General features: G+C 32.1%; 6 protein-coding genes across 12 annotated transcripts; 3 read left to right on the top strand and 3 right to left on the bottom strand.

The window, feature by feature from the left end:
* The first annotated feature begins 1,700 nt into the window (after positions 1-1,700).
* Positions 1,701-9,841, top strand: LOC134688332 (mucin-2-like). The gene is made up of 4 exons (XM_063548927.1): positions 1,701-2,053; positions 2,676-3,614; positions 4,082-4,160; positions 7,650-9,841. Exons 1-4 carry the CDS (start codon positions 2,035-2,037, stop codon positions 7,906-7,908), a joined length of 1,296 nt encoding a protein of 431 aa, XP_063404997.1. The 5' UTR covers positions 1,701-2,034; the 3' UTR covers positions 7,909-9,841.
* Positions 9,842-14,903: 5,062 nt separating this feature from the next.
* On the top strand, positions 14,904-28,841 carry LOC134688329 (uncharacterized). The gene is made up of 6 exons (XM_063548921.1): positions 14,904-15,413; positions 15,727-15,762; positions 21,314-21,643; positions 24,012-26,150; positions 27,387-27,465; positions 27,881-28,841. Exons 1-6 carry the CDS (start codon positions 15,326-15,328, stop codon positions 28,134-28,136), a joined length of 2,928 nt encoding a protein of 975 aa, XP_063404991.1. The 5' UTR covers positions 14,904-15,325; the 3' UTR covers positions 28,137-28,841.
* Positions 28,842-29,182: 341 nt separating this feature from the next.
* Positions 29,183-43,689, bottom strand: LOC134688330 (proline-rich protein 5-like). 4 transcript variants are annotated; one of them, XM_063548924.1, is made up of 10 exons: positions 43,139-43,689; positions 36,962-37,096; positions 36,537-36,617; positions 35,092-35,140; positions 34,449-34,506; positions 34,042-34,133; positions 33,056-33,137; positions 31,743-31,810; positions 30,943-31,105; positions 29,183-29,636 (listed from the first exon to the last, which is right to left on the bottom strand). In XM_063548924.1, exons 1-10 carry the CDS (start codon positions 43,180-43,182, stop codon positions 29,443-29,445), a joined length of 966 nt encoding a protein of 321 aa, XP_063404994.1. In that variant the 5' UTR covers positions 43,183-43,689; the 3' UTR covers positions 29,183-29,442. The 4 variants fall into 4 exon arrangements, with proteins under 4 accessions (XP_063404994.1, XP_063404996.1, XP_063404995.1 ...); XM_063548926.1 differs by lacking the exon at positions 43,139-43,689 and adding an exon at positions 39,804-39,909; XM_063548925.1 differs by lacking the exon at positions 43,139-43,689 and adding an exon at positions 37,820-37,930.
* Positions 43,690-58,797: 15,108 nt separating this feature from the next.
* Positions 58,798-62,229, bottom strand: LOC134686453 (uncharacterized). 2 transcript variants are annotated; one of them, XM_063546117.1, is made up of 5 exons: positions 62,037-62,229; positions 61,754-61,802; positions 61,493-61,569; positions 60,688-60,811; positions 58,798-59,117 (listed from the first exon to the last, which is right to left on the bottom strand). In XM_063546117.1, the coding sequence occupies exons 2-5, from the start codon at positions 61,773-61,775 to the stop codon at positions 58,882-58,884; spliced, it is 459 nt and encodes a 152-aa protein (XP_063402187.1). In that variant the 5' UTR covers positions 61,776-61,802; positions 62,037-62,229; the 3' UTR covers positions 58,798-58,881. The 2 variants fall into 2 exon arrangements, with proteins under 2 accessions (XP_063402187.1, XP_063402188.1); XM_063546118.1 differs by having other exon boundaries at positions 60,688-60,796; positions 62,037-62,223.
* A 12,694-nt stretch (positions 62,230-74,923) lies between these two features.
* On the top strand, positions 74,924-106,212 carry LOC134688328 (hormonally up-regulated neu tumor-associated kinase-like). 3 transcript variants are annotated; one of them, XM_063548919.1, is made up of 10 exons: positions 74,924-75,123; positions 87,106-87,324; positions 95,209-95,501; positions 98,863-98,918; positions 99,555-99,708; positions 100,153-100,280; positions 101,621-101,713; positions 102,737-103,014; positions 104,160-104,331; positions 105,241-106,212. In XM_063548919.1, exons 2-10 carry the CDS (start codon positions 87,136-87,138, stop codon positions 106,053-106,055), a joined length of 2,178 nt encoding a protein of 725 aa, XP_063404989.1. In that variant the 5' UTR covers positions 74,924-75,123; positions 87,106-87,135; the 3' UTR covers positions 106,056-106,212. The 3 variants fall into 3 exon arrangements, with proteins under 3 accessions (XP_063404989.1, XP_063404988.1, XP_063404990.1); XM_063548918.1 differs by lacking the exon at positions 74,924-75,123 and adding an exon at positions 77,829-78,214; XM_063548920.1 differs by lacking the exon at positions 74,924-75,123 and adding an exon at positions 86,993-87,013.
* Positions 106,213-116,927: 10,715 nt separating this feature from the next.
* On the bottom strand, positions 116,928-120,690 carry LOC134688327 (GSK3-beta interaction protein-like). Its single transcript, XM_063548917.1, has 2 exons — positions 120,487-120,690; positions 116,928-117,099 (listed from the first exon to the last, which is right to left on the bottom strand). The coding sequence occupies exons 1-2, from the start codon at positions 120,667-120,669 to the stop codon at positions 116,929-116,931; spliced, it is 354 nt and encodes a 117-aa protein (XP_063404987.1). The 5' UTR covers positions 120,670-120,690; the 3' UTR covers position 116,928.
* Positions 120,691-121,896: the final 1,206 nt, after the last annotated feature.

The raw sequence follows: 121,896 nt of genomic DNA, 5'->3' as shown, positions 1-121,896 counted from the left end.
TTTCTTGTCAGTCATTTTGCCAGTCTTCAGCCGAGAGTAATAATTTGAAAGGTAAGATAAAAACATATTTCAAACAAGTATCCTAATTTGATAGTGTCATTCTATTCTCGAATGGGATCGTATTGCATTATAGATTCCTTGCTATTGATCAGAACTATATGACTTTAAGGTGATCAACTGCGTAATCAGCTTTCATTTGATGAAGTGTTATTTTGTTTCATACCTGGAATTAATAAGTGTTTTATTTCAGACAATCATAATTTATTCTGTAGAAACTAATCTAACGAATTCTCACTGGTGCATTTTCTACTATTGTGTATAATGATATTAAAGTTACAGTATTGTAATGCATTCCTCGTGAATAAATAATTTGCCTGATGCAGTTCAAAGTAAAATTTATTTCAATTTCAGTTTTAGTTAATCCAAAAGGGTACTTAGCACCTGTAATTATAGCAGTTTTCATAACATAAGTATAGATTTTAAAAACAGTCCGTTCTTTGCTTTTCTGAGATTACTCTTGTTATCACAAAGTCGCTGCGTTAGATTATAATTATGCATTTTCATTACTTAATATTGTAAAAACAAAATTCGGACCGATTTATATATGCAATGTGTTGTCAAAGTGGACGCAGAGATTCTGATTGAATATATATTTTCTGAACCAGACATGGATGAGGGCTTGGATGGGGTTAAATGATTAAAGAATAATGCCCTTAAAAAATGAAGATTAGAGAATAACGGGCAAAGAAATAAAGATTAGAGAAAAAAAAACACATTTTAAATTCGCTAGAAGTGGATCTTCACAACTCTATTTGAATTACAATAGAACACAATGCAAAACAAGTTATGAATAAAGGAGTGTTTATCACGTAGAGGTACATTCCTTGGACAATGACAAATTTAGACAACATTTCTTACCTGCCTAGCAACACAACGTATAAATTTTATTTTAACAACATATTTTATGATATTTTAACGGATGCTTTATTTCTTTTTCAATGAAAGAAACATTGCAACATATTTAAAAGATGAGAAATTAAAATGTCTCGTGTCCGGATATTCACCCTTCTTTTCAAACTGTTAACCTTGGAAGGTCAAATAAAGTCGACGCGGAAAATGTTATTTTGAAAATAGTATTTTATATTATTATAGACTCAAACAATAAAGCCTAATTTTATATTCAAGAGACAAATGGACACTTTCAATATCATCTAATATATGCTGAGTAAACATGACTTTTGTTTTCAAAAATGCGAAAATGAATTTTAAAAATATTATGTGGAAATTTACTATGAATATATTGACTATCAATGTTAAAATATGTGTAACATGAACGTTGCAGTATCTAGTTCAAATACGTCAATTGCGAATTGCAAAATGTTGCAGTCACTGTATATATATTAGTAACAGCATGTGCATCATTTTAGAGTTTGAACGTGTGTTTTACGTTAATGAAATATATATATATAATTTTATGAAATTTTGTGAAATTATTTTTTCTGCTGTAGTCAATATACGCATGTGCAAACAAGTTTTATTTGAATTCGACAATTGGGTTTGTTTATATTTGCGAAAGAAGCACGTCATTCATATTAGAACATGTTATGAATTATAGTTGGGTTTTTTTAATATCATATGTAAATTATTTGTTGGTCAACTTTTTTACCTCGGTTTTTCTAACTTTTTCTTTAAATTTTTATAGTTGCCACATTTTGTCAAAATAGTGTAGCCTCAGGAAGTTCCGCTATCATTGACGGATATGCAGCCCACGGAAAAGACACAGATAAGACGTGTCCATGTAGTGCCACAGTATCCATACCTAATAATGGTACTTCTAGTCTTGCCTTTAGTGCTTTCTTTAGTCTACACCCACAATACAATGGATGTGGGAGCTCCATAGACGTTAGAGTAAACAACTCAGGTCAGAGTACGAGAATCAGATGTACCATTGCTGGTAGTATATCAGTTAATAACGGAGACAATGTTCTCATCGACTTGAAGAAAGAATCGTCACCTGAAGATACCCGATATTGTATGAAGCTTCAGTTTTCAGGTAATGAAAACTCATTTCAGTTAGTTTTTTTTTTTACATCGTTGGATGAATGCTGCACAACCATAGCGCAAAATGAGAAATCAGTATTATTTTAGAATTTGTGTACACATATTTATTCATAAAACATTTCAAACGACACTTTTCTTCTATCTTTATTAATGAAATTTTAATTAACTAAGATAGTACTTACTGCAAATCAAAACTAACAATCTCACAGTCAAGTTGTGTCATCATAGAAGATTTGACATATATTCACATTTTATGTAAGTTTTCTTCCTATCATAAAAATGTATTTATTGATGATATTATATACACTGTTTGTACCATCTTAGTTTGGGATGAAGATTTCTATGATTAAGAAAGAACATATTCTTATAGAGTTATAAGTATTTAAAGGATCCATCAACTCGTGTTTCGTATATTCTTTATGAGGTTTATGAGGTTTACCGTTGACTGAGAATCTTAACTCTTAAGCGAAAAGTGTAAAGTATCATGTTCCAATCATAAAATCAATCAGGGTGTCGGAATATCTCTGAAACAAAGAAATCGACAAAAAATGCTTTAGTATGTAATTTTCATGACAATGCTAACTAAATAAAATATTGTTTTGTTATCATTTTAGATCCGACAGCAACTCTAGCAGTGAAGTGTAACGGGGAAAATGTCCCTGTTCCACCGACTCCATCAACAACAACAGCAACCACAACAACTGTTTTAACACAACCATCTACCACATCTTCAATTCGGACAGAATTACGTTCAACATCGACTTTATCGTCCACAATTTTGCAAAAAATAACTGATAGCTTTACATCATCGAATCCACTCATTTCGTCTACAACAGAAGCGGTCATTTTTTCAAATGCCCCAACAACTGAAACGAATCCATCGATCTTTACAACAACAACAGTTTTGAAAACATCATCGACAACTAAAGCCAACGTTGAAGATAATACAAGCACACCAACAACGACAGCTATACTCGATGAAATTTTATCAACAGATATGTCTTCTAAATTACCAGAAACTAGTTCAAAAGATTATTCAACATCGTCGTCAATGGACGAAAAACATCCGACAACAATGAAGATGATGTCAACTGATGGTGATGTCACGTCGCAAACTGAAAAATTATCAACAAAATTAACAACAATGGCTGATACTACCGCCATTGAAACCACGACTCCGGTAGTAATCAAACAAACAACTAAAACTGCACCAACTTCAACATCAAATCAATCAACAACTTCAACACAATCAACTTCAACAGTATCAGCTTCAGAAGCTTCAACTTCAGCAGCATCAACTTCAACTTCAATTAAAACTACTAGTAAGTTACAAAAAACTGAAAGTACAACTGAACATGGGATTTCTGCAAAAGCTAATAAATTGTCAACTGAAGAATTGAAAATAGACGAAACTACAGTTGCCATCCAACTAACCTCCCCAGCAAAACGAAGCACGAACGATGAACGATCAACACAGACATCACAATCAACACCACGACAAACAACAAACAAGCATGGGGTTACTGGTAGCTCTAAAGATGATGACTTTCCAAGTAAGATTATTAACTGTACTATAGAAATGTGTGCCATTTAAACTGACCATTACAGTTTGATTTAGATTTACGTTCAATAAAGAATGAACAATTGAATATTTCTAAAAAGAATCATTTTTTATGAATCGTGCTTTATGTACATATTTTGATAAACGAAAATATTAACCTATGATAATAAAATATACATATTTAAGTAATGTTGATTATCTTTTTTTTTCTTCATTTAAATCATATTTATTGTATTTTCAATGATTAGACATCCCAAATATATAATTCAATACCAAGTAGATATATTCTATTTAGTTTATTTATGTAAGTTTGAAGTGCACCAACAAGTGTATTCTATAACCATCGTTATTGAAATGGTTCATTTAGTGTGCAGTTTTTTGACGCCCATCAATTACCATGAAATTTCTTACTCAGAAATCCAATTATTAATGTGTATATGGTATATGCTATTTTTGCAGTTGAAGTCGTAGCTCCTGTTGCCAGCGTTGGTGGGTTGATCATCATTCTAGTGATTATTTGTATAGTTGTCGGATTAAGGTAAGTTATTCGTGTGGTTGTCGGAATAAGGTATAATTCATTCAGAGTCTACATAAACATTTTAATCTATATTTGATTATATCATTATTGCCTTTCCAATTGTTTTGATTATAATTTTCGCTATCTTTGTTTTTCTTTTTATCAGAAACCATGTATTTAAGTAGTTGTTCCAGCCTAATACATTGTAATCATTTTCTGTAGAAAAGTTCTGGTCTGATTATCCATTCAATGCCCTAAAATTGCTGAAAAACTTATCTTAATTGAATAAAGTACATGAAATAAATTTTGCAGAACTAAAACAACTACATGGTCAAATACCAAGTTAAACACAAGTCTTGACCATTGCAACCAAAGCTTTAATAAATCAGTGTATTGAACCAGGACCATATACATAATATATTAGGTTAGATATACTATTCCCAGATTGAACGTCAGAACGTCTTTATTTTATTTTTAGAACTTCTAAGCAGAAAAGGGACCTAAATTTTACAGTAATTGCATGTTTTTTTTATTTATGTAATTTAGTGAGCAGTAAAAAAAATGTGTATAGGTATTTTACATATACCCTTAGTTAGTACATGTAAAATGATATTATGAGGAAGTGTTTATACATTTTTGTAGTACCCTTAGATTAAAAGAAATAGTTTAAAAAAACAAACTACTAACTATCAAATACATTATATTTCCCAATAACCTAAAATGTATATATGATCATATATGCTGTGTACAAGTTGTCCTTTTTATACATACTTGTAGTACAAACTTCAAGTATTTGTAAACTGAGAACGTGTTCAAAATCAGCAACGTGGGCGCAGCATTTACTTAATTATGTTCCCAAATATTATATATTCAGTCATTGTATGCAATCACTACATCCGCCATATTTATATTTTTGCTTATGTTCTATGCAGAGTATGGAAAATTTGTTTCATCTATCATGCTTGCTTAATACTATAAAAAAAAAAAGATGTGGTATGAATGCCAATGAGACAACTCTTCACCAGAGCCCAAATGACACAGAAATTATTATTATACAGTACAGTATTTATAACAGCGCATTTATATATAATATTAAAATTACCCTAAGCGCTTAACAACATATATCCATTCACATATATAAGTATCGACAATAAAAATTTGAAAGCCCATGTTATAAAATCCTAAAACAAACAGAACGGCTGCCGCTTTGTCGAATCTTCATTCCCCATATGTTTTAGTTCTCAAACGTGGGACTGGCATTGTTAAGATCTTGGCATTTTAAGATCTAAGTGCTCGCATCGGTTTTCCTGCAAAGCATTGAACACATACATAAGAAGTTTATATTGGCATCGATATGTTACGTGCAGCCAATGGAGAGACTTGAGGATTGGTGCTATGTGGTCGTACTTCCTCTTCCCTGTAATGACAATGGATGCTGCGTTTTGGACTCGCTGTAGGCTTTGAATAGATGTTGCTGGGAGTTCAAATAGCAATGCGTTCACATAATCAAAACGATTCACAACTATATGTCACCGTACGACCTTCAACAATGAACAAAGCCATATTCGGATAGTCGGCTATAAAAGACACCGAAATGACAAATGTAAAACGACAAAACTAACCAACCTAATTTATGTTAAAAAAAAAATAAGAGAACGAAATTAAATATAAAACACAACAACAACGAGTTCCTTACTGGGGACAGGTACATACCTACTTTTTTTCTTTTCACTGAAGGTTTAAACATAAAATACATGCAGTCTGATATTTAGTCATGGTATACACGAGTTCTTTTAAATTGTGCCTGTGAATAGAGCGACTTGGTGCAACATATAATATTATAAGTCTGTTTTTGTACAAAAGCGCAAACATTATTATCGATTTAATCAAGTGTATTTATCATTTTATTACAATTTCTAGGAGAAACAAAACAGGAAAACACAAGTTTTCAGTGGTAAATTTTCTTTGGTCGGTCATTACGTATTTTTCTGTTGTGTGAAGCATGTATATTTTGTCTGTAGCATGTGTATTACATGTAAACAGCCTGCGTATGCCTTTTCAGTACAAATATGAATAAAATGGGTCATGCATACTATTTGAAACATAATATAGGGTTATTGCATGAATATTGGGGAATATTGTCCCGAGTAGAATCTTATATTGCACGAGCTTGCGAGTGCAATATATTTTCTACGAGGGACAATATTCCCCAATATTCATGCAATAACCCTTTTATTGTATAGCAATATAATATTAAAAAGTAAAAAATGGTTTAAACTAGATTTTGACGTTAATGACGTCATTAATTTTTGAAGACTTATTGCACTAGTGCAATATTGGAATTTATTGCACGCTAACTTTTGGTTACTTTCTGTGGGAAATATTATATTGCTATACAATAATATAAGATTTTAAAAATAAGCTTAAATATTACAATCTGATTGAATAACGGACCTGTGTCCCAGCTTTGCTTACAACGTTCTACTGATGTTTTAAAAACTTTTCGGGATCCTCTAGTTTTATAGAATCATTAACCACCTTAAAAAATTTGAAAGCTGAAATTGCAGTGGCTTAAATGTAATAATTTTCAGAACAGAGAGTAAAACGCGGTAATGTCGTAAGAAAAGCTTGGGCTCGAGATCTGTATATTATTCAAGATTGTGAAAATTTAATAACTAATAGCAAATGTAGTCTTTTATTATCTGCTTACTTATACATATATGCATATACACAATTTTCAATAATTTGGTATTGGAACAGGCAAACTCGGGCTCAATTTGTGCAGATAATATTTATTAAGCGGATGAGGTGGTTCCATTCATATTTGCTACAGATATGGGAGACAATTCACTTCTGCACATTTAAGACACGTTTAATCAAATATTTTATTATTATTTGTGTGTTGATGTCATTGGTTCGTGTTTAAGCACAGCGCACATAGTCAATTATAGTAAATTTAATGAATTGAAATTATTTATTAAGAATCTGAGTATTTGTTCTAGGAGGAAAATACATCTACATGTAAATGAAAGTTACAAAAAGTTAAAACATTTAAAATCAACATTCAGATAAAAAAAAAAAGAATGAACGGCAATTTTGAATCTGACCATTGAATAATACCTTCCTCAGATACCGGAATGTAACCTTGACGAAAGTAATGTTATTTCAGCATCTTTGGCCTACACTATCAAATCATCTTTTATGGGCTGTATTCCATGTTCGAACATACAAGAGTCGATCTCGAGCATCATATATATAGTTTTCGAATGTTCAGATTTATCAAACTTTATTTGGAATTTGAATATCGTCTTTTTTTCTGTTCTTTTTGCATATAGACATGTGACTTTGTAAAAACAGGCTTTTGAACTTTTATTTGTAGGGAAGACATAAAGAAACGAACTTTTAATGTAGTACGTTGTTATAAATATTTATAATTACCATAAAAATAAACATGACTGTCTTTTTTTTTTTTTTTTATAAGTATCATGGCTATGTTTTGTCTCCTATTAGGCGTAATGGCTGTGGCTGCAATGAAGATACATTACCTCATAGTAATACACTAGTGGAAAAGGCTTCAACTGAAATTAAAAACAGAGAAAAAGACACATATGTAAATCCATTATATGATGATATATCGCTTACCGGAAAATCGGATCGTTCCGATAGAGACTCTATGATGCAAGAAATTCCTTCAGATGATGATTCTGAGGATTCCTACAGATTACCCGAATCAACAAAAATTGATGGTGAATTGTGGACGCATTTATGATAAATTTTTGTAATTTATTTCTGATATGTGCCATTATAAATTATGCTCATCCTACAACAATATCATAACCAACATCGTTTCATACTCATTGTTTAAGTATTAACAGTCCCATCAATTAATTTCAATAGAAAAAATCCTAGTAGCATTTTAGGCCTAAAATTTAATGAATCACTTAACTTTTTTTGGCGAATATTTTTTAACGACTGTAAATGCCAACAATTAAGTCGCATTAGAAAATCAGTATTTGCCAAGTTTTCCAGAAATCAAATATTTCCTTAATTTCCATTTTTTTTACATCATAGATATATTTAAAACAATTTATTTCGAGAATACGCACATTACAGTAGCGACCTCTTGGTGAAATATAACGTGCAGAGCCGGTAAATAGCACACAGTTTAACGGTCATAAATTTCAGATCCAAATTCTTTTATAACACGATGATGGAACCATTTCCAGGACGGATCCAGACTGTTTTAGGGAAAAGTGCAATCTCAGGAATAAGGAGTCTTAGATATAATAATAAAAGGTTTTTTATTACATTGAATTAAAACGTAAAAAAAAGAAAATCCCGTGCGGTGGTCATTGAAAACGAGCTGCTGGTCCTTCCTTTTATTTCTGTTGTAAAATAACAAAGTTGTGTCTGTCATTGCAAAATTGTTTGTGGTCAAAACCTTGAGACTACAACGTTTAAGAGAACTCTGGATTGAACTATAATTTATGGTGTTATCATTGAGACTGATTTTACGATAATGTGTACGATTTCTTACTTTTCTGATTGGTCACTGAATAATTCGCGACAAGCAAAATTGTTCACAGAAAAACTATCGTGTATTTAAATATCAATAATTTCGAATCTGATAGAAATACTTTTCAATTTTGTCAAAGTCTGTTACGTAATCTTCAGATAAGAGTTGCCTCACCTTGCCCAGTGTGTGATATCAGAGACAAATTGTAGACATATACATATATATATATATATATGTCTCTGAAGATATGAAATGCATTTGTTGTTCTAGTTCTAATCGAAAATTGGATCACGAGCTTCGTCTTTTAAGAAATAAAAAATCTCCTTTATTATAGAACCTATTTTTTTAAAAACATGTATTTTTGTTATCAATGTGATAAAGTTCTTTTCATCAATCAGCATTAATGTTGCCTATTGTATAAATGGTGTCTGAATATTTTTTAAGAATATTTACATAATGTCTAATTTGTACTCAATAAGATGACTCGAGAAGATAAATTTCTTCTGAATCTTTTAAACTGCAAATCAAAGTGAAAAAAAACAGCATTACATTTGTCTGTTGTGGCATTTTTAATATATTTTCGTTATTCATAGCATTAATATATTATATGTATCAACACCGGATTGATTATAGTCATGAACCAAAACAGCATTAATCTATAATTGTTAATGTTTTACAAAGCAGTATTTGTGGTTTAAAGGCTATTTATGGTTTTACATTGAATTACACATCGACCGCATATCGTGTATACACATTATAACTTACACAACATATATTTGTTTTTGTTATTTATGTTAAATGTTCAATTATATACGAGTTTTTATAGGTTGTTACGAATATGTGTCATATACCACAATTTTTGTAACTATGAAACATGGTTTGTCCTAGTCTTATAATGTATGATGAGTTATTGTTTTGTATTAATAATATTGCTATGTACACATATATCATTTGATAAATGCAATTCTTTCTTTCTTATTTCATTTATTTGTTTTTACAGAAAAAAGGAACAAACAATCACGCACATGTTCATTTTAACAGCACATACATATCAATCAAAGCGAAAGGAGGGTAAACACTTAACATACACACAAACACCCATATATACATACACACAAGAACTCAAAAGAATGCAAGAGAGAAATGTACATTTTTCAATATTTATGATTTTTTTTATAAAAACCATTGTTAAGAGAGGATTTAAAGTTCACAGTGGTATCTTACGTGCAAGTATTTCAAATATCTCTACATAACATCTCTAACAGTGGGTCATACAGTTTTAAAAGGTTGTTAATGCCAACACGGTTGTGGTTGTTTTAAAACATTAAAATAATAAATTTAAACAAACTATGCTAACATATTTATTAAAACAAAGCTATTATTTCACGAACCACGTAATAATTGGACTATCATACTACGCAATTTCTTACAAGCTTTATTCAACTGGCTTTCAATTTTTTAAGTGTGCCACCTGCATGTCTTTGTGAGAATTAGTTGTCTATTGCTCTCTGATTCTGAGTATATAAATATGGACATACGATAATCGTTCTAAAGACACTAATCCATGACAAGCCGCCTACAAAGTTACAACTTATACTCCCGTTTAAATGCACTTGCTGACTTCTATGCGAAAACTATCAACAACACAAAATTATGCAATAAATGTAAACATTTTGATGATCCTTGCAATGTTTCTGGTTGATTCAGGAATATTGCTAAAATGCGACTGTATGGGTTTAGCACGTGTAAAATTGTGATAGCATTTTTTGTATGCATCATTTCCTGAAATAGCGAAAAATAAAATATATTTGAGAATTACTTTTTCGTTTCTACCAGGCATATTGCAGTTGTATGAACTGATATAAGAACAACTCGTAATATGGCCAGACTTTAGAAAATACAACAGGCAATGCATCTTTGCTAGCCAAGGGTTACGCGGGAGTGGATCGTAACCCTTGGCTAGCGAAGATGCAGGCGAAGATTCAAATGGTTAATTATCGAATTCAGAAAAAGAAGTGTCAGAAAGTTTTTGCGACTGATTGCGATACCTATTAGATTAAGGTTAATTTTATTGACGATATACTGTTTATGTTATTGTATTTCGAAAAACAGAGTTGTTAATTTCTGTGTCATTTTTTGTCTCAGTTGTAATGTTGTCTCATTTGGAATGCCACATCTTTCTTATTTTTATATGTTTCATATAATGATTAAAAAAAGAAACAAGAATGTTAACGCTTATGATGATGTGAAGTTAACTATAGCAGTTGTGATAAATCAGATATAACAAATCAAAAGCCATTTTATATTTTTCTTCGTGTTCAGATAAAATAAGCCAAAACATTTTTGCATAAACAAAATTTAACATAACTTATGGTTGTTGTTAAATGTTGAACGTTTGAAATATAAAAATGTTTTGGTTCAAAAGACGAGCTTTAAAAGTGTCAATGGCAGCAAGTCAGAGCTACAAGACTATGGAACTAAAATGAACATACTAATGAATCGCAAGACGTACTTTTCTCATTTAATGACGACCTAGTCGATTTATAAAATTGAAAGCTTTTTAACAAAAATAAAAAAACACAAACACAATAGGATGCCACGAATCAATAAATCAAACATCAGTTCGGCACACAGATATATATGACTCATATATCGATTATTTTCAAGTGTTCCATGAAATCCAAATACTAAAAAACTAAACATATAAAAAAGAAGATGTGGTATGATTACCAATGACACAACTATCCACAAGAGACCAAAGTGACATTGACATTAACAACTATAGGTCACCATACGGCCTTCAACAATGAGCAAAGCCAATAGCGCACTCAGCTATAAAAGGCCCCGATATGACGATGTAAAACAATTCAAAAGAGAACACTAACGGCCTTATTTGTATAAAAAATGAACAAAAAACAAATATGTAACACATAAACAAACGACAACCACTGAATTACAGGCTCCTGACTGGGACAGGCACATACCATACATGTGGCGGGATTGCAACCCTCCTCCTAACCTGCATCAGTGGTGTAACAGTACAACATAAGAACGAACTATAAAAATCAGTTGAAAAAGGCTGAACTCATCAGATGCAATACAAATGGACGTGGCCAGGTACTTGTACATCCCGACAACAAAAAGACAAAAGGAACAGATCTGAGAGTACTCGCAGTTATCTGAAAGCTAGTTCAAAGCCACTAACAACTAATAAAAAAATCATGCATCTAAGACTTAACATTTGTAAATATTTTGTCAAAAAAAATTGTATGACAACAAACGAAAACAGAATGCATTTGAATGCTGGAGGACCAGCAATGATATCTCACCAATTTGTAGTCACTCTATTTCTGATGTACACCAATTGTTTATCAGTTTATGCATCTTATAATCTGCCTTTTTATGAACCAGAATTAGCCTGTGGGTGGTATTTGTTAAAACCGGTATTGACTCCTACCTAATTTGAAAAATTTTCGATGTTTGACCATTTGGCATATGGTGGGTGGCAGAAAAAAACTTTGTATTCTGGATAATCTGGTATCACTCTCTGTTTAAAGTTATGTTTGTATTGCCCTTAACATTGATAAGATTAAAGAGTTGGGTGTTCGTGTATGTCTTTTCTTATTTGTTCGTACATTCTGCGTCGTTGTTTTAGATATGTGTCCTCTAATTGCCATCTGCATTTTTATTAGAATTCTTTTTTATCAATTACATGCTATATTTTACCTCAGCGCTGTCAACAATTTAATGTATAATACCATAACAGATATATACATTTTGTTTTAATATTAGGAATACAAGTCATAATATAAGCTGAACGATCTATTAGCTTAAATATATTTTCCAACTGTTCTGTTCTATAAACTGAAGCTGTACTATTTTAGTTCCAGCAAGAAAATCCCCACAAACCTATAGAAATGTCCCTTTTGGTTGTTAATCAATCGATCATAAAACAGAAGGCGAAAAAAAAAAACCGCTGGATTCTACCGGTAAGGAGTAGTATTGTGAAAACTGAATTATATTCACGTTGTAAATCATATCTTGATACGCTAGTTTAAGGAAGTACATATAAAAAACATAATCCACGTATACAAATTTTCGACAGCATCAATTGTACGAGAAAAATGAGCTCTGCAAAAGATATAAAACAAATGTGAGTTGTACAATTTATTGCAATCTCTTTACAACATTTGTCCTTAAAGGATTACGGGTCAAGAGATTTATCATCCTCTGGTATTTCCTATTTTTTCGTTAACAACGTGGTATTTGGGAGTAATAACACCTACTCGTAGGTTCAGAGTCCGAATGTTGTGTGATGGCAGAGAAAAATGTCTTCATTCACACTTCTACATTGTGAATTATAAAATAATAAGCAGACGTGGCGTTATTGCAAATAGGTCAACTATATATATATTTTTCGGCCAAAGGGTACAAATTTGAACAATAAGAGGTCGTCGTAGGCCGTTATTATAAGCAAACACCAATACTGAAAAGTGAGGTGAAAACCCAGTTACGATAATGGAAATACAGATCCTTTTTCCCTACTACCATATCATTATAATCGAAGCGTAAACATAAAATGTGTCCTTTTTTTTTTTTTAATGAAAACCCGCAGCAAACAATTCAAAAGAGGAAACCAACTATTTCATTTATACACGTGTACATAACGTTAATTTCCAGACCAGCTGTAGCTAGTTGAGTAGACACTTAACTGGGATTACTTTCATATTATTTAAACACAAAATCATGCTTATTTGCATGTAATATATGCCAATGGAAGATAAGCACAAATTCATACCCCAAAAGTTTATAAAAAAGTATAAGGAATAGAAAATTCTAGATGATAAATACAACGCAAACCTAAACAACCTGTACAGAATTGAATTTTATTAACAGTAGAAATATCAAGATAAGAAAAATTTCAGTGAGACAAATGTCAATAAAAATCTAAGTTGTAAAGAGTTACAAAAACATATGTCCTTCAACAATGAGAAAAACCAATACCCGTATAGCATATCAGTGTTATCACGAAAGGCTCTGGTATGAGGCCCGTTCAAAATACATTCTGAAATATAATACAACGAACAAAAACAAATAAATGACTGACACCAACATAACTACTAGATAACTGGATTACTGGGTTTCAGGTATCTGGATATGGACAGGCGCTTAAAGAGGTTGACGAAAATAAACATATTTATAACACTCAATCATCCCCCTACCTTGGACTGGTTAAACTATAAAACATAAGATAAACTTTAAAGTCAGTTGGAAAGGGATTGATATATCCGGCTGTTTCAAATTAGTGATTACAGACAGAGGATTGCACGAGATGTTATGACTTTCATATTCAAGTTCCTAGTACATTTTTTGTTTAAAAATAAATGTGTCTGTGTGGAAATAAATCTCAAGAGATGAAGTGTAAGACATATTTGGAGTGAATGAAGACGATCAATTAGAAAAGTATGTTTTACAATAATTGATTGCTTCAGTCACACCTTATACGGTTCATTATACTTAAAATGTTACACAATACACGTGTACCAGATGTGTTTTAAATCAAAAGTTATATACCGTTTTATTCTATTGCTTCGATAATGTGTCTTTAAAAAAAATGCGTGTACTGGATTTTCCTTTTTTTTTCTTTTTCTTATATATTTTTCGAAGAGCCATGATGGGGGTGAAGGAAGGTTCTTTATCCACTTTTGTATGAATATTCGCACACCAGTTTTGTGTGTTCATCACATGTTCTTTTGTTATGACTAAATTCTACGGGATTTTTTGCATGTTTGATTTTCAATGACTAATATAGGGCTGGACCCTTGTTAATTGGGTCATTTACTGAAGTTTTTTTGTTTTTTTTTTATCGTAGATAGTTCCAATATTTCAATAAAAAAGTTACTACATTTACTTCATAACACAGTGATTTGATATTGCCATGTGCAATTCTTTGTCATATTGAAGTTATGAATCGTTTTATACCCTTTTTTTTTAAATTCTATAAATCAATTTAATAGTGTCTACCTTAGTAATGTATGAGATATAAAAAATAACGTTTTGCCAAATTTTAGTATAAATTCCCTTGAGAGTAGTATGATAACAATGAAATTTTTGTCAACACTCCACCAAAAAAATCCCCAAAACGGTCAAATATCAATATCATGACTAGGATAAAAAGTGGCCACATTCTGTCTGATAAACTGATTCTCATGTAGTAACACTTTATATTTGTCATTACTCTAATATATATTTCCATGTATCACAGTATTTTGTACATGACACGCCAAGACTGTAAAATTGTACAGTAAAAGTGAAAGTTGTCGTGTCGTAGGCTTGACAGATGACCATTCATCACTAAGTCCACTTCTTTACGTTATTACCGCCCTTTACCACTAGATGTTTGTATACCGGTGAAATCATATGTATTTTATCGTCTAATTGTGAAATGTTAAAACATTGAAGTGTTGACTTTAGTAGATTTTTTAACACAGTAGGATAAAGATATTAATATACTTCATTATTATTGTGGATTTATGACAAGGTGTTAAAATAAGATACATGTGCAGCATCTGAAGAAGTAAAAAAACATTGGATTAGCTTAGGGAAAACATTAAAATACGATGTAACTTGAGGAAAGACAGTTTTTAACATACCTGGCTCAAACAAAAATATGTTTAAAATGGAAGTATTACAGCTCATCAAAATGTGTTTGACTCCTTTATTTGTTATAGTATTTGTAAATTTCTTTGTTCTACAAGGTATGTATGTGTAGCACCGCGTTATTAAGAGGCGTAATTCATTACTTTTAATTCATTATGCATAAATATAAACGTTAACTAATTAACATTTTATTCATTAAAGATGGTTATAAATTTATTGTACTATTTACTCTGGTGTGAAATGACTTTTTTATATACTTACATGTCTCTTTTTTTAAAATAATTTATCTATTACCGTACTAGAATCAAAGACGTTTATCTAGCTTTCGTTGATATATATGAACATTTTCTTGTACTTTTAAAATCAAATAAAATATTTTAAATGTTTACATGCATTTTTATTTTATTACAGTCGAAGGAGGTGTGTGTCAAGGAGATCCATCTAAAAGTAAGTTGTACATCATCATTGATACACGTTTATATGTATATGAATATTTCTCAGTAATTAAGTTAGCAATCATAACATTCAAAAGAAAACCTTAGAAAACTTTTACAATATAACTATTGATTTCGTTATATTTATATAAGCATAAAGAAAGTAATAAGTACGCAAAAACTGTGTGGTTTAAAATGAATATTTAAATAACGCTCTGAACTGGATTACTGAGACTACTGTTAGATCTGAAATTTGTGTCCTTTTTTCTCTTTTTTTGTGTTGTTTTGTCTGAACTAGGTTTCTGCGAGTTCTGTTCGATTTGAAATGGGAGTCTTTTGACTCTTTGTTGGTGATGGTTTGTCTGAACTAGGTTACTGCGAGTTTTGTTAGATCTGAAATATGTGTCTTATGTCTCATTATTAGCGGTGTTTTGTTTGAAAAGATTACTGCGACAGTGCGACTACTGTTAGATTTGAAATGGGAGTGTTTTTGTCTCAATGTTAGTAGTGTTTTTGTCTGAACTAGGTTACTGCGAGTTTTGTTAAATCTGAAATATGTGTATTTTGTCTAATTGATAGTGGTGTTTTGTTTTATTTTGTTTTTCGTATCTGTCTGATGAGTTTTAATAAGCCTGTCCATACTGATTTTTACTGTGGTTCATATGTTGTGCTTTTACGACCTTTAATCTTAAGGGAAGGGTTCAGCGCTCGCAAAGTTGTTTAATCCCACCACAGTTTGTATGTGCCTATCCCAAGTCATGAACCTGTAATTCGATTGTTGATATGTTTTCATTTATTGGTTTCAGACATTTTAAATAGATTTATGTTTTGGTTGTTTAACCATTTTGTCATGCCAGGGCTAATTTTCAGCTAAATAATACTTTAACTGTATGTATTTAACTAGTATACCCACCCTTAAAGCTAGTGTAACCCCAAAAATTGTTTATTACATGTCCCATTCGTCACTAGTTGTTAGTTGGCAACCATTTCACAACGCCTTATGTTATAATATACAATTTCCCCATGACCACAGAGATCAACATTGTTTTGGACAGTTTCGATAGTTGAAAGTAATTAAACGCTCATAGCTTTCCATCTGTACAAACAAGACATTTTGTAATGTTTCAAAACCTGTATACTAATGTTAAAAAAAGATTTCAAATCTCCATAATATATTGTTTTAAATTATAACTCTGAGCGATTGTTTAGTTGAATATACATATTCATAAGTTTATTAACGTTTTCATATACACCACACAGTTAAACCAGATATACAGCATGCATGTATAAATTGTTTTTAAGAATACGAATATGCCATTTATAACAAATTAAGAACGAATTTGTGATCTACAGATTGACATAGTCCTAAAACAGGCGCGGATCCATCCATTTAAAAAAGGGGGTCCCAGAGACCAGGATAAAGAGGGGGTCCAACAATAGATCTCCGTTCAAATGCATTGATCGTCGAAAAAAGGATATTCCAACCGCCTCACCCTTGGATCCGCCACTACAATCATACAATAGAGCAATTATTTGCCTAAGAGTCGATTGTACTTACTGCAGGTTTTGGCAATACTATTAAATTTGATGTTCTTATTTAAAAGATAGATTATGTTTTGTCATCAAATATCATAAAAATGATTTATTCCAATGCACATCGCATGTCTTTGATCTTTACAAATAGTAACATAAATCTTTTCTTTCATAACAACCACATTCAATGTTTCACATCGTATATAGGATAAAAATATTTATAGAGAGAGTTTATGCATAACAATATTTATGATAGTATGCAGTCAACTTTTCTTTATTTGCAGTGTATTTTTAATACGTACTATGAACTTCATCTGCAAACGAGGATTTTCTATTGCTTTATGTCATGTACGCGCTGTGGCATATATTGGGGCCCATCGATTGCCTAAGAGGTGGCCCGCTCCAGTTATGCTTCAGTGATTCCCTATATAACCAACCAAATTTTTCCAAGAAAAGAGGGGGCCCGGGCTACCTCCCCCCCCCCCCCCCCCATCCGCTTCTGGTAAAGGTTGCGGTCTTTTATCCAGTTTTCAGTAACTGCAAGCATTCTCCTTCGCTGTAGTATTGTTTTTGAACAATTATATTTGATGGCATGAAATACTGATCTCATAGATTTTATTGGTTATTTTATCTAGACTATAAGTTTTACAATCGAACTGTTTCTTTTTGTTCCTAAACTGTTTGAAGAAATGGGGATAGAGAGAAAGAGAGAACTAACAAAGAACGCAGTTACCTCTAAAAGCCTACTTAAATTTTACATGTTGTTGTTTGTTTGATGTTTTGACGTTCACTGTACATTATACACCTGGGCCAGTATGTATAAAACAAGCTAAGTTAAGATATCCAATCGTAGTACTAATTTTTCGTAGGACATATTGAAAAATCCGTTCGTTCGGAACAATGCTTCACTTGGTAGCTTTGTGTCTTTTATTAATATTCAACACGTGTTTTGTTTCCACTGATTTGCATTATTTATATAACCATTGTTAACTGACCACGTAATTTCAATTATGAATTATTCAGTTATATGACAACACACGTATCGCTCAACATAACTTTTATCTCATTCCATCATCTACATTAATTCTATTAATTAATAAAAATAAAAATAAAAACTGCCTATTATAATAAGGAATCTCAAATGTTCCATTATGTGGCCTATATTCTTAACATTAATATCTGAAAGATAGATTTCAAGAACAGCAAGTTCTCTTCCATAAACAAACAACGATAAAAAGACGAATGAGCAGGTTAAAAGTCATAATTGTATGCGAAAAATTATTTTAATTGAATTTGATATTCATATATTTATTATTATGACAATTAAGTTTTTAGTTTAAAGATATAAGGTAAATGTTGACAACCCTGTCGTACAGATATCTAAATATAATAATAAAGCACTCATTTTTACGGTTCAAATAACCATAAATCAAGTATTGTTTTCTTCGCTATTAAAAGCATTATTATTCAACATAAAATTATTTTTGATCTAAAACAGATATTGCTCACCCTGAGGAAATAACACGGACATGCATTTATAGGTACAAAGGACATGTAATTAGATGTACTACTTTTTTTTTAGATGTACCTTCTTTAAAGATATAAACAGATATAATGCATTTAATGACATTTACTTATCTGATTAAACTAACTTAAAGTATTATCACAACATATTTATGTATATCTCACAAAGTACGCCATAAACGATTAAGCATTCTGATCAATGATTTCTTACCAAAAACAACATAAAACTAGACAGGAGCCCTACTAATAAATATCAAATTGAAATATAGGATATTTACACTTAAAAAATTATGATATACATTTGATAAAATAAAACAAAAAAGCACAAATGCTGCTATTTGCACACAGTTAAATATTGAAATAATTATCAATAATTAATTATAAGTAAATTTGAGAGCGAACTGAAAACTACTACAATATTTGTAACTTAAAAGTCATGAAAAGATGCTTTATAATTGATGACGAAATATTGTAGTTTTAAATCGAACTTTACAAAAATAGGTTACGAATTAGCTCCTTCACAAATAAAAAAAAATATACAGTGAAAACAAAATATTGGCCGCCCCCTTTGATCTGTCACAGGCTGAGTCTATTTATGAATAAAGGCAACAGTAGTTTACCACTATGCCTCTCCCAATTCACGAGCTTGTAATTCAACGAAAGCCGTTTATTCTGTTGATCCCTCCATCTGTGTGATTAATTTGATAGAAGTTACGTGAAGTCTTTCATATGATTAACACATCTGACTAGCATTAATAATTAAATTGACAGTATGTTCGTATAATGTGTAAGAATTGAGATATAGGCTTGTAGCAACATAGATGTTGCGTAATTAATATCTCTATCTGTCATCTTGATGGACAAGGTGCTCATGGATATTAACACTAAAGGTTACGTTACATCTGTTTAATATGTATGTAATCTTGACAGGAAGATTTAAATCAAAGGAAAGAGTTTAAAATGAAACTTACCTGACTTATATAATATAGAATGAATTTTTCTTTCGTTTTATTTATATTAAACATAAAAAAGTAACGAAAGAATACTAATAAGTAATTTTTTATATCAAACATTAATAAGTAACGAAAAGATACAAATACTTAGATGTGTTAAATAAAGGGTTAGAGAAATAGGTTGAGTTTATTGTTGAGGGTTGTACTGTGACATTAAGTTGTTTACGACAACGCCAGCTGGTTTCTGGTGAATAGTTGTTTCATTGGCAATTCATATCACATCTCCCCCTTTTTTTCAAAGAAAACTGATTTGAGGTTTAAAGATGATGTACACAGACGTTTATTTGTATTCGCCTTTACATGATTACATACTCTGAAATGTTTTAGGAAAATTATAAATAGTTATCAAAAGTACCAGGATTATAATTTTAAACGCCAGACGCGCGTTTCGTCTACATAAGACTCATCAGTGACGCTCAGATCAAAATAGTAAAAAAGCCAAACAAATAGTTTCTATGAAATTCCTCTCCAAAAGTTCATCAGTCACTATACTGTTATGGAATGCAGACGACTATATAATAATCGAAGTAAAGGAAAACAATGTTCTATAAACGTCAAGTGAACTTATAAATCAATCAAATGGTGTGGTCAATATGATGTAATTCTTACAGGTCCGTACAGTCACGTGTCACCATTGATGTATTGGGATTATTAACTGATCACTTTTATAACCAAAATGAGGCTGACAGGAATGTGAAGCATGTCGTTATGACCTCGACACAAAATTCATATAAAACGCGTATTACACCATTTCAACTACTAATCAATAACTCTACAAAAAAATCATAGCATGATAAACAAAAACGGAAGAACCAATTATGCTATAAGATATTTGCGCTATTCTTTATTTAATCCTATTTATGTTGAAGCTTGCATTGCCACTTTACTATTAAATGATTAAAGTTTCTAGAGGTTTCGTAAAATATAGATGTATGTCTCTGAAATAAACTGTTCTGCAGAAATTTACTTGTGATCATTGGGGTCTCAATATAATCACCAGCAAAATAATAATTCTTTAGCTTTCAAGAAACCAGTAGACATGTATCACCGTCTGACGAACAGCTACGTCATTTATTAATATGACGCTGAATCTTTATCGTGTTTTAAAAATCGATGACATGAATCACACCAGTTAAGCTCGTTTTCTGTTATATCCATAAACTCGTCGAAATATTAGAATGTTGTACACCATACGCGTTGTTGTTTTACAAAAGACGTATCACTAACGCAATAAAACAAACAAAAAACTAAAAAAAGAAGCCAAAGGAAGTACGAAGTTGAGAATTATTGTGAACCCAAAATTTCTAAAGGTTTTGCTAAATACAGCTAACGTTTTTACCTGGCGTATACATTCTTATTGTTTTGAAAACAAATTGTAAACATTTAATTTGTAACTATGACCATATCAATGATAATTCGTGTCTTTTTTAATAATTCATTTAATCTTTTGTTAATCTATTTATTGACAGTAAACTTTGATATTTCTATTTTCAGTTGTCTCTATGTGTCAACAATCTTCTGTTATATCATCAGTCATCGACATAGATACTTCTTTTTTCTCAAACACTATTGTTGGACAACGCTGTACATGTGAAATAGTTGTTAATTCAACATCACTTTCAATAAATACATTAAATGCTCCTTCGTCATTAGAGTGTGGTACAGTTGTGACATTCAAACTAGCACAAAACCCTAAGATCGAATGCACTACCTCTAAGGAATATATCGATACATCGATAGAAAACAAAGGTGTTGTAGAGATATCGACTACTAGTTCGACTGTTACCGATACTGGATACTGCATTCAAGTTTTTACTGAATATGGTAAGTAGAATTATCAACGCTATTGTAACATGCTACTGTATTTCAGTAACCATTGACAGATATGCTGATAAAAATATCGATTTCTAGTAAGATCGTACCTGAAACTGGATTCTGAATAATCATAACAAGTAAATGATGTAGGGAAGGTTTTTTTTACACGTTATTAATAATAGGTACTGCAATACAATTACCACTGAAGGAGATAGGTAAATATATTGACTTCTTTATCAATTATTACTAATAATGGGCCATTGGGTATTGTGCAATCGATTACTAGCGCCACTGCTACTGGAAACGGTATCCAGGTTAACTTAAGCTTTAAAGAGGTAGGTAGATATAAGTATTATCAATCGTTATTGAACCTAGATAAAGTATCAAAAATCCACACACAAAGAGCATATTGACTACCAGATAAAGAGTTATTGGCCCTGAGGTAAGAAATGATTCATCCAGGCCATACTCCATGCTCATTTAAACTTGGATAGGCATTATATTTGCTATATTGTTACACCTAGCGTAAGCGATATGTAGAAATATCGACTATTTAGGGAGTCGTTACTGACACTGCCAAAATTACCATTGAAAGAGGTATGTTGAAATTTCAGTTCAATTGTTACTTAGGTTGGATAGTGTATGTTTGAAAGTTACCACTGAAAGGGGGTAGGTAGCTATATCGACTGCCCACCGTTACTGACCGGGGATTTTGAACTGCAAGAGACGACATGTAGAATCAACGACTTCCAATAGGTCCCTAGCCCAGTAGTCAACACTTCGGTGTTGATATGAATTTCAATAACGTGGTAATTTTTATAGATTTCCTGCTTACAAAACTTTGAATTTTTCGAAAAACTAAGGATTTCCTTATCCAAGGTATTGATTACCTTAGCCGTATTTGACACAACTTTTTTGAATTTTGAATCCCCAATGTTCTTCAACTTTGCACTCGTTTGGCTTTATAACTATTTTGATATGATCATCACTGATGAGAACTACCCACACAGGATATTCGACACAAAATACAACTATAAAAGGTATGTATATATACCAACCACCATTTCAATCATTACTGACATTGATACTATATCCAAGTAACATCTGAAAAAGTAAGAAGATTATAATGGGAACATTCACCAATGTTCTGTAGAGTGAGCAAAATTATATCTAAAAGCATTTTGAAAGTGAACGATAAATATCACTGTAGGAATTAGCCACCATGTATAGGATACAGCAAATAGGTTATGTATCAGCGTTTGAGGTTATATCTTTTAATTAAGTATCAGACTTGTTCACTGCGGTGTATTCAGTACTGTTCAGACAATTAGCCTGCAGTCAATTCAGTACTTGTTAGTAGCTTTTTTCTAAAATACACAATGATGTTGAAGTGAAAAGGTAAATAGCAAATTGCTGACCAGCTTTTCAAATATACTGAACAGATGGTTAAAGGCCTTCAGGCAAATAGTCTCAAAAGTACTGAATTAACTGCAGATGGTGAGTCAAATTTAAAGTTAAGTCGTTCTAGATCTGTTTAGATCAAAATGATTGTATTTTAAATCATACTGATTTACTTAGTGCTTGGCTACAAGTAGCACTTTCTTAACATTCGATAAATTGTGGATTTTGGTTTTAAAAGTTTTCGTATTCAGCGAACAAACTAACATCACGACATAGAATATTTCTCTGATTTAGAGTTAACATCATACCAAAATTAAGTAATAAAGATGTAGGACATTTATTTTGTTCTATGTTACATGTGTTTTTATGTCCAAACTTGTTAGAACCCCTGAGGATATACTTTTTGAATTTCAAATATTGACAATCGAAAAATAAAAGTACAAATTTTCAAATATATAATTTTCGAGAACTGAACATGTTAATGCATTCAGTGATTTTAAATTGAATAGATACTTAAACCCTAGACTGTATATTACGTAGTCGAATAGGGTAATTGTAAGGTTTTGTTAATTTTTTTTAAAATACAAAAAAGATATATATGTCTTTATGGCAGAAAGATGAAAGATTATATGGACGATTAAGGGCTTCACATATGGTAATAAAACTTGTATATGGTTAGGGATCAAAATGTCCTTTCCTATACAGACTATTTATCTTTTAAAAATATCTGATATCGTATTCACCAAACTGATCGATTTAATTTTTGCTACTGACAACTCCTTATTTCTGAACATAATATAATGTGTACCATTTTGAACGTATCGATTTTTTTTATTCAGACAAACGTAAATGCAATTGTAGTCAAGTCTTGTGGTATTTGTACTTCTATGGTTTTACCTTGAAATATGTTTTATTTGACTTCGATATACCATCTCTGTATTTGACCTTTAAATTCATTTATATTATCTTATTTTAGCTGATGAGACGATAACAATGAACTGTTATGAAAATGAGGTCACAATGACAACAGAAATTCCACCAATGTCAGTCATGAAAGAATTACTGCAACAGAATAATCAAACTTCCGAAGCAGTTCTTGATGAGATTAGTAGAAATCCAAATGCTTCTGTACTTTTTGAACCCTTGATGTCATCCTCTGAGTTGATGAGTCTTCTTAATAACACGGAACAGATTGCAAGTACAAAAGAAACAATCACACCAATCCCTTATAATAACAACACGGAAAGTATATATAAAACTACAGAAACAATACCTGTCGAGGAGACAAACGCAGTTATCAAACAATATAATGGTTCAAGTTCTAATGTAAGTGACATTTCAACTGTTTTGTTTGAACCTATCAACTCCACAGATATCCCTTTAATGGTTATAAATACTACATACACAGATATAATACAAAATGTCACAAATAATGAATATACAGATATGAATAATTCTTCGTCGAACCTCAGCGATAGAACAACATCCACTGAAACATACAGCGAGTTAGTTTCAAGGAATGCACAATTGATAAGCGCTCACTATAAAACTACCACGGAAAATGTACCATCATCAACGACCGATCTGTCACCGATGAATTTGTTTTCTTCACATTTAGTAAAAGAATATTTAGAAAAAGAAAAGGTTACCGAGAATCAACTTAACAATGCGATCAAGGAACAAGTAACGACTCAAAGTAGTTCCCTTGTTCCTGACATCCAACCATCAAGAGATGCATGGTCGTTAATGCTACCAGATGATACAAATAACACCAATGAAATAATATCAAAGAATACAGATATTCTGTCAAGTGCCACAGAGCAAAACCTTTCATTATCCGAAACATATCAGCAATCGACCATATATCCGTCTACTTCTGATACTATTGTGTCGTCAGATTTTGACTTTGAATATCTCAAACCAACAATGTCTTGGGAAATATCTAATCTGAAATCATTATCGTCTGCACTAGCACCATCAGCAGTCGTTGACCCTATAGCTGAGATAACAAGCAACGATATGGCATTTATGTCCATTGTGCCCTCAACGTTAGCTATCGTTCCTACTAAATCCAGTGAAGTTACAACCTTGACACAAGCTACTTCAATTACCAATGCTACGTCGTCTACATTATCAGTGGATGAACCTCAAAGTAAAGCAGGGAATTTTACACCTAGAGAAATGCTACGCCCTCAAGTTATTGACGTATTCCCAACAAATACAGAGACTACTATTTCAAATCTACTTCCAACTACATCAGCACAAAATGTTGAAGAAACAACATTAGTTGCAATGTCTACAGAGCCTAAAACCACAACACAACTAGTTAAAACGACAAAAACAACGGTTGCGACAACGGAGCCTAAAACAACAACACAACAAGTTGAAACGACAAAAACAACAGTTGCGACAACAGAGCCTGAAACAACATCACAGCAAGTTGAAACGATAAAAACAACAGTTGCAACAACAGAGCCTGAAACAACAACACAACAAGTTGAAACGACAAATGCGTTTATTGAAGCAGAGAGAACTACAGAACAAGCAATAAGTACTCCTGAAGAAACTCATGTGAATACTATACCAGTTATACCAGAAACAGAACATATAAAAGAGCATGGGCATGAACCAATTATACCAGAAACAGGACATACAAATATGCATGAACATATACCAGTTATACCCGAAACAAGAATTACCAAAGAGCACGAACATATGCCAGCTATACCAGAAACAGTAATTTCAAAAGAGCATGAACATATTCCAGATATACCAGAATCAAGAACTACAAAGGACCATGAACATATACCAGTTATGTCTGAAACAACAAACGAGCATGGACATGAACCAGTTATACCTGAATCAGTAACTATAAAAGAACATGAACATATAACTCGGAAAAGCCGTCCAATGAAAATAATGCCAATTGTTCCAGACCAAAATATAAAACAAAACATAAGATTGATGCCACCTGTAAATCAAAATGAATTAGATAAAATATTCAGTGGTGTATCAGATAATTATTTCACCACAAAAGTACCTAACACTGGTGAAGTTCTGGAACCACAAGGTGCTACTGAGGAGGAGGATGTACTCAGTGAGGAAACAGTAACAAGTAAGTACATGTATCTTGATCATACTGTTCTATTTGACATCGTGCATCATTTTTTTTAAATGGTGTCCAGACAGATGGGCCATTTCTAATATATGTTTTTTATAAACTTTATACGAAATTCATTTATGCCTTCTTTGACCTTGTTTGTAACTGAAATTAACCCGTTTGGAATTAGTATAAACATATTGCATTTGTTGAATTAAAACAAAATGGATTCGACACAAGATAATCATACTTACGAAGTCTTCTCCCGTTTCAAAAAGAACAGTTATCTAATTTACCATACAATATACACTGGTAATGAATTGTATCTACTCTGAATTATGGAAAAGAACGTTTTGAAAGTTCAGTGTTTCTGTTGTTTTACTTTCTTTTAAATAATACATGACGCAAAGTGCACATTAAAAAAATCAAAGAAAAGCGCTTTTAGCAGTGATGTTATTCATCCATAAACTACATTGTGTCAAAATTGTTTGAGCACAACGAAGCAAAACACCCGATGTTTAGATTTACAAGTGAAACTGTTGTTTTTACAATATTTTCAGATTTTGTTTCCGGTTTTTCATTTGAGTGTTAAGCCTTAAAGAAGAAAAATGTTTAGCATTGTATTTTGATTACGAATTGTTTATATTTAGAGATTTTCTCCCGTAGATCTATATGTTTCAAATGTATGTATAATGAAGGCAACAGTAGTTTACCGCTGTTCAAAACTCGTAAATCGATGGACCAAAAACAAAATAGGGGTAACAAAGTAAAAGTGAGGGAAACGCATTAAATATAAGAGGAGAACAACGACACACCATTAAAATGTAACACACACAGAAACGGACCAAGCCTTAGACGAAAATCCGATGAAAATAACAAATATAACATCAATACCATGGATCCGTTCTACTCGTCGCTAGAGATACATGCAGTGTGATATTTAAATCTGAGGGTGTACTAATAAACGGGAAAAAAATTGGTATATTGGCAAACAAAAGATCTAGATAGTAGAAAGCCAGAAGCCTGTAATTCAAAGGTTGTCGTTCATGTCTGGCATATTTGTCCTTAGTAAATTATTTTTAGTCTAAAATGGACCGTTATTTTTCTCGTATGAATCGTTTCACTTTTACATCACTTATTCTTGCTGATCTATTCGGCATTTGAACTCTGGTGGATTGTTGTCTCGTTGGCAATCATACCACATCAACTTATTGTCATAATACACATTATACTAGTAAATTTTTTTTACAGTTATAGTGATTGGATCAGTGATCGGTATCTTAGCCTTAGTTGCAGTTATAGTCATTCTTACAACAATTCTACAGAAAAGGTACGTATAAAACACAGAAAGTTGATCATGTAGCACACTGTAAAAATGTAGATGATATTCGGACATTTCACGTTATCATTATCTCAGCGTGTAGTTAAAACTTTTTTCTGAAATCCAGTTGTATTTACGATTCGTATGATTGGGTTCTGAGTCGAGATAGATTGAACAGGGTATTTAATCTACGGGTTTTTTTTCACAATATTTAAACCATGCTATCAGAGTATGCACCGACTTACTTTGTGTTTACTAATTCAGTTTTACCTTGAGTATAAAACAAACAAATAGCCATCATGTGTATATATATCGTGAGCTACGAACATGAAATTGAATATCCATTATATATTCGTCTGCGTCCAATAATACATATTATATTTGAAATAATGATAAAACCATTGAACAATTTTATAAATTACAGGAAAAGATCATCTAACATGGCTGCTTCTAAAGATCTTGAACTAAATGGTAAAGGTATTGACAATCCACTGATGGAATTAGAAAGACAAAATGTAGTGAATTCATCATTTGGACAAAACGGACATGGAACTATTCACGAGGAACCGGAACTTGAAACAACAGAAGTTGAGGGAGTTCGAAATGGGACAGCTTCTAGTGTTCCCGAGTCAAAACCGGAAGATATAAAGACACAAGAAACTAATGATGCAAAGTTATAGTTTGTGATTTAAAAGTGTATTGTGACGAACAATTTATAGAAGCATAATATAGTTCACTTAATCTGTAAAAGACGATACAGATATATATTATTCATCATGAACGTGATATACGTGCTGTAAAAGTGGACTAATATCAAAAGGAAATGACATGAAATACGGCCATTTCAAACACGAAAGACGTTTTCGAGTTAATAAAACGTACTGTCCCTCTTGTAACATATTTGTAGTATAAACACATAAATTGTTAATATGTAATGACTAGCGCTTAGTGTGTGCATTTTTGATCGCAAGTCTATAGTTGTCAGACTGTCATATGCATTCTTCTTATTTTAAACTCAATTTATGTTGATAACGCTTTATCTGCACATTTGATCTTAAACAGTATGACTTTGTCCTAGCAATACATGCGCAATCATCATGGCGTGTGATATGAATGAGATTGTTTTGTCTCGGAGAATATCAATTGATCTGTATACAGCATAGATAGACATGTTAGGTGTTGTTTTTTTCTCTCTAGGAAAGTACCAATTGATCTGTACAGACAGACCTGTTGGGTTTGAGATTTTCTCTCAGAAAATATCAATTGATTTGTATAGACAGACATCTTGGGTTTAATTTTTTTTCTCAGAGAATAACAATTGATATGTGTAGACAGACATTTTAGATTTTTGTTCATTTGTGTAGTAGTATTTATATTATTTCATCAGCATTTCGTATTTTCAGTAATTGCATAAATCAATAAACATTTCTAAATCAAAAAGATTTTGTTCTGAACAACAAGTTTTTTTTTTTCGAATATCGTAATGCACGAGTTAAATAGTGGTTGAATTTGTTTCTATTCTGATTTTTTATCGTTCCGTTTCAAAGATAAGCAGAAAGTTGTATAATCAGGCATTGTCGCCTTATTCAGGACGACACCGTGGTAAAATAAGAAGATATCAAGACAACTTAAACGTCATGATTGCTTTACAGCTCAAGCAATGTGAAAAAGCACAAAAACTGGTTTCAAGACGAACAAAGGGCAAATTAATGTCTAATGTGAAAGGTTTCATTTTTTCATTTTTATTTTCTAGAACTTGACACACAGCCATTTCCACCGGCGATATACAAATTAGCTCTATCGGCAATACATAATTTTAGTAGACTTAATGTACTATCGGTGTCTAGGGTCTCCGTATTTCTTATCGGCGTGTCACTGGTCCATGGATGTCAGCATTTTTCCCATTCCAGTAAGTTATGGATTTCTTTCGACTTTGTGCGTGTTGAATGTTTTTGGATTTCTTATCGATCTCCTTTATATGTTTGTTCATTTGTTTAGCTTGTCATAGACGTCGATGCTGTGTCGTCGCCCTGTTTCCTGTTCCTTTACTGGTGCCAATAGATGATTTAATACAAAACCATTACCAGGTCGATGTGAAGAACGCGGAGATATCAATTGCACAGATCGTGGTCTAGCTATAGATTGTTGTTTAACTTCAAATTCATAGGCTTCTGGTTTTTCTACAAATATACATATATTTCAATAGCATTAATAATGGAAACGGACATTGTGTCAAAGAGACAACAACCCGACCAAAATACCAAAGGCTAATAATGGGTCTTCAACTCAGCAAAAAAAAATACGCACCCGGAGGCGGGCTTCAGCTGGCGTATACTTGTTCGGCAAAATAGACCCCTTACTAAACTCTGAAACATATGGATGAGATAAAAAAAAACAAATCAAAACACAATACGCACAAATGCTATATGTTCCAGGCTTGCAACATGCACATACATTCATCTAACTAATGTGGAATAAACAACACACAGTGATAGGCACATTAAAATTCAATATACAAGACGTCCCGAGTCCCTTGAAAGAATAGAAAACTAAGCAAATGACACTGATCAACACAAATTAACAAAGGACTTCTAGCAGTAACAAAACGTTCCAACTCCAGACCTCAATTAGACTCACAGAAATAGTATGTCTTCATTATGCCAAAATCAAGCACAGTCCGTCACGATATGGGTAAAGTATCATGTCATTATAAACTGTCCGAGAAAACACAACCCTTCATACCAAATACATCAAAATCCCTGAACATGAAATGCATTCAGCCCCCAGTTGATTGAAAACGATTAAGTCAGTTAGAACTAAAGTACATGTGTTTGCTACAATGAACAACAGAATACTAACTTTATGTTGTATTATATACGATCATTCTTGTTATTGTCATAACTGAAATTAGGAAAACAGTCTGGTCTGGAATTGACGCTAATTTAAACATAAACACTATTGACCACGTTAACTTTATTTTGCATCGATTGTTGTTGGAAACATTTAATGTTCGAATATGTTATGACTAGTAATTCAATTGATTTGTAGAAGTTGCTGACTACGTAGATTACGATGCGTTTGCCAATAACTATTTGATATTAAAACGAATTATCATCAATGTCGTTTACTTGAATGATTTGTGTAAAAACACCATCAAACATCTTTATTTTTGTTTTTTATCTCTTTTTTTCCTATTTCAAATTCTTTTGGGATTTCCAGCAATTTACTGATCTTTCATTCGTTCTTTTGATATATGTGATTGTTTTTGAAATGTTTTGTACTCAATTTAGCAGACGTAGTACGCAATTCAACTATTGAATCAAACTTATCATTTACGATGTATAATGTCATAAATGTAAGTGGAGCTTTGCCGACCGATGTTAAAAAAAGTAAATGAAGATATGCAATAAAATATGAAAATGAAATAAAAGATTTGATAAAAAAATGCTTGCCATTCAAGAAACGTAATGCCATTTTGAAACTTACCTAGAAGTTTTAGATTGGTTGTTGGTCTGATTGAGACTTCTGTTGTTGGCACAGGAGATCCTTCATACAATCCAAAGAACCCTAAGTATGGGCTTACACATCTTGCCACTAACTTTTCAATTCTCAGATGGTTTTCACTTGGTGGATACCCATCGTGAACACTCTAAAATAAAAACTTAAGTTGTTCATCTCGTTAAATTAGAGGAGGAGCTATTGTATATATCTATTATAAAGTTTCACATTTTTAGTAAACTGACAACTAAAGGCTCTTCTTAATTTTTTTTCTTTTTTTATTGTCAACGAGTAATAGAGTTTGAAAGCGATCGATCATTCAAGTGGTTTTTAAAGATAATTTTAATCTTTCGTTGTATTTTTTTTGTTGTAGTGACAGTCTATTTCATGAGTAAAGGTAGTATACACACCAACCAAATTTATGATGGTGATTAAACATGAAATATATCAGGAACAGACCTTATAACATTGTTTATAACAAATTGTTAGGCGGAACAAACATTCGTTGATATAAGAATGATGTAGGCTTAGCTGTTCAAATTGACCCGGGTTTTCAGATGGGATAATTTTTGAAACAATAAATCGACAGACTAAAGAGAACGTACCCAAAACAAAACATATGAGTTTGCTCTTTTGGAAAGGAAAGTAATTAAAAACCGGATCACATATTTGATTCTATTATGGTTACAATGCATGACTTCATTTAGTCGCATCTTTGTTTTGTAAAGTTCATGCGGTCGTAAAATGTAAAGGAAGACAAAACATATTAGATGAAATTTTATAGTTACCTGTAGAACTAAGAGCATCTGTCTTACGTCTGGTGTTATATCATCATCCGGAAGTGACGACATTGTTTCTGAAAAAGATTCCATGCAAATTGTCATTATAATTCATGTTTTCTAATTTGATTGTTTAACAAAATACGAGACTGCTACTAGTCACATATCCTAAATTTCTCATTTGCATTTAATTACTTTTTCCTGAATAAAAATTAATGTGGGTATATAATCAACGATCGAAGCAACATCAATAGCACGAAGAAAAAGAAAACCAACCCAGAACATGTTTTTTCGTCTTGAAGGACAACTCTGAAGGATGTTAGATATACATGGTGCCATGACCAAGTCCGTCGAGAGATAGCAACAGTCATGGATACACAGAGGAGAAAGTAGAATAAGAAAGAGAAGGAACCAAAGTTCATCAATTTCACCAAAGGAGGTGGAGAGTCCTCCAGAAATGCAGCAAAGCCAGCGGTATCCCAGCAACAGCAAATGACTGAGAGATGCACGCCGACGTTGGGGAGAACTTAACAACCACCCTTTATCAGACATTGTGATGTAGTCTAGAACCAGCAGACGGGTCATTCTTGAAGAGCTAACAGTACCATGGGAAACAAGACTAAAAGAAGTCCACGAGGGAAGGCTTGTGAAGTACCAGGAATTGGGAACAGACATCCAAGAGAAAAATTGGAGAATATGGTATTGTCCAGTGGAGGTTGGCTGTAGAGGCTTTGTTTCTCACACGTTTTAGGGAGCTTTGGAATTCCTAGGACTTACTAGACTTATACGCAGATGTTTGGTAGGCATATTTGGGAGACAGGCAAAGGAAGCTTCTGGTTGGGTATGGAGGAAGAGAGAAGAGTAGTGGAATACAAGCTGGTTCCTGGCTGAGCCTAGTCAACTCAGTCGGTGCACCCACAGGAGACTGTCGAGGAGAGCGCTAAAAAGTCGTTTTTAAGTAAGCAAATGCAATCGAGATCAAGTGTATACGTCTTTTTTTAATCATATGATCGGTAGATAGTCAAAACGGAGTTATACATGAGATAGAATTTACAACATATACATGGATATGACAAGTGTTAAAAGGTACTTCTAGTTGACTTACATTTTGACACATTCTGGAAAGTGAACAACGATGTGAACTTTAGAACTCACACGTTAAAGCATATCAAGATGGATTCTAACATAGATTTAAGTAGTCTGACATTGTAATAATGTTATGTAATATCTGAGTCAATCAGGCAGATTTTGTTGTATTTATGTAATTTTATTTAACACACCTTAAAATATATCTGCAAAAACATATGCGAATATCTAATTACCTTCTGTCCCTACTTTCAATACAACAATATCACGAAAACTAAGTAGTGTCACTTGTCGAACTGATTTATCGCCAACTTTCACCTGAAAAAAACAATGTCATTTTAATTGCATTTAAGACCTCCTATATAAATAAATAACAGACATTCACAAATGGAAAAGATTCTTACAGTTATGTCCAATAAAACTTCTTTCTGCTTATTCTGCTTTGCATCACTTCTTGGTTTAGAGAAGTTCCAACTTGCAGATTAATAGCTATCTATTGTTTTTTGCCATTATTAGTCATTTCAGTTTAAGATTTACAATATTCAATATTGTCAAAGGTACCAGGATTATAATTTAGTACGCCAGACGCGCGTTTTGTCTTCTTAAGACTCATCAGTGACGCTCAGATCAAATTAGTTGTAAAGCTAAAAAGTACAAGGTTGAAGGGCATTCGAGGACCCAAATTCCAAAAAGTTGTGCCAAACACGACTAAGGTTATCTATTCCTGGGATAAGTAAATCCTTGGTTTTTCGAAATTATTAAAGTTAAAACAACAGGAAGCTTATTAAAATGACCAAATAATTGATATTCATGTCAACACCAAAGTGCTGGCTACTGGGTTAGTGATACCCTCGGGGATGAAACGTCCACCAACAGTGGCATCGACCAGTGGTGTAAATAGTTGTCAAAGGTATCAGGATTTTAATTGAATGCGCCAGACGCGCGTTTTGTCTACATACGATTCATCAGTGCATCAAAACAGGATTGCACGGACTATGCTTACTTACACATGGTCGATTCTTTGACTGTTTATGTGCATGTTTTATATGTTTGTGTCGGATATGACAATGACTCTGGTGTGTTCCTTGGTAATATCAACTTTTCCTTAACAACCTTAATGTCTATTTTTTTCGATGTTGTTCAATCTTCATCTTCTTTCACGTTAAACAAAATGTACGTTTTGTAATGTTTTGTTATTGATTATTGACTTTTATGTACTAACCGGAAGTTGGTACAACATTGCTTGTATCGTTGGTAATATTTCTGTGTAAAAGTAATTCCATTGGTCACTTATTTTCTTCAAAAGAATGGAACCTATATCAAAAGAAAAGAAAAACACTATAAATATATAATATCTTTTAATATATAATTTCTAACAAAGGGTTTCTCAACTTAGGGTTTCCGATCCAAGAATTGAAAGAAAAAAAACGGTTCTGCAAAAAACAGTTCTACAAATATAATGAAACGCTTCCAGTAAAATTGCTATATACTCGTCTATATATCCAGATTTCGAACAAAACCGTAGGTATTGATGCAACTAAATTCCGATATTCATTCATTTATGCCCATGTTTGGTGTATCAAAGAATATGCTTAAAGTATAGTTTTTACCAATGAGTGACCGCCTTACCTAAATCGTTTTTCATATATTCACGTAAGATAACCATTCCTTTCTTCAACAATTTATCCTAAAAGAGAAATTTAATAGATAAATACCACCATTATTTCATTTTTTGTAGTCATCTCTTCTAAAGTTTTACGGACGCCATCACGAATTGGTTGACCGTTATGGAATATCTGTGTCACAGGTGACTACAGATATGTACCAATTTTCGTAATCACAATACCGATCTCTTTTCTTCGATTGTGACATTACCGAGTGAGACTCATCATTGCATTTGTAGATACACGAACAATATGGCGGGTGCCACGTTTGAAGTATAAAATTCATATCCTTCCGGAGCACTTGAGTTAGTCTACATGAACATGCTATTTGGTGAGTTTTGTGTTGTGATGTCAAGCCTTATTCTGTACTTTCGCAGTTTTAGAGGGTTTTTTCATGGCGTTGTCGTCAGTTATTCTACGATTTATGAGTTTTGAATGTACCCTTTGTATTTCCAGACTATTTGTATAAAAAAAATACATTATTGAAGTTTTTGTTTGTACATTTCTGATCTATAACTGTACTCATTAAAATTTGTTTGAGTACAGTATTGCAATTTGTATAAAAACTTTAATTAAACGAAATGTATACAACACATAGAACTTATTACCTTGAAATAATCATAAATCAATGGACCAGCTTCAGTCTTCACAAGCTCTCTGTAAAAGATGCAAGTGTAAATTTAATCAAGATGAATTCTCTGCTCAAGTCTGCGGCACAAACAATTTCAGAATACTCAATAACTTAAATTAAAAGGGAACTGTATTTAAACTTTTTATTTTACATTAAACGATCTTACAAGTTCAGTTTTTAAATTGGCTGTGTAATTTATTGTATTGTTCATTGACGTATAGCAAATACATAGTATGAAGGTTGATGCATGTGTCAAAGGCATCCAGTGTCCACTTTTAAAAGAGTACTAACACAACACAAAGATATTACATTTACGGAACTTCTTAGTGAGCTTCGGTACCCTGAGTCATCCGGGCGTACACTGCGTGGAAAATTTACTTGCACTGTTGCAATGGTCTCCGTCTGTTCGTCCTTTCTATCCGATCCCTAAAAATTAGTCTATTTTCAGAGTAAATTTAAAATAAAGATTTAAAACTTGTTAGATTTAAGAAGATGTGGCATGAGTGCCAATGACACCCCCCCCCCCCCCCAATTGACCCCCCCCCCCCCCCATCCAAGTAGAACTATGTGTCGTCATATTGTCGTGTCCGTGCTATACGCCATTGTAATTTTACCATTTTACATTAGTTCTTCTTCTTCTACGGAATACGGGAGTAGACTCCTAAGTAGGAGTGTAAAACTTCCCGGAACACAGTTATGTTGCCATCTGTTGAAGTAGAGCCAACACTTATGAATTCAACTATTTTCAATGACTTATGGGAATTTTAACATTGCAGTTTTCGCTGTATGACAATAACACCTGATTCGGAGAGCGTTTGACAGAAAACTATTAAACTTAGCAGGATTGTCAACCATCAGTAATTGATTCCATTAAACAAATGTATGCAGGTATTTTGATTCCTCCAATTTCTACTTTCGACTTTGACTTTTATTAAGTATTGAGAACGCAATTCCTTTGAACGAGTTCACTTGAAACTCTACAATCGACTTCAGAGTTAATAGATTATCACGTGAATGCACTCGAGTTGATATTCGGTACAACTCTAAGTAACTCTAGGGTAAGGCCCTGACCAAGCATAAAAAAATAAAATATTCTCATTGGTTTGACGTCATTCAAGAGTTTCTCGAGTTTAACCCAGGCTCGGTCAGGGTTGGAACCAGAGTACGAGGGGTTAACTCGAGTGGTTCAAGTCAAATCGTATTGTTGAAACCTGAGTAAGTAAAGTTAACTCGAGAGTTTCAAGTGAACTCGGCCAAAGAGACCATTTGAATGAAAGGTCTCCTACTTAATACCGGTACTACTGTTCGCTATTGGTGTTATTGATGCCAATTACAACTACTTTGATTTGAACATTTTAATGGTATTAAAGTTGTAGTCCTAGACAAACTTTTGAATATTTTTTTACTCAAGTGTTATAATACCTGACATGTTCTTGTAATGTATAAAGTTCGCCTTCCTGTAACTTCTTCTTTTGGAACATCTGTATAATGGCGATCTGAATGCTGCAGTTTAAGAGTTAACTTTAAATATTGCGTAATATAAAGTTACCAAAAATATCCAATCAATTTAAATTCAGCTCTATGCAAACATAAACGTTCGACAAGGAAGACGGCGACAAAACTTTGAAACTATAGGAATTTATTTTCTTGATACAAGTAAATAAATTCCGGACATAAAGCTTAATTCTAATTAATATTTTAATGGAGAAAAAAAATGTCGGTTAAGATACAGTGTATGATATTATGGTGAACCCGGATAAATTAATGAACAAACTTGACTGGTATATATATATATATATATATATATATTGTACACATAATCAAATATAAAAGAAATATATACTTACCATTCTAAAGACTCGTGTCTGGCAGCACAATCAAGTGCATTTCCGGCAGACATGCGTATCGTACTTAAGGTGGATCCACGTCTCCCACCAACTGTGTATCCTTTCCACGCATCCGCAATATTTGCAAGACTGTGTCTGAAAATAAAAATTATATAACTGATATATACGAGATATTCAAGTAAAGATGTGTACTAGAAGAATATGTCAAAGTATTAACATCTATGTTGGTCTTGCATGCTTAACAACTCCGATTCAATTTGCAATTTGTAGAATCGCTTCTATGGTCTCTAGATAATGAGATCGTGAGTTCGGTCCATGTCAACAGCTGGAATGCTCAAAACCAGAAGAATGTTATTGAGTAGATGATGAAAATAACACTTAATCAAGTAAGTATGTCTGAAGCACTTTTCTGTTTTAAATTTTAATATTAAGAACGCCGAAAAATGAAAACTATAATGATGATGAGTTTGCATATAGACTTTATTCTGTAGTTTTCTGCAACTACTGTTTAGTGAAGTTTAAACATTACGTTCGAACAGCATTTGTTACATTGTCTTTGATGATTGCGTTCCATGCTTGTTATCAAATCTTAAAAAATAAGCCTTGGAATATAAATTTTAGAGTACGTACTATTATGCAATCGCAAAACAGATCTGCAAAATGCATCCAAGAAATAAAATGCATATAAAGAGACTTACACACTGCGAAATCGCCTATCCCTGATGCTTTTAATCAGCAATTCCCTTTTCAAACTCATTTTTCTTATGATTGAAATAACCTTCCTATGAAACTTCACTATTTTATTATTATTTCCTTGTCTCATCTATGTGTATGTAGATGCATGTGTGATGTACTTACTGTGAACAATATTGTTTTGAGTGGGTTAGGTCATTCATTTTCAGTTCGTTAAATTTGTTAAATATTTAATAAATATTTCTTATGTAAACAATAAGTTTGTTTATCAGACGATATCACAACTTCCGGTACAGAGAGCGAACATCCAGAGAACAATTGCGGTGTTTTCCTGTTTATATATTAGTACATATCTATAATGTGATAAACTATTGTAACATGGGGGTGGTGACCTTGGATTTATTCATTTAGTTTTATAAGTCAATTTCATCTAGAAATTTGAAAAACGAGAATACATACTGACAATGAGGGAATTAGTTTTCGTGGGTTTTGACGTGATTTTTTGTTTTACGCCTTAAAGTTTGTAATTATGTTATAATTGTGTAAAAAATAACTGAATTAAGTATAATTAGATATATATAAAAACCAAAAAATTACTGACAAACAAAAAGGTAATGAAAAACTTGGCAATTCCGTTTTGGGAGGGGGTGTGGGCGTTCCTAATGAAGGTAATTGACAAGTGGTCGATACTAATAGTTCCTGATAAAAGAACAGCTCTTAGGACATACATTTTATAAGCTGTTATTTTAAATTTTTAAAGCATTGAATCGACACCGCTGCAGATGGACTATAAGTCCCCGAAAGTATTATCGTTTCATAAGTAATTGTTTCGCTGCTGACATGACGTATGACATACCATTAGTAAATTACCAGCCAGTTTATAAAAGAAATACTAAGCAACTTAATGTTCCAACTCAAACTTCTGCTGCATAAGTTACTTTTTCATCCTTGGCTTTCAAATATTTTGGTTTTAGCGTTCCTGATAAAGCGCATCGGACGCATGATATTATATAATGCTATTTACGTTTTGTTTCATTTATGTAATGTCTTCCTTAAATAATCTATATAAAAAGGATCGACCATCAATGAAGGTAATTGTACATTATCGCAGCTTACCAAGCAATGTAAAAGAAAGATAGACTGTAAGGAACAGTGTATGCCAGTAAAGATGTGTATATTAGTGTTCAATGAATTTACTACCGTATCACGATGAAGCCTAAGTTACATACACTTCGCGTGTTGTATAGCAAGGAAAGCGCATTTACATTTACAAATGCTAGGTTGTCGTGACTTTGAATGTGAAGGAAGAGAAACAAGGATATCAAAGTAAAAGATCAAAAAGAGTAAAAAGTTCACCACTTTAATTGACAAATCTTTTGTTTAAATCAAATCAATCATGGACTCACACGAGGGAATGACACATTAACAATCATAATTTTAAATTATGAAATATAAAACACACAAGTCAATGACACATATAAATCAATCATAATTTTACACTAACAATCTGGTACATGCAACATAAAAGATACTACTGGTTTTTTTTTGTTTAAATGTTGCTGATGATTACGACTGATGTCAGATGGGATACAAAATTGAGCAAATGTTTAGGTCTAAATATTTGATATTTGATAGAAAAAATAGGGGGTATCAACATTGATACCCGTTTGTGTAAGATTAAATAGGAAATAGGAATCAATTAAAAGCGTAGTCATTGATAATGAATAAAATATAAATCTATATCAAATAAACAAAGTCCAGTGGCGGATCTAGAGGGGTGGGGTTCTAAGGGTGGTAACCCCCTTTGTTTGGACGATCTATGCATTTAAATGGGGACATGAAGGTGGAACCCAATGTTGTCCTTGATCAGGACCCCTCCCCCTTTTTTTATAAATGGCTGAATCCGCCCCTGAAGTCTGAGACTACAGTTTATATCATGGACATTCTGAGGACTTCCGTGTTGTCAACAGATACAAAATTTGACATGTAGAAATACAAATAACATGAGTAACAAAAGTTACAATAACAAAATGCATCAAACAGCAAATCTACAAAGGATAACATTTAAAATAATTGTCGCTTATTTTAATAAATGCAAAGAACCACACCCATTAAATTTAGTTGTAAACAAAATTTTATTTGCACTCACCGTCAAGAATGTACAAAGTTGGTCTTAAGGGCAGACTACGAGTTGTGTATTGAAAGGTAGTACATATCATTAATTATGTATACATAATATCAATCTTCTTGTTTTGACTTCCGTTTGTTTTCATTTTTTAAATTTTACAGGTATTTTCTTACGTCAATATACTCTTTATTGATACTCAGAATCCGGATATACAAGAAACTAGAGATTTATTCATGAACCAATATCGCCCAGCTGGCCCACGTTTCACATTTAGACGATTTACGACCAAAACAGTTAGTAAAGTTTGTTTAGATGATGATAATGATGATGATGATGAGTTACATTGTGTTTAACGTCCAGGGGCTAATATTACACGCATTTCAGTAAAACAACATATCAATAAGATGTGCATATTATAGCTGTAAAAATTCTACGACAGACACGCTCAGCCTTGATTTTAACATAATACTTGGTTCGACTCGGCCTGGGATAGAACTATGACCTTCCACACTCAAGGCCTTCACAATCACAAGTGGCCACCCATTTGTATATAGTTTGTTTAATATTTATGACTGATTAAAAAACATGTAACACTCAAAAACGGGTCCATCCAACCAAACGTGTCCAATCCCACAACGTGCCCATCAGCCAACACTGGTTCCTAAACATGTCTAGTTAGTAATTTACATCAGAACGTGTCCTTTTTATGAACGACCAATCGTGTCCATATTTTAAAAACTCCCAAACGTGTCCATCGTTAATCACATATATTGTTTAAAAACAATTCCAACTCGACAATTTACAGGATTCTTAGAGCCCAAGTCTAAAGGTGATGAAATAGATTTATATGAATGTTTTTCCTTGATTATATTTCTTCAAAGAGATTCTGTTGTGTTGTAAAATAAATGGTGGTTAGTAGGACAGAAGCATTAAGAGGCGATGTGGTTTTGATCAAAATGGTTATATGATGTCAACGAAAAATAGTAGGTGATTCCCTTCTGGTATTTGAAAACTGAGCAGCTAAATCACTGTTTCTAAGTAATTTTCATGAAATTTTTTTTTCATCTCAGTTTTACTATCTACTGATAAGTACGATTGGGGGAACACTTTTGGGCGATTTAAAGTTTTGGCGAAATCGACACGTGTGGGGGATGGTCACATTTGGTAGTGTTACATCATGTACTAGGACTGATGTTCCTGTAAGATGTAGACAGAGTAGCTGAAAGGGTCCGTAAAAATAGGGAATAAATGATAGTAAAACAATCGTTTGTGGTACTAAACATGCTGATATATTAGATACAATAAGATTTGGCATGAATGCCAATGATACAACTCTCAAGCAAGTCACAATTAGTAAAAGTTAACCATCATTGGTCAACGTACGACCTTCAACACGGAGTCTAGGTTAACACCAAACAGCAAGCTATAAAGAGTCCCTTGTTTTGTTTTGTTTTGTGAAACAGCGTATCTATCGCTCTCGTACAGATGTCTAAAAAGATAATTTTAGATGACAAAAAAAAATCAACTATCATCTACAAAATATGGACTGGTAAATCATTTTATTATTTTGTTTGTGTCCTGGTATCATGTTGAATAATCTAATGTTTTATAAAGTAGCATAGCTTCCTCCTTGTCCAAGATGTTACACTTCTATTCAAGTTCAAGGTCAAATTAAGATTTGGAACACAATTTGCCGTTTTTCAGTTTATAAGGAAATTAGCTAACCAAATATAACTATAATGTGTCTAATGTTTAAACGAATGAAAGATAACAGGCACATAATTGAATACTCCAGGCAGACGCGTTTCGTTTACATTCTCATCAATGGGGCTCAGACAACATTTGCAGAAAGTGACTATATGAAGATGAACAATAAAAGGAAGTAACCAACTAACATCGTACACTATCTAATGTTACGATCAGTAAAGTACATTTGTCAAAACGATGACTGTTAACATAGGTAAAATGTAGACAACAACAAATTGATAGATGGCTGACAGTTTCAGGTCCAGTAGCAAATTAAATGCAAATTCAAACTATAATTGGAAATGATTATAAACCATTCTTTGTTCTAAGCAAACATTCTGAGTCGTATTTAACGTGCTAGGTCAAAAGGAAACAGTCTACATGATAGACGTGTTACCTTTCCTGTACACATTGTTTTCACTCGATCAGTCTTTGCACATACTCCTAAATGCTGTGTGCTCAGCAGAATAGCAGTAAATACCAATTTCCAAGTCTTTGGTTTGACCCAGACTGGACTCGAACACACGACTGTTCCACTCAAGGATAGCCTGCTACCACGAGACAACCGGTCAGAAGATGAAATGTTCGTTATTCTGGGATGGATTATATAGAAATTAATGTGCGAAATAAGCATTATTATATTAATACGTGTGGTATTAGACGGATATTCATAATTCATTGTATCTGGTGTGCTTAAACATGGCTGTTTAACACCTTCCCTAATTAGCATCCTTGGAATCGAGCGTTTTCTTTTGAAACAGTTTGTATGACCGAACCAATTAAGCTAGCTATATATTGAATAAAAACATGTCATTTTGATCTTTTGTGGATAGTTGTCTCATTGGCAATCATACCACATCTTCTTTTTTATATGTATTTACTCAAAGGAAACGGTATCAAATGATACATGGGAAATTACTGCATTATGCAGTCGAGTAGTAAAAATATATAGAGAGTTACAGCAGAATCTAAGAACTTGGATGGAGTGTAAACGTATTTTACAAGATAACATGTAAATTACAGCATAAAAAAAATCGTATGGTGATGCGTAGAGAAAATGAATTAATTCAAACGAAAACGATACCTCCCAAGTTGGTCAACAAAATCTTATAACGACAATACAAACGATCTAAAAGTGTAACTAGATGTGACAAATATAAATCATACTCCTATACGACAGTAGTCTCATAAGATTAGTCAAACTGATATAAGATATAATAGACTTAAAAGGAAATAAAGATAGATAAGTTTGTATACGCTAACTGTGCTTATTTTAAAGTAACAAACATAATACAGCAATGATTGAATTAGCTAATCGTATTATCGCAAAATATTGTACTTGAAAAACAACAAAAACAGAATCAAAACAGGATAGACTTAAAAGGAAATATTTTAAAACAAAGATAATGCTGCATATGCTAAGTTAACTGTGCTTATCTTAAAGTAACAAACATAATACAGCAATGAGCAAAAATAAATTGGCAAATGGCATCTCCATAAAAAAATTGTACGTAAACAACTGAAACAAAAAAGTAAGCATGCAACTTTTACCATTTATAGAAAATAATGAATGTCGCTACTACAACAATATATACTACTAATGTGTTTACCTTTTCATGGTAGATACCCTTTGACCTCCAGGTAAAAACGACATTATGCACTTCCACTTTTTACATCATTTTCTGTCAAAATATTTACTTTTTGCTTATTAAAAGTCTGCGATCTATAATTGCAAATCGGTGTTAAACCAATAGATGTGTTTTACTGGTAAAGTTAGCCCCAGAGGAGTATGTCACTGTTAGAAGGAAAATTAAATGTTACTTTAAAATAGAAGTGTTGTCCAACATGTCATCAAATTTGCCTCAGGGGTAATGTCCGTGTAAAACAATTACAATGTACCATATTTATATTTAGAACACGTTCTGTTAAGTATAAAACCATATTCCATAACGTAATCAATTTTAATTATAGTTAATCTTGAACTCAATCAATTCTGCTGAATAAATAGGAATTGAATTGCATCACTCCAAGGCATCGCTTATAGACAAAGTACAGATAAACTATAATTGTTCCATCCGTTTATGGTTTATAATTGTAATGCTGACAGATCAGTATACAGCGTGTACAGCAACGTCACCAGGTCAATGTATGTATCGAATGACCACCAAATCCACGAACTGTAACTGTAATTGGAATGTATAAGTGGTTTTTAGTCCAATTACTTATGTCCAGTCGGTCAAGCAATATGTCCGTGTTAAATAATTCAATGTTTCTATCAATTTGATCACGTAGAACTCGATGACACCTGTTCGATTTCCATGATAAAACTAATTATCATCTTAACAATATAAGCAGTCCATTCAGTATTACTATTTCTGTCTCTAACTCTCTGTAAACTTTGTAATTAGTGAATTTATGCAAATTAAGTAAATAACAATTTCATCCTTCACGTCGTCATATCGGCTGTGAAATAAACGCATTTCCTACCAGGTTCTATATAGTTACATCCTAATTAGTGATATATATGTAAATATATTGTTCATTCATAAAGTTATCTTGAACTGTTACATGAATCAATATCAAGTAAGTAAATACTTTAGAAATAGCAGTTTATTAATTTGAATGTTATCTTGGAAAAATACTTTTAATTAATGTAGATTTAACCACACCGTGACAGCTACAACCCCAAAACATGATTAAACTTTACAATTATATATGAAAATAGAGCGTAAGATGTTTTCCATCAACAAATGTCCGAATTAAATTTTTACATATTTGAATGCAATTTGCCAAAGGAGATGTGGAGAAGTATACGCTATGAAACAGCAATCCGACAATACAAAAAGACCCAAATGGGTTTTAAAAGATCAACATACAGTCTTCATCTATAGACGAGATCATTCAATTCGTCAATCTCACAATTGCCTCAAGATTAGAAAAGCAGTAAACAAATTAAACTTCACTCTAACGTATTACACATTAAACCTCATTAGTTTGTGGTACGTATACAAAACTTAAAACAACATACATAATTGTTACATGATATAGGGATTGTTTCACGTTATCAAGTTTTTTTTTTTTAGATCTGTCTCCAGCCAGATATCATTTCCATATTAAACTATGTAAATTGGACATATATGATAGAAGTTAAAACTGATCTTAATGTAATTTTTGAATCTGTTTCTATGGTAATAAAACGTTTATTGAATGCAATTGTTGCCATATACTTCACAACTGCACAAGATTAATATGTTGGAATTGAAAAGCAAACAGTTATGTAACAATTTAATTTAATTCAAAAACATAAAGGTGCAAATTGTTTTCGATCGTAAAGATGTCTTCTCCTCAGTTCTGTTGAAATCTACAATTTTATTCAACCGATATGTTGGATTTCTTTTTATTAGTCTGTTTATAATTATAGGTCATAACGTGAGTCAATAAAGTTGGACTGGATGCACTGCAATCTATAAAAAAAAAAGTATGGACAGCTATGATAAGATTAGGAGGGTCAGTTTTTTAAAGTTATAAAGTTAAAATTGTACAAGAAGAATGATGTGTAAATTACATGTACTTTGTAAACTGTCTTTAACTGTATTGTATACAAAAAACAGGACAAAGTGATATATCATTACGCCTCATATTTCATTTTCTTTTTTAGTTTAAGGTTACATTATCATGGTTGACTCAAAAAGTACGCTTTTGTTTAATATATTGTGTAAATACTTACCGCAAAGCAAGAGGAAATATGTATTTGGTTATATGCAGAAGCTATAAACTTTCTCGGATAAAATACATCAAATTTTCATATACTCTTAGTACTCGGAGTATTACAGAAATGATCTTACTTTAAATGTTATCAATAATAAGTGGTTCGCTGTACTAAGCATATTCGTATTCGTAATTCACAGTACAAAGGAAAACAGTAAACAGGTATCTGCCAGACCCGGAAAGCACGTCACTTTTAAGCTGCATACCAACGATCAAAACATATCCTTTTGTGGCTTTCGATAAGGATTTGATCAAGAATATCAAGTTCATTCATAATATCAATTAATTCAAATGATTGGAAAATAGGAAGTAGTAGAAACTAACCCGAAAAGCTGATCACGGTCAAGCGGCTGATCAAATGTAAAGGTCTTCTGTACAGTAGTTTAGGGGAAAAGTGTGACAACAGTATTTGCTGTATTAGAAAGGACGGACAGACAGACAGACGCCGAGTGTGCAATTTAACCCCATTCGGTATGATACATCTAGAGTTGTTTTATAACACATTCATATCTAACGTTATTGATATGTGTTTCAATGAAAACTTGGAATTTGTTTCATGCTTGGCATTAATACCATTTAATTGTTTTATCTCAGGTTTGGTAATGATAACTTTGAATTTGTAAATTACTTTTGAGTTTTGAAGTCATATTTAATACAAAAAAAACACCTGTCAAGTCTGCAAGTAAGATTTATTATGTTATATATTGATTGATAAATGTTAATAAATTGGTGTTTGTTTTTCTACATACACATAAAACAAAACTACTTGACAAACGTGTATAGTCATTGATTATGGTGCGTCTTTGTTTAGGCCCACGAGACTTCTGTTTTATAAATGTGTGTTAAAAAATATGACAATGCGCTAATTTATCGGTGAGGAAAATATATACGCCAAACACATTGTTTTAAAGAGATACGGACTAGATGGACTATGATTTTTAGCAATGGAATTATAAATGAAATGGTCCCATTAGGGAAAGCTATGATATAAAGACACTGTCAGTCATGTCTATTGTTAAGGACTGTAAGTTGCCTTTTATAGTTTGTTATTATACATGGTTTTTTTTTGGCGTTTGTTTTTGTTGAACTATAGTGTTCAGGATGATCCCTTGTTTTCCTCTCATGGAAGATGTTTTTTCCTCTCATGGTAGATGTGTTTTCCTCTCATGGAAGATATTTTTTCCTCTCATGGTAGATGTGTTTTCCTCTCATGGTAGATGTGTTTTCCTCTTATGGAAGATGTTTTTTCCTCTCATGGTAGATGTGTTTTCCTCTCATGGAAGATGTTTTTTCCTCTCATGGTAGATGTGTTTTCCTCTCATGGTAGATGTGTTTTCCTCTCATGGAAGATGTTTTTTCCTCTCATGGTAGATATGTTTTCCTCTCATGGAAGATGTTTTTCCTCTCATGGTAGATGTGTTTTCCTCTCATGGAAGATGTTTTTTCCTCTCATGGTGGATGTTTTTTCCGCTCATGGTAGATGTGTTTTCCTCTCATGGTGGATGTGTTTTCCTCTCATGGTAGATGTGTTTTCCTCTCATGGTAGATGTTTTCCCTCTGTTTTAGTTTGTAACCGGGATTCGACTTCTCTCAATCGATTTAGGACTTTGCCTTTATTTGGTACATTTGTTTGTACTTTAATTTGTATATTTGGTTACTGTCTCGTTGAAGTATAATCCACACATACAACCCATGTAATTCATACTTTATTATAACTTCATTTTTATGAAATAAATATGTTATACATCTTCCTATATCTATATACAACTTGTTTCACTTTTTGAACTTTTTACTAAATTGATATGCTTCAAAACTTCAATTTTGATAAACTACATGTTGTTCGGCAAAGTTAACTTTCATGTTGTGTAAACAATGCATTTTATGTTCTTCATACTTTTCCTGTTGACTTTATTTTGTCTCTTCTGCTTATGTTTTTCACATAGTTTAAGACTTTTTCAATGACCAGGTAAAATATTTGAGGTTCATACAGTATAATTGATTATCTGAAATATGTATTTGCATTATGTAACGGTTTAAGACATAATTTCTCTTGAAGTTTTTTCATATAGGACGAGGACATAGTTGTAATAATTTCAGTGGGAATAACTGTTATGTATGGTGGCCGGATGCGACCATTTCGCCTTTTTGCGATTCGCGTTTTCTCCTTTCACTTTCACGCGAAATCGAGAAATCGAGAAATCGAGAAAGCGAAATCGCGTAATCGAGAAATTGAGAAATCGGGAAATCGGGAAATTGAGAAATCGAAAAATCGGGAAATCGAGAAAGCAAAACGCGAAATCGAGAAATTCATTTCGTGTTTTCGCGTTTTTGCTTTCTCGATTTCTCGATTTCCCGATTTCCCTTTTTCTCAATTTCTCGATTTCTCAAATTTCCCGATTTCCCTATTTCTCGATTTCTCAATTTCTCAATTCTGCTTTCTCGATTTCTCTATATTCCGATTTCCCGATTTCGCGTTTGCAAAGTGAAGGAAAAAAACACGAAAACGCGAAAACGCGAAATAGCCGCATCCGATCACCATAGTTGTGTTTATTGTCTAAACATGAGAAAATTCTGATTTAGGGGTGCCATGTTTGTGCACATAAAGAGCACCTGCAACAACTCTTTAAGTGGACGGTATATTATGGTCTTTTGCAAGGTAAAATGTGTGTCCCCGTCCACTATGGCAACATTTTCCAGTAACAGTCCAAATTTCACGGACCTTCATCCCGAATGGCCTCTTTTTTGGACAAATTACCTTTTGTATCAATTGTTAATTTGTTTTCGTTCTTAACATGTTAGAAATATTCGCCTCTCAATGTAAAGCTAATCAATTAATTAATCTGATCATTAATATCCGGTTTTATGTGTTTTTTATAAGCAATTTAAAACAGAACCACAATTAAGAGGTCTCTTAATTCATTAACCCACAGAATAAGATATAAACCACAGAAAACTTATTACTGATCAAACAGGATCATGCTAACATAAAAATTGAAGAGATATAGTTCGATTGTAAATGATACAACTATCAATTAGAGTTTAATGACGTAGATATAAGAAGCTATTGATCCCCGTAAGGCCTCTTCCAATGTGCAAAACCCCAAAAGTTCAGTCAACTATGAATAGACTCAAAAAACAACGACATTATTTTTGTACAAGCACTAATTTAGATCCAAAATGTATGGCATCAAAAAGGAAGGATCTTTTCCCTGATTCTCAAATCTGAAGTACCTGATTTGGTTCTTCCCAAGTTCATGCGACCCGTTCGTTATTGTATGAAATCAAAGGTATATTGAGTGTTCCAGTACAAAACACCAGAATGACTTTCCATTTATTTGAATTTACGATAGGATAGCTGGTAATGCTTGAAATTGAGGAATTTAACACAACGAGCTATGGGCTAATGATTAAGTGGTGTTCCTCTACAAAACAATAATCAAAGTACTGAAGTACTGAACATCAGAGGACCTCAAGTTGTGTTGAATTATTGACAAATGACAGGTGTTTATATTATACTTGTCGGACAGATATGTTCACCTTACAATATAGTACATATAACATTATTTGCTATGCTATAAATATATATCATATCTGAGATACTGACTTGAACTAGGATACTTAACTTTGTGAATTATCAATGATTATGTGGTCAAATGAAAACTGTTAGATTGGCATTATGACTATATAGTTGCACACATACAAAAATAGTTAGCATATAACATACAATTATTCAATAGTTTTGTTGTGTATGATTTACAAATAGAAAAATAGAGATGGCAAGACCTGAAGAAGGCCGCCTGATTCTTTTAAGTGACATACATGTATGAACAACAGAGTCGGTGTGGGGCCACTAAGCTTAACTGCCCGCTTTGCACCAGCCAATATAAATGAATGCCTAGGGTGGGAATCGAACCCACATACACCAACTCTGTTGTCCCTATATTTTTAAATGAACAAAAAATTATCAAAAATAAATTTTTTAAAATGTATAAATTGGTTAAAATTTAATTATCAATTTATACATGAAAATATTTATAGGTTGATTTTCTGTGATTCAGATGGCTACTCAGATTGTAATCTCATAGGCTCTAATGTACAGCTACATGAATAGACAGCGTAAGAGTGTTTAAAATTGCTAAGGCAGACTTTTGGGGAGAGGAAGGAGCTTAAGGCATACTTTTTCGAGGAGCTCCATGTATGGTAAATGCGTAGTCCTTTTTTTATATAGTTTTACCCAAAGTGTTGACTTGCTAGACCCCTCCCCCTTTAAAACTCCTGGATTCTCATCCAATTTGATAGAAATCTAAACTGCTTTGAAACAAGGTTGTTTAGGTAATAACAATTATGTTTGGGAATAAAATAGAATGGTTGCTTTAAACATGTTAAATGTTGCTGAACATTTTGTTTGAATTATCTAGAATATACATGTCATTTTGGTCTTTTGTGGATAGTTGTGTCATTGGCAATCATAACACATCTTCTTTTTTATATGTACTTGTGGTTTTAATTGTGGACATTTTAAATCCATGTTAACTTATGCATGACTCTGGCCTCTGGTACAAATTAGAACATGGAATTATTCATGCAAACTCACAGAAAGATTCTTGAGATTTAAATTTCCACAGAATAATAAATAAACAAAAACATTAAACATTTTAAACAATTAGCATACTAAAATTTATGATAAAACATTTAACATACTAAAATTTATGATAAAAGAGATAACAATCCATTTTTAGATCGTGAAGCTCCCTTGTCACCTACTTACAGTGTTTATATATCTCAACTTGTATGATTCTCTCTTGTATGTACACAATGTAACAATGTTTTAGATTTTAACGAGAGAAATTTATGTATTACTGAAAAATTATTACACCAGGGTTTTCCATATCACAACCTAGTCATTACATTTACTCAATTTTATCAGCGGTATAAGGACATTATTTATCTAATATAGCTCAACATGCAGACTTCTTAAACGTTCAGGTATTTCACATCCAATTTTTTATGGAAATATTCTTTATAAAGCACACAGGTGTCAGTATTCACCTCAGAAACTAACAAACCTTTGAATAGACTTTTTAAGAAGGAATATAGTAACGATACTGTTATCAGGTCATTAAAGATTGCATATTTTGGCGTTAATATCGATTCACTTATAGGGTCTTTGCATTGGAACTAAACACATTTATTCAAAAAACAGTTGTTGGCATGACACTGGTTATGTTCTTCTTATATATGTTATGATGGTATGATACTAAACCCCTAACAGGACGAATTGTGCTTGATATTCATATGATGAAATCATAATCTTTCAGTCAGTTTTATTGAAGTCTGGAGCTGGCATGTCAGTTAACTGCTAGTAGTCTTTTGTTCTTTATGTATTATTGTCATTTTGTTTATTTTCTATGGTTACATCTTCTGACATCAGACTCAGACTTCTCTTGAACTGAATTTTAATGTGCGTATTGTTATGCGTTTACTTTTCAAAATTGGCTAGAGGTATAGGGAGAGGGTTGAGATCTCACTAACATAACCCCGCCGGATTTTTGCGCCTGTGCCAAGTCAGGAGCCTCTGGTCTTTGTTAGTCATGTAATATTTTAATTTTGGTTTCTTGTGTACAATTTGGAAATTAGTATGGCGTTCATTATCACTGAACTATTATATATTTGATTAGGGGCTAACTGAAGGACGCCTCTGGTTGCATGAATTTCTCGCTACTTTAAAGACCTGTTGGTGACCTTCTGCTGTTGGTTTTTTTTCTTTGGTCAGGTTGTTGTCTTTTTGACACATTCCCCATTTCCATTCTCAATTTTAACATTTTGATAAAATAAAATAATTTACTAACCCTTTGCAATGTTACTTCAACATTTAATCTGGGGTTCCAGAAAACTTTTAAAATATATAATCTCTTGCAGTCATATGCAGGGTATACATGGTATAGCGCTCATAGGTTTGTCTCTATAAACATGATAAAGATTTGCTAAGTTTACTCATACAGAATCCCAATATCGCTCTCATTAGTATATATAGATACATGTGTGCTCAAATTACCATTTGAATTAGTCTCAAAATTGATATATCTAACTCAATTGAGTAGATCTAGCTCAAATTTTACTCATAAATGTAAGTGATCATATTTGCTCAATTTAAGATCTCATGGGTGCTCGTAGTGATTGGAAACTGATTGTATTTGCTCAAGTACTCATGTATGCGTGAACATATGTCTTATTCAAATACCTAAAATTTTACATGGATTTATACACAACTTAATAATTTTGGCAATACATATGTACATGTGACATGTATGGCATGGTCAAAAATTATACAATACTACAACAGTTAATCTATATTTATACCTCTAAAATTGTAGGGATTCTTCAAATATATCTAGAGGCTAGTAAATGGTACGGACAACGCCACTTATTGTTATTCAGTAAATGTGATTTACCCAAATTCTGACTTTCAGTGTACAAATTATAAGACTCTTGCTTTTACGAGCAAGAGTCAACATTCACACTCAAAAATAGTCCATCTCTATTGGAAGAAAACTCTGAATATTACATACATGTAAAATACAATTATTTCAACCAATAATTATATATAAGAATTACTTACAAATTCATTAACAAAATCCGCTTTTTTTCTAATCAAGGGACGTAATTATTCAAATATAATGCAAGTAACTAAGTCGGAGAAGGAGCGAAAATCCGAAACAGTACCTTAAAAAACAGAAAATAGTTCCAAGTGTGTCCAAGTGATCAATCTACTTGTTATTTACGAAGAAAAGAAATTTAACTTAAAAAATTGTTGAGATCTTTAAAAAAAAAAACCACAAATTGTTGCATTTAAGAATACAAAGAAAGTAACCTTATCTTTAAGGGCCTTGCAGGTTCTTGTTACTCCTACCCAATCTGCTGGTATTTTCAAAATGGCTGCGGGGGACGCGGCCTGAAAAATGATTTTAATATTGTGTCAGATTAAATATTCTTGATTTTGCTACGTTAATATTATAGACAAATATGCTACAAACGGTTTAAAGATGTTACTCTAAATCAAATAATTGAAATATAATTACCTTTCTGTGTGTAATTGCGTGAATTGATTTTCTCTCGCTCGCTCTTGCTCACTTGATGAATATGCATTCGTGGTATTCATCCGCAACAACAATTTTTCGGTATATCATTGATATTGAAGATCGTTTGATTAATATACGAATATTTCTAACGACAAAACATTTTCATATTATTAATTTGCATTTAAAAAAATCAAAAAAATCTTAGTATCCATTGAAAACATGAATTTTAAAGAAGCGACAAGGAATTTTGTTCTGCACTATTGTCCGCGGGTTCATACGGTTAATTTCCCAACACGAATTATATATGCATTTCTTTGATCTTTGAAGATCTTTGAAAAGTAGGCGATGGCAATACACCCGAGGCCCCTCAGGGGCCTCTGATGTAAAAATAGAACAAATATGACAGAGGGAAATCTATGTCAACCAATAAATTATATGCTCTTGACTTCGGGCATGCATGCACATATATATATATAAAGGATGCGGCACGGTTCAACATTTGTGTAGGCTGCTCTTAACCGTAACCTTAGACTGTGTTGTAGCATCACAACATAAGAACAAACTGTTTAAATCAGAAGCATAGTTGCCGCGTTAGAATGTATGGAATTTACGTAAAAGACGAATGTCGTTATAAAACTATAAAAATTACACTAATTTTCTTAACAATAAGTATATGCAGAGACATATTATACAATGTAACATATTGTATTACATGTCTCTGGTGTATGTTAATTAAAGTAATGGAACACTGTATTTCAAAGTGTATCTTTTATAAATAATTTTGAGGAGCGATACTCTAAAAAAAATTACAAGAGGCATTCTGATAAAGTAGTACCATGTAGTCGTCCTATCTCTGACACCCGGTTTGTCTTTAACACTAACAAAACTGCTTTGTTTGATTACTTCTGGCGCAATTCTTTAAAAATGACTTACAAAATGATGATGTACTTATGTAGATTTTGTCCCATTTTATCTAAAAATCTTTCAGCAAGGGCAAGTTGTTTCAACTTTATTATTCAAGGTCACGCAAAAAAAAATGACCGTTGATAGGTATTTGTGAATGTTCAAATTTGAATGTCAACGGGAATTTAAATATAGACACTTTTTTGGGTGGTGGTGGTAAGGGGGGGGGTTGTTGAGAGCTTTGTAAGAAACTGCTGCTAAGCCTTATACGAGAAATGTAAGTTCACTGTTTAATAAAATCAACGGTACCAATTTTGTTGCACCAGATGCGCATTTCGACAATACATGTCTCTTCAGTGATGCTCGTAGCCAAAATATTTGAAATCCAAAGCATATATAAAAGATGAAGAGCTATAATCCAAAAGGTCTAAAAAGTATAGCCAAATTCGTGAAAGGAATCAGAGCTTTGCATGAGGGAGATACATTCCTTAATTTATAATAATTTCTAATGTTTTGTAACAGCAAATTTTAATAACACAAAAAATCCGTATTTTCATGCCAGTACCGAAGTACTGGCTACTGGGCTGGTGATACCCTCGGGGACTAATAGTCCACCAGCAGAGGCATCGACCCAGTGGTAGTAATAAAATCAACGGTACCAATTTTGTTGCACCAGATGCGCATTTCGACAATACATGTCTCTTCAGTGATGCTCGAAGCCAAAATATTTGAAATCCAAAGCATATATAAAAGATGAAGAGCTATAATCCAAAAGGTCTAAAAAGTATAGCCAAATTCGTGAAAGGAATCAGAGCTTTGCATGAGGGAGATACATTCCTTAATTTATAATAATTTCTAATGTTTTGTAACAGCAAATTTTAATAACACAAAAAATCCGTATTTTCATGCCAGTACCGAAGTACTGGCTACTGGGCTGGTGATACCCTCGGGGACTAATAGTCCACCAGCAGAGGCATCGACCCAGTGGTAGTAATAAAATCAACGGTACCAATTTTGTTGCACCAGACACACTCAACTAAATATCAATTAATGCATCTTTCAGGTTTTCCCAAATTTTAAACGTCACCATTTTATATTTACCGTGTTCATTGATAACACAAAAGCTAAAGCAAAACGACTATTTTGGTTCAAAAACAATAATGATATGGCAACTTATACTGACATGTTTTTAAAAATGGCAGTGCGGTTTATGTCTCATTGTTGAAGTCCGAACATCACATTTGTGAGAGAGGATCGAACAATTTAAACATGTTTTCTAATTGAAGAGGGGAAATAACTCGGCTTTAGTATGAACACTATTGTATTACAACAACCTTATGCAACGTCAACAACCAACTTGTCAATTCAACAAATTCCACTCTTAGTTTTGAGGCTGTGACACGAAAACATTCCTAGAGCTTTGACTGAAACAGTTGCATAATACGTTTACGATTTGCTAGATAAAAAATTGGAAAAGGAAACGCGCAATGTGTCAAAGACACAACAAACATTTAACTGAGCATAAATTTAAGAAAAACATACAAGTCTAACAAACACTAACCACAGACAGGCGCAAGTATGAAGAAAAATGGATTCAAATATAGAATTACCTAACACACAGCAATACGCACTGTAAAAATATTAAGACATATATTCTATTAGCTGCTTTTCTAGTTAAAACACTAAACAGATATGAGTGTCTCGTTGTTTTCAATGTTTTAAGTTCTTATGCTATTAAACACACTACACAGCAATAAAAAAGATTATTCTTTTAAGATAATTACTGCTGAGTAAACACGGTTAGGACAACAATTGTGTCAGTTCAGTGTTAAGTAGATATTATGTATGTATAAATACGGTATTAGCATTGTATAGAATCAGCTTGAAGCCAGCAACGCGAAGTTCCAATCAATACACATGACAGTTGCAGCACAGATGTAACAATGATATATCAACCCATTAGGACTATTGTTGTCCTGAATTTATGTGCTGCTTAACGGGTTGACGGCGTGCATACATTCTTACTGGCTTTGAAGCAAAAAGCGCCATCGCCATCAATCACGTACTTTTCTATATAAGAATCAGTCGGTAACATATAAATAAAACGAACTTGTGTCAATGAGAAAGCATTCCAAAGATATAAATAACCAAATGATACCTACATGTAGAGCTCTACAATTGACAGGTGTCTGTGCCATATGTTAACCAATAAATCGCATCGAGGCTAAGATCATCTGCTGAATAAACTGACCATAACAACCAATAACTAACAAACAAAAAAACTGTATTTAAAACAAAGTGCCAATATGCGTCTCAGCAAAATTCAATTGGTATTTTTTGGTAAAATGAAGTTCATACATCTATACTTGCACCAAATTATCCCGATTAAAGTAAATCTTAAACAAAAATGTGGAGTTTGATTTAATAGATTTGTAAATGTTTTTCTTTGGATGATCTACATTCTTATTTTCATGAGAAATGCTTCATATTTGGGCACATGAAATAATTTAACGAGGGTTGTTTTCATTTGTTTCATACGTTCCTTTGCGTGGTTCAAAGTTTGCAAGATTTATTATAAAACACCCAGACACATTCATAATATATAACAAGATGTCATCAAATATAAAATATGTATACAGTAAATTATTTAAGACTATAACTATCTAGGTGGTTTTTTATTGAGGTCATAAGCTTATCTATCAAACACTGAGTGGATTGGTCATGTTATTTCTCTTTACGTTAGACTTCTCTTTTCACTAAATATCGTGTTAGCTAGATAAAGCTAGATAAGGAAGTCCTTGTCCATCTGTTTTGGAACTGGTTCAAAAAAGATTTGGGTTACATTTATAGCGGAACTATCTACCAGAGCATGTATTAGCCGAAAGACTTTCAACAATAAGCAAAATTTTATACCGCTTAGTAAGCTATACAATGTATGCCTTTGAGAAGTGTTTTTGGTTCATTGCACCTCTTTCAGAAAAATTTCGTGTCTGGTAACTGATACAGGACTATCAATGCATTTACCTTCTTTTTGTGCTCATCTGCCACCGAACGCTAGCTGGTCAATAGCAATAGATAAATGCACTACTTCGATGGTCCCTTTAAATCGCTACATAAACTAAGGGATTGTGGTATGAAGAAGATTGCAAATGAGAAAACTATCCACCAAAGACTTTAGGACGCAGATGTAAACAATTGCTAGGTTTGGTCCCGGACGGCTTAGTCTTGTTAATTGTGTTATGGGTTTTTGCTATGGATTGTATTTTATTTGTTTTAAACTTTTTTGTACTTTTCACAACGATCTTTCTTGTTATAAAAAAAATAATAGATAATCATCATAAAATGATATATATCGCTTCACCCCAAAATATAACCAAAATTAATTTGCGGAAATTTCTTTTAAATTGTTACCAAGTTCATTCAAATCAAACCATTATTAAGAGCGCAGGGAAAATATACTGAGTGCCAATGAAAACGCAACACTTGGTTTTTAAAAAATAAAATTTATATTAGAAATGATAATCTTTCAAAATAAATTGTTCTTGAAAATTAACAATTCTAACAAATTATAGATCGATATCAAACAAAAATGTTTCATTGTCATCTTTCCGACGCTATAGGTATACGAAACATCCAATGTCGAATCATCAACTAACAGTTCTAACAAAACATGTTACAACCCCGTTGTCCAGCGCAATCTCGACAGCGCCGTGGAACTAATCATCCCGGACGTTTAATGTGTTCCACTTATCCCGCATATCAAACTCAAGCTGAACTTTATGATATTGGTGGTGGTTTTCATCGTCTAAACCATGTCCAATCTGATGCAAAATTTGCTCGATTGGACCAAAATCGGGCGAAACACATGACTTTTGTCCAAGATGGGTGTCAAATGTCTATGTTACCACCACTGACGGTTTTTGGTACACAATGAATGATTTTTGGTCTACAGAATTCGATATTTACGCCTTACGGCCGTTTAGATGTCACTAAGGAAAGACTTTGGTGCTCTTTAACAATTTCTGTGCAAATGATGCTTTACTAAAATTGCTCCAAAGGATCTACCATGACCACCATTGAACTCTCGTGACCTTTGTTCACCCATCAGAGGCAATATCGAATATGTTTAAGACCAAATGTATCGGTCTGGCTGAGTGTTTCTTGATTTGTGTACCCCTGGATGTCGATTATCATTAAATGATACATTTTGGTTGAATTTGTGGATGATTTGGGTTACTGTAGAGGCTACAACTTCAGTCTTCTCGTAGTTGTATGCAGTGAAAGGCTTCATTGGATCATGCCCAAAACTGCATGTCGCTAGTTGTCAGAAAGTCCTGGCATTTACTCAGATGTCTATTACATTTTCCTTACAATAAGGGCGGGAAAATTCATGACATTAGCCAAGCTTTAAATGACAAAGTCGTGAAAATGGTGCGTATGTTGAAAAGCGGTGAACTCGGTTTATGTCCGTTCAAAATAACGATTTTTTTTCCAAAAATCACTCGACCGTAAAGTTTTCGTCAATTGTCTTAAAAGTCATTTTAAACTAACTATACAAAGTTCTAATATAAATTTAAAAAAAATGTAAGATTTTTTTTAAAAACAAAAGTGTTGCGTTTTCATTGGCACTCAGTATATATAGGTGACGAATATTTATTATGTATATACATGTATACAACAAAAGCATTAACCCATTTTCTTAAATATAATGCTAGTCTGGGGATAGACACATGAATACATGGACCCTAATGAATTTGCTTTAGAACACTTTGATACATTTTCAGAAAAGTAAATAAGATTGGTAGCGATGTGATATATAACCCATCCTCTCATAGTTGTATTTCCCTCATTAATTCATATGCGCGCAAAGACACAGTTTGATTTCAAAAATAACACCAGAAAAGATGTAAAAAAAAAAGTTACGAATAACATTAAAATTAAGAAGGCCTCTGATGTAGATGGTGTCCTACCCAAGTTAGTTTATCATTTCAAATTTATAGTTGTACCAGAATTAATATAATTAATAAATCATTTTTGGGACAAGTATAATACCCTTAAACATTGCTATAATATAAAACAACCAGTTGACTAAGCACCGGTCTGTTAGCTAGATTTACCAAAACGTAACTATTTACATAAAAAAAAGAATGTTTAAGGATATTCTTTCAATTACTTTCTAAGTACCCTACATTTTTTTCAAATCTATATGATGATCAAAGACCAGCGGGAAATTATGCATATTCTAGACAAATTCCTCAATGAGATATGCATATGAACTTTGCTTTGTAGTACCCCAGCATTCTGTGAAAGATGTATAATGATCTAGTTTATTAAACAAGATAATAGCTCACAGCAAAAGTATTCGAGTCGACTAGTCTTTGCTGCTACTGTTTAAAAGTTAATCCACATATACCAGTTTTCGAGTGTTTGCTTTGATCTGATTTATGATAGAACCCACAACGGTTTCCTCTTCTCTGTTTTGTTGTTGGAAACAAATATAAATAATAACAAGTCGAGAAAAATGCTTGATGAGTTTTATTACTTTTTATAAAAAACAAAACAATAAATTAAAAACAATAAATTAATAATAATTCTTTGAATCTCTATTCTGTACTCAGCTGAGGAGAGCAGCAAAATAAGTTTACCCTTTGTCTTTTTCTTGCGGGCTTTCTCTTTTTATTAAAAATAATGTCCGTGTCCTCATTTGAAAAAGAAAAATTCCAAAATTCATAATCTTCTATAAAATCATCTTCTACCAGATTATCTTGATATTGTACAGTCTGTTCTTCCTGGAGTTGTAACCACTCGTTGTCTATAGACGAATACGTTGCTTCGAATTCTGAAAAATAAATTCGACACATTATTGGTTTTAATCTTGAGCGAAAGATTGGCATTGTCACTAGATTGAAAGAATAAGTAGAATACTGAGGAATCAAGTTTATATTTATCATTATTTGAAGTTTGGAAGAAATGTATCCTAAAAAAAACAGTCTGTGTGAAGCTTATAAGTAACCAAATAACGTACAATTATTTTAACAGTTGTCGCCCTTTTTCTAATTGTATCTCCTAAAATGGAAACATACCACGACTCAAGTTACGTAAAGGGCAAACTATCAAATACTCAATTGTTGAATTCAAAGCGACAAAACTATTGTTCTTTGTGAACCTAGCTATATATATATATATATATATATATATTATATATGTATATATAAGTACGTCTGAGTCAGTGACAACCCTACAACAGATGTATCCATCGGATCGCCATCAATGATGGTGATACATGGCTGTGTACATAATGTATATACAACTCGCCTAAACATCAACCCAACAATGTTAGATCTGTAAATTTGCTTTCGCAAATTTTTGGTTCTTCCCTCGCCGGGATTCGAACCCATGCTACTGTGATATCGTGACACCAAATCGCCTGCACTGCAGCCGTCCCGCTAGACCACACGACCACCTGTGCTCTCAAAAAAAGAGCTTTCGGTGGCCATATGTTACCTTTCCACGTCAGTTTTAATCTAGCGGCGTACTACAGTACATGATATATAAGGCATGAAGATGTTATTGTTACAGATCAGCTAAATTATCTACAGTAAAGGATCCTACAAATTAATGTAAGATACAGTCACAGAAAATAATTATATTCATAAGTACGTCTGAGTCAGTGACAACCCTACAACAGATGTATCCATCGGATCGCCATCAATTATATAATATATATATATAAAACAAAATATGTGCTCGTAATTCTATAAAAAACACTAAGAAACCGTTTGATAGTTCGCACAGAATACAAGAAACAAACTGAACGGAGTACGTACATAAAGTATAATTTTATTGGTTAGTATTAGTATATATATAGAATATTGTATACTCATTGAGTGGATATGAGTAGAATAGTAAGTTTATTGTGCGGAGGAGCAACTATTGTCCTGAGGCGTAGGCGAGGGCAATAGTTGTACCCAAGGGGCAATAAACTTAGTACTATGTCACGAATATCCAGTCAGTAAGTGTTTTATTTTATCGTAAAAGACAACAGACGATAAATGGCGGTGATTTTACGTATCGTAATATAAAAAGCAGAAAATCAACCATAACGTTTACTTCATAAATATTCTGAAATGCTAAGGCTACGTCCTAGATATAATAGGTAAAACACGTCGTTACTCCCGCGGTATTTTCAAAATCCTCCAATCGCGAAGCTGCATTAAAAATTCCGCGAAATATAATGACGCTTGAGGTCAAATATATAGACATAGTTTCATCGAGGTCCAATAAATGGAAACTATTGACCGGTCCATAAGTCCAACGGTCACAATTTTGAAAGAATAGTCAAAATATTGTGTACTTATTTTATATAGAAAATAATAACTGAGGTATATAATAATGAACGTTATAAATACCTTGTTCATAATATTGTTCTTCGGCACATAACGTTGCTTCAAACGTCTGTGTTGCTTTGGAAACTTTGGAAATTTCGGAAACTTTGGACTTCGTGCAGTATGCCTTTATCTGTAATAATAAAAACTGAAAATATAATAACACGTATTTTAATATCATGAATAATTCTTACACACATAACTGTGACAACTATTTAAGAGAAAGATTGGTATTTAGGAAATAATTGTAATAATTGGTAGGAATTTTCAGTCTAGCTTAATTTAACTACAATTTCAAAACGCATATACTGGAAACTGTTTGCATGTCCAAACGTTAAGACAGAAGAAAGATGCACGATGGGTCTAAAACAAAAAGATTTACAATAACCCAACTCAGTGTTTTTTTTCAATGAACCAACGAACAAGACCAGACTTGTGTGATTTGCTTATCTATAGTAGAGCATGTTGGCTCATTGTTTTTAGAAAACATCTCATGTGAATAATTAATTCATACAAAATTTTATATAAATTAAAATAACAAAAAAATACATAAAAGTTATTATTAAAATTTGTTCCAGTCCTTGATATTATATTGTGTTTATACTTGTATGTATGTGGTGAGACTTTAATAAACTATTGAATCTGAATCTATGCATGAAATTTTTTTCACTGATAATATGAAGAAACCAACAATAATTCAATGGTTTTAACTTCCAAATAACAGCTAGTGAAATATTTTGAATACAATTTGGTTTTATTTAAAAATGTTTCTGAATTTGTAACTTTTGTTTATAAAGATATTTGCGTGATTCAATTTACTTAGCGTTACCTTAACAATCCTCATCAGTAAACTAAAAAGTGAATTGTCTTTCTTCTTCATATTTTCTTCTCCTTGGTTAACTTTTTCTGAAAGATAAACATGCACAGTATAGTATACGGATGGATGCAATAAAGATAAAACATAGAAAATCAGATTTGCAAAATGTACATAAAATTAAAAAGATATAAATTTTGATGGTGTAACCCTTGTTTTTCAATGAATAATTCACACACAAAATAAATAAAAGTTAAAAAAAATATATATACTCACTATATTTTTTTCCATATTGCATTTCCTGGTCTTTTTCCGTTGTGTTATCCTGAAATATTTCCATGTTGAATTATTTTTCAATGTTAAATTATTACATACGTTTGAGAATGATGAAATTTAGTTGTTTGTGTTATTTATATATAAAACCTTTTTTTCAAATATCTCAAATAAGAGTAATTTACCTCTACTAACAGTAACTTAATTACTCATACTTACTCGCCACTGAGTACTGATCATCTTACTTTTTATAATGTACAATAAAAACAAATATATAAATTATTACCTTAATTATTTATTTGAATTCCACTCAAACGCAATTAGGGATGCGATCACATAGTATGCCGCGGCAAATGGTCTGTTCTGAAAGTATCCTGAACGGTCAATTATTGCGATGCGATCGTGAAACTCGTATTAGATCGTGCAAGAAAATTTATCGGTACAACTCATGCAAGGTCAGTATTCAATCCAAATTGACAGAACAACATAATGCAGATCGAAAAGGGGGTGTCAAAAATTCACGTGACACTACCTGACGTTAATTTTATAATTAACAAATTAGTGATAAGCTTCTTACTGTATGTCCATGCAATTAATTTACCTTAAGGTGTTTATACAATAATTTTTACAACCGACTGTTAATTACTCGTTCGGCTCCTTTAATGTAGGGAACCCCCGTGTGAAAATTTAGAGATTATTCTTATTTTCACATGTTTTTCGTTTTTCTACTTAATAAATTTGTGTTTGATATTGGCACTTTCACCGACATTATGTTTTCGTTACTACGATACAAATTCTAAATCCGTTATACTTCATTTTTGTAATTATCAACATCATTAATCCTCACATTTTCCTCACATTTAAACCTGTTCTAGATCTGTATCTGTATATATATGAACACTGTGTGATACCAATAATGGCTTTTAAACAACAGAAGAGAGAGCGCCTCCGATTAATCCCGACTGTGCGCGAAAGCAGTTTTGAAGCTCTCAACTCTCAATGTGCGCACTACAGTGCCATCAAAGTGGATCCATTCGTTCACAGTTTTCACGGAGAATGTATTTGAATATTATGGTGCTTTGCACGTTGGAATTTCAAACCACTTTGTATTGTTCTTAACTTCTTTTTCCACAATATTTATTTTCTGATAACTGTCAAGTTTCTTGGCAGTAATTGTTCCTTTTGGACGTGTTTTTTTTTAATATTTGTCTGGTTATATAGCAGGAACCAGAACCTCAACCCACTTGTGCAGGAATATAAGCTTCTAGCTTGATCGTCTGTAGGTCTAGTCGTTCCAGATATGCGGGCATGTTTTAGATGCAACTTTCATCTGTTGATCTGAAGTCTCGTGTTATCAATCTCGGAGCTTGTCGATGGTTTGTTTTCAAGTTGGTTGATGTTTGTAGATATGTAGTGGTCTTTTTCTAATTTGCCAGAATCCATTGTTGACGTGACCAGTGAAATATATGCGGTTTTCTTGCATTCTGGTGGCAATATTCCTTCTTAGGTAGTAAAAGTTAAAATAGTTGGATCCGTCCCGGTGAAACATGCAGGTCTGAAGTTTAAGCCAATATATCTATTGCCTTTTTTTATACGCAAGATGTGTTTGCGTTTATAGTCAGTCATGTGGTAGGGTTCCAGTTGATCAAAGATCAATGTCAGTCAAACTGTTTTGATCGTTTAGCGCCATTTTCGTCATGAAATCAGCAAAAACGTATTTTTAAGTCTTTCGTTTGAATCCGCCGGGATTTGATTTCATCACCTTCCGCACACTATTGTAACTTTAGAAAATGAAATCGGAATACATTTTGTGATCCATGTGATACAATTTGTTTTGGGTAAACCTTTGTTTTTTTATTACCCTAATGACCTTATTTTTAAAAAGAAAACAAAAATCATTACTTATAATAAAAATTTGTTTATAAATAAATAGATAAGTAAAAAAAAAAAATCAAAGATAAACGAAAATAACAAAAATGAATTGGGACTTTTTATTAGACTATTTACCGGATTTGGTTATATTAACATGAGCAACACGACGGGTTCCGCGTGTGGAGCAGGACCTGCTTACCCTTTCGCTGCACCTGAAATAACCCCCAGGTTTTTTTTTCATTTTTGGCCATGATGTTGTCAGATTATTGTCGATTTATCAGTTTGACTGTCACTCTAGTATATTTTCCCCTTCTGTTAAGCAATCACAAGACACAAAACATTTAATAGAAAAACAAAGGATATTGGGCATTCTCCAATAACACAAAATCAGTACATGCACATCAACAAAAAAAACACACAAAAAGCAAAGAAACAGCATTTTTATTACTGTTCTTCGTCTTAAAGTCACAGTTAATTTGAACTCATTTAAATATCCAAGACATTTCCAAAGAGCTTTCTAAACCGACAAAACAACACACATCCAACCATACATTAGAAAATTCATTTCAAGACATTTAAACATACAATTAAAATAAGAAAATAAAACCAGTTCATATGATCGATTTATTTTGTTTGACGCTGGAAATAAAAGGCATAGCGTTTAGGTTGTATTCATTTAATCACAAACCTGGTAATTCATTTTTGAAGAAGTTGTTGCCTGGGTTTTGTAACATGAAACATAAATCTCTCATTCCTACCAGATGTAGCCGTGGACATATAGCAAAGCGAATATCTTATAGTCTGAATAATGTCCTAGTACTTTGGAGATACTACAACAATTTCACATGTATCCTGAATGGAAAATAAAATCAGTGTAGTTTTACAAATTTACTTCAGCCATTTGTAAACGGTATTGCGATGATATAGGTTCATGCAAATCGTCCTTCACCGAGTATTGAAGTTATTGCAAAAATAAAATCAAATAAAAGTAAATACTAGGATGTGTAGAATCTATTTCATTTTCGAACCCGTCATAGCTTGCCGTTCGATGTGAGACAAGGCTTCATGTCGAAGGCCGTATTTCGACCGATAATGATTTAATGCTTTAATTTTTACTAGTTGTGACTTGTATATAGTGGTCTCGTTGGCCCTCATACAACATCCTTAAATGTCTAATTCAAGTACCATAATTAGTTATAAAAAGATGGGATATGAGTGCCAATGAGACAACTCTCCATCCAAGTAAACTTGCTAAAGCTCTCTCACAGATAAACTATTACAATACATAATTCAAAAAATATAAGAGCAAACATATGACGTATCTTTGAACTTAGAAATCCCGTCATTGTGTTATAAAACTGTTCTGTGACAGCCATAATAAATTCTATTATATTGACAGCAATCATTATGTATGAATAAAACGAAAAGATGCAATAGGTAAAAATGTCAAAAATAGGCGTACAGCAATCGCTATTGTGTTAACCTTAATCACTATAAAAACAAAACAAATATGTCAACAAAGAAAACGATATGGGATATAGAAAGAAAAACGTAAGAAAAATTAAAGACAAGATAACAAACAAAAAATGACACAACAAAACGACACTTTGGCGGGATGCATAAGTACCGAGCACACAGCATAACAACAATTTGACGGGATGCATAAGTATCGCGCACACAGCATAACAACACTTTGACGGGATGCATAAGTATCGCGCACACAGCATAACAACACTTTGAGACGGGATCCATAAGTACCGAGCACACAGCATAACAACGCTTTGATGGGATGCATAAGTACCGAGCACACAACATAACAACACTTTGAGACGGGATGCATAAGTACCGAGCACACAACATAACAACACTTTGACGGGATGCATAAGTACCGAGCACACAGCATAATAACACTTTGACGGGATGCATAAGTACCGAGCACATAACATAACGACACTTTGACGGGATGCATAAGTACCGAGCACACAGCAGCATAACAACACTTTGAGACGGGATGCATAAGTACCGAGCACACAGCATAACAACGCTTTGGAGGGATGCATAAAAACCGTGAGCACACAAAAAAACAACAATTTGACGGGATGCATAAGTATCGCACACACAGCATAACAACACTTTGAGACGGGATCCATAAGTACCGAGCACACAGCATAACAACGCTTTGATGGGATGCATAAGTACCGAGCACACAACATAACAACACTTTGAGACGGGATGCATAAGTACCGAGCACACAACATAACAACACTTTGACGGGATGCATAAGTACCGAGCACACAGCATAATAACACTTTGACGGGATGCATAAGTACCGAGCACATAACATAACGACACTTTGACGGGATGCATAAGTACCGAGCACACAGCAGCATAACAACACTTTGAGACGGGATGCATAAGTACCGAGCACACAGCATAACAACGCTTTGGAGGGATGCATAAAAACCGTGAGCACACAAAAAAACAACAATTTGACGGGATGCATAAGTATCGCACACACAGCATAACAACACTTTGACGGGATGCATAAGTACCGAGCACACAGCATAACAACACTTTGGCGGGATGCATACGTACTGAGTACACATCATAACAACACTTTGACGGGATGCATAAGTACCGAGTACACATCATAACAACACTTTGGCGGGATGCATAAGTACCGAGCACACAGCATAACAACACTTTGACGGGAAGCATACGTACCGAGCACACAACATAACAACACTTTGGCGGGATGCATAAGTACCGAGCACACAGCATAAAAACTCTTTGGCGGAATGCATAAGTACCGTGAGCACACAACATAACACTTTGACGGGATGCATAAGTACCGAGCACACAACATAACAACAATTTGACGGGATGCATAAGTACTGAGCACACAACATAACAACACTTTGACGGGATGCATAAGTACCGAGCACACAGCATAACAACACTTTGACGGGATGCATAAGTACCATGAGCACACAACATAACAACACTTTGACGGGATGCATAAGTACTGAGCACACAACATAACAACACTTTGACGGGATGCATAAGTACCGAGCACACAGCATAACAACACTTTGACGGAATGCATAAGTACCATGAGCACACAACATAACAACACTTTGACGGGATGCATAAGTACCGAGCACACAGCATAACAACACTTTGACGGGATGCATAAGTACCATGAGCATACAACATAACAACACTTTGACGGGATGCATAAGTACTGAGCACACAACATAACAACACTTTGACGGGATGCATAAGTACCGAGCACACAGCATAACAACACTTTGACGGAATGCATAAGTACCATGAGTACACAATATAACAACACTTTGACGGGATGCATAAGTACCGAGCACACAGCATAACAACACTTTGACGGGATGCATAAATACTGAGCACACAGCATAACAACACTTTGACGGGATGCATAAGTACCATGAGCACACAACATAACAACACTTTGACGGGATGCATAAGTACCACGAGCACACAACATAACAATAATTTGACGGGATGCATACGTACCGAGCACACAACATAACAATAATTTGGCGGGATGCATAAGAACCGAGCACACAGCATAACAACACTTTGACGGGATGCATAAGTACCGAGAACACAACATAAAAACACTTTGACAGGATGCATAAGTACCGAGCACACAATATAACAACAATTTGACGGGATGCATAAGTACCGAGAACACAACATAACAACACTTTGACAGGATGCATAAGTACCGAGCACACAATATAACAACAATTTGACGGGATGCAAAAGTACCGAGCACACAACATAACAACATTTGACGGGATGCATAAGTACCGAGAACACAGCATAACAACAATTTGACGGGATGCATAAGTACCGAGCACACAACATAACAACACTTTGACGGGATGCATAAGTACCGAGCACACCACATAACAACACTTTGACGGGATGAATAAGTACCGTAAGCAGACATGTAGCATAACAACACTTTGATTATTTGCGAGATTTATAATAACATAAGCAACACGACAGGTGCCACATTTGGATCAGGATCTGCTTACCCATCAGAAGCACCCGAGATGACCCCCAGTCTTTGACGGGGTTCATTCATGTTGCTTAGTCTTTAGTTTTCTATGTTATGTCTTCAGTACTATTATTGGTCTGTTTGTCTTCTTATTTTTAGCCATGGCGTTGTCAGTTTATTTTCTATCTATAAAATTGACTCTCCCTTTGATATCTTTCGTCCCTCTTTTGGCGTGATTCATAGGTATCTAGCACACAGCGTAAAAACAGTTTGGTGGGATGCATAAGTACTGAGCAACGCCAACATAATATTACCAAAAATGTACTACACAGTAAAGGTTTATAATTTACAAATAAAAGAACAATGTATAAGTAAGAAAGATGACAAACAACGTCAGAAACAAGATTCTATACTACAAGACCATAATGTATTACTAGTATTTATGTCGCACAGGAAAAGTGTCATCACTTCAAATTTTCAAATGTAGTAACACTTTCAGAAGACGTTTTGTAGTAATGGATTTAGAATAAAATCTTATTTAGGTCTATTTTTCTGCATCAAATTTATACCTTAATATCACTGCTGTGGTTATGCATTATGAATCGCTATACTATGCTTTCTGGTGTTTTTCAGGTGCAATTGACAAAACTGAACTTTTTGCTGATAAACGATACCGTAAGACTTCTGTGTGAATAAGTTAGTTAAATAAATATTCAGTGTTATTCAACTAGAAAACAATGAAATAATAAAATAAATGTAATATAAATTACCATAAAGGTTCCTTCTGTCATTTGGTTGGATACTTGTTTTATTTATCTTATCGGAATTAATATTTTAAAAAAACATGTTACTGGATGTTCAGTCATTTTCTCCTTTAGTAAAGCAATCATGTTTCAAACGTTTAACTCCTTTGAACCTAGTCATTTGATTTGAGGTTTGAAGGCGGATAATCATCAAATAAACTCTGTATATATACAAAACCCTCAAGAATTCGAGTTGAGAGAAAAATAACCTATTCAATAGAACATAAATGTATGTCTGCCTCTCATGTCTTTAACCGTTTATGTTTATCAGACGGCAACAATGCATTAACATGAAAATGTATCAGAAATAGAAAGCCTACTGATATCTGCTGAATTTGTTAATTTTCGGAAAACGAGTCATAGAAATCACGCCACTTTTTAATTGGCATAGTAATTCAAGAAAAGCACAATTACATGTATGTGGTATTGGCCAGCTTATCACATTTGACATGTGTCATCGACCACAAATATTGCAAATTATTTATAGCCACACATTACTCTTTTACATATTTAGTTGTTCGTGCATTAAATACATTAGTTCTTAAAAGCATGCTATGTATAGAACTTGAAACTTGAAGTTTTAGTTACTTGACAAAAAGTGGTTTCAATTAGAATGAAATTCAAAACAGTGTAGCTGTGGCCATTGATTGACACATTAAATTCATCCATTGACTAGGACAATTTAGGTGAACGTTTGTATGTAACGACCACTGCTCACTCTGCACTTTTAAAAGACTCTTAAACTATGGGATCACCAAAGGTTCTCAACACCTAAATAAATTAATTCGAAATATTGATCAGAAATAACACGTTTCGATTTATATCAATTATATAAATCAAAATATAAAGATTATTCTTGATTAATTTTTCGAATTATTTTATAATTAAAAGCGTTTAGAAACCTTTGGTGACCAGACAGTTTAAATGTCTATCGTAGGTACGTCGTGAACAGTGGTCGTTACAGACAAAAGATAACGTAAATTGTCCCAGTTAATGGAGGAATTTAATCTGTCAATCAATAGCCACAGCCACACTGTTTTGAATTTCATTCTAGAAATAAAGTTACCAAAGTTCTATTTTTTACAGTTTCCCTGAAATACTTGTTTCACGTTTATCTGTACTTTCTTATTGTTCCTTTTCACATATAAGCTTTCCTTATACTACTACTTTGGAGTTTAAACAAAATTAGCAATTATTTATAGTGCGTGTGTTTCTTGAACCTATACCAACCTTGGAAAAATATATATTCAAAATATGCAAAAAAACAAATTAGTATTTATTTATTTTTTACAATTAACAGGTAAAAGACAGTCAGTACTTTTTTTTTTAGAACAACATAAACATTAGTCGAAATATGAGGTAGACAACTCAAAAGCATTGTCATTTGTAAATACAGAAATATGTCCAAAGATTTTCCATTGTACCTCGAATTAATCTAACGACCAATATTTTGCTCATCTTATGTAATTGAGTTATCTTTCTTTGATTATACCCGCGAACAGACATGTAGCTTTACACTACCTTTTGTGATCTCACCACCGAAATCAGTCAATAACTGAAAGACGATACTTATAGTGCATGCTTTATGAAGGTCAAGAAGAAGAAAAATCAAGATGACAATAACCATTCAATATTCATTGGCAGTATACGATGCTAGAAGAGGGATATCAATTCGGAAGATTGCGTTTGAACATAGCCATCTCTATATAGCAGTTGTTAAGGTAAATATAAAAACCGCTTTACTGATTATGCTCATATTGAGTCCTCTGTTAGATTTTTTCCATCTTATATTATCTATTTGAGTGTGGTCATTTGTATTAACTCGGAAGTTCACGTAAACATATAGATACATAATATTATCGTTTGTTCAAGTGTCACATATTGACCTACAGTAGACCTCTCATTTGTAAATTATGTCCCGAGAATGTCTTTTATGCCAAAAACTAAGTAAGTCGAAAGTTGTTTCCTCGAACTAGAAAATAAATATCTTTCAGGGCAATAACTTTTAAGTGTCCAACATGTTGGCTTATTTGTAGATTTATCTTGCTAATAATGTTTGCTCTAGTTCAGCTACCAATATAAAACAAAATTTATAAATTTTCATTTCAGTGCAATAAAACTTAAAAAAAAATAATTTACTTGGTTATTAATTATTTGTTTATAGTCTTATTCGGATTCGTATTTTTTATTACAGTATCTCTTTTATCGAGTCGTTTATATAATTTAGAGTTGGTATAAAAATATGGACGAAATAGTTATTTAAGGGCAACCACTCTTGCCCTCTCGAATCTATGAACTAAGGTGAATCAAAACACAAAAGACATCAAGATGTCAACATCTTGTATTTATTAATGGCAATATTTTACAATTACCTGCGATCAAAGGTGAGTTAAAACATAAGGCATCTAACGTTCATTTTATTTCCCACCTAATGTGGACTCGATACCTATTTAGAGCTTGACATATAATATCGACATTTATATTATCAAAGACCGTGTGATGCCCTTTAGATGTTGCTCCGGTTGTTTTGTTTTTGTTTTTGTTGTGGTCTTTTTCCTTAGGGGTGAGGAGATATTGATTTATTGTTTTCATAATTTTCTTTCGGGTTGAACTTTCATTGGGATATATGATATCCTTGTATTCTAAATATAACAGTTATTTTGAGTTATAAAAATAATTTTATCATGGTAGAAGGTAATTCTAGTTATCGTAATTTGATGTATAGACAGCACTACACGTTAGAGAGCCGTGGTGTAGTGGTTAGTGCATCGGACTACAAACACAAAGGTTCCTGGTTCGATTTTTGTTTGGGATGAAAATTTCAGGAACTCAATTTTCGGCTCTCCCTTGACACCATCTGCGAGTATGGTCTTGAGGAAACGATGATAGTCCGTCGGAAGGGGACGATAAATGGCTGACCCGTGTTAAGAGAGAGCCATATCTCTTGCACGTTAAAGACACCCTTGTAGATTTCGAAAAAGAGTAGGCTAATGCCGCTACAAGGCAGCATTCGTACCCGCAAAGTGGAAAGGGATTAATATAAGTTGCAAAACTTGTTTCCCAATCCACTATAAATAAATATGTTTAAACTAAACTAACTATACGTTCATTATTTTCTTCCCCGCCCTTTTTTTTTATTATCCAGCATGAAATGTTTTATTATCATTTTTCACTTCGATTCGGGAAAGAGTAAGTTTGATGCTCCGTTTAGAATGAGTGCCACGCTGACCGCACCGTAAGCAAACATTGATGTAAAACATTTCATACAATCGTGTTGATGTATACAGTAGCTATTACATTGACACTTATTCAAGTAAACTCAAGGGCAAGGTAAACAATACACTCACACACAGGCATTGTTTAGTCTTAGATGCATGATTTTTTTATTAGTTTTAGTGGCTTTGAACTAGCTGTCAGATAACTGCGAGTACTCTCAGATCTGTTCATTGTGTCTTTTTGTGTCGGGATGTATACGTACCTTGCCACGTCTATTTGTATTTTTGTCCATCTGATGAGTTAAGCCTTTTCAACTGATTTATATAGTTCGTTCTTATGTTGTACTGTTATACCACTGTCCCAGGTTAGGGGGAGGGTTGGGATCCCGCTAACATGTTTAACCCCGCCACATTATTTATGTATGTGCATGTCCCAAGTCAGGAGCCTGTAAATTCAGTGGATGTCGTTTGTTTATGCGTTACATATTTGTTTTTCGTTCATTTTTTTACACAGATAAGGCCGTTAGTTTTCTCGTTTGAATTGTTTTACTTGTCTTATCGGGGCCTTTTATAGCTGACTATGCGGTATGGGCTTTGTTCATTGTTGAAGGCCGTACGGCAACCTATAGTTGTTAACGTCTGTTTCATTTTGTTCTTTTGTGGATAGTTGTCTCATTGGCAATCATACCACATCTTTTTTATATACACATACGTTTATGCACTCTTAAAGACATCCTTATATTACCACAGTGTAATCAGCTCCTGTTGGTACTTGTGTAAACACCATCCGTTGCTTTCTTCAGGCCGAAGTCCTGATTTTTTTCTGTACTTTCATTTAATAGCATACCTTTAGATTGTATATAGTTTAATAATAAATTTCTGTTGTCAGTGCAGCAAATAATTATATTTTGTTTAAATTGGAATAAATCTTATCCACATAACAACAATATGTAATGACTGTAATCATCGGATGTCGATGGGATTTTGTATGCCGAAAGAAGAAGGACTTCTGTGACATACAATTGTGATGAGAACAAGACATAAACTGCATTCAAATTATATGGTATCGTTTTTAGTTCAGTGTTCCAAGCTTAAATATACCTATAGGGACATACATGTACAAAGAAGAAAAAAAAATTGCGTATAAAATAATATCATGTGCGCACAATATATTTTTTTTTCTTTGTATTATCGGGGCTCCGTATAAATACGATTATCGCATACCTAAAAAAAATTTCAAAAATATGTTATATCTCAATACTGTGAGTAACTGTGAGCCAACAAATACCGAATCATAAGATGACAAGCTCGTTGAATTACATTCATCAACTATGCACGTGACCATAGCCTATATAGCGAGCTCTTATATGTGTCAGGAAAAAATCAACTATTCGACCATAGTAACATATTAAGAAAGATCTGAAAAATATTTTCGATTATATATGAATATATAACGTACAGAAAAATCGACACTAGAGTCAATCTATATAGGTTTCATAGTATAAAGTAAAGTTTACCACGACTCTTATGCGTCATAGCTTATTCAATCTGTGCACGAAAAACGCTTTTGTGACGTAGAAGCGTTTTTATCTCTTTATGTTAGTGCTTGGCATCTGAGTAAACAAGCTTGCTCACGTCAGAATTGAAAAACGTAATTCCCAGAACGATATTTGCACGGAACTAAGTTGTTTAATTTTCTGTGGTATTACCTGAGAAGAATGTTTATAAACACTTTTTAATTCCTTAATATTCCTTGTGATAGACCACCACAAACATTATTCAAGAAGTTTTACGACGTATCAAAAGGCTAAAATAAACATTTCATAAAATATTCATTTATAGTTCGGTTAAGAGGTGAATACACGAACAACTGATTTCCAGATTTCTTGGAATTTCCTATAAATGAGATCCAATAGCATTTATCATTTATATAACTTTAAACAATTTGCAGAGGGATACAAAGAGACAATGTTTAAATAATTATATACTTCTCTACATAAATGTCATTTCAAAACACGTTTCCAATGTATTTATTCATTTTTTATACGAGATTTCTTTCTCGAATAAATGGCTTGGCCAAATTTCCCATAACTCATGCAAGTTTGTTCAAACCTACTTGAATTCTTATATGAACGACACTAAACGTAATTATTATATCTCAAATATTTTACAACATTGCTGATATATATTACAAAACATGTTTAACCCCGCCACATGTTTGTGTCTGGGCCATGTAAGGCGCTGATGGCCTTTCTTAATTTTTTTTTTAGATTTTGAATTTAAGTTTATTTATATGTTATTCCGTTTAGAATGACGTTCAATAAACTAGTACACCGTTTTGTTTACCCGATATATGTGCATTGTATTGTCAAAAACAGCCCATATTTATGTAGCAGAAGCATTTTTCTTTCCAGGGTCCTTTCTAGTGCGGATTTTTTTTAGCTGTGCTGAAGGCCCATTTGGTGGCCTTCGGTTATTTTTTGCCGAGTTGTTGTCTCTATGACACATTCCCCACTTCCTATCTCAATTTTATGTAATCTGAGTATAAAATACACATGTGGTATGATTACCATTGAGACAATTGTGCTTCAAAGATAGCAAGGTGTTTTACATTGATCTCTACGTACTTTATGTAAAGCAAAACTAGTCAACTTTAAACCAATGCTACAAAGTTAACACTCTTCAACACGGATTAGTTTTCGGTACTAACAAAACTACTTTAATAAAGCTGGATACCAAGACAAGACAGTGTTTTATTTAAGTCTCACCTCTCCATTTTTTTGAACAATTAGTCAATAACAAAACAAAATATCATCATAATACATACAAGAGCCACTCTAAAAAGAGTTATGAGTGACTATCTAAAATGTATATACCAGGTACATTATTTACACTAAAATTAGCAATATATTAAAATAAATCTTCATTTCAATAAAATGTCATTGCAGATTTTGGCTGTATAAATTACCAATTAAAGACTTCTAAACAAAATGCATTTCCTTTCACGCCATTAAATTTAACTTAAAAATCTTATTTCACACGTACCCACAATTAAATCGTCTGTGAAATTGAGTTCGAAAATATTTTTTCTTTAATCCTTCAAAAACTTATTTTTGACTTGATCATATAATAAAGTATTACAAACGATAAATATATATATATTTCATCAATTGATTAAATAATTCATGAATAATATAAGCGCAATGCCAGATTGAACGTGTGAACAACGTATCGTAAGATTGCTATAAACAAAGGCATGACGAGTTTCAATAATTCAATCATTTCTTCAATATGGTAATTGACTAGAAGGATTATTGAATTTATTGAAGGCAAACATTCCGTTAAAGAGAATACTAGTATATCAGATCATTTTCTTAAGTCTATTCTATAAATACATACTATATATTGGATATTGATGGAGATATGTCTTGTAATCAGGTAAGATGCTATTTTATTACATTCAAAACTGATTTTAACTTTGATGTTATGATGTGGATTGATTTGGGAAAATAAAATTAAAAAAAACATAAGATAGGAAAAAGAAGATGTGGTATAAATGCAAATGACACAATTCTACATCCAAATCACAATGTATGTAAAGTAAATAATTAGGTAAAGTTATACAAGACCCTTTGTGGATGATAACAATAACACGTTTTGGTAATACAATCATTGTCCGTCTGGACAGTTATTACAAATATATTGCATGTACTATAAATTATTTGCTTCCTTTTGTATTTAATGTTATTTTTGTAGAAAACTGAATTGGATTTGAACAACTCATTTTTGAAAATAAATCATTGTCGTTTTCGGAAAAAATAATTTTTTGTCTTTTTATTGTTGACATCTTATAAGAACTCTATTTGGGGGTTTTACCTAAGCTCCTTACACATCTGAACTATGCTGCTTTTGTATGTAAATTCCCTCAAGGTAAACCATTCACTTCGGGTATTTTATGAAAGTTGTATCGCTAACATTGTGTTTTGTCTTTAATCATCGGTTTGGTTCCCTTTTCCCTTCGTTTATTTTCGCGCATGTTCGGTTTTCTGGACTTAAACTCTCAAGAGTTCGCAATCTTTACCATAGCTTGTTTGACATCTTGCTATCTAATCCACTACAAGATCATTCAATCCAAATAGATTGCATCTGCAAAGTGTATGCATAACTTTCATTTGAATATTTGAAAAGAATAATCTCATTTCTAAATAACTGCTTTCATGCAAATGTAAACATTAAGTTTTAAATGGTACCGGGTGTTAACCTTTTCTGCATACACGGGGTAACATCTTTTTAAACATATATTTATGAAATCATTAACTTTTTAATCAGCTATCTATCTTAAAATGTATTTTTGTACGTATGTACTTCAAAAGGAATATTAAATATTTACTATGCTTCAAGTGCTTGTTGATATAAAATTTAAATCATTATTTATCTAGTGACATTTCTGTTTACAATGAAGAACAATCATAGTAGAGTCAATAACTTTAAGTTTATATATATTTTTTAGTCGACATCATAATTTACATGTTTATGACCTCTCGTCGAATTTTATTTATCTGCACTTGTCATTCGATTGTTTTGAAGACTTTTCAATTTATTTATGTTTTTTAGAGAGAGAAAAAAACATTTATTTCGGTTTTTGAATTACAAACGTTTTTAGTGAAGCCCGCGTCCGTGTGCGTGATTTTCTCGTTGTGTTGTAGACCCATTTGTGGTCTTTGACTATTTTTGTTGTCCTTCTGAGACATTCCTCAGTTCCATTCTCAATTTTTTACTATTGTATCAAACTAAACACAAATTAAACAGACACTTATCCAACCGTCTGAATCAGACGGTTCTAAAACGTATATCATTTTTGAGTTTCCACCAATTATGAAAATATTTATATATATATATGCTTCTCTCATGTGTGTATAGTTAATTTTTAAACTCTTGAATTTGTTTGTATTGATGTTGGTCTATTTGTTTAACAGAACCACACACACACATGCTTTGTGGTTTTTTGTTTGTGACCTTGGAACAAACTCTTTGAAACTATTTTACAGAATCCCGTACGTAAAGAATATTAAAAGGAATAGACAAAACATTAAAAGGATAAAACAAATATACAAAGAAATACAACATATAATGCTAAACATTGGCAGAAGTTTTCTTGTATTTTTATCGGCCATGAAAGTTTAAAATTTTTGCAATTGACGTAAAAATCAAAGATGGCTTTCATTTCAACGTCATTACGTCAACGGTCCTGATTGGTTAAGATCTAGACTTGAAATCATTTTGTTTCTTTATTAGGAAATCTAATTTTTCATAGTGATACGATATCAAACAATGTTGCTTTATTTACGTTGCATGCGAAATGTATTCTTTTTAGATATACTGATCAATGAACATTAATTTAGATTTCGTTAAAAACAAAACCTACAACAACAAAAAAAAAAAAAATCTTTAAGAATGAAACTTTGCTATAGACCATGTGTGTTTCATTTGTATATAGAATATCTCCTGTGGACATAAATAGTTTTAATCTGTATTAGTCAAACAATCATATTGATTATTCATGTTGTAATGTTGATGAAGTTGACACAAGTACCTGATGATCATGTGAGCACGTTTTATTGTATTGTTTATATCCTTCCGACCTTTACATTGGAGATTGATTTTTGTCTGGTCATTGCCATGAGGCGAACTAAGGAGTAGGAAGTCTTGTCGAACGGGAAAATTTGAAATTTTGTCCAAAATATGATGTTGATTTTGAATTTGTCTTAAAATATTTCATTAATCCAGGTCAATTTCTGATATTTACCTCTCTTTACAAACCCTATTACTCAAATTGGAAGGGGGCGAAGATCCAGCACAGAAACATATAACTTTAACACAATAATAATATGTGCAAACTTGTGTTAATAATTTTGAAGTAAAAGAAGAAAAAAACAATCACACTGAGGCTTCTCTGAAAAGCGATGAATTTCTTCAAAATTCATTAAACAGGCCATTTTTTTATCACGAAAGAATACTTGACTTTTATGTGTTAATTGGCACCGGTCAAGTTCCGAACGGAGAATCATACATCCTATTGTTTATCTTACATATACGTCAGTGACCGATGTGGTTACCTTGGCGGAAAGGATAAAGAAATAATAAAGAGACTCTCATAATTAATGAAAGAGACTTGTAGAGATAATAAGAAGATTCCAAAGGGAGCAATAATTGAGACATACTCTATCAAATATTTATCCTATGAAATACCAAAACAAACACGTCACGATATGAACGTTGATCCCCTGACATTTAAATTAAGTGACAACAAATTTGATATTTAAAAAATACTAATTTGGACAATATGTGAATGTGTACAATATATTCCTCCATCGTATGGAAGTGTTTACATTTATTTAAGCCTTAAATTAGGCGTGTCAGGCTCTGTAAGGACTTAATTAACAAGATCAGAAATTGACAATAGGAAATTGACATTCCCAATTGATTTGGATGAAGTGCTTTCCTTATGCTGGAATAAAATCTATACGAGGTAAGTGAGGATTTTGAATTATTAATTCTACACCTTAATCATATTTATTTAGTGTTAACGTTAAAAAAAATCGTTCTTTTACGTACTGATACATGTTGCAGATTAAAATTCGAGGGGTTAATAATTTGATAAGGATGATTATAAAAACATTGTGGGTGATTTGAAAGGTTCATGTCGAGTCTGTGAACTTTGTTGTATCTTACAGAGAGTATAGTTGCCTTCAATTTGGCAAATATTTTATACCATCTGTTAGAGGTCTATGAAAAATGATCGAAAAACAAGTATGTAACAACAACAAACGACAACCACTGAATAACAGGCTCCAGACTTATGCCAGGCATATACATACAGAATTTGCCAGGGTTATACCAGTTATTGTGATCCCAACGCACTCCCGAACCTGGGGCAGTGATGTAACAGTTAAACACAAGAACGAACTATAAAAAATCAATCGAAAAAGGATTGATTCATCAGATGATAAAAAATAGAACACATATAACAGAAACACAGAGTGGACGTGGCCGTGTACTTGTATATTCCAACAAAAAATTACAGATCTGAGAGTACTCGCAGTAACTGACAGCTAATTCAAATTCTCTAAAAATTTATATACTTGAAAAAATGGGCATCCAAGACTAAATTCCCAATCAGTACACATCCAACATCCAAAGGATTAAATAAAAACTTTATAAACAGTCAGAGAATATCCACTGTCTGAGGGTAGGGAAGGATGGAATGCTCAATATATGTAATTCCGCTACATTCTGCGTGTGTCTGTCCAAACTTTATATTTCCTTCTTTTCTTTTATTCATTCAAGCACTCAACATTTATTAGGAAGTACACGAAGCTTCCATAGCTGACGTATACGTAGGTTGTGGTATATTTTAGAGGGTTTTGAAATTGCAGCCACATGTATTGCAGGGTTTTAAGGTGGTACCTAACACTACAGTGAGATAACTCTGTAAAGTTAGCTAAACGTTTTAATTACATTGTGTTGTGAGGGGAATATTAAGCTTCTCAATGATCAAAACTTGTGTTTGCCAATCTGCTATATAACCAGTGTAATTTTTCTGACAAAACGGTTGGTTCAAAATTTTTTATTTTTTTTTATTTTTGTTAAAGGGTCAAAGTAAATACTTCGTCAAAATTTTATTAAAATTAAACGAGCCAAATTAATTTTAGTGAAAGTGTTAGGTACCACCTTAAGGGTTTAAAAAATTTAAAAATAATAATTTTGATAAGGCAGTAGATAATGGAGTTGACGTTAACTTCATAACCAAGAAACCTGACCATTGCTGAAAGGTCTGTTGATAGGAAGACAAAACAAGATCATTTTAATTTATCAAAACCTTTTGTTACAAATTTGATCTCTCAGCAAGAGCTGTCTCATTCATTTGATGATTTCTTATATTGGGGAAAAACTAAGAACCATATAAAGGACACCATTTGCATTCACTTTTATCCTATAGTGTTTGGTATAGGGATAATTTTTAAATGAATCCGACCATGGTTCAAATGTACCAGACAGAGGGCTCTATCTGTAGAAATCTGCATAATCTTTCAAGTGAAGAGGGCAATATTTCGGACGATGTAAACCATGGTGTCATGAACAAGTATACATTATATTTCATTACAATTTAGATAAGATGAAGACCAAATATCGATGAACATAACAAAACATCAAAAGCCAATTAAAGATGCCGTAAAATATTCGCATCCGGATCATATGACAATATTATCTTCAACTAGTCATTAAGTATTTCTTTGAAAGCTTAAAACAAACTATATATTGTACTTGTATAGATATATAATACCGACAAAATTTATTGCCGTAAATATAAATTTGGTTCATCTTTCATTTTATAACCAGGTTTATGACATGTTTTCAAAACAGGATCAATTAAACGACAGTAATAAATCTTAATTTTTAATGTTAATTTTCTTTAAAATTGAAATATACTCTGTCAACTCTATATTCTGTAAACTTAAGTTTCTAAATTTATATAACAAGCATACATAAGAGTACATTGTATAACTGACATATAAAGTCATAACTGTCTATAATTTAGAAAAAAGTACTTCAAAATAACGGTTCATACTCCTTTGAAGAGAGTTATACATTTACATAGTATAAATTGAAAATAACTTATTAATGTTATAAAATTTCATTGTTTTTAATTGCAACTTTACATTTTGAAATATCAAAACATTTTTTTTGTTCTTGTCGACCTGATGAGTCAAGTAATTTCAAACCCGTTTTGACAGTTTGTTCTTGAGGCGTACTGGTACATCGCTGTCTCAGGTTAGGGTAATGTTGAGTGATCACGAACAAGTTTAACCCCGCTTCATTCTATGTATGCTTGTCCAAAGTCTGGATTATGTAACTCGTCGTAAACCATGGTGTCTTTACTAATTATCAATTGTATTTCATTACAAGTTATTTTAAATGAAGACCAAATATCGATGAACAAACAAAACATCGAAAGCAAAATAGAAATGCTATAAAGTATTGGTGTACATATACATTTTTATTTTCATCTGGTTATTTCAGTATTTCTTTGATATTTAAAACTATAGGTATACATTTGTTCATGGTTGTCTTAATTTTTCTGCTTGATGTCTGTTATATCTATTTTTTTTAGTTTATTTGTATTTTCATGAATCAGTCAAGTCAAGTCCTTTTATAGTTGACCATACTGTAAGAGATTAGCTCACTGTTAAAGGCCGTACAGTGATATATATATTTTTTTTGTTCTATAGTTGACAGTAGTTTTGGCATATATATATACAATCTATTCATTCTAATATTTTATATTTTGAAAAAAATCGTTTTGCCAGAATAGTTATTTGGAAATTGCAGGGTTTTTCTCTCTTTCAAATCATCAAGCAAATTATATGCCATTTTTATAAACTTACATTTATATAGCTTTTATAAAATATATCGAAAAAAAGGACATAGGGAAACTAGCTAATTGTAGGTACAGAGTTCTTAAATTGGAGAAAACAAATGTTAATCAAAATATTCGATAAGCTTAGCTTGCTTGATCATTATATTCGACATTTACAACTTATTTGGTATATCAATCATAAAATGGTCAGACAGTCTTTCTATACCAAGAGTTGAAAGGCAATTAAAGATACCAGAGGAAAAGTCAACTCATAAATCGAAAATAAACTGACAACGCCATGCTAAAAATGAAAACGACAAACAGACATTTATAGTACACAAGAAACAACATAAAAAACTAAAAACTGCGCAACACGAACCCCCCCCCCCCCCTTTCCCCTCCCAAAAACATGGGGGTGATCTCAGGTGATCCTGCTCCACATGTGGAACCCGTCGTGTCGCTCATGTTAATACTAACCCGGCAAATAGTCTAATGCGATAGGTCACATTCGCGAAGAAGGGAAGGGGAGTGTAGTTACGACGTAAGAAACAATGTAGACGATATTGACAATGAAAACCTTCTTAAAGAATAAGGAATTTGATTAAATCTTCCAAAACCTTTTTTTATCCACTCCGATGAACAATATATACGTTCAACGTGAAATACGACGAAAACATAATCGTAACAGCAATCGATGGTACGAGACTGTCGTACAATAGTTATCAAAGGTACCATGCAGGGTTATAATTTAGTACGCCAAACACGCGTTTCGTCTACACATGACTCATCAGTGACGCTCATATCAAACTATTTTTAAAGCCAAACAAGTACAGAGTTGAAGAGCATTGAGGGTACAAATTGAGAGGTTTAGCACAATAAAAAAGCAGGTTCAATCCACCATTTTCTACATTTGAAAATGCCTGTACTAGTCAGGAGTATGACAGCTGTTGTCCATTCTGGTTTTTTTTATGTTTTGTCCTATGAAATAGCTGTAAGATTAGGGACTTTCCGATTTGATTTTCCTCGGAATTCAGTACTTTTGTGATTTTACTTTTTAATAATCATGATTTTTATGGTTTTCATCAAATGTAAACTTCAATGCTTTGTTTAACTGTTTTTATAATTGACCACGATTAACTATTAGAGAAATCGAACGGTAAATATCAGGACGAGACCAAAACTAAATCATTTACAAAGCTTTTCATATAAGGTTGTCGATTTATCCCCTGCTATTTACCATGTGTACGACTTTTACAACGTTAAATGACTGTAGTAAATGATGGACTAGTAATGGAGATATAATGTATTTATGATATGGTACATAATTAGTTTATGATCATTTGATGCAATTCTGGGATAATTTCCATTTCAAAAGTGATAACTTTGTTTGGTTCATTACTCGAAAATTATAAGAAAATTACCACTGAACTCAAAATATTTTGACCGATTTAAACACATTGTAACATGTGCTCTCTTTAATATACCCATGAAAAAAAGTAATTGAATAAGACCAACAGGCGAGCCTGTAAACAATAACTGGTCACCACACGGAAAAAGTAAAATAACAAAAATACCGAATATCGAGGAAAATTCGAAACGGAAAGTCCCCAATCAAAAGTCAAAATCAAAAGCACAAACAGGTCAAACGAAAGAACAACAACTGTCATATTCCTGACTTGGTGCACTTGCGTGCAAACTCCGAAACAGTGGTGATGTTGCTTCGCTAAATTCAACGTAGCGTAGTAAAGAGGACGTAACCGCTGTGTCGGAGTCCGACTTGCGTGTTCTAATAATTATCGATTGTTGAAACTCTAACTTCCAGCGATCAATCGATATTAGTCATATTTAGAACAAAAACAAACTGATCCTAATATAATTTGGTCCGTTCTGTACACTATGATGGATGGTATTTGATTGTCTCATACACTTGTACATTGTCAGATGATTGGCACCAATGCATGTAACGAGTAAGGATTATAAATGTTTGACTTTGGGATAATTTTATTAAAACCAAATTTGTTTTAATTTTGAAAAAGTTCTTACAAATATAAACCACTTATAGGCGCCACAAGAAGAACGGCAATTAATAAGTTTGTACCATAAAGTGGTTGAGTGTGAAATCATCAGTGCCTGTTACAAACATTTGTTTATTAAATGTTGACCCAACACTGTCCTCATCCCGAAATTTAGGTAATTAGTAATTATACCTTGTGTGCATCTTTCAATGGAAAAAATATAAACTAAAACTTATATGTTTTCTACAATTTTGTGTATCACTCACTGGACATATAATTTTCATAATTGTTTGTATTTCAGTCAAGTTCTAGTAATTTGGTTATTTCACCCTTTTAGACTTAGCTAAATGTGTATTGGCGAATTATCTTCCTATTTCTACAGATTCCGATAACCAACATAGCTGTTATTCTAAATACAGATGTTTAAAGTAAATTCATTTATAATGATCACGATTTATTGAGCATTTGCATAATGAAGTGATAGTTACCTTTGATGTTGTAATGGATCTGTTGTGGATTTCATTTCGTTGAAAATGGAAATTATGCAAAATGTAATTCGTATAAAATCCATCCTCTTTCAATTAGCGTTTCATTATACTACATTACAAGTTGTGATCAAAAGATAATGTGTAGGAGCAAAATTTTTGGTTCTTTAGGTTTCCGTGTAAGTTTAAAATTGTAAACAACTCGCATAATAATTTCTGGCGTTCGAAGCCCTTTTCTGGATTTACCTTCATCAGGAACGCTCACAGCAAAACATTTGAAATCCGAAGATGTAAAAGTCTTTAAAATTCATCTAAAGTCAACTTTGCCTGATGGAGTTGAAACCTTAGTTTCTAAATATCAAATTTTGTAAACGGACAATTTAGAAAATCATGTCAGTACCTAAGTACTGACTACTGAGCTGATGATACCCTCGGGGGGTAATTGATAGTTAGACAGCAGAGGTATCGACCCAGTGATGTAAAAAATCAAAAAAACAACACGTTTAACAATTTTATGCGTCCGAAGTGCTTTAAACGTGCGTGTATTATTCAAAAGAAGGCATCGGTAGTTTATTGTTGTTTAAATCTTAGAAATCAATCGCGAGGTTACAAAAAAAAAACATTACAAAAAGTACCAAACTCCATTGATATTCAAAACGGAAATTCCCATACCAACTGGCAAAATCAAAAGCTCAAAGACAACAGACGAATGGAAAACAGTCATACTTCTGACTTGGTGCAGACATTTCCAAATCTAGAAAATTAATGCCCGAAAGATTTTGAAATATTTGAAATTCAAATTATATGTTTTGCTTTGTTAATGCTGCAGTTGCCTTAATTTTGGAACGTTGTCACGTGACAATAAAAGCAAAGTTTTGTTAAAGAACAATGGTTCTCGCAGATTTCTATTAATGTTTTCATTTAATTTTGATTTAGGTCGTATTTATTTATAAATCATCTGTGCGAACAACTTACTGATAATAGTTAATTCACATTTTATCATTGATATTGTTATTTTTCAAGGGTTGATACAAAATGAAGAACAAATGTGTTTATATACTTAAATTACTCAATTTAACACACATTTTAGTGTAAGCTACTGTAATGATAACTGCTGGTATCGACCAATAACAGTTGTTAAATAAAATTCGTTGCATTAGTTATTTTTCAATTCAACATTTACAAAATTTAATTGGTTAATTGAATTGTGACATAGGAATACATTCAGTAACACAATTCCTATTGTCCTAAATGCAAACCTTTATTTTTGTATTATAGTGCAAGATTTACCTATAGAAATCAGAAGCTGTATGTATCATTCATTGAAATACAAATGTAAAACCATCTTTGGCAACCAATACACCTTATCGCTATTTCCGCCTGACCCGAGAATCTGTTCCGCTTGAACTATTGGCGTCATACAACAATCACTTTTCCATTGTGGCGTCAGACATTTTGAATTATGACGTCAAAATTTTACGGGACCCTGTGTGATGTCCAGTAATGGCGGACAAATAGCGATTAGGTGTATAACACATAAGGTCAGTCATGCGGCATGTATGGGCCATTCTCATTGCCCTGTTTATCTTATGAAAATATATTAATTTAAAACGTTATCTACCACTCAGTAGAGTACAGGTCTTCAGTGTTATCCAGGAAGTCGTCTCAAAATTGGTGGTCCTTGGTGACGTATATTAATTTACTGAAGTCATTCCTATACATTTCAGCTTATATATATAATAACATGGTTAACAAAAACCATGACATTTAGTTTGAACTCTGCTTAAGATTGATAACTTGAGGATAAAAATATCCTAAAAAACTGGTGAAGTAACAAATGTATGCTGATCTTTAACTATTTAAGTGATACAACTGAATTTTAACATAGAAACTTATTGAACATACTGTGTGTACTAGTTGATTGGTTGGTTTGAGTTTGCGACTGTCAAACAGGTTTCATGTTTAGCTGGCAATACAAGCAGGTTTGTTCCACCATTTTCTACATAAAAAAATGTCTGTACCAAGTTAGGAATATGACAGTAGTTATCCATTCCGTTTGATGTGTTTGAGCTTTCGATTTTGTTGTTATTAGTATATGGACTTTCCATTTAGATCTTTTCTCTGAATTCGGTATTTTTACATTACACCGCCTAGAGCAAAATCTATATTTCCACAAGAGCTTATTTACAAAATTTTCATCTGTTAAACACTTACAATATAAAAAGAAAGCAAAATAGATAAAGAAGCTTGGACCTATAAATTAGAAACACTTTTGAAAGTTTCAAAACGACAACAAAAGGAACGAAATTCAGTAAGGAAAAATTAAGTTTATCGAAGTCTGAAAAGGTATACGTCTTAACAAACTGTACCATCATAAGTACCCAACGATAATACATGCGACACCCGTGCCCGGTCAATAAATAAATAGTTAACTATGGAGACTACATTTTACGGACTCATTGAATTCGAAAATGCGTTAAAATGTAAAAAATTTCAGCATTAAACAATGAATATGTACAATAAAAACAATAGCTACTTAAAAAAATGTCAAGTGAAGTAATCAGTGATGAACCGAGGCTTACGCCAGAGAGTTATTGTGAATAAATATTTGTATATCCATTCAATTATAAATAATCATCTTATAATTGATTTTGAAAAAATGGCATAATATCTGTATTGTAAACATAATTCTCATTCGATCGGGCAGATCATTTTCCATATAAATGAAGTCATTAAGTCTAAATCAGGCGTTAAATAATCCTTAAATAAACATTCAAGACCTTTACATTATCCACATCAATTTCATTTAAAATCTGTATTAAATGGTTATCCTTATATTTCATCATGCGTCTTTTTCATTTCATGCTATATTTTTGTCATTTAAATACATAAAACATTTCTCAAATGATAAAACATCTATCTAATTTCATGTATCAAAGGAAACTATTGTGTTTTCACTTCATCTCTCTTTACTATCACTTAATAACGGACAAACATTTGCATTCTGAAGAAAGTCTTTGTTCAATATTTAAAAAGTCACGCCCGAGAAAATGTGCAATTACAGTGCACATTTTATGAAATAACAATACTGCCCTTTTATATATTAATAAAGTAAACACTAGTCCACTTTGTGTATTGTCGACCTATGATCTACAAACTAAACCATCATAAATACCTACAGAAATTGACGTTTCCTTTCAGTCTGATCTCAACATTTCTCAGGTAAGGGTAATATATGATAAATAATGAACATACCTATATAAGAATACAATTACGGCCTTGCAAATATTTGGATAAAACTGGTACAAGTAACAGGTATAGATTAAACATCCGTTGGAAAATAAATCTTTTAAAGGTTACAGAATGTCGAAGCCGTCCATTGATAAATTAAACAATAAAAAAGAATAACGGTGTTCTACATTGCATTGATGTTTGAAAAATAAATATCAAAGCTAATATTTATAAATTTAAAAATATTTAATTTGAAACTTTTTTATTGTAGAATAATTTTCAATACAGTTAAGCGGTGAAGATGACTATTATAACAGATATGATTGATTCGGCAGGTTTTTTGCCGAGAAAAGTTACTGAAGTTCCAAGGGATGTGATTCTAAGTTTTCAACATTCTAAAAAAGTTGGGAATTACCTACTTGGGAAATCAATTGGTGAAGGATCTTTCGCAAAAGTAAAAGAAGCGATGCATATTCTTACAGGAGAAAAGGTAAGCTGCAGTTTTCTCTCTATTAATTTTGATTCTCTATTAAACTTTGTAAAACATTCAGGGAGCCGAAACTTCAGAGACAAATCAAGATGAATGTTACAAATCAAAATTCAAAGATATTTGAGACTTTCACAGAGGACTAGAAGTTAAAAAAATAAACAATCATAAAATCACATAAATACACGACCGGACAGTGCAGCTTTTGAGGTTATATAAGATAAAGTCACAGTGGATATAGTCAAAATTAAATACCATGACTTTTACCGCTGTCAGTCCTTAACGGGTTTTAATGTTGATGTTATATTTGTTATTCTCGTGGTGTTTTGTCTGTTGCTTGGTCCGTTTCTGTGTGTGTTGCGTTTCGGTGTTGTGTCGTTGTTCTCCTCTTATATTTAATGCGTTTTCCTCGGTTTTAGTTTGTTACCCCGATTTTGTTTTTTGTTTATGGATTTATGAGTTTTGAACAGCGGTATACTACTGTTGCCTTTATTTAATAGCCATATGTTTTTTTATAAATTATATTTCATAAACTATAAAACGACAGAAGACAAATGGGTTGAAAGTACCATCAACATGATTAACTTAACGCTGGTTTCGTTACCCCATGGTTGCAAGATTATTATAATGCAAAGGCTATTCAATATTGATTTTTACCAGTACAAGTATCATGTCCATGGAAACGGTCTTTATCATGTTATATTTTGTATCCTATAGATTCTCTTTTTTTAAATTTGTACAGACATATCCCATTGATGAGAATACTCATTGCCAAACTGTAACCGATTATGACATGCCAGCACCCTGCGGATAAATAAAGAGTACCGAATTCTCAGGAATCCCTCATCAAATGATAGAAAGAAGCTCAAACACATCAAACTTAGATGTTTTAATTATATCGGTGTCAACATCTACTATGTATCTCTTCTGTTAAACATTATTTTAACAAGAGGCAAAAGATACCAAAAGGAATATTTAAACACATAAGTCGAAAACAAACTGATATCGCCATGACAGAAAACTAAAAACGACAAAAAGGCAAACATAACTACACAAACTGACGTCTGTGCAACACAAACCAAACTAACACCGGGGTTGAACGATAGCATAACCCTTTCGTGTTCTCCGTTGAATATGTTGATAAGTATTATCAGTTATTTACTACTCTGTTGAAAACTATGTATACTTTTATGTGACAGTTCTTAGTATCCATTCGTTTTTATGTGTTTTGTCATTTGATTTTGCCGTGTGATTATGGACTTTCCGATTCCATTTTCCTCTGAGTTCAGTATTTTTGTTATTTTACTTTAAACTGCATTGGCATTCATAGGTTTTAGGGTAAAACTTTCCCGATGATAAATAATTCAGAAAAACACTTCAGACACACCAAAACTATAAAATTGTATTTTCATTTTAGAATTATTTCAAGTACTAATAAGTCATTTACTTAAAAAAAATCCTATTCAGAAAAATTAAAATCTTCAAAAATAGTTTATACCTTGTACTGCTTCTGGTGCGAATAAAAATTACGTCTTTGAATACAACACAATATAATTGTTATAACTACATTAAACGAACCCTTTCATTTTAGTGATATTTGTAAATAGTCATTCAAATTTTGGTGTAAATATGCTTTATCTTAATATATGTGTACATTTAGATAATTAGATAAACTCTGATGATATTCTACACTAAAAGTGCTATAAAATTAGTCATTAAAATTTATGTTCCTTTTATCCCGTGAAGTAATATCTTTGGTTGTATTTAAAGATTTAATTTTTAAAGGCATATTACATATCTAGTATATGTCAGGTCATACTAACCATTATACTTACTTTCTACATTAGTTCTTTTGCTGCATGGATAATTATCTAACCCTTCTAAGTTTGGTTTTCAGTCGTTATGCTGGTGTTAGAATTTCGATATACATATTTTCGGATACTTTTAATGGAGGGACTTGCATGTAAACATGTTGAGAAACTTACTTCATTTAACAAAGCTAACAACTGTTATTATGACACCTTATCATTTGATCACAAGTATATACTACACTGAGTAAATTTTATCGTAAGCAAAATGCATTGAATTTTTTGTTGTTGTCATAATTACGTTTAGTCGCATTCGACATGAGTTTGAATGCATTTCATGGTATCATATGTGGTTCCTATCAGTTAATATCAAATATATACTTTCTGCTTCCTAACATTTGAAACGTATTCTGCTATTTCCATAATTCATTTTTTGCTGTTAAGCTGTCTAGACTACATTTGCTGGTTCAGTTCTCTGTAATTCCCTCGCATATGTTGATGACCCTTGCTCTCTTCTGTTATCGTCTGACCAATATTTGATGGTCAGTGTCCATGCTTTCCTTGACCATAAAATAACGATAATAGCGTGATAATAATTGAAAAAAGTATTTACTTCATTGTTAATTATGAGATTGACTATATACCTATTTATTTATTATCCGTACTGTGTAGATCTAAAAAAGAATCATAACGAAGTGATAATCTTTCCACTGACCATATACTTCAGCTTTTGAAATAAATACTTGAACGTATGGATATCCGTGATATATGACCAGTTGTATAACTTCAGGTTTATAATCATGTGATATATAAAGCCAAAAGTAGTATACCGCTGTCCAATAGTTATAAATCGATTAAGCGAAAACAAATCTTGTTTACAAATCTTAACCGAGGAAAACACATCAACTACAAGAGGACATCAACGGAACAACAGAAACACTGAACTGCAAAAAACAAAAACAAACGCAAACATAGAAAAGGGACTTTTTTTATAACAGTTGCCATATTCCTAACTTGATACAGGACATTTTAAGAATAAAAAAGGTGGGTTTAACCTGAATTTATGGGTAGCAAATAATAATTAAACAGTAATTCAACATTTTACTCTGTGTGCTTTTTAAATTGATATAAATAGAACACATATATTTCGACTCTTTAAAATTTAAGAGTCTATCCTAAATTGAGGTACTGTGGATTCATTATTATTCGTCGGATACCAATTTTCGTCTTTTAGAAAATGTTGTTTGTGCTGTATTTAGACCCCTCTACCAAGAAATGTGTTTGAAATGCAGACGTATAAAAAATGCGGGATTTTAAAATTAAAACTCAGACACAAAACTAAACTTTGTACTAAGCCAAAAAATGTCAGAAATGTAATAATCACATTGATCCATGAGTAGCTTTGATGATAACACCAAATTAAAAAAAAACCAAGCGTGGTCATAATAAATGAAAGGTGATGCCACACATCACCCCTTCCCCGCTAAGATATTTTTCCAACTTGTTTTGTCACAATGTTATGAATCTATTGTTAATTTGAAAATGGAAAGTAACAGAAAAGATACTAGTAGGACCTTCAAACTAATCAAAAGCTTAATATAGATGTAGCCAGATACCCAAAAAATTAAAGGATTTTTTTTTATATTTTAAATAATAAAACAGTTTTATTTCCCATTGCATTGTAACAAATGTTCAAATTTGCAGTGATGCATAACAGTTGCGTTAATAATAAACTGAATTGACGGTTTCTGTTTGTAGATAATTTCAATCAAATTTGTAATACGGTGTGATATTTCTAGATTGTATCTTCCAAATGAATTTTTGTTTTGCTTTGTGAATTCAATCGAATTGACAGCTTTGATGACACGTTGAGATAGTAGTAAAAAGTTTTAATGGTATTTTGGTGTATATTTTTGTTTCAAAAAGAAAGAAAAAAGTAAACAGATATATATCCTCTGAATTATTAATATCAATACTTTAACCTTCGGTATCTGGTCCTGAAATAAAAAGTGAAATGAATGACAATACTCCAAAAAATATATTAATTAGAGACAAGTGCCCTCTCCATCAATACACCTGACAGATCAATTAACACATCACAGATAATAAACTGGTATCTTATATGTAAGAGAGAATTTTTCTAAAGCTTTTCTAAATGAATAAAGTTATCATATGAACACATGCACTTGAACAAGTAAAGGTGCACGTATACAAAGGTTTCTAATCGTCTATAAGGTATCAAGTCTCATTTTGTCGAACACTTTTGACCACAAAATTCAAATAATACTATACTTTATTATATTTATAGATAAACGTATGTAAAGAGGCCTAAACATTTATAGGATCTCAAAAGAGATTACTATTTTCAACCACGTTGGATGCACGAAATTTATATGTTGTTTTCATTTTAAAGAACGTGCACAATGAATCAAAACTGAACACGACAGTCCTTAGAGTCATACTGGGACTAGATATTTTTCGCACGATATATACAACCTTTTCGGTTGATGGTTATTATATAATATATGTTTTCGACAAACATAGCGTATTGTTATTGATGGGTGTTGGTGAACATGTACATCATGTAAATCTTCACAAAAACACATTTTAATAAGTGAATGTACAGTACTAAAATTTAACTATAACTGGAGATAAAGCCTGATCAGAATATTTCTTTTAACATTAGATAATAATCATATTGAAGATGACAGTCTTAAGTACTTTGTCATATATATTATAAACTGAATACACACATTTCTTCGTACATTGAGGAAAAAAGAACAATAGCGCTCCTCGTCACCTCTACTAGGCGTGTTTTTTGGCGAATAGTTTGTTAACCCATTATAAGATATTTATTGCAATGTTATCTTATAAAATTATGACCATGAACCTCTTCATCATTATATTATAATTTTATCTTACAAAATTATGACCGTGAACTTTTTCTTCATTATTTAAAGAAAACTTTATAGAGCAAATATTTTCATACAATAGATAAAAAGCTGTAAAAGACTTTTATTGCATGTGTCCAACAATTGAAACAGAATAAAGAAGATAATCAATCCATGTACAGGTCATCGACCAGATAAATTACATGCTACATCTGGAGGTATATAAGAACAAAAAAGGCAACAATAGTATACCGGTGTTCAAATTCATTAATCGATTGAAAGAAAACAAATCTAGATTACAAACTAAAACTGATGGAAACACATCAACACATAAGACGTAAAACAAAGGAACAACAGGAAGAATAAATGCAACAAAAACACACACCATCATTCATAGAAAAAAATCTATTTTATGACATCTGCCATATTCCAGGACATTTTAAGAAACAAATGGTGGGTTGGACCTGGTTAAATGGCTAGTAAAACCTGCCGCTTTATGACAATGTTAAAGAATATCGCTAAAATGACATCACTGCATGACAGATATACAATACAAACACATGCAAGAACATTCAACACAATGAAATGCACACACAAATAAAATGTAATATAATAGTCGACACAACATGCTAATCGCAGAATAACAACGAACATTTTCAATAATCAATAAACACCACAGGATATCATAAACAGTGACTCGCTTACGTAACTTACATTTTAATCTCGAAAGAGTCCTTAACATTTATAGGCTATTTTAATCAAATAAAAAGTACACCTAATATGCCTCGTTATTAGGATTGTCGGTATAAAGGTGGAAGGAAATTTCATTTTGCCCATACTTACAACTTCGCATCCAATTGAATTGCTTGCATTTGGTTTGTATGTCTCTTGCTCTATATTTCACAATCTCTATGTTTCATAATTTATATGTTTAAATAGACTAAAGAAATCTTAAACCCTGGGTTCAAATAACTTCAGAGCAAATTGTTCCTAACTCTCTCACTGTGGAAGGAACGAAAACGATTCGCACACGTGAAAAAAAAAATGTTTTTAACACTGTCGGCAAAAAACTTCAGTTCACAATTTGAATTAAATACAGATTAATCATATATCGTGATCTTTAACTTATAAATTATGAAAGGTGAAAAGGTCTACTCAACGACATTTTATTGATAAACGTCAGGCTAGGGGGTTTAATGTAAGGAAAAGTAAGACAAACGTCAAACCATAGGATTTAGTGAAAGGAAAATAAAGAATCACTTTTAATAAAAAGTTTGGGTATTGTTATCAAACATAACACTTGATATTGACAACTACTAATAACAGCTCTCTGAAATCGAGCCGAAGAAATCCTTTGTGACACATTGCTCAGTTGTTTAATATGTATTTAATTCCCGCATGAATGTAGCATAGATTGATACTGTGTCATTGTTATAAAGAAGTTTATTACATAATTTGTTTAAAAGAAGTGAATCAGATCAGTGATTGATTGTATTATTCTCTAATGGCAACGTATATGTTGTTTATATATGCTGCAAATTTTAATTGCTTAAATTATTTAGGTTTTTTTTTCTCTCATTTATATTGTTTTTTTTTACCAAATTTAAACTTTTTAATATTAAAAAAAAAAATGCGAGAACATATAAAACTTATGAAACAAAAGTTAAACTTTTTCAATCCATTACTTTTACCAATTTACCAAAAAACAACTATATTTTCATCTGCACTGTTTTCGCATCATGAATCACAATATCCCCACAGTTTCTATGAAATTTGTTTTTATTAATATAACAAATATTCAGATAGAATGCATCTAGGTAGATAACACTATTTGACGCATCAAAAAGTGGAAATATTTTGCTAAAACAATTGTTTTCTTTTCGTTTGATGTGTTAGAGCTTTTGATTTTACCACTTGTAATGAGACTTTACGGTTTAAATTTTCCTTGTAGTTCAGTATTTTTGTGATTTTAACTTTGCATAAGTACAACTTTGTTTCAAAATTCCATAATCACGTACATATCAAAATAAACAAGATGTTTAAACTAGATATAATTACATATCATCTTCAGATTGATAACGAATTCAATATATATTTAAACTGATAACATAATAAGATCTCTTTATCTAACGCTTTATTTTCTTACCTTATATTAAAAACAACTTGTATTTAGAAAATCAATTTGATAAAAGCTATATAACACCAAGCATTAGTAGATGATTTTAAAAGAAATAGATTATCTAATTTAAATTTCACTACGTAAAAGCACAATCTTTCACTCCATATTGTATTGAAGCTATTTTTGTCGCGTTATTGAAAAATCAACGATTTATTTTGAAATGCATGTAACACAATATTTGAATATAACTGAATAAAAAATGCATAGATTTGTGTCAACAAATAAAAGTTTTATTTATAAACAAATTTATATTTCGACATCTATATCATACTCATCAAAAATATATTACAAAAATTCAAGGTTATGCGATAAGTGTCGGTAGACTTTTTCTTAATGCGATGTATGGCTGATAGAAATGACTTATCTTGAATGGTGACGCCAAGTTCTTTATTTGCATTTTCGTCATTGTTAAGTGAAGAATAAAAATTTGCCTTGGCTTTCTATTCATTCCATTATATAATTGAATGGTGTAGGTGTTATCTTTAAGTTTTATTAAATATTGAGCGAAGACAACATTCTCAAGTTTGTATTCGAGAGATACCAAGAGGACATTCAACATTCATAAGTCAAAAAGAAACTGCAAAAGCCATGGTAAGAACGAAAAATATCGAAAAAAACAAATAGGTCCCCAAAACGCTATATAGATCCTCGAAGACTCAGAACACAATGCTCACCAAATAAAACGAATGAAATCTGAGATAATTTCTAGGTCAGCGATGAAATTTCGAATCAAATTATGACTTTCAAATTTAATGCGCGTACGTATATTCGAGGCAAGCAAACGTGAATCAAATATACGCATAAAAGATATGGATATCATATCTATGAGACAATTACAAAAGTAACCATTAGTTTTATTGACGACTAAGGGTGGTTAGAAAAAGTTTAAGTTCATACATTAAAGTTTTATTTTATCTTGGAAGCATCTGTACAATGCAAGAAAATCGAACAGGGAGAACAAATTAGTTAAACTCTTTAGCAATTATTAAATAAACAACTTATGTTTTAGGTGGCTGTCAAAATAATCGATAAACGCAAAGCAAAAGAAGATTCATACGTTAGAAAGAATCTTCGGCGAGAAGGAAAGATTTTGCAAATGGTTAGACACCCGAATGTTGTGCAGTTACTGGAAATTATGGAAACAGAAAACAGTTACTACCTGGTTATGGAATATTGTAAGGGTGGCGATCTCATGGATTACATTTGTCAACGTAAGAAACTCGAGGAGAGAGAAGCTAAAAGATTTATTCGACAAGTGATTTCAGCATTAGACTATTTACACAGAATGGGAATACTGCATAGGTATGGAAATTGTTTGCATTATAAGTCGGTTTCATGGGCTTACGGATTTTCAGATTGAACAAGTACACCCTTGTTTTATAATCCAATAATCATATACAGTAAAAAACTAAGAATATGTCATTATTATGGTAGATTTGTTCAAGAAAAGAATAACATTAACCATAAGCGTGAGCATATCTATGATTTTCGAGCTCCCAAATTATTCTGACCCCGAATCTATGATTTTCGAGCTCCCAAATTATTCTGACCCCGAATCTATGATTTTCGAGCTCCCAAATTATTCTGACCCCAAATCTATGATTTTCGAGCTCCCAAATTATTCTGACCCCGAATCTATGATTTTCGAGCTCCCAAATTATTCTGACCCCGAGAAACAGTAGCAGTACTGCCCAGCAGAATTAAAATTAAGTACTAAATGTCCTTGCTTGCAAAATATGCCTCTATACGGATGAAAACAAGTGACAGGTTCTATTATGACAAAGATTTCGGAATGTCGTCACCGAAAAAAAAAAAGATAAATGAGCATTAAACTGTTTATGAGCATACAATATAATTATATCTTATTTGGTATAATTAGAAGAGAGTAATTCAATTAAAAAATCAGGAAATGTGGTATGGTTGTCAATGAGATAACTATCCTACAAGACTCAAATGAAGTGGCTGTAAACAATTAAGTTTAGAAAGGTATTTGTGTGGGAACCTAAGGTTAGAGCAACTACATAACTTTTTCCACTGAAACTGAATCAATTAAATGAAGTGTATTATGAGGCTTGTTACCATCGGAACCGCAAGCAGCGGTACCGACCTAGAGTAAGCAAAACAAATAGATCGACTTCCATACGGACATTATCATGTGTCTTGAAAAAGCCGTCGTCATGTACGCTACAACCTTTGTTTTCTTTGACCTGTATTTGAGATGTTAAACACTCATCTAAATTCATTCATCAAAATATATCAAGTTTGTATAAGATCTTTATTTTGGTTTCTAACAAACCATATACGGCACAAGTAATCTGTTATATTATTCACATTACTTATATCAGGTAATTGACTTTCCATTTTCATCATGTGCATGAAAGCAAACGTAATTAGATACGAACATTATGTTATGTTATGTACCTGCAATTACAACATCTAGACTCCATCAATCGACTGTGGCATAATTACATGTATACAATTTCATTTATTAATCAAAATGAAACACGCACCTGCTCACATTATTCGTCGGTGTACCGTTCGACCTAAAAAAAAACATATATAATACCTTACTTAAGATTTAATAATAGCGGTAATGTTTTTGTATTGACATCAGTGTCATGAATCACATCAACTCATTCACAATAACTAATGTAACTATTTAGAAGAGAATAGTGAAAATGCAGGGTATACGTCAATAAGACTTAAAAGAAATAAAACTTAGACATCTATGTACACTTTGGAAGACAATCATAATACTCAATAACCTTTAAGATAAAATAAAGCCAAACGTAACACTACAATACATTTATTATCATTATATACCAGTGTGTGTTGAGGTTATTGTGGTTTTGTTTATCCGTCTCAGTGAGAGTCAGATATAATGTTGTTTAAATAGTTGTTATTGACTTTGAATTTGATTTCTGGAACTGTAGCTATGATCTCACCAGTCCTTTGTGTCTGAAGTCTTTTTGTTAGTTGTGTTCTGTGTTTTGTGTAATCTAATGAGTCTATGATTGTTTTAACTGATTTGTTATATCTCTTTCTTTTATGTATGATGTTACAACACTGTCCAATAAAGGTTGGTACAATGTAATTCTACGGCATTATTCGGAAAAATTCTCTAACTGGAAAATATTTAACAGTAGCTACACTCTAAACGTAGATGTGTTAAAATCTTAGTTTCGAGATAAGTAACATTGAAAAGTTTTGCAAAACTAATATCGAAGCCAAAATTAAACGGCAATAACTTCGTACCCATCTTTTAATCTTAACCATTCTGGTACGATTCCTTCAGGAATTTCCCTAAGTATAAGGACTTTTACTTTTCCTCTTAACAAGTTGTTCCTGTATATTTTTTGGAAGAGGGCTTATACAAATATTGAAAATTTTACAAGTATTGTTTCCCCCTGTATAGTGCTTTGTTATTTTATTAGATTCTTTCAAAACTAAATGAAGGTTTGTCCCTACTCAATCTTCCACTGCCAATAAAACTGGCCACTATGAAATAGAGCTGAGGTATTAAACACCATCAAACAATCAAATATTACCTTAATACAGCAGTAGATGCTGTAAACAATATTATTTTCTCTGATATATTAAGAGGTCGTTAAATCATAGTATATACTAATGAGATTTACCTTTTTCACCTTTGCGGTTTAATGAGGCGAAAATACATGTCATTAGATTGTCGATCTAAAACATCAATGAAAAATCTTAATAATTGGCAAAAATCAATTTCATTTGATTGAAAACAACAAGTGAAAGAAAAATAATGTAAATCTGTACTTGGCACCATGTAAGATATTTATCTGATGTTTGATCGTATTTTCGATCATACTGTAAAATTGAATGGTAATTAATCACGGAAGTCCGTTAATGATCTGTAAATAGCTAGATCTATAATGTAACGATTGTTCCGCAAGTTCTCCTAATTTTTATTCTGACAACAGTACCATAGGGTTTTATACACAGACCTGTTTTCAAGACTATATTTAGGGACATTAAATAACATTTCTATAACAATAACATTATACACATATGACTAAAACGCCTAAAATGTCGCAGATTTCGCACACACATTAATAGGTTTGACAGTTGGGCGGATTTTTGATGTCACGTTTGTGAGAGAAATAAAGACAAAACTCTTACTTTCATTGAAAACATGGGGTTGATTGGTAGTTCCTCAGAACAATGCTAACAAACTTGCAAACACAGCTATTGTGTTTAAGCATATATATGATCATACATAGCATCAGACACATGAGAATTGCCACTTTAGCCACTGCATTCCCTCTTTAGGAATAGGATATTTATACTATAAAGCCTTAAACAGTTTGTTCTGTTAAATTTTCTCTTGAAAGACAAATATATATCTATTGTCTACTGGTTCTTTATAATGAGTTATTTTCCAAAGGAACATACTTAAGCTAGTAACGTCTGTGTTCAGTATCATTCAGACACTCTATTTCATGATTTGTAATAATCTTTTCTCAACATTGTAAAGAATGGCTGGTCTCTTTTGTTTTGTTAACGATTTGTTTAATGTTAAATATGATATCATGATGTTCATAAATTAAGGGATAATGAATATAAAACATAAACTTGTGCTTATACTTTTAAAAAATTTCATTTATTTCATGTTTGCTTTTTACTTTCGTTTTAGAGATCTAAAGGTAGAAAATTTACTACTTGATGAGAATAGAGATATAAAAATTATAGGTAAGTGTAAACTGTACATTGCAATTTGTGTTTGTTGTTAGGTATTTAGGATAGATTTATCTCTCTCTAAATTGTGTCCGATATTTAAAAGATTATACATATTTCTAGGAAACCGTTATGTTTTTAACATTTATTATATCCGATCAATAGACTAATACATTTACACTGAAATGCACAAATGTAATGAAAGTAACATGTACTGGTGAATTTTCCTTACATGTATTACAACAACTTATATGCTATAATTTTGGTATGTTTATTAGGTGGGAAGAGGGGAAGGCCAGGAAGTCATGTTGGCTACGGAGAATACTTGCATAATAGATATAAGTAGATATGTTGACGTGCACCACACAGCAAACGGAATTCTTAATCCGATTTATTTTTGGAAAAGTTAAATGTGCTTAGAATATAAAAAGACCATCAAATTTGAAGTCCGTAAACGTCATAAAAATGGGGATATCTTTTTTGGTATACTGATCAAAATCTATCTGACATGTCCTGTTTTCATGATTAAGTAAAAAATCTAAATAATCTCAATACACTGTACATAGAAAAACTGTATGTACGTATAATACACTACAATGCAATCAAAATATCTATAGTGATTCTGATAGTAGTTGTGTTCTTTCCTCCTAGACTTTGGTCTTAGCAACAAGATAAAAGTTGTCACAACAAAAGATGGAGTTCGAGCCCAGGAGCATCTAGTCACACAATGTGGAAGTCCAGCTTATGCCGCACCAGAGTTACTTGGGAGAAAGAAATATGGACCTCAAGTTGATGTCTGGAGCATGTAAGGAATGATTCGTTTTATTTATGAGCAAATTCATCCGATAAAAAATATGTTCGTTTCACTTTCATTTTTGTTGGCGACTTTGTTCATGACAATACTACCGACAGAATATTTTCATACCTTTTTTCCTTTTTGTGAAAAAATTACAAGGAGTATTTATTGATTTTATATTTTCGAGATTGTTAAATTAAAACAAAAAGTATATGAGTAATTAACTTTGAAGAGTGGATGTATCAAAATTAAATTGAATAAAGAGGTCGAACACGTTTCTTAAAATACGAAAACTCCACTGTCAAATTATAAGCAATTTATAGATTTGACGGTTGATCACAACAACAAAACTTTAACGTAAAAAAACGAAGAATAGAAGACGGACATTTTCTAAGTATGTTCAATTTTATATATTTAGTTTTGCTATATTGACCGGGTCTATTTCTTTTTCAGTGGAGTCAATATGTTTGCAATGTTGACTGGAAACCTTCCATTTACTGTTCAGCCGTTTAATATAAAAGTTCTTCACAATAAAATGATAGCCGGCCAAATGAATCCAGTCCCAGATACTATAAGTAGAGGTATGTAATGGGAGAAACATATTATTAATAAAAAAAAAAAACTCTGCAAAACGTTGGTAAAATAAGACAATTGATTTTAGCAAAAAATACCATATCAATTGTTATAACATACTAGGAGTTATTCTCTCTGTTTTCCAGAACTTAAATTACATTTGCCTAATGATTGGAAGAACGATCTGAGAGTCCAGTCAAACAATTAGTTGATATTAAATATACATAGTATGTTTTATTACTATTTTTCACTGTTTATTGACTATATTTCATCAGAGTTCCTCTAACCTATGTTCCTTGCTTTGTTATTGTCTTCCTTTGAAATGATCCATTTTGTTTAAAATTTAATGTTAAAAAAATCTGATATTGTCATCAAACTAAGGCTGCACCCAGATTTTCTTTGATAACAAATTCATACAATAAATGTAACGCCAAAGGCACATTCACATTGGTTAAAATCGATCGATGTACTTAATGAATAAACTCATTGCAACTATGTTAATATCTATACATTCAGCATGCTTAACTTTTAAGTTCTTATCATATTCATATTGTGTTAAATAGTTTTTGATTGATTAAGAAACCCCATAATGATAAACAGTATATTATTGATGATTAGAACGCCAGTTGGTTTCCACATTCACAATAGGAATGTTGTCTTTCTCTGTTACGTTGAATTAAGAGATTTTTTATCTTTGATTATTGTCACTGACATCTCCTGTTTAAAATTGTTTTGGTATTGTTTTTCAAATTGTCTATTACAAATCAATTAATTACATAACGACATGTCTGAGTGTTTTTGTATCAAGCAAGTGTTTGCATAATTGCCATCTGCAGGAAATACTTTGTATCGCAAATCGACAGGTTCCTTTAACTATCATATTGAAAAACTATGATTTTGTTTTACACATGTTAATCGAAGTAAGACGTACCCCTTAGAACTGATATGAAATAGTCAGTTAATTTATTTTTACACGAATAATATGATACTGCAATTCTTCAGAAAAATTTGTCGTTAGATGGTTAAGACTGACTTTTCTTGGACCGATAATGTTATTACAACATTCTTAGTCTTCAAACTGGGCACTCCGATCATTCCTAATGTATGATATTGGAGAATAACGCTTGAAATACACTTTACTATAATCTTCATTTCTTTCATATTTAGAAATAACATTAAATGCACGATCATATTATTTATCACTGCCTTACAATGCTCTGTTTCATTTCATTTTATAAATCCTCAATTGAGCTGTGTAATTTAAAAAAAAAACTTTTTATTTATTGTTTACATATTGATTTATCCAAGTGCATCAGTGCGAACTAATTTCTTTTCCATCTTCTCTCAGACTGCCGAGATTTAATAAGGAAACTCCTGACTCCGGACCCAGATAAAAGAATAACATTAACTGAGGCAATGAAACATCCATGGATTGCAGAAGGTAAGATATATAGAAACCATAGAAAATATATGATAGAAAACGGAAGGAAACAGTGCTAAAAATTCTATTAGGAATACAGTTTTGTTTTAAACATATTCATTTTATTTTAAGTAATTGGGAAACAATAGTTATCAAAGGTACCAGGATTCTAATTCAATACGCCAGACGCGCGTTTCGTCTACAGAAGACTCATCAGTGAAGCTCAGATCAAAATAGTTGTAAAGCCAAACAAAGTACAAAGTTGAAGAGCATTGAAGACCAAATATTCCAAAAACAAGTTATTGCAACTTATATTAAACCCTTTCCACTTTGCGGGTGTACGTAAATACTGCTTTCATTGTTAGTCTTCAATTTTTCTCATCAAAGATTAATGTATTGCTCGTTATGGGCATCAAACATTTTTGGAATCGATTAATGACTCAATGAGTAAAACAAAACAAGACACATCAAAAGGATATAAAAAACATTTTCTGCTTTAATACACAAGAATGCAATCTAGGTTATATGCTTTGTTTTATGTTGTTGAATAATTACTTACTTAGTTATACACCATGGCTTTAAAATTCATTATGCAAAACATGATGTAAATCAATCGAATATTTTACAACAAACAATTGTTTTTTCAATAGCGAAACAATCCTTAGTTCTTTTCAAACTCTTACAATCTTTTCAACCTTATCATTGTGTCGTTAAGCTTGAAGACGGACCTGGAAACCGCTCATTCAGAACATGACGATAGCTTCATTTAAACAAATATAAACTAAAAACCAAACCAAAGGTGTATCATTGCTGTACAATGATTATAAATACATACTAATGCTAACATTAAATTAGCTTGTGTGATATTCTTATACATATTCACGTTAAAGTACGGATTCAAACAAGAAATGGTGCAATTTGGTTGTATTCCAGGTATTAAAAAAACATGAAATGTTTAATAGTTACATTTATATGAAAAATCAATTAGCAGAAAATAATTTTCAATACGAAAATGTCTATGTGTTCTCTCATATTTTAAAATAGGTAAAACTAAACCCCTTGAACGATCAGTGTTTCCAAACCGGCGAAGAAGTGATGAGCTAGATGAGACAATCTTAAAACATATGAGTGAAATCCAAGGATTTCGGCTTGGTGAAGTCATTCGGTTTGTCACTGGGAATCTTCCTAGCCCAGCACTATCTATGTATCATACTCTAGATCAAAGATTGAAAAGATATTATGCAGATATGAGAGTAAGAGGGAAAATGTCTGCTTTAGAAAGCTACTCAAACAGAGCAGGACAAGCATTTCAGACTTACCAGGTAAATGTGAAAGAATATATACGCTAATTACATGAGTCAATTTCAAAAAGAAATATCACCCTCTTTAATAAACATACTATTTGAAGATGTTTTATGAATTAACAAAAATTGTCTTTATCTGTGGGAGTAATGTCATTGATAATCAACAAGTAAAGAGGGACAACTCTAATCAAGAAAAAATTATATCAGATTTACATTTTTATATAAAATTTAGTTAGTTTTATTTCCAAATAGCAGTATATATTGGTACATTTTTCTTGTTAGATTTTGCTTAGGTAAAGTATTTTCTCTTAACTTTTCTAAATATAGACAACACAAGTTAATCGATGTTAAAATCACGCATATCAATTTAGAAGACAAATCAAGATTATAAAAAAAGTAAAATTACGGAAATACCGAAATCAGAGGAAAATCAAATCTGAAAGTCCCTAATCACATGGCAAAATCAAATAAGAAAACACATCAAAAACCAATGGACAACAATTGTCATATTCCTGACTTGGTACAGGCATTTTCAAATGTAGAAAATGGTGGAGTAAACCTGGTTTTATAGCGCTAAACCTCTCACTTTGTACGACAGTATTATCAAAATACACTCAAAGATTACAAAAGATGTTCATGGGAGTCGAATATTTTGCTTATTATTACCACTACTTTTGTACCGCAACATTGCTATGTGACTATTTAATCTACTTGCATTCCACACAGTCAGTGTGTACCGCTTTGAAAACAGTAGTATGAACTTGAGATGGAAGAAAGAGTATAACTCTTTAGGGCAAAATTGTCGATTTGGTTTTACTATTTATACTTGAACCTTTTGTTTTTCAATACTCTCGGTTGGTAGAATTGTTTTCTTTTTAAAAGTTTGGTCCATAAAAGTACCAGACAAAAGTTATCATTGAAAAAAGTAAAATCTCAAACATACTATACTCCGAAAAAAATTCAGAACGGAAGTCCCTTATCATATGTCAAATTCAAAAGCTCAAACACATCAAACTAATTGTTAACAACTGTCATATTCCTGACTTGGTACAGACATTTTCCTATGTAGAAACACGTATTGTGCATACAGAAGTCTTTTCAATTCTTTTTTTTATAATATCACCGATATGTTACGACTGATGTTGAACTTTTCATTATTCCAGGTGCGGAAACATAGATCAGTGCCAGCTTCTCCAATACCGACAGCCCCTGTATTAAAAGTAAACAAAGAAGAGAAGAAACAGACTGTTCTTACTGATGGTGTGACATCAAATATAGAGAAAGATCTTACTATTGTAGAAATAGATGAAAATGCTAACCATATAAATATTAGAGGTATATTTTTTTAAGTAATCTTGATCAGTATTGATATTGTACATAATATATTGATATTGTAATACTATATTGATATTTGACACAATATAACCACTCAGAAAGGATTTCAGGTTACCACAAACACTTATTTTAATGTATGGCGTATTCTCTGCAAAAAACTGTTGATTGCATTTTAATAAGATATTGACATGTAAAACTGATATGATTGTCAATGAAACAACTCTCCACCAATGACTAAAACGACGTAAAGATATAGCAAGTATACAGAACCTTACGGCCTTAACAAAATCCAAACCCAAAGCCCATAACTATCTATGAGAACCATGAACCGGGAAATGTAGAGCAATTCAAACGAGAAAACACTAACGGCTTGGTTGATGTACAATACAATAAACGTAAAACCAATATAATAAAAAGCAATCCATGTAGTAGGCAAGCACATTCATCAAATTAAAAAAAATACAGAAAAAATCCTCTTCTTGAATTGAGAATCAAAATGAGCAGTACTCTCTGAACGTACCATTTCTAACGTGATTACAAAATGGCACCAATTACCATAGTCAAGATGTATTTACCCCATTTGGTAAACGTCACAGAAATCATACAATTTTGTGTATACGTACAAAGCTATTCAGACATTCATGGAAAAAATATAAAAGACGGCTCGATATGCTTTCAATATAAACACTTATAATAAAGTTTTAGCCAATACTAAAGTAAGTAATTTGGAAATTCATAAGCACATATAAAACAACTTCTGTGATAACATGGATAATGTTCACGAATCGAAAAAAAAGTCTAAATAAATAAGATCTAATAACATTTTGATGGAGAATGAATGTCACAATATATTTAGTTTAATTTTTACAATAGTTCGTTTGTTAGTTCTGTGATCTAATTGTTTTGCAGTTTGTGATCCTACAAAGGCGGGAAAATGTAAAGAGAATGAACAAGAAGGCAAAGAAAATCAACAGAAACCAAATATAGATACTACAGGGAACAACAAGGAACAAATAGAGAAAAAAGTATTAATGCCAAAACTAGCTCAGAAATGCACTGTGCTTGACAGTAACATGCCACAAAATGGTGCTACATCTTCGCGATCCTCTTCCCCTGTAAAGGAACGGTGTGAATCGCCAACCAAATCTCGAAGATGTTCACTGACGAAACCAATTTTATCTCCAAGAAAAGTAAATCCAAAAGCACAGACTGATTTAGGACTTTCTAAAGATAAAACAAATAAAAATGATAATTGTAGAACTTATTCTGCTCAAGCTGGCTTTAAACGATTCCAACGAATATCAATGGATGGTTCTAGAAATACACAATATGACCTAAATGGAAGATTCATACGAAAGACTGAGGTCAAAATTGTGAACAACAAAAAGAAAATTGATTTGATTTATTCCACAACGAGTGACAACTCATCTGACAACAGTTCAAAACTGTCATGTCACTCACCAACGCTTTCTGAACGTTTCAACAGTCCAATTGTGGAACAGACTAAAATGTTCTTACGGGCAAAACTAAACAATGGAAATATAAAAACCGGTATTTCTAAAGACCAATCAAAAGACGAAAGTTCAATCGACGAAATTTCGCCGATATCGTCACCGTCTAAACAAATGAGTTCCCGCGCAACAACACGAACTGATTTATCGTCATTTGCAAAAGATGGACATATTGCACTTCCATGTATTACACCAGTTCATAGGAACAGTTGATAAATAGTTCAAAATAAAATATTTTTATTGTTACGTTCATACAAATATGTATCCAACAACAACGAAAAGCTTATATTGTTGATCATTTTGTTATAACTTATTTGCTTTATTCTGTAAATTGTGCAATATTGATTATTGAATAAAACGTTTAATTGTTGAGTATGATATTGCGGGGTTGTTGTGTAAAGTACAACTTAATCATAAAATATTCTTGGTATCACCATCTCAGTAGTCAATAAATCATTCCTGTTATCACATGCGTAGTAGCAAAGTTTACTTATGCGCTGATACGATAAATCATTGATGCCAGCATTTTCTATAAATTTTCTGCTCATGAATTTTAAAATCGCTAGAAGTACTGGGGTTCTTCTACTTCTAGGCATACATTGTCTTCGCAATATATGTCATACAACTAGCGAACCATAGCTCGCATGAAAAATATTGGGTTATTTCGTTGTTGTGTTTGGTTTTCCAACCGTTTTAATTCGAATACCACGTTGTGTGTTTTGTAGGCGAAACACCTGTCTGATGATCTAGATTATAAGCCATGTAAGTTAATATCATACAAAGTTTCATTTGTTCAATCCACAGTTTTCTACATTAAAAAAATACCTGTAACAAGTCAGGAATATGATAGTTGTTATTCATACGTTTGATGTGTTAGTTTCTTTGTTTTTGCAATTTGTTTAGGAACTTTCCGTTTTGAATTTTACTCAGAGTCAGTGTTTTTGTTATTTTACTTTTTATTTTTGTTTCTCACGTTAGTACGTATTTTTTTTAAATCTTTGAATGCAATATATAGTACGCATATCAGAGTTTGTTTAAACCAAAAGGAAATATGACAGATGCAAACGACATCTTCAGTGTAAGGATATTAACAGATATTTTACCAGACGTGTGAAACTTTTCCTTAATTTGAAATTGGACGAAATGAGTTATATTGAACACGATACTGATATAGTACCAGAAAATAACCAACAAGAATATGTTTCCATTGAACCCGATGTCGTGCTCTAATTATTATATTTCTATATTTAGTGGACCGTGAAATCTGGGACAAAACTTAATTTTGCAAATATCTTCACAAAGTTTCAATTTGATGTGACCTCAACATCAGCTCAATCCAAAAAAATAACATGATACTGTTAAAACGAAAAGACGACAAATTGACAATTATTGTGATTAAAACACAAGGTAAATAAAACATGACCATGCTCGTCTATATAAAGACTATACTTGTTTTTTATTCCGATATGATCAAACTGGGTCGCCATAACTGACAAACAAGAAATCAAATGATTTTCGAATGTGCTTAGATTTATAAAATTTGAAAAGCAGAAAACAGTGTCATTGATTAGTTTAATTTTAATTCACTAATAAATTCAAAAGTAACAAACAAAGTGTGTTAGTGTCGTTCATTTATACTATTTCAAGTCTGCAACTTAAGGTAGCACAATACAAAGATTTTTCATCCCCATTCAGTCATCTTTAAACTGATGTAATTTCACTCATCTTTTTTTAAATTTTATAAAGCAGGTACTATAAGAAAGAAGAAGGATTAATCTTTCAAATTGTGATAATTTCATTATGACATTATTATTACATAATTCATTGTTATGTAATTAGTTGCTATATTGTGATGTCCATACTTGAATGGATTTAGCTTCTTATTCATATCATCTCAAAATATTTTATAGATTCTTGCACAACACAGTTTGACCTCCAAGACTGTGTCTCAGATTTTTTCTATTGTATTTCATTCTCTCATAAATCTTCAATGAAGTTTGCAACATCAATTCATAAAAGACCACTAAATTCAATTGGGTATAAAGTTTGAAATATTGAAATTTTTGGACATCTGAAAGAAAAGATACGACAACTTTGAAGAGCTATAATAAAAAAAAGTACCTATAAAAAATTGGCAACTTCATCTTAGGCCATCTAAAGAAACATCAAAATAGTAAAAAAAAAATCATCAAAATCAAGATGGCGACCTATCGAAATGGCGTCTTCCACCTGTTTCTGATCCACTGCAGAAAATATTTAAATGCTCACCAAACGCCTTCGGTCACCGAGCCGACCGTGCCAGGGATGTATTATATCCAGTCAAGGTCGTTAAACGCTTCAAATTAGTTAGGCCAACTTTGCCTGAAGGAGTTGAAACCTTAGTTTTTGTATAATTTCAAAATTTGTAAACGTGCAATTTCAGATAATTAGTTATAAGTGCCGACGTACTGATTTCTGAGCTGATGATACCCTCTGTATGTAATACTTCTAACTTAATATATGGTTGTATTAACATATAAACAAGAATAAAATTGAGAATGGAAATGGGGAATGTGTCACATGTATTAAATTTATTGGGCAATATCGATCTATATCTCTTGATTGTTGGTATCATACACTTCTGTTACATTTAAGGTCTGGTTTATTTTAACAATTTAATTTTCCTCGGATATTGCTTTACGTATTGCATATTTTCAGGTTTCGTCTAAATATTCCTTTAAACAATTCTGGTTATTTATTCTCCTCCCTGTTTATACACAGTTTGAAAACTTACCCTTTTCTTGTTTTGCTTATATTTAATAATTGCCATTTGTTTCTTTTGTTTAACATGGTTTGTTTTTGTGCGACGGAAATGAGAAAATCGTAACCGTTAATATCGCTATAAGGAATTCGTATATAACATACACAATCAGAGTTTGGTTGACCTCTACGGAGTATCAATGTCAAAGATTGACAAGGATGTGTTTTAATTGTCGTTCAAAATTATTTTGATTTTTGAATTTTCCTAGTCACCTATGAAATCATTGAAAATGTAAAATATAACGTGTGGATGATCAGGATCTGCTAATCAAGCTTTTTGGCGAGGTTTTGGTGGGTTTGGTGTTCCTCTATCTATCTTTTCTCTCATGACCTGGTCAGGTTTCTCTTCCGACTTATAAGATGTGAAAAAAAGTAAAATCACAAAAATACTGAACTTAGAGGAAAATCAATTCGGAAAGACCATAATCGCATGGCAAAATCAAATAACAAAACGCATCAAAAACGAATGGACAAGACCTGTCATCCTCTTGACTTGGAACAGGCATTTTCAAATGTAGAAAATGGTGGGTTGAACCTGGTTCTATAGCGCTAACCCTCTCACTTTAATGACAGTCTCATCAATTTTCTTTATATTTACATTGATTTGTTAAATAAACAGACACAATAAATAAAATAGTCAAAATATGGGTACATCAGTCATCATCGTATAACAATTTTAAAAGTAACAATTTAACAGAACACAAACACGTCAACTATCTAGGAACACATTGATTGATTTGAGTGTCTGACGTCAGAATTTTTTTTTTAATTGAATGACACCATGGACACGTTGGAATCTATTCTCTTAACAAATCATCAACTAATCTTTAAATTAAAGAAGCAACAATTCTAATTATTTAATATATGTAAACAAATAACAAGATGAATCATTTGAATTCAAATTTACCTCCTAACCAAAAAGCGTTTGGGACATAACAAACATTTTTCTTTAATTCACACTTCAATTTACCTTTTTTTCTCACAATATCATGACTATGAGATTGTTAATAAGTGGTGTGGAAGAGACGATAAGCTTGACGAGTAAAGAAAGATAACTCTATATTCTTAAGTAAAATTGAAAACGGAAAAGGGGAATTTGTCAGAGAGACAAGAACCCGACCATAGAACAGACAACAGCATTTAACAACATGTTTTACCAACACAACAGAGAAAACTAGTCAGATAAACATGAACCCCACTAGGAAGTGATCGCCAGTGCTTTGGAAGAGTAAACAGATTCTCTTCCACATGTGTCACTTGCCGTGATGGTAATGTATAAAGTACATTCTGTGATAATTTTGAGCACCGACGGATAAATATTAATCATTGAGTTGCAAAATAGCATTTTTATAACAACGACTGCCATACAAGTGAGAGTTTAACTAGTTATAAACCGGGTTAATTCCACTATTTTCTACACAAGGAAATGTCTGTACCAAGTCACTTGTTTTTCACTGGTTTGATGTGTTTGAGCATCTGATTTTGCCATTTGATTACAGACTTTCCGTTTTGAATTTTTATTGGAGTTCGGTATTTTTGTTATTTTAACTTTTTAGTTAATTTATGGAAATATTTTCCTCTGTATTTGATTGTAGTTGAATTGGACAGGACGTAATCCTCATATTTCCCTCACTTTAATTGGTTGCAAATACAGAGATGATGCCTTAAAGATATAGCCACAAAGCCAGTGACTTGACGAATTTGATTGTATTTCGTGCAATCTTTACCCAAAATACATGCATTTGATCTTACAACAATATGAAAACTCCTTGGCCGACAGAGATGTATTTAAAAAAAAATCAGTGGATAGTATCTACTATGAAAAAATTTGATCTGACGAAATATTCCAAAAGGTAAACAATGGAGGTCGAATGATGCTCCATGACTAATCACATTCAATATTTTAAACAGTGGTACATATAATGTAGGTCTTACTCTATCAAACTAACTGATGTTTGTTTAACATTTAGAGAAAATGTTTTCCCGCCTTATTAGTAATTAATAATTATTAATTGTATTGTTTTTACCACATGAATCTTTCTAAAGACAACAATATAATACAATTAAAATAGTTTTATTATACATATAAAAGTAAACAACAAAAACCAATTGCCACATTGTACAATTGTTAATAAATATAAAAGTATAAAATCATGCTACATCTTACTAATAAAATAATGCTTGGAGGGTGAAACCAATTGTCAAACTGATTAAAAAGTTATTTTCCTAGTTCAAATTAACCTTTTACAACAATCTGCTTAGATTTAACATACATCTTGTATTAGATTGTTCATCTATTTCAAATAACAAGTTTTCAATTTAACACACAGATGGAAACAACCAGAACATAGGAGAAACTGTATCATTGCATGTTAAAATCTTATGAACATGATTTGATAGCACTTATTTTTCAAACTAATGATTACAAAAATGTGCAAAGCACTGATAGTCATATTTTTTGTTTAATCTTGCACAATATACCATGCTTCTTTGTTTGATTTACATAGACAGGACATATACAATGTGTCCAAATTACTGAATTCAAATATAAACAAACTGGTGTATTTTTAGGAATGAGTAGGGTCAATTAACGCTGAAGTCAATTCACACAGCGTCATTTCCAAAACGTATTTCAGTATAAATTGAAATTCATAGTATGAAAGTAGTTAAATTTGGCCTATTTCTCAACTCCTAATCAAACAAAAAGCAACAGAAAAATAACCAAAACTGCAGCTTAAGAGATATTTTGCCCAATATTAAGTTCTTGCTCCAAAAATGTTCTTGAAGAACATTGTTTACCAAACCGAAATTACATTTGAAGAACATCAATGCCTTGTTTTTCCAGTACAAACTAATTCGTTTTAGTTATGAATGCAATTCGATGCAAAGTTTGGTATAAAATATGCTTTTGACAGCAATATTGAGCTATGAATAATATCTGTTTTTTTCAAAAATATCTAAAATTTTGAACCAATATTTTAAGTACTGATAATGATTTTTAATTTCCAGAAGAATTTGAGAGCTTTTATATTTTGCCTGTGATTAAAACAAATTCAGAGAAAATCTGCCCTTCTCCTGTTTTGCTGTTTTATAAATTAAATTTCACTGTTTATTTCGAAAAGTAATAGCTTTTTAAGTTAAGCCTTGCTAATTATACTGTGGCAGTTACAACACATTTACAATATACAACAAAAGCAGTTATTGCAAATCACTGGCAGGACTAGCTGATGTGTAAATATGATGTCAACTTGCAGGAAACTAACATACACTCTGGCCTAGATATTTTTGTCAATCTATGTTTTTCTTGTCGTTTCAGACGAGTAAATGCAAGTAAGTGCATCACATTTTGTGTCGTATGCAAATAATTTAGTCTTCAACCTGAATATAATCAGCATTGTTCTCAACATGTTTTCAAAAATATTCCATAACCGTATAAATTGTTCAAACTCTTCAATGCAAACATTATAACATAACTAATACTTCTAAGAAACCATACAATGTGTAAATAGTATAAATATATAAATGTATTCATATATAGCACCTCATACTTACACAAATCAAAAGCGTTGCTATGATTTAATACTATTGTCATTATGATCCCTAACAACAATGAAGGTACAATTTTTCACAATATCATTTCATTTTTTACTTTATTTGTACAATCCAAAAGATATGGATACAAGATTTAACAAGCACATATGTAAAGATCCAATAGAGCCAACTAATAAAGCAAATCATCTCTCTAAAAGATCTTTAACAAACTAAACATCATATAACAGTAGTAAAAAGCACATGTTTAATTTAATTTTTTTCCTCGACTAGAAGTGACTTAGCCACATGTGGTCTATAACATAATCAATGACACAAGCACACAAACTCGTTAGTTTTAAATATTAAAATTTAAGTTGGAATTCACACCTTTAGTAGACTTTTGTGGACAATACTACATAAAAAAAATCATAATCTGTTTCTTCAAAAAACGCATTTAATATATTTGTACGGTAGATAAATAATTGAAAATGATACAACATTTCATGTAGACTCTCACAAACATGTTTTACCCCGCCGCATTTTTGCGCCTGTCCCAAGTCAGAAGCCTCTGGCCTTTGTTAGTCTTGTTTTATTTTAATTTTAGTTTCTTGTGTACAATTTGGAAATTAGTATGGCGTTCATTATCACTGGACTAGTATATATTTGTTTAGGGGCCAGTTGAAGGACGCCTCCAGGTGCGGGAATTTCTCGCTACATTGAAGACCTGTAAGTGACCTTCTGCTGTTGTTTTTTATTTGGTCGGGTTGTTGTCTCTTTGACACATTCCCCATTTCCATCCTCAATTTTATTTGAATGCAAATTAACTTATTTCTTCACTTTTTTTTTGGTGAAGCAGCCATTACATACATTAAAAACATGAAATATATTTCTGCTGGGAACTTGTAACTTTTATTAAATTTCATACTTTTCAGTTTGGTAATTTGAACATTAACTTCGATTCCATTGTGAGTTTGGATTTTTATCAAACATCAAAATAAAAAATTTGTAATGAATGAAATAATTTTGTGAATCTCAGCCTTTGAATAATTGATGGCTGCCAAAGGCAGGACTAGAATAAAAATAATATATAGATTATTAACTAACTTTGCTAAATTTACTGTTTACAAAACTTTGAATTTTTCAAAAAACTAAGGATTTTCTTATCCCAGGCATAGATTACCTTAACCGTATTTGGCACAACTTTTTGGAATTTTGGATCCTCAATGCTCTTCAACTTTGTATTTGTTTGGGTTAGAACTATTTTGATATGAGCGTCACTGATGAGTCTTATGTAGACGAAACGCGCGTCTGGCGTACTAAATTATAATCCTGGTACCTTTGATAACTATTTGCTATAATTCACATTGTATGTTGTATTTGTATTTAAAATTCATACACTAAAAACCTAAAAAACTAGAAAAAGGGCCATATTTAAGGATAATATGATAAAAGAGATAAATAATATCTAAGTATTCTGTTGATATTTCAAAATAATTGAAATCTTTACAATGTTGTCTTGCTGGGATACAGAGTTTATATAATGACTACAAAAAATACAGCATCAATAAAAATATTAAGAATCAACTATTAACTAACGAAACAAAGTAATAACTCTGGACCTATCTCAGTGGAAGATTGTCAATAGGGATGGAAGCTCTGTTAGTATAATCCTAATGTAAATTGCATATCAGAATATTATGCTTGGCATTACAATAAAATATATCATTTCAAATATCACTGCTGCAAATTAGGTGCTCTGACATTCAAATCAATTCTCAGTTTTAGAATTTCAGTGTAAATAGAAATATTCAGTTTTGATGATAATGAGAAATGTCTAGGATGCATTCATGAAACAAAATTATCAAAATTTAAAGGTTTTGAGTAAGACCATTATGAATCTTAATCCAAAACAATGTCTTATTAAAATGTAAATTTGAAAGGCATCTACACATGAAGTTTATTAATAGTTATAAAATTAAATAACAGATTTGTAAAATAGAACTTCCTAAACCTATATCTCTTCAGCCTTTTGGTATCATAGGTATCTGTTTGGCCTTAAAATGTAGGTGTCTGAATTAAAACATGAAGTAAATTTGCACTGGCAAAGTTTCAAGTATTTGCTTCCCTCATTTTGATATTAAGGGTCATGAATTGTCCCAATTTTTTACTATAATGGTGGTATTGAAGAATAATGAAAACATAAATGTTTGTTGTTATAGTCTTTTGCATATTATTCTAAATATCTATTTATCACTGGTATAAGACAGCAAAGGCACTTGATTAAACAAATCAGCTATTTCAATGACTGCAAAGACTATAGCAGCCATAATTGGCTGAATAAAACATTATGATAAAAATGTCCATGGACCTAAAAATATAGACTTATTTTTTTAGGGAGACTGATATACTTTGAATGATGCATCTGAACAAGTCATGTAGGTCACTTACTACTAGAATCTGAAATACGACATGAAAGTATGAAGTGTTGAATGTAGGTCGTCATGATTTACTTTTAATGGGAGACTGTACCATTCCAATCAATGCATACAGTGGCGGATCCAGAAATGTTCATAAGTGGGGGCCCACTGACTGACCTAAGAGGGGGCCCGTGCCAGTCATGCTTCAGTGATTCCCTATATAAGCAACCAAATTTTTTTCCTAAAAAGGGGGGCCTAGGCCCCCTGCCCCCCTCCCTCCCCCTTAATCCGCCTATGGCATATCCTTGCACCAACTACATGGTTGTAAGTCACTGAATATCTCACAAAACTCAAACTAATTCACTCAAGCATGATATGTAGATTAGATTGACCTGATTTAAATGGGAGGCTGTTATACTCCCTTAAGAGACTCCCTTTCATCATGATACAGGATTGTCAAAAATTATATGTCTGAAGGCAGAACTTGGACATATTACAAACAAAACCAGTAGCACATCTATTGAACCACAAGACGCCATTATAAATTAGTCCCCTAAAATTTGATACAGACTATCATCTTTTTTTTGTGTAATATACTCATGTTACACTCAAAGTCTACTTAATGACAGAAAATGCTGATTCTTCTGCCTTTTCAATTTTGAGTTTCATTTAATCCAAATTTTAAAAAATTTCAAAATATAATGTAAAGCAAATGCATGCATATATATAAATAATATCTAGCAAATATTACTTGTAAAAGTATAAATGTACAAACAAGTTAATACTGGTCTATTCTTTTCCTTTGGTCCAATCTTTAATAACATCCTTCGATCCTATAAATGATAGGAAATATAAATTAATATAAGGATCATTTAATTGGGATTTTAGTGGGTTCTTTTGGGGGGAGGATCCATAGGAGAGGGTGTTTTTAAGAGATACATATGTAGTTGGGTAACTATCTTGCAGATGTTTATCCCAAATTTCTATATTTTCATAAGAATATTTTCTTTAAATAATTGGTAGTTGGGACACAGCTTTTGATTATTATAAACATTATAAATAAACTTTGTTTAATCCCGCTGCAAATGTTTGCACCTGTCCTAAGTCAGGAATCTGATGTACAGTAGTTGTCGTTCGTTTATGTAATATATACGTGTTTCTCGTTTTGTTTATATAGATTAGACCGTTGGTTTTCCAGTTTGAATGGTTTTACACAAGTAATTTTGGGGCCCTTTAAACTTGTTGTTCGGTGTGAGCCAAGGCTCCGTGTTGAAGGCCGTACTTTAATCTATAATTGTTTACTTTTTAAATTGTTATTTGGATGGAGAGTTGTCTCATTGGCACTCACACCACATCTTTCTATATCTATTTGACATGAAAACAGTAATAAAAGTGCTGTTCCTTTGCTTTTGGTGCTTTTTTGCTGTGCAAGTATTGATTCTGTGTCTTGAATAGATATTCCTTATGCTATCTTTTCATTTACATTTCAACTGGAATATTAGCTAAATGCATAAATATTGTAAAACATAGGAAAATCTCTGACAAAAGATTCTAAAAAGTAATATCAAAGTATGTTTTAATTTTAAAATAGAAACATAAAAGTCTAAAGTTCCGATACAGTATAGTTTGAACTTTAGACTTACTGACAATTAAACTTCTATGACAGTTGTTACAAAGTATATGAATCTTAAGTACAATGGGGGTATCAACATTTTTTTATAGAATTTTAACTGGATCTGATAATCAACTACAATAAATTGACTCTCAGACATGTGTAAAATATAAAAAACAAAGAGCTGCGCTATGAGTAAAGTAGTCATATCAGAAATTTATAAAAATAAGTAAAGGAAGGTAACTTTAATAGATATAAACCACTCATTAAATTTTCATGAAAACCGCTCAAAGAATTTTCGAGTTATTGTCTACCAACTAGAAAATCCCCCTTTTTAAGTCATTTTGTAAGTTATATCACATAACTGACAGAAATGAATAATCTAAAGTTTATAAAAACACAAAAGGGAACTAACAATGTAACCTCATCAATAAATTAACAAATTACCACAGGACATGAATCTGCTCAAACCATTTTGAGGTATTGTCCCAAAACTGGAAAATCACCATTTTTTAATGAATAAAATTTATAAAACCGAAAAACAGCTGACATCAACATATATTATCAATTCATGCAAATTGGTTAAAGCTTTTTTGAGGTATATATAGTCCAACATATTGACCTGGATGGAAAACATTATACCATAATCATGATTATAGGTCCCATAAACAGGCTTATTTATATATCTGTTCAGCTGCTGTGACCTTAGAATAAAGACTTACTGATGTCATATAGAGGCATCCTCACTCTGTCTTTCTTGAATACTGTATAATTTCATGGCCAAGGTGTCTCCAAAAGTGTTTCTATATCCAGGACTCAAGTTATCTAATAAGGCATATATGGTCTCATAACATCGCGATTCCAGGTTCTCAATCTTATCAAAATGTCGACTTACAACCTGTGATTGAAAATACACTTTTAATTCAAGACATTTATTTGTTTTCTTAAAACTCTTATCATATATTTATAAAGAACATACATGTTTTACATGTAAAGAAAGACAATTTTCAAGATTGGTCATTTATTTAAAAAAAATTGTGAACTACTTTTTTTCAGATTTTTTTTCCAAAAGAAAATCACAAGCATTCACTGCAAAAATCCCCATTATGTGTGAAATTTTACCAGTGATCCTGTGTTTAAATTTGTAGACACCTCATTTAATAAGCTTGATAACCATTAATTGTTACTTCAACTTAGTTGGCAAATATTAACTATCCATCCCTTGACATTCTCATCCCTTTAAAAAATTAGATACATTGTATGTACAATGCTCTCTCTCTCATAATTCATTTTAGAATGGCATTAAGATTTTGTATTATAGCATAGCAATATAATATTTCCCACAGAAAGTAAACAAAAGTGAGCGTGCAATAAATTCTAATATTGCACTAGTGCAATAAACCTGACGTCATTATCACGACAAAAATCTTAGTTCAAACCTTTTTTTACTCTCAAATATTATATTGCTTTACAATAAAAGGGTTATTGCATGAATATTAGGGAATATTGTCCCTTGTAGAACATATATTGCAAAGCTAGCTCATGCAATATAAAATGCTACTCTGGATAATATTCCCCACTATTCATGAAATAACCCTATATTATTGTATGTACATTGTATTCATGTATTATGTTATGTATTGTTATATTAATATAATTGAGATGTAAATAAACTATGTGCATTGTATTTTGTTGTTGCTCCCCTTTCTGCTTTGTTCTATGAATGAGTATTTTTTTATTTATGTGTCATTTTGGTCTCTTGTTGACTGTTGTCTCATTGGCAATCATACCACATCTTCTTTTTTATAGTTCTACATATTTTAGATTTCACATTTTTTTTTTGTAATGAAGATATAATCAATATGCAAATATATATACATGTATATTTAATGAAATGACATTTACAAATGTCGCTTTAGACCAGGCTTTTATTCATCATTGATTTTTAGCTGAATCTCACACATGACCTTTTATAGATACATGTATTATGAAGTTACATTTAGCACATGTGCTTGACATTTTAAAGTTAATAAACATAATGTTGAATGTCAACACAAATAAACAATAAGTAACAACGATCTATCATGATTCATAAATTTTGAAAAAAACAAATCTTGCAGCGATCGTTAATCAATGAAAAAATTTCCGCAGGATAAACTTTCCTTGTTGTGTCAGATCATGTTTTTAATTCCTCAAATTCATTGTTAGAATTTGTGAATACTGTAAATTTAGAAATTATTGCATGTATATATTTTTGCGATTTTGTAATTTTAGACTAAAATTCAATTTAATCTTTGCAATATTGAGACAAATCCTGTTTAATGTATATATAAATTATTTCAAATTCTAGTTTAAATAATCGCAATTATAACCATGTTAAATTTTTCACAATAATAAATAGTTTCTGAATTTACAGTAGGCTAAGGAGCCTCTGGCCTTCGTTAGTCTTGTATGATTTTTAATATTAGTTTCTTGTGTATAATTCAGAGTTTGGTATGATGTCCAATTATTACTGTACTAGTATAGATATTTGTTAAGGGGTCAGCTGAAAGACGCCTCCGGGTGCAGGGAGTTTCTGACTGCATTGAAGACCTATTGATGAACTTCTTCTGTTGTCTGTTTTATGGTCAGGTTGTTGTCTCTTTGACACATTCCCCATTTCCATACTCAATTTTATTTTTAATTCTGAATGTATAATATATGTAAATCACTTTCACCATGTTCACTGAATATGTTTTATTATTTGAATTGTTTTTAAAATAATGATAAATGTAAAACTTTCACATTTGTCATTTCAGGGCCTATGATGGCTTACTGAGCATTATGGGTCTTGCTCATTGTTGAAGGCCATAGGGTTACATGCAGTTCTGCATGTATGTCATTTGGTCTCTGGTTGAGAGTTGTCCCATTGGCAATCATACCACATTTTAATATTTTTATATCATACATGTCTTTTGTTTATTGTAAACAATAACCAATATTTGTGTAAGCATTGTAAGTGATCTGCAACAATTTTCTTAGTCAGGGATGACCAAACACAATCTGTTCTGGTACTATCTGGATCAAATATGGTTGGATTGAAAATAAATAGGCCCATGAGAAAATTTTATATAATGATATTTATTTTCAATTAAATGTAATTGATAATTCCTAACCTTGCTAAAAATCAGCCCTTGCATTGAATCACTGTTTTAAAGTATGACAGTCGCAATGTTACAAATTGATCATGCCTGGTTTTTTTGTTGTTTATTTTATTTCTCTGTCTCTCTCTTTTTATAAGTTTTATGAAACTTTTTTTGATAAATAAATGACATAAAATAATTCTTTAAAACTTCATTTTATTAAACTTTAAGGGTTATAATCTGTACAAAACTACAGATGATTGAAATGAAATAATGAAAATTGAGGCTAGTTAATAAGTAAATAAACATTTAAAGCATTCTTTAAATATTTGATATTTACTACATATAATTTCAATAATTGACTTTTCCAGTATATATAAAGTTACATGCCTAGATGTTCATAGAGACATTGTATTATATGTCTCTGATGTTAATGATAACAGTCGCCTGAAGATTTCATAATTAATATATAAAAAAATGGGGGGAAATAAAGAAATAAAATATATTTTTAAATGTCTTATATATCCAAAAATATTTTACTTCCCTCATTTTTTCGCTATAATTATGAAATTTTCAGGCGACTTTCATGACTGTGATGATAACCAGGGTGGATCCAGCCATTTTAAGAAAGACGGGGGTCCCAACCAAGAGTAAAAAGGGGGGCTTTGAACTGTATGCTTCCATTCAAATGCATTGATTGTCCAAAAAAAGGGGAGGGTTCACCCCCCGGAACCCCACCCCCTAGATCCCAATGATAACATATCAAAATATTATATATATTCCACATTTTAAATTATTTTGTTATCATTTTAGTGACATTTCTTGTGACCTGTTTTCACCACTGACTTTTTTCAATACTTTTTCTTCCAGTAACTCCCCCTTTTTAACATTCATTATGATCCACTCCCCCTTTTTGACATTCACTATGAGCCCCTCCCCCTTTTTTGACATTCACTATGAGCCCCTCCCCCTTTTTTCAACAACAACAAAATTACCAATCCTTGCATGCCGTAGTTCCACATATTCTTCTATGCTAAGGAAAAGTTTCAACATATACAGTCAGAACGTTGTACACCATTGTCAACTTATTTATTAATTTTACTTTCATAATTTGATGAATTACTCATCACTCTTACAACTATCTATTTCCCCTGTCTGCTTACCCTGAATCCACGAACTGACAGTTCCACGCAGAATTCTTCATTTTCCTTCGTTTCCAAATTGAGATAAACTAGTTCATTGGTGCTTGGTAAATTTGGAGATATTATAACAAATTTCACAGCGTATGCCACTTCTTTAACAACTTCTTCTGCTTCTATACGAAGTGTATGTTCATCTTGATCCATTACAAATGGGAGATAACTCTATTCTACTCTAAATACCAAAAGGGAGATAATAATTTTATTTTTTCCATTTAATTTTCCAGTATAAAATTGCACTAATACAGTATGTTGTTTGTGTTGTTAATGCAATTTTGTTAATAATTTATGATGATTCAATAATTATACTTTTTCTGATTACATAGTTGTTGGTTTTTTTATTTTGTAAATACGTTTATCAAGGAACATAAAATATTGATTTACTGTTCCAACTGAGGTAAATCCCAGTATAAAAGACAAAAAGTGACAACTTGACAGTATAATATTATAGTTGTATATTAAAGTCGAATAATAGTCCCAAATGAGGTCAATGCAAGTAAAAAAATTATGTTTATCATTATAGATTTATAACCACAGTTTAAAAAAAGAAGTGTACCAAAAATAATTATAATATGTATTCTGTTTACTGAAAATGTCTCTGACTGTACAAAGAGGATAAAGATTTCAGAAAAATAGTGAAGAGCCCCTCCCCTCTCTTCAGTTAATATAAAAAAGAAGATGTGGTATGATTGCCATTGAGACAACTCTCCAAAAGACGGCTTATGTTGGGCCTATTCAGGGATGCATTTTTGATTCACCGCGGTCAGTGGATGTAATCAAACTATGAATTAATATTTATATCTTATACGAGATATCCTTGCCACAAACGAATTGAGAAATGTGAAAACACCAAGAAAATTAGACACACAATAATATGTCTATGTGGAGAGTAGTTTCATTGGAAATCGCATACTACATCTTCATATGTGTCAATTGACTAGCCCCGCGAAATGCTTTCTGTATGCTGAGTCTGTATGTGTCTTATTAGGGCAAAGCCAGTAGTGCATTGGCTGTAGATGGATTCCGTTTGCCATGCTTGTTTTTCAGTGAATGTTATAAGCTTGAATAAGACTCAGTGTTCTCTTTTCTTTCTTTTATTTTTGTGTTATGCCGGACCCTTGAAGATTTTTAAAGCTCGCCATACAGTCATGATGAGTTTTGCTCATTGCTGAAGGCTGTACCATCACATGTAGTTATATTGCATTCTTACATTTTGGCATTAGATAAAAAACAGTCTAATATGCAATCCTTCAACATTTCCCAATTCGAATATAATAAATCCATTTTAGTCAGTAAGAGTTGCTTGTCAATGATATCTTTTGTCAAAGCGCAAAATGTTACTTGAAAATATCCGAAATATGATCATTATATGGA

Source organism: Mytilus trossulus, chromosome 10 (assembly GCF_036588685.1).
Source record: "Mytilus trossulus isolate FHL-02 chromosome 10, PNRI_Mtr1.1.1.hap1, whole genome shotgun sequence".
NCBI classification, from domain to species: Eukaryota; Metazoa; Mollusca; class Bivalvia; order Mytilida; family Mytilidae; genus Mytilus; species Mytilus trossulus.
Note: the sequence above shows the minus strand (reverse complement) of the source record. Positions and strands in the feature narration are given on the sequence as shown.

Bases quoted from the DNA above. Each gene is read 5' to 3' on its own strand.
- LOC134688332 (XM_063548927.1), top strand. The intron at 3,615-4,081 runs GTAAGATTATTA...CTATTTTTGCAG, and splicing joins TAAAGATGATGACTTTCCAA to TTGAAGTCGTAGCTCCTGTT. The intron at 4,161-7,649 runs GTAAGTTATTCG...GTCTCCTATTAG, and splicing joins TGTATAGTTGTCGGATTAAG to GCGTAATGGCTGTGGCTGCA.
- LOC134688329 (XM_063548921.1), top strand. From the start codon at position 15,326: ATGTTTAAAATGGAAGTATTACAGCTCATCAAAATGTGTTTGACTCCT. The intron at 21,644-24,011 runs GTAAGTAGAATT...ATCTTATTTTAG, and splicing joins TCAAGTTTTTACTGAATATG to CTGATGAGACGATAACAATG. The intron at 26,151-27,386 runs GTAAGTACATGT...TTTTTTTTACAG, and splicing joins CAGTGAGGAAACAGTAACAA to TTATAGTGATTGGATCAGTG.
- LOC134688330 (XM_063548922.1), bottom strand. From the start codon at position 37,784: ATGAGACAAGGAAATAATAATAAAATAGTGAAGTTTCATAGGAAGGTT. The intron at 34,134-34,448 runs GTAAGGCGGTCA...CTTTTGATATAG, and splicing joins ATATATGAAAAACGATTTAG to GTTCCATTCTTTTGAAGAAA. The intron at 31,811-33,055 runs GTAATTAGATAT...AATCTTTTTCAG, and splicing joins ATTGAAAGTAGGGACAGAAG to AAACAATGTCGTCACTTCCG.
- LOC134686453 (XM_063546117.1), bottom strand. From the start codon at position 61,775: ATGCAATATGGAAAAAAATATA. The intron at 61,570-61,753 runs GTGAGTATATAT...TTTATCTTTCAG, and splicing joins GCAATATGGAAAAAAATATA to AAAAAGTTAACCAAGGAGAA. The intron at 59,118-60,687 runs GTATTTATAACG...TTTATTTTTCAG, and splicing joins AGAACAATATTATGAACAAG to AATTCGAAGCAACGTATTCG.
- LOC134688328 (XM_063548919.1), top strand. From the start codon at position 87,136: ATGACTATTATAACAGATATGATTGATTCGGCAGGTTTTTTGCCGAGA. The intron at 99,709-100,152 runs GTAAGGAATGAT...TTTCTTTTTCAG, and splicing joins CAAGTTGATGTCTGGAGCAT to TGGAGTCAATATGTTTGCAA. The intron at 104,332-105,240 runs GTATATTTTTTT...ATTGTTTTGCAG, and splicing joins TAACCATATAAATATTAGAG to TTTGTGATCCTACAAAGGCG.
- LOC134688327 (XM_063548917.1), bottom strand. From the start codon at position 120,669: ATGGATCAAGATGAACATACACTTCGTATAGAAGCAGAAGAAGTTGTT. The intron at 117,100-120,486 runs GTAAGCAGACAG...TTTCAATCACAG, and splicing joins TGTCAGTTCGTGGATTCAGG to GTTGTAAGTCGACATTTTGA.